The sequence below is a fragment of the Mytilus trossulus genome, chromosome 11 (genome assembly GCF_036588685.1).
Source record: "Mytilus trossulus isolate FHL-02 chromosome 11, PNRI_Mtr1.1.1.hap1, whole genome shotgun sequence".
In the NCBI taxonomy this organism is placed as follows: Eukaryota; Metazoa; Mollusca; class Bivalvia; order Mytilida; family Mytilidae; genus Mytilus; species Mytilus trossulus.
Window position 1 is genome coordinate 56,839,778 of NC_086383.1, and position 121,896 is coordinate 56,961,673.

General features: G+C 32.2%; 2 protein-coding genes across 2 annotated transcripts in view; one reads left to right on the forward strand and one right to left on the reverse strand.

Moving 5' to 3' along the window:
- Positions 1 to 6,817, reverse strand: part of LOC134690493 (uncharacterized) — a 9,788-nt gene extending 2,971 nt beyond the window's left edge. Inside the window, exons 1-3 of the mRNA XM_063550467.1 lie at positions 6,593 to 6,817; positions 3,074 to 3,215; positions 1,036 to 1,172 (exon numbers count right to left, since the gene is read on the reverse strand). Coding sequence (XP_063406537.1) covers positions 1,036 to 1,172; positions 3,074 to 3,215; positions 6,593 to 6,795 — 482 coding nt within the window. The 5' untranslated portion in view covers positions 6,796 to 6,817. The remainder of the gene's footprint in view (positions 1 to 1,035; positions 1,173 to 3,073; positions 3,216 to 6,592) is intronic.
- A 49,466-nt stretch (positions 6,818 to 56,283) lies between these two features.
- LOC134690494 (uncharacterized) lies at positions 56,284 to 114,932 on the forward strand. Its single transcript, XM_063550468.1, has 17 exons — positions 56,284 to 56,343; positions 60,510 to 60,557; positions 63,071 to 63,153; positions 64,537 to 64,608; positions 65,252 to 65,381; positions 68,554 to 68,636; positions 69,971 to 70,042; positions 71,588 to 71,717; positions 72,891 to 73,013; positions 73,868 to 73,987; positions 79,385 to 79,504; positions 84,743 to 84,868; positions 85,382 to 85,492; positions 88,629 to 88,744; positions 89,696 to 89,792; positions 97,144 to 97,308; positions 114,623 to 114,932. Exons 1-17 carry the CDS (start codon positions 56,334 to 56,336, stop codon positions 114,841 to 114,843), a joined length of 1,827 nt encoding a protein of 608 aa, XP_063406538.1. The 5' UTR covers positions 56,284 to 56,333; the 3' UTR covers positions 114,844 to 114,932.
- The last annotated feature ends 6,964 nt before the right edge of the window (positions 114,933 to 121,896 follow it).

A 121,896-nucleotide genomic window follows, 5' to 3' on the forward strand; every position in this document is an offset into this window, starting at 1 on the left:
ATCAGATGTAGCTGCAAAACTTTTTCGAGTTGAAAGACAACAGATAATTTGTTTATTGCTATGACATCAAGGACGTTCGCTTATAATGCTATCTATTCTTTCACTTTTTTTCTACTGAGAAACACATATTCTCAGTTTAGTAGCTTGATATGGAAATTATCACACAAAAAGATCAAAATAAAATTGAAGAAAATAGCAATAAATTCATTATAGTAATTGTTAAAGTAAACGAATATCATCAAATAGTTATAAAGCAATTCACCGTTTCAGAATATGAAGGGTAATAGGTAGTTTTATTGATCGTACACCACAAACGGTTATAACGTTACGACATTGACTGAGTATATAGAGAATCCATTGTTTATGACGTTGTTTATTTATCAACAACGTGTTTGTGTACGCTTTCGAAAGTACTACCCAGAATGTATTAGATTCTGAAACGATAAATAAAGATCTAGCTGACGCAACAGTGCTCCAATTAAAAAAGGCACATCTTCTTTCGTTTTCATACTTTTGTTGGCACATACATATTGAAAAGAAACAGATGGTTTGATATGCAGTGTATTATTGTTTGTTTTCATCTAGTTTTATATTTTCTATAGCTAGTAAGGTAAACTTCAGGGGAAAAAATAATGTTCTTCAAATCGTATATTTTAACCTATATGTATAAATCCAGTTTTTTGTTCGTAGTAAGGTGCTACTCTTTGATTTTAAGGTGCTTTGCAGCTTAAAGTGATTATTTGTATGTATAATGAAATTAAATACTTGATAAAATTCAAAACGTATATTGAGCTTTATTTTGATTTGTAAGAAGCAATAAATCTTCACTTGGAATAGAAGCTCATTAAAGTAATCATAAACGAAATGACCAAGTAACAGGCTATACTTGTTAATCGCTGTTCAAATCCCGTAAATCCATAAAGAATTAAGGTAAAAAATCGCGGTGTATATGGAAGCGATCAGCAGTTACCAAGCTATTTATTTCTATGAAAATATCAAATTATTCCATTAACGCTTTTATTAATAATTACTGACCCATTGCACACCACAACAGCATCGAATTCCTCTGTGTGAATGTCTTTTTTATATCTGATGTCACCGTACGTTATTGTCCATTTTGTATCTTTTGCTGACAAATCAATGGGTCTGACTTCTTTAACCTCCGTGTTAAACTATTTTGGGATATAAAAACAAAAAATTGTTTATATTATCATAGATGCAAAAATTTAATTTTATGCATTTTCTATAAGTTAATGTTTGTACAACAAAATATACAAGCTGTGAATTAACTTTAAAACAAAGTTCAAAATTGAGAAGCGAAAACCATCCATTGTGTGGTAAAGTTTTGTTATAACCCGATCCAATTTGTCAATTTCTAGATGTTAGTCAAAATATGAAGACAACTTAACCGTATCTGTGGTATTCTTTATTTCCAGCTCGATTGGATAGATATGTTCAAAGTAGCCAACAAATTTTGTATATTTAGTGAGACGATATCATCTACTAGTATATAACGGAAATTAAACTTAACGAACAAAGCAAGCTTCTTTTAATTCTTCATTAAATATGACGAAGTCTTTAGCATAATTGCCGGTTGGCGATGCAATTGTGGTGTTTTTAAAGACCCCTTTGTAGTTTCAATACTTTGTGCTCATTAGGTTTTCTAACTTTGAAACTTACCATGTTCATACAATGTTTTACATTGACGAAAAGCGCTTATGGCGTACCAACTTATAAGTCTGGGGCCGTGTCAACGAAGCTGTCCTAGGACTAAGACATGTCTTAGGATGGTCTTAGGACACGTCTTAGTCCTAAGTCGTGTTAACGAAAGTCTCCTAAAATAAGACACGTCCTAAATTTGGTCCTAAAGTTAGGATATACAATTAGGTGTCTTAGGATAGTCCTAAAGGTTACATCGTCCTCAAACGTAATAAAAACAACAAATATGGCATAAACTCAATACTAAAAATACTAATACAATATTAAACTATCATTATATAAAATTAATAAAAAAAAAATATAAAAATTTAATGTTTGTTAAAGAATTAATTGTATTATAATAAATTATTTCGTGCTGCCTTTTTTGAAGCCTAAACAATACTATCATCATAAGCAACACTGATATTTTTAATAATTCAAATATGGGAAAAAGTTTACTTTTAACCTAATTCTGATTCGATACATGTAATGAAATCGAGTGGACCTAAGAACAAAACCAGTTTATGTACTTAAATTGCAACACGAATATCACAAGGTTTTGTGACCATTTACTTTTATTTTCATATTAAATTCATTTATATCTTTTATCATATTAAATAACCTATTTATTTGTATTCCGTAAAAACTTTAACTTTTATTTTGCGTTAATTGTTTTCTATATTAGAGTCATCCTCTCTCTCTTTACATATAAGTTCTAAAATACAATCTAATCTATGTCATACAAATCTCTACATATATTTTCAATTAAATAAATGTGTTAGGATGGTCCTAGGACCATCGTAGTTAGGACTGTCCTAAGACAGCTTTGTTTTACACCATAAGACATGTCTCAGACACGTCCTAAGACCATCCTAAATAATGTCCTAAGACCTATCTTAGGACATATCCTAGGATACTTTCATTCACACGGCCCCTGGTATCTTTAAAGAGTTTTTAAAACTGTCAATCCATTGACTGCAACTATAATCAGCAAGAAAACATATTAATATGACATGCATATGAAACTTCAATTGGCCATTTCAGAATCTAAAGCATCATGGATAAATTCATTGTTCGTTTATATAATATAAAAATAAGAAGATTGTTCATTTTGCATTACAATAGAGATAATTGTATTGTATTTCTATCTTAGTCTTTGTAAAATTTTATTCTACTGTAGCAAAATACGTTTAACTTGCTTCGCTACGCGTTGTTAGGTAAAACTCATACATTTAACATAGGCCAGGCTTACAATGATCGAAATACAGTTATATCCTTATTTGGAATCCCTCTGTTTAACCCGGTTGTGATTAAACCTATCCCGTCCAGAAACCGTTTATACAATCTTAATCACATATTTACGTCTTTATTTCACCTTGATAAATTTCCTAATATCACTATCATCAGCAATTCCGTTAAGATACTGTAAAACCTGCTGATGAGTCATAAAGCAAGGTAACCCATATTTATCTAATGGATGATCGTCAATTTCCATCAGTGGTCCTGGGGAAACTGTCCTACAACAGATAAGAGTAATATATGTGTAAAAAGACTGTACTTAAAGAAATTCATGATCTACTTTTGCACCCCTCCCCTTTTGAAAAATAGAAAGGAAACAAGGTAATAATAACAGTACCAGTGGAAATAATAAGCGGAAGTGGTACGATTGCCAAGGAGAAAACTATCCACCATAGGCAAACATGGCGGAGATGTAAGCAACTATATTGTACACTACAATTTGCGCGGGTTGTTATTTTTGCGGTTTGATTGCATTGACCCTTCTGTACTGGGGTTTTATTCAGGAATCTGACCATAAGTTCGACCTTAATACCAATATGGTTACTTTCTACAAACTATTAGCGCGTGGAATACTTTTACTGATATATAATGTTGTCATTTTAATGTTATATTTAACATTGCCATAAAAGCGGGAGGTTTGGCATGCTACAAAAACAGGTTCAACCCATCATTTTTTTTTATTAAAATGTCCTGTACCAAGTCAGGAAAATGGCCATTGTTATATTATAGTTCGTTTCTCTGAGTGTTACATTTTAATGTTGTGTTTCTGTTGTATCATAGTTCTCTTCTTATATTTGACGTGTTTCCCTCAGTTTTAGTTTGTAACCCGGATTTGTTTTTTTCTCAATCGATTTATGAATTTCGAACAGCAGTATACTACTGTTGCCTTTATTTAACATGATAGTGAAATAGTCGAAAATAACACAAACACAAATATTTCCATGTTTGAATTAGGTCATCGGATGGCCGAACACACAGAGCAAAATACAAACAGTATAATAAGCTATAAATAGCCCCGACATGACAAAATGTAAAACCGGTCAAACGAGAAAACCAACGGCATGACTTATGTATAAAACATTAAACGAAAAACCATATTGTAAACCAACGACAACTACTGAGAACAGGCACCTGACTACGATCAGGCACATATAGAATGTAGCTGGGATCACTATGTTTTCGATTGCTCAACCCTTCCATAGAAGATGTGGTACGATTGCAATGTGAGACAACCCTTCACAACAGACCAAATGACTCAGAAATTAAAAACTATAGGACACCATACAGCCTTCAACAATGAGCAAAGCCAATTACGCATATAAAAAGGCCCCGAAATGACAAATGTAAAACAATTCAAACGAGAAAACTAACGGCCTAATTTATGTACAAAAAAATGAACAAAAAAAAATTGATGTAACACATCAACAAACGACAACCACTGAATTACAGGCTCCTGACTTGGGACAGACACATACATACAGAATGTGGCGGGCTTACACATGTTAGCGGGACCCAACCCTCCCCTAACCTGGGAAAGTAGTACAACAGTACAACATAAGAACGAACTACACAAATCAGTTGAAAAGGCTTTACTCATCAGATGGATACAAATAGAAATACATCTAACAAAAACACCGTAAAATGGAACCAAAGAAACATCATCGTCAATAAAAGGAAAATTAAAAGTTGATAAACGTTTTAGCAGACACATACATAGAAAAGTTACACTTGATCATTTCATCAAACTTTCAATAAGCATGTCTAGCATTTTCATCTTTTTACAGTACGGAAGGCTTTATATAGGTTGCATCATATACATTTGCCTTCAGGTTTTCCAAAAGACAATTGACTTGAAAATAAAATCTGTGTTTGATAAGATTGTAGGTGTAGTGTAAAGAGTAGAGAAACTTTACTGTCAACTCAAGTGAATTGAAAGTACCATAAAAAGCACGTATTTATATAAATCATCCAAAGAATATTTTACACTCCAAAACTATATAATTCGATTATTATCGTATGCTTTATTACAAAAGTTATGATTAGTTCTTTGAAAGTGAGGGAACTATTTAAAGTACTAAAAGACTAGTTGAAACTTACTTGAAGCCGACATAAAACAGTATTTGACTAATTTTTGTGTAGTTGTGATTGCCACTACATAATAAATTCATTAAAATCTTTAGAGGAGGCCTCAAGCTTAAACGTGGTAATTATAGGATTGTTTACTATTTGACTCACTGGAGCGCAAGGACCTGAATGTACAAGAATGTATAATGTCATTCTTAAAACTTCCTTGTAGTATTAACGTCATTCCAACACCATATTTTTGTCTTAATTGTCAACCGGTACGAACACAGACCACTGGCACTTGTCTCCGACAAACAATTACCCATATACTTCGTCTTCTCACAGCTTAATTGAAATGTTAATCTCGCAGCGAATGATTAGTTATACAAAGTATTTCCCAAAAAGCTGTTAGTTTTTCTCTGAATAGAACTTATCATCCAGCTAGTAAATTTGTAAATTTTTAAAAGATACCGTGAAAAAAATCTAATAAGTGTTATTTGAGGTATGTTTAATGAGTTACGAGTTTCTATTTTAAACTTAAATTTTCCTATTCCATCAGTGGTGACATTTCTCAAATATATGAGTTAGGTATCTTGTATTATATTAAAGTATATGGGTATTTTTACAGAGATTCAGAGACAAGTGCCTGTGACACATACTGCTTTCCCAGTACATGAAGATTGTTTCGAGTTCTAAATTGGCATAATAGTTACCCTAATAATAATTTCAATTAAAAAAAAAAAAATGTAATGTTCGAATATCCACAATATTCATCAATTGATTCAAATAAGAATCAATAGATTTTTTTCAGATGTTGAGGTCTCATCTAATAACATAACCATAGGAATCATATCTAAAATTCGATGTTTTACAGTCTCATATCGAAAAAAATAGCTCTATACTAACGTATGATGTTACTGACGTTTTTTTTCTTTTTTAAATATTTTTCATAACGCATGCTTCAAACTGTATCCCCTAACTTTAGACTATTAAAACCATTAAAGACATACAATATGGTTACAGGGGAGGTAATAACGTCGCTAACGTCGCTGACGTAAAATTTTATTTTTCGCGACGTCAGACTGTAACATATTGGATATAGATGCATTTTTTACTGATATTTATTATCAGTTTGCACGCTTCATACAAAATGTGCTTCGATCAACGATTAAACATCCCTATGAAATTACAAAAAATATTGGTCAAGTATATTGTAAAAAAATACATTGTATGGCTTTCTGCAGGAATGCGGGAATATTAGTACCGGTAGGATGCAGACACACTCGTGTTAATAAAAAGATAGGAGTTTAAGCTCAGTTATTTGCAAAACTATTGACAATAATATTAATTTTAGTACTCATTAAGACAATATTCAAAAATCTTGCTACAATGATATATTAATGTCTTTTATTTAAACGTTTATTGAAGAGACTATGTCGGGTTATCTAAAGTCTGCACACTTCTGGGGAGCTCCATCTATGTATTACAAACTACAACAGTGCATATTAGAATTGCCCTGATGGGAACTTACCTTAGATTATGGTAAATGGGACTGGTAATTGGTCGTCCATAGATGTCTTCTTTTGTTTGATCTGTATACAACCATATTCCTCCTAAATCAAAATTTCTCTCAAAACATTTCAGTTTGAAGTCTTTATTTTGGGAAAGCCGTCGAAGTGCTGAAATACCATGTAGTCCTGCTCCAATTATACCGATTCGCTTTATATCAGACATTTTGTTCACACACTTCGTACCTTATAAGTGTACAAATAACTTGTTGTATCAATGCTGGATACTATGATGGGTAGCCTTTTTTATACGATACCTGGATTATGGATTAAAAAATATTCTTGGTAATTGGATAAAGGAATTTGTTCATAGAGAAAACAAACACGCCCATACGTCCTGTTAAATAACACGATTTATTTTATTGACCGGATTTAACTAATTGTTTGTTAAATTGTATAATTTAAGTATATGAAGCAGCATTATGCTGAAGTAGAAAAAACAAATATTTTAAAGCTAAAATTTGTAATTTGATAATATTTATAATATATATTTGCCAATAGAAAAAATTTCCCGCTAACCTCTACTTAACTTTTCTTAATTTTATTACATATAGCTTAAAAGCCATTTTTTAAATTCTTATAAAATCCTTGTATTTTCTCATACCTGAAAATAGGTGTCAATGTCAAATATAAAAAATCTCTAGAGAGAATCATTTCCGCCAAATTTTCGATTGATTGTATCTTTAAAACAAATACACATACCTACCGTTTCTTCTGCTTTTTAAGAACCGTTATGTATATACTATTAATTTATAACAGTCTTTTACAAAGCTTGTTTTTTTAAAACAGAAGAGCGAACATCCTTAAATCCTATATTTTTGATAATTTTGGTTTAAAAATAAAAATCGGAAAACTATTATCGTCTCTTGCTTAAGGTGGCATTGGGTGTCTTTCGCCATCTTGGATTGTAAAAAAACAGAGAATCTAAGGTCTATATTTTCTATCAAGTTAGCAAAATTTGACGCAGGAATGCAGATATTTAATGTGAATTTTCATTTAAAAGAACCAATTTATAAGAATATACCCTAGAAATATTAATATTTTTACAAGTGTAGATTATTTTTGGGTGTTTTTGAATATTTTTAAATTGGCAATTTAAGGGGAGGTAACTCTAAAACAGTGCATTTTCTGAAGGACTCTACATGAAATTTTCCTATTTTGTCTTTTAGTCGGAAAATACCTACGGTGACCCCATCTTTTCTTTTGATATTCTCAAAGCATTGTCTGAAAGCAATCTTTTCCTAATTTATTTTACAATTCTATCATTTTGTTTAGTTTCTATTCACAAAATGTCGTTTGTTCCTGTATAATCCATACAAAATTTGTCATTTTGTCACAACCTGTAGCTTGAGAAAATGCACGGTGACCTATCATTTTTATAATATTTTTGAACATGTATCAAAAGATACTACATTTTGACAAAGTATGAATAAATTCTATCATTTTTATTTTAGACTCCCATACCACCTTAAAGGTACAGTTATTATGAATTTAAAGTTAAAGGAAAGGTCCACTGTACTTTACTAACGTTATACAAGACCCAGTGATTCACTTTAATAATGAGTGAAAGCGGTTATATACTCTTCCGTTCATATCATTCGACGTGAAATATAGATCGTGATTTTTGTAAATATGTTATGCATGTAAGTAATTAGATTCATATCATTCGACAATTACAGTCTAAATCATAGTTCTTGATCCGGGATGATTTCAATTTGTTTAGTAAATTTCAGTACGAAATCATAAATGTGAAAGTACAATGCTATAAAATGTTCAATTATAAACATTAAGCTGATATTTGAATTGAACTTCGGATGCTTGTGTTATTAAGGTCAATAGTGAGCACTTTTGTGTTGGCATGAATTGTTATTGATATGGTCATAATTCGAAATTAATTGATTACAAAACTTTGGATTTTTTGAAGTTCTAAGATTTTCTACCCCAGGAATAGATTACCTTAGCTGTATTTGTTAACACCTTTTCTAATATTTGGTCTTCAATTCTTTTCAACTTTGTACTTTATTTGACCTTTTTAAGATTTTGATGTGCAGTTGACCTAAAAATATGTAACACAGTTTTCATTAACTCGCCGAAGGTTTGGGTGTCATGTCGCACATCACACAAATAATATCGACATGTTTTAATCCATTTACCCTTAACACAATATATTTCCATGTTTTTTTTCTTCATCATTCCATTTATATGCGACAATGTCACAAACGGCCTGATTTCATATCAGCTAATTAAACGCTTACTTAAATAAGTTTCATAAAGTATAACATATTGTTGTTTTGCTGGTGGATGTGTTTTTATAATCTATAAAACCGGTTATATAGGGTTAAGTTTTTTTCCCTATGCAGATTTTAATTTTCGTTCTTTTTTGTTACTTTTTTGTTCGTTTACTCGAGATAACAAGGAAACCTAACTAGATCCCGTTTCATGCCCACGAGCCTGACCAAGATTGTAGACCTCATCAGTTGTTAAATTGTGTATATTAAACATGTCGTATCTAAATGGGTTGTCATTTTTAATATAAAATGATATGAAAATTCGAGGACCTCAATGCACTACCTATCTATTTTCATACTCTGAAAATTAAAATTTGTAATGCGTTTTTCTTGTCAATCCGTAATAGGTATCCCATGAGGACGCGGTGTGTCAGTGTAAGATCACCTCGATGGCCGGGGGCCGGAGGGTAATCTTACACTGACAAACCAAGTCCTAATGGGATAACTATTTTACATCCAAACTGTTCTAGACTATTTAAAAAAAAACATTTACGCTTCATAACATCTAGTTATGAACGCCACACAATCATTATAATATATTTTATATATTACTATATAGTATATACCCTTTATGAGCCCCGGATACAATGTTTAAATCTGTTAATTTATCTGAGAGGTTCTATCCAGTCGTCCTGGTGTAGGGGTATGAATTGTGGGGGAATAAAGTAATCGTGGGTCTATACGCTGAAGGTCTTGAGTTCGATTTCCAGAATAGACACTTGATTTTTTCTACATAATTTTAAACAATTATTCTTTTCCGTCTAAATATTTTTGTTGTGGATTTGACATTTCCGCCAAAATGTTATATAACAAAGGAAAGCATGCAGAACAAAGAAACTCAAGCTATGGTGATCTGGTAGGGGTGATCCGGCTCAGATCACCCCTGGTAGAAGAAAGGAGCTGGGATGTAAGTTGTGTTACTGACTCGATATAAAACACTTGTTTGAAAAATCTACCTAAATACATTTCACAATAACATACTTGAATATTCTACAACTGAAATGTGTACCGATGGATCTTAAAAACGTATTAAAGTTACAGAAACCAAATACAAACAGAATTTTACAGATTATACGGCACTGTGTTTGAAATACCATTATAAGTAATATAAAGCCTCACATGGATCTTTTTAAATTTTCGCTTTTGATGATTACGTCAATCATAAACGAGTTTTTATTCAGGGCAGTCGGAGTATGAAATATATGTAAATACATTTGAAAAAAGATTACCATAAAACACATAATTCTCTATTGCGTATTACGTAATTGGTATTTTGCCCAATTCTCTAATGTGTATAACATAATTGGGATTTTGGAATTTTATGCAACAAAAAAGTTGCATGTAGAACTCGTTAAACTATTTTAGAATATCGAAACAATGACACAAGTAGCATTAATACTACAAGAGATATGACCCATTAAAACAAATAGTTGCATTTATCTATTTACTAAAAGACAGGACGGTTAAAAGTATGATAAAAAGATACGGTTTGCTTCAAATTGCAATATATCGAATTTGGTCCGAGTACAAATTTTGAGCAATTGCAATTTTAAATTGCCGCTTTTTTTCATACATAAATATATGTTTATACATTTAAATATCTTTTTGATAATTTGATTTGATGGTTTAATTATGATGTCTACATATATCATTTGTCTGAACATTTTACCGGGCTGAACGTTGTTTACGACCCCCCTTTTATTTTCGAATAGTGTTTTTTTCGTTGACGATTTATCTTTAATATTGGAGTCAAATTTTGACTCTAATAAATGATTTAAAAAAAGTTATTTGTATGAAAGATAAAATTTGCATGTAAAAACACATTTCGTATTCAAGAAACTCATAAGTTGCGCTCCAATCAGAACAGTTGGAAGGCCAAGTCAAATATAAGTAGGAGAGCATTAAAAATCAAAACTAAATTCCGAAAAATTGTGCCAAATAAATACGGCTAGGACAATCTATACCTGGGGGTTAAAACACATTATTGTTTCGAATAATTTAGCATTTGTAAGGAGAATTTTTTTTTACAGAAAATGAACATATCCCAGTTCGATATTATAAAACGCTTAATGTGAACATTTGGGATGCACTATAAGATGTCACACCACCAATTAAATTTATATAACTACCCACTCCAATTTAGAACATTTCCAAAACTAGCTCTTCTCCGACAAAAATAGTGCCTTTGATCTCATTGTTTACTTAAACCAACAAACAAATGTGCACAAATGAAACTGTTGGTGAAGAGACATATATTTAGACCTTTTTGGACCAAAGTTTACTTATTCTTGATTGTTCATTAAAAAATAAGGATAAATGCGCTCCATAGTATACTTATTTTAAGATTTCCAGAAAAATAGAGGTTGTTTTTAATAGTAGTTGACTTCCGAACGGTCTTGTTTCACTACAAGATTTTAAACATTGGTTAAACATTTGTACAAAGAAGGGTGATACATGTACAATTCAGGAAAAATTTGGTTTATTATATAAGGGTTTTGAATTGGTAGTCTGATACCACCATGAAGTCCGATTCCTCAAAATATCCTAGAATATTTTTACAGAAAAGAACAATATTATATATTTATTCTAGAAGTCCGAATGAGTCGTAATAAATGTTTGCATTGTTGATTTAAAATATTACTTACTTTATAAATTGAAGCTGGTTTTTTTTAGACCTTTCCTTTAATTTCACATAGAAGCGATTGAATAATGTTTAATTGTCGATGCGACCATTTGCGAAGAAGGTATACACACTTATTACAGAAAACACTTTATTTTGGCTTCTTTTTATTGCTGGCAAGTACATCAAATTTAAGTTCTTAAGAAGTTCTGCTCTGTAAATTTTCATTCATATAATCATTAAAATTACATGACTAGAAGGAATGTACCGGATTAAACTCATATTTGAAATGTCATTTTGTAAACTGCGTAAAAAACTATTACGGAATGCATGCCATTTGTTGTAGAGACATGCATCATGAATCTAGGTTAAAAATACATACAGTAAAACCTGACTTAACCGAACCCTTTCGGGACTTGAGATTTTGTTCGGCAAATATTCGGTTTCATCAGGTTCACAATGCATAAGATGTGATATGATTGGTCTTCAGAACAAGTTTGGATTAGACAGGTTTCCGATTTATTCAGGGTTCGGTTTAATCAGGTTTCACTGTACATCAAAGTACTGACTACTCAGATGAACATCAGATTTGATGACTGGCGATTAAAGCATACAGATTTCCATCTCCAGTTGTCTTATAGAGAAAAAAAACCCTTGCAGTCCCTTTTCAACCTTTGTATCAAACATTTCAGCCACATGTAAGACGATAACATACTAGTATCAACCATTTAATCAAATGAATAGGTTTCATAGGCCGAAAAGGACAACTGAAAAAGCTGATGTTTATTACACCGTCTGCAGACTGGATAATAAATTCAATGAATGTTCGCATTTCGATAAGACGTGATTGTGTATAAAACATACACGTTCCCCATTCCTCAATACGAGACTTGAGAAGTTAAAGTGACTTTAATTTTTAACTCATGTGACCCTTGCTTGTGTAAAAATGCATGTGCATTTCGATCAGATGTGATTGTGTAAAATAATTTCCTTAACACTCCACAGCGTAGACCTTTCTTATTTTTAACATTGTGTTTTTTGTCTTAATTATTTTTCAATAGTTCTAATCTTAAAAGCAAAACCTCTTCTATATGTTTTATCATGCCATTAACCCACTAATGCATAATATGTTTCAGAAGGGATATAGTTACGATACCGTTGTCAGGTCATTAAAGATGGCATATTTTGGTATTAATATAGATTCACTCATAGGGTCTTTGCATCGGAAATAAACACATTCATTCTAAAACCAGTAGTTGGCATGATACGGGTAACGTTCTTCTCATATTTTTTATGATTGTATTATACTTAACCCCTAACGGGAGGGATTGTGCCTGACTTTCATATGATGAAGGCATAATCTTTAATCAGTTTAATTGAGGTCTGGAGCTGGCATGTTAGTAACTGCTAGTAGTCCTTTGTTAATTTATGTATCATTATACATGGACTCGGACTTCTTTTGAACTGAATTTTACTGTGCGTATTGCTGTGTGTTTGTTTATTCTACATTGGCTAGAAGTATAGGGGGATGGTTGAGATCTCACAAAAAAAGTTTAACCCCGCCGCAATTTTGCTCCTGTCCCAAGTCAGGAGTCTCTGGCCTTTGTTAGTCTTGTATGTTTTTTTTAATTTTAGTTAATTTATATGTTTTTGGGTTTAGTGTGACGTCAATTTTCACTGAATTAGTACACATTTTGTTTAGGGGGCAGCTGAAGCCCGCCTCCGGGTGCGGGATTTTCTCGCTGTGTTGAAGACCCATTGAAGGTCTTCGGCTGTTTTCTGCCCTTTGGTCGGGTTATTGTCTCTTTGACACATTCCCAATTTCCATTCTTAATTTTATTTATTCGTTTTGATTAATCGTTTAAACGGAAGAGTTAAATCACAGAAGCATAGTTTTGTTCATGTCACTTAATAAGTAACGGACCAATAAACTATTAATAATATGGAACGGTTACATAATAAAAAAGGGAAGGAGAAGGTCAAATCTTGAAATATTTGAATAAGATAATCAGTTAAAGACACGCAGCGGTTCGGCAACCGAACACAAAAGATTAACATGCAAAGGTATCTATTCACTTTGAGCTATATTAAAAATTCAAATTTTATCGGAAACAATGTTTGGTTTGCTTATAATCAGATATTGGAATAAAAGAGAGGCAAAAAATACCAGAGGCACATTAAAAAGTAAAATCACAAAAATACTGAACTCTGAGGAAAATTCAAAAGTCCCTAATCAAATGTCAAAATCAAAAGCTCAAACACTGCAAACGAAAGGATAACAACTGTCATATTCCTGACTTGGTACAGGCATTTTCTTATATAGAAAATGGTGGATTAAACCTTGTTTTCTAGCTAGCTAAACCTCTCACTTGTATGACAGTCGTATCAAATTCCATTATATAGACAACGACATAATAGGTAAATAGTCAAAAATAGGGGTATAGCAGTCAACTTTGTGTTATTATCTTAATCACTATAAAAACAAACAAATATTTAACAATGAAGCACACAAAATGCATATAGACAAAGCATATTAGCAAAAATGAAAGACAAGAATACAAAAATTTACAATCGCACAAAAACACAATGACGAGATGTATAAGTACAGAGCCACATCATACATTCATATGTATAAAAGAAACACAAAAAGGCATATAGACAAAGCACATTGGCAAAAATAAAAGACAACAATACAAAAATTATCATAAAATAATAACACAATGACGGGATGTAAAAGTACAGAGTCACGTCAAATGGATATCACCAAAAACAGACTAAATAGTAAAAGTAATATTCATAAAGACAAATAAAAGAATACCATAACACGTTATTAAGATGATAAACAACGTCAGTACCAAGAATCTATACTTCAAGACCATCGTGTATTATTTGTGAAGTTGATACGGAATATTTATCAACAAGGTCTTGGTACTTTCCGATGAACTTTTTTTTAGAAAAATTACGAGACGTTCTTTGACATACCCCTGGTTCATCAACTTTCTGCTCAGACACTGGTGACGTTTTACAAAGTCTGAGTAGGAGCTGCAAGCTCTTGAATACCGAATAAGTCGGGAAATGTATATCCCATATGCAGGTGAAGTTGGTATATTTTTACGCCTGTCCCAAGTCAGGAGCCTCTGGCCTTTGTTAGTCTTGTATGATTTTTAATTTTAGTTTCTTGTGTATATTTCGGAGTTTAGTATGACGTCCATTATCACTGAACCAGTATAGATATTTGTTTAGGGGCCAACTGAAGGACGCCTCCGGGTGCGGGAGTATCTCGCTGCATTGAAGACCTATTGGTGACCTTCTGCTGTTGTCTGTTCTATGGTAGGGCTGGTGTCTCTTTGACACATTTCCCATTTTCATTCTCAATTTTATATTGCTAATAGGGTGGGGGAAATTGATAATTTCAAAATCAAAATCGTCTCGTTTGTCATAGATTTTGGTACTGAGATGACTGTGTATGTCAAATTCGAGGTATAAGTCTTAACATGAGGCAAAGGAAGCCGTGTCTGTTGTTTCTTTAATTTCTATTTCTGGGGGCTATATTAATGGAACCAAATCAGAAAAGTTCGGATTGTTAATGGAAAGAACATCATCAATATATCTGAATGTGAAATTAAATAACCTGGCTTCTTTGATCTTCTTGTTTTTGACAAGTGTCTGAAGGAACTCCGATTCATATGAAAATAAGAAGAGGTCGGCAAGGAGAGGCGAACAGTTCGTTCCCATAGGAATGCCGACAATTTGTTGAAAAAGTCTACCTCCAAATTCAACAAATATGTTGTCAATAATAAACTCCAACATACTGATCACTTGTTCCTGTTTGTAGCATGTTTTCTCCTTTTGTTCACTGTTAACAAAATATGCTGTATGGTATCCCAAAGTAATAAATTTATAGTGTATGCTATCATTTTTATGTTGAAGCATTTTGGATTATTTCTTTTAGACGATTTTTCAATTTCATATGGGGAATGGTGGCATACAGGGTTGAAAAATCAAAAGTTTTGATAGAACTCATTTCAGAAAAAGATCGAGATTTAAAATTATCCAGAAGTTCTTTAGAGTTTTTTAGAATCCACATATGGTTAATACCACTATGCGAGTTAACACTTTCAAAGTATTTCTGAAGACCCTATTTCACTGCGGACAGAATTTTTGTCAAACTAATGGACAATTCTTTAGTCGAACATGCAGATGAGCCGGCAATGTACCGTTGTTTGTACGGAATTATGTGAAGAAGCTAAGCTATCCAATACAATCAAGGAAAGTCCTCCGATTTGTTGTTCAATGTAATGTTCATTGAAGCCATGAAGGACTTATGATTAGCCAAAATCTCATCCATGTCAAATGATATGTTTTTGTTGGATTACCTGAGTGCTCTTTTATTCCTAATTCTTTTACAAGACACTCGTAGTAGTACGAATTACATACAAAGACAATATTATTTAAAGCTTTGTCTGCAGGAACAACAACATACTTATCATGAAGAGATGATAGACATTTCACAGCCTCTTTGTCTCTGAAAACTGACTTTGGTCGATCATTCACACAGTTTTTCAACTTATGAATGCGACGTTTTATCAGAAACCTGTTTGTGTCCCATTCTGACAAAGTTTCCAGGTCAACTTCTTCTTGTTTAGCCCATGCTCTGGCGTAGTCCTGAATGGAATCCATAATTATTTTGAAGTTATGGTTCCAATTGATGTGTTGGGGTTCTCTAAACTTAGGACCATGAGAAATCACCTTTCGGATATTTTCATGTTGAATTATGTTTAGATCCCCATTAATAACATGGCCGGAGGGGCTATAATTATATGGCGAGTGGGAACAGTCACATGTCAGAGGTTTTTTTTTAAGGTATTGTTCTAAATCAAGGTCCTGCAATGCTTGTTTATAGTTAAATACTTTGGGTGCAATGGTTTTGGTGTAACTGTTGGATATAATAGGAACAGACTGATTTTGAAAATAAATTGGAATTTTAGATGTTACCTCCTTGTGATGTAGAACGTTGCTGATGTTGATTGCATCAATTCCTCTACTGGTAAAGTGAACAGGAAGGAATTTCCTCTTTTCCTCATGTTAGACTGACAAGTCTGTATATTGGAGAAAATGTATTTATACATCCTTTGTCAATTGCACAATCTCTCAAACATTTAACAGACAGAGAAAAAAATAATAGTTCTAATGTAATGTAACCCTAGCGAATGACGAAGATGTGAAAGAAGGTCATCAAAGCTCCCAGAAGGCGATCTAGATTTGGAAGACTTTTTTTTACATTAGGCCAATGGTAATGTTTTGCACAAGACTACGTTGGTGTCGTAAGGTAGTATTAAATAAGCTCATTACATTAACATCACTGCAGGCTGGACATGACAACTTTCCTACTCCTTTGACATTATCATTGCAACCATATGGCATTGCAGTACCTAGTTCCCTTATCCAGAAATTTTGTCTATCTTTTTGGAAAGGAGAACTTAGTACAGGGCTATTGGTGTGGTGATACATTTTCTCGATGATGAGTACTTTCATAGATAAAGAAGGATCATGGTTCGGTTGATTAAAATAGTTATAAAGAACCCTAAATTGCGGATCTCTATTCTCAGACCACTGTTGATTAATCCTTTTACGCAAAGTTTGTCACCAACAAAAAAGTAGTCCACACAAAGTACATTCAATTCCGTACACGACATTGTCCGTGGAACAGTCAAGAGGCTCGAAAGATTCAGTATAATACGTTTTTCCTGTTAAGTTACTGGTAAAATCAGGAGTCGTGATTAACATATTACATGTCTTACACGTGCTCCTTTTTCCTTTTTTATGTTTACTAGAAGAAATGATAGGTGTTGATTCACTTGTAGCAGGTGTCTTTAAACAGTCGAAAATATCAACGCAACATGGTTTTAATTTATGAAAAGTATCTGAATTGTTAAAGTAGTAATTACCTTCAGGCTGAACATACGTCAAATCAGGGGTATCCCGGAGGATATTCCGTGGAACACGCAAATCAAATGCTACACTGTTCCGTGCAGCAAAAGAGGACCTTGGTAACCCGGGCGACGTCCTAGTCGGTTTGTTCTTTGCATTATTTATTATCATCATGCATAAAGCTACCAAGTTAATGTTGCCCTCGGGGAATAATTCACCTGCAGTAAAGTTTCTTCTAAGTCGAAATAAACTGAAAACGCCATGGCTAAAAAAGAAAAAGATCAACTGACAAACAACTGCATACAAAACACAACACAGAAAACCAAAGACTAAGCAATACGAGCCTAACCAAAAACTGGAGGTGTTTTTGTCCCTTTTGGAATTCAAAGGAATAAGGAACAAACAACTAACTTCTAGAAATTATGATTATAATAGAAAAGGGTTTTTGTTCTTGCTTTTTAATTTCATAAGTTTGGCAAACACACAAACTGAAATACACAAACTTTTAAAGTATTATCTTACGTGATTGTAAGAGTTCACAAACACGCGTCTGCATGACAACATGAATGATTTATACCAATTTTTTAAATTAATTTTCATAATGCTATGTTAGAAATATCCATTGAATGGAGACAATTTGAATGTTCCTACTATTTTGTCTATTTATTATTAATTACATTTTATAGGACAAAAATATATAGTCTTATGACAAAATAGTTTCACCTATCGGAAATTCCCCTATCATTTGATCTAAAACACTTTTTTAATAAAATTTCCACTTAAAATATTGCTTGTCGGAAGCGAATGATTTACCTCTTCCATGAAATACAGAAATGTCTGCAGTTTCTTGTGATAATTATGAAGTATACTTATGATTTTTTTTTGCGGAAATCACTGTTTGAAGCAAAATGTGAATTTCATATCATTATCTAGGAAAAAATCACTCTTAATTTCCACATTTGTATACAAATAATTATCTCCGTAATGACATGTAATAAAACTATTAAGTAATATGTATTAAAACACCTGTATACATTTATGAGTTTAACACTGAAAATTTCATCAAAGTCGGACCTGAAATTATTTTTTTAAATGTGTTTTTTCTATATGAAATAATAGGGGAATTTGGGATAGTCTAAACAATTCTGACCTAAAACTTATTATATAACTATCAAGAGAGGCGGAAGATGCCATTAGGACATTCAAAATACATAGGACGAAGAAAAACTGTCAACACCATGGCAAAAAACAAAAGAAGCAGAAAAGAAAAGCAGGTCCGCAAAACACTAAAAAAAACCAACTTAACACTTAGCAAAACATGATCACGACCAAAAACTGATGTGATAGCATGTACTCCGGAAGGGTTAGCAATCCCTCCTCCACTATATTTATGCTTTGAAATCTTAACATTGTTAAAAAGTTAACTATTTGTATTCTAATACTCGATATAGATTTTGAAATATATACATAAAATATACGCTCTTTATTTGAAGACCGTATTTCTTTCGGGAGAGTGCACGTGTGTGCACTCGTAAATTCATACGACAGGTTGCCTTTATTTTAAAACCCAAGACGAAGTGCCCACATCGCCAGAATGTGTTTCACAATGGGACGATTTCAAAAGGTATGTCAGTTTTTAAATAATACAATAGTTTCAAAGCTTTCATTATTATTTCAAATTCTAAACAGTAGATCAAGTTTTGAATGCATGACGATAGCCCAAAACCGCAAGCTTGACTGAATTTGACAAACAATTATTATAAGTATTTATACAAAAATGTAAGACAAAGATATGCATAACCAAAGTAAATATTATGTTGGAACTAAGGTTGTTAAGGTGGTACCCAACACTTTCACTAAAATCAATTTGGCCCGTTTAATTTTCATAAAATTTCGTCAAAGTATTTACTTTGGCTCTTTAACAAAACTATAAAAATTTCAAATATTTTGAACCAACCGTTTTGTCAGAAAAATTACACTGGTTATATAGCAGTTTGACAAACACCAGTTTTGATCTTTGAGAAGCTTTATATTCCTTTTCCAACACAACGTAATTAAAACGTTTAGCTGACTTTACAGAGTTATCTCCCTTAATTGTCTGTTACATATCTTATTTTGATTAGTGACGTCCTTCGATGAATTTACAAAAACGTTTAAAATTTATATTTTTTTTTATCAAAATGACTTCAAAATAGCAAATTCTAGTGCCAAATTCCACGTAGAAATATACTGAAATTTGTTTGAAAAAGTATGTATGTTTCTTTGTTTTAGGCTTGTTTCTCAAAATTTTAATAGTACGTCATTAAGGCATTGTTAAATAATGTATGGTTTGCATTAATAAACTGTTGACACGGAAGTATGTCTCGCTTTTGCTATTTTGATTGTAAATGCAAATATTGAGGTATAAATTGCAATATGCAAACATATCAACTATGCAAAATATTAAAAGTCTATGAATCACGGCTGAAGGTGCAAGGCCAAATAACCTCCATGAACATGCAATGATTATTGAATTGCATAAAAATATACCATTGACTTTTAATAAGTGGTTCCCTTTTAATTAGTCTAAAATCAAACTTTAACTTGTAAAATCTGCAAAAGTTTTTAAAGTAAACCATGACGACAGGACTGAGCCATATAATTTCCATCGACATGAAACTAATCTTATCACAAACTTTAACATGTAAACTATAGAAAATTTTCAAAGTCAATAGATCATGACTAAGGATGAGGAGCCAACTAATTTCCATGGAAGCAAATTGTGCCAGTGCTTATGCATTTGCATGCCAAACAACATTTACCTATATTTAACTAATGGTTCCCCGTAAACTGACAAAATCACGAACAACAACATGTTAACTATGCAAAATAGTCTATAGACCATGACAGAGAGGGCGGGCCCAAATAATCTAAATGTAACTGAGATGTGCCAAACTTATACAACCGCATATTATAAACCATTGACATACCGCGAGTGGTTTTTCATAAACTTATATAATCACAAACAAACTAGATGTGATGTGGTGTGTTTTTCTTGTTCTTAAGTTATATAAACTTAACATTTTAAAAGTAATATAGCTGCAATCGAGCTAATATATTTTCCCTTTTTCTCGACCACCTCAAAATGAAATCATTCAGATAACGTGATTATTTTCTATACGCGAAGGCGTCAACTTTGGGGTGCTTTTTAGTTCAATTAGGGGGTGGATCTGTGTGGCTAATGTTGTCATGTTCAAAGAATTTTATTTGTTGGGAATCTTATTTGCCTCCTGACAAAATATGGCTTTGCTTTTCAACTTTATCAATCAAGATAAACAAAATCATTGTGATTCTTAGATCTGTCTTTTTCAAAAGACTTATAACACTTATGCTTCTAGGTTAAGCAAATATATTAATGATGGTATACTTTATGCTCTAAAGTTTGTTCATTTGAAGATGTTGTCAAGATACGATGATTTTGCTCATTTTTTTTTAACTAAACAGCAATAGAAAAAACTGTGCCGTAACATTTGATCCAATGTGGAATAACGAAAAGTTGCCAAGGTTTTTGTATTAATCCATACGAACAAAAGGTGTTCTAGATCAGGTGTTGCAGCCAGAGTAAATTAAGCTAAAAACTAATAGATAATTGAAAATAAGGACCAAAATTGATGTTTATACACAAATAATGCATAAAAAAGTTCAACCATTCGAATCGATAATGTGATGTGCAAAAAATACGTTATACTTATTAATGGAACTATCACCACTATTAGACGTTTTGAGTTCAATACTTCTTAAATGTTATGGAAGATCGTTCAAATTGGATTATTTCCCTTTTACCAGATAAAAAATATCAATCATCATTTACTTCAATGTCAAACAGAACAAATTAGTGTATAGATTACAAATACCGATCCACGCCAAAAGGATATTACCAAAAAAGGACTAAATAGTAAAGGTAAAAAATACACAAAGACAAATAGAAGGAACACTATAACACGTTATTAAGATGATAAACAACGTCAGTACTTAGAATCTATTATTCAAGACCATCCTGTATTATTTGTGAACTTGATATGGAATATTTATCAACAGGTCTTGGTTTCTTCCGATGCACTTTTCTTTTAGAAAAATTACGAGACGTTCTTTGCTATAACCCTGTTGGATCCACTTTCTGCTACAACACTGATGACGTTTTACAAAACTTGTGTAACAGCTGCAAGATCTTGAATACCGAAAGAGTTGAGAAATGTAAATCCCATATGCAGGGGTGAGGTTGGTATATTGGTACTAAGGTGGGGAAATTTATACTTTCAAAATTAAAATCGTCTCGGTTGTCATAGATTCTTGTACTGAGATGATCGCTTATGTCAAACTCGAGGTATAAGTCTAAAAATGAGACTAATGAAACGGTGTCTGTTGTGTCTTAAATTTCTAGTTCTTGAGGATATATCTATGTAACCAAATCAGAAAGTTAGGATTGGTAATGGAAAGAACATAATCAATATATCTGAATGTGAAATTAAATGATCTGGCTTCTTTGATCTGCTTGTTTTGACAAATGTTTTAAGGAACTCCGACTTATATGAAAATACGGCGAAGTTGACAAGGAGAGGCGCACAGATCGTTCTCATAGGAATGCCTCCTAATTCAACAAATATATTGTCAGTAAAGACTCCAGCATTTAACCCATGAGTTCACTATTAACAAACTATGTCGTATGGTGTCCCAAAGCAATACATTTATAGCGTATGATATCATTTTTATGTTGAAAAGCGTTGTGGATTATTTCTTTTTGACATGAGGAATGATTGTATAAAGGGTTGAAAAATCAAATTTTTCGATAGAATTAATTTCAGAGAACGATCGAGATTTAAAATCATACAGACGTTCTTAAGAGTTTTATAGAATCAACATATGGTTAATACCACTACGCGAGTAAACAGTTGTGTGTACGGAATTTTGTGATGCATGTTTACACAGTTTTGGATACTGGATCCAAATTATTGTCACATTAACCAAATATGTCCGTTTGGTTTGCTCATCCAATTTTTTAAACTACTGTCATACAAGTGGAAGGATAAACTAGGTAACAAAACCAAGTTGAAACCACCATTTTCTTCGGAAAATGCATGTACCAAATCAGGAAAATGACTGTTTCTTCCCATTTGATCCGTAATTGATATAGTATAATGTTTGATTTTCCTCTTTTTTTTAATATTTACCTTGGAGTTTGGTATTTTGGGCAATTCTTTTTACCCAGATTTGAATCATCTCGGCAAGGATGGTTAATGTAAATGTTGTTCTAGATTTGATTTATTGGGAGAGTCTTGGCCAAGTACGTTGTAAGTTTTATACGCAGTTTATTTGGATCATATACCGTTTAGAACAAAAGCAACCAGCTTTCTTGCAAATTTACCAGATTTGTAAATATCACAGTTTATCAATCTTACACATATTTCAGAACTTTGAAAGCCGTATTGTCACATTTCCATTGCATGTGCTACAGCAAGCATTAACTGATTAGGGTGCAAATCTTTACATAGCCTATGTACACGTTCCTAGAGGCTTGCGTGATTGTTGCAGGTAACAGTTCCTGTTCAAACCCACAGATTATCTGTAGTTTTAGGGACACAGAGGGGATTCAGTGTCCGAGTGGTGTAAGTAGTCTGTCGAAGTGGACGTCCTTAAAACAGCCAAGATTAATGGCGCAAGTATTTAATGAACTGGACGAATCTGTGCGGAGTTATCACTCTAAATGTCCGTCGGTGATTTTTTTTATATATAATAAGACCTCTATCTTTGACACAAAAACGTAACTATTAAAGAATATTTATTTCACTTATAATAAATAGAAGTTAAGTGAAACATTACTTGAGTGCTAATTTAAAATAATAATTATCATGAGAAGAATAATCAGTTCCGTGATAAACTTTCAGTTTTTTAATTTCAATTTCAATAACTGTAAAATGGTTATATCTGCTCTGTGTATTTTTTTTTATATCAGAAATAGCATAAGGGATGTCAAACTTGTTAATTACACAATTAGTAACAAATGTTTACTTATATGGACAAGCAAATAAAGTTGTTGCCTAAATTTTACCGAAAAAAGCGGAAAATTGAAATCACTTATAATTAATATGAGGCAGGCATTACCTGTGAATAAAAACATTTTTTTTTAAATGAATTAGTATTAGTTCCTTTCTTAGACTGATAAATATACATTTTATTCAAAGTGGAAGGATAAACTAGGTAACAAAACCAAGTTGAAACCACCATTTTCTTCGGAAAATGCATGTACCAAATCAGGAAAATTACTGTTTCTTCCCATTTGATCCGTAATTGATATAGTATAATGTTTGATTTTCCTCTTTTTTTTAATATTTACCTTGGAGTTTGGTATTTTGGGCAATTCTTTTTACCCAGATTTGAATCATCTCGGCAAGGATGGTTAATGTAAATGTTGTTCTAGATTTGATTTATTGGGAGAGTCTTGGCCAAGTACGTTGTAAGTTTTATACGCAGTTTATTTGGATCATATACCGTTTAGAACAAAAGCAACCAGCTTTCTTGCAAATTTACCAGATTTGTAAATATCACAGTTTATCAATCTTACACATATTTCAGAACTTTGAAAGCCGTATTGTCACATTTCCATTGCATGTGCTACAGCAAGCATTAACTGATTAGGGTGCAAATCTTTACATAGCCTATGTACACGTTCCTAGAGGCTTGCGTGATTGTTGCAGGTAACAGTTCCTGTTCAAACCCACAGATTATCTGTAGTTTTAGGGACACAGAGGGGATTCAGTGTCCGAGTGGTGTAAGTAGTTTAACTTTTCTTCCACCAGCCTGTCAATACTACGGTTGTAATTCACGTGACAGGTGCGCTCGACTCATATCTTAGTTGACTAAGATTGTCAGTTTTTCTATCGAATGTCCGGTGGTTCTCGCTGGGAACTCTGGCTTCCTCCACCAAAAAAAACTGACCGCCACGAAACAGCCAATTGTATCAATCAATCAATCAATTAGGAATAAAAAAAAAGTAGGATCAAAGAATGAAAATGTCCTTGTCAGTAGCTTTTAATATGAAGTTACGTATACTGAGATGTGATATGTATACCAGTGAGACAACTATCTACCAGAAATAGGGATAACATCCAAACTTTATATTTACCTAGTGTACATAATTATTTGCTTCCGTCCGTTTATGGGCACTGTAAAGGTCGATGCTGTCCATGACAACCCTAACACAAATGCATTTACAATTTGATTTAAGTAAAATCAAGTGAAAGTAACTTCTTTGATATATCTAAGTGCAATCGAGTTATTTTGGTTGTAATATATTATAAAATTATCAGGACACTATAGCAATGATTGCCTTTTTTCATTGACAGATAAAAAAAACCCCACACATTTAGAAAAAAATATTTATGACTTCGAAACTAGTAATACCTCGATTCCGTATAATGGTTAATCTTCTGTTCCATTCGGACACCTTGATAGATATCTGTCGAAGTGGACGTCCTTAAAACAGCCAAGATTAATGGCGCAAGTATTTAATGAACTGGACGAATCTGTGCGGAGTTATCACTCTAAATGTCCGTCGGTGATTTTTTTTTATATATAATAAGACCTCTATCTTTGACACAAAAACGTAACTATTAAAGAATATTTATTTCACTTATAATAAATAGAAGTTAAGTGAAACATTACTTGAGTGCTAATTTAAAATAATAATTATCATGAGAAGAATAATCAGTTCCGTGATAAACTTTCAGTTTTTTAATTTCAATTTCAATAACTGTAAAATGGTTATATCTGCTCTGTGTATTTTTTTTTATATCAGAAATAGCATAAGGGATGTCAAACTTGTTAATTACACAATTAGTAACAAATGTTTACTTATATGGACAAGCAAATAAAGTTGTTGCCTAAATTTTACCGAAAAAAGCGGAAAATTGAAATCACTTATAATTAATATGAGGCAGGCATTACCTGTGAATAAAAACATTTTTTTTTAAATGAATTAGTATTAGTTCCTTTCTTAGACTGATAAATATACATTTTATTCAAAGTCTCATGTAAACAAGACCGGATACGGAAGTAGATTTCTGCGCAGATCCGGAAATCCAAAAACGCGACAAAAAAAAATTGAACGATTTTGAGTTCATTAGTACAATGAAAAATTCGGGAAATTTTCCCGATTTATTTTTTTTTTTTTTTTTTTTTTTTAGAATTTTCTACTGTAATAGGGGACTCCGTCCCCATATAAAATTTAACAGAATTGAAACTATCCTTATTCCAACATTACAATTCTTATAAAGAAATGTTATCATATTAGTTTAAATAAACATATAAAAATAGTCTATTCAGGAACATTTTTTGGGTAATTGTGATCATACGAATTTAAAACTACAGCGTAGAAAATAAAGTAGACATATGTTTGATTAATTTAAACCCAGTTCTAGCAGTGTATTACATGGGGAGATTAACACTAAAAATGTAGACGACTTTTTTTACTATTAGTCGCCGCACTTTTAAAGTTGGTTGTCAAGGTATGCCGGATACATTGATTTATCATATCAAATTATCAGTGAATATAAGAATAAATAGTCACAATCTATTGTCTATATACAGAATAAGCGATTATGTGCAAGTAAGATAAAATATGTTTTTTGATAACTATTATATTGAAAAAGTAACAAAATAGATATTTATTAAAAAAAAAAATCTTTAAATTGACTGAAATGTTTTAAGGTTAACATGATTAAAAATGTATTGCATAGATACGTTCTGTAAGATTTAGATAAGCAAACGTGCTTACATAAACGCCGATATCAATATTTAGACGACTTTTTTTTACTATTTGTCACCGCACTTTTAAAGTTGGTTGTCAAGGTATGCCGGATACATTGATTTATCATATCAAATGATCAGTGAATATAAGAATAAATAGTCACAATCTATTGTCTATATACAGAATAAGCGATTATGTGCAAGTAAGATAAAATATGTTTTTTGATAACTATTATATTGTAAAAGTAACAAAATAGATATTTATTAAAAAAAAATCTTTAAATTGACTGAAATTTTTTAGGTTAACATGATTAAAAATGTATTGCATAGATACGTTCTGTAAGATTTAGATAAACAAACGTGCTTACATAAACGCCGATATCAATAATACAATCGAATTTCAATACCGTCAAAAAGTTCATGTATTTAATCTTCAAAAATGTACCTAAATACCTTTTTAAGCTTGAAAGTCGATTCAATTTAAAGCAGCAAATCATGTATTAATTTAATCCATCTTACCTGATATTTAGGGTAAAACAGATACATCTTAGTGTCCCTCATGTATTGAATTCAATTAAGAAACTTCAATTAGGGTCGGTTGAGAACAAATCCTAACGACAAAAAGAGGATTTCAGCTTCCAAGTTGTGACTTTTCCATATTTGTGAAGCAGCATTTCAGCAGCGCCAGCATATGAATTTATCAAAGAGCTTGGGCTAACTATTTTGTTTTACTTGATAGAGGGTTGCACACAAAGAAGTTGAAGTAATTCCTTCGAATATTTTAAGGACACCATCACAAGATGGTTGACCAATATGGAATATCTGCGTCATAGATGACCACGGATATGATCTAATTGTCGTAACCACAAATCCTGTCCTCTTTTTCCTGAAATTATGATATCACTGAATTTTTAAGTCTTGAAGCATTGCCCTGGTAAATCTGCCGTCACTAATGTTTACCGTTTGTACCAGGGGTTTGTACTAACATGCGCAATACGACGTGTGCCACATGTAAAGCAAGATCTGTTTACCCTTCCAGAGCACCTGAAATCCCACAGTTTATTGTGGGGTTCATGTTGTTCAGTCTTCAGTTTTCAATGTTGTGATTCGAATACTGTTGTTTGTTTTTTTGTTCCTTTTCTTTTCTTGTCACGGACTTATGAGTTTGAATGTCCCTTTTGTATCTTTCACCACTCTTTTAACGTGTTTTAAACGCAATCTGTTATGCTACAAAATAACACAAATGACAATCCAATGACGTTTGCTTTGAAGGCTATTGCTTGATAATCTTTTGCAAATTATTCACCAATATTTCAGACTCAGGAAATAGAAAAGAAACGTCAATGAAAACAATGCATGTGTGAATAAACTCATCGTAAATACAATGATTGAAATTTTGTACGCAAGACGTGCGTTTCGTTTACAAAAGACTCATTAGTGACGCTAGAATAAAAAATGCCAAAGTAAAGTATGAAGTTGTAGAGCATTTAGGACCCAAACGTCCGAGCTAGAATTGATTTATAATGGTATTTCAAATACAGTACGATGTTAAACTGTTTAAATCTATTTATATTTGTTTGTATCATTCTTTTTTCCTACTAAAGGAGATTGGCAAAAGACAACATGCATCTATAATAGACCAATATAAAGTGTTCAAATCCTAAAATGAGAAATGTCACTGTATATTTTGGAAAGAAACAATTTACACTCTGCAGTATTGGGAAAGCGTTTACTAAAGTCTGCAAACAAGACTATAGTAAATTATGTATTCCTTTGAACTTTCAAATTCTTGGTTAAAATTAAACCAAAAAGCAACGAAAATTGGAATCCAAAAAAAATAAATGAATCAACAGTTATCAGTTCAGTTAATCGATCATGTAATAAGAGCCCATGAGTTTTAAGTTCTGTGAACGGTCTTATTTGATGGTTCAGAGTATCTTGAACAAAGCATACACGCAATCTGCAGTTTTCGCTTGTTGGAGAAGTAGTCCAAATGATATTAAGCTTATCTACATGCTTCGATGTTAAAAGTCTGTCAAAATTTTTATCATATTTCCACAGAAAATCGTTATCATTGTCCACAGTCAATTTTAGAAATCTGTATAAAATATTTGTCCTTCGCATTCACCCTTACTTTTTAAGTCATTTACAATTGTAAAAGTGAGTATTTTAATAAAACATCTGGGAGGTGTCCATACTGTCGTCCTCATGTATCTCAGACAAACTGGTAAAGTCTGTAACAAAGTGATTCGGATTTTATTTCGTAAAGATTATGTAGAAATATCACTTTCCGTTTTTGAAATTGTATCAGAAGTCTTTTTTGTTAGTCATTGATTCACAAATATCTGACCGTGTCTGTTTAAGGATACCGTGGATATGTTTTACGATTAAATCCTAGAAGATATTAAGAGACCTGACGTCATTTAGTTTGAACCCATTCAAAATCTCACATCCGTACAGCACCGCAGGAATAACAATTTTTGTTCAAGTTACGCACAGTAATCGGCATTTACAAACAAGATCCAGTGCCGACAATAGCAAACTATGCATTACGACTCTTTCTAAATGAATGCTTGATATCAGTGCTCGGCGATACGTCAAAATATTCTAAATATCATTACATGCTTGGTCTCTGTTGATACATTAATATTTTATGGTCCGTTTCAGTTCTTTATCATGATATGACCGATTATAGCAAATCAAACTGAAATCTCCATGTAAGTAAGTGATAAATAGATACAAGCAAATGTAGTATGAGTGCCAATGAGACAACTCTCCATCAAAGTCACAATTTGTAAAAGTAAACCGTTAAAGGTCAAAGTACGGCCTTCAACTCGGAGCCTTGACTCACACCGAACAGCAAGCTATAAAGGGCACAAAAATAACTAGACAGTGTAAGACCATTCAAACAGGAAAACCAACGGTCTAATCATGAATGGATGTTCTCGAAATTTTTAGTCATTCTTTTTAAATCATCTTGATGATAATTAAGCATACTGTATCTTCTCAAAAAGTACAGAACGATAATGCAGTTCATTTTCTAATTTTTGGACACATTTGGACAGAACAAAAATTGTTAAAAGGTTGAAAATTCCTTTAACTATTAAATTTTAACAAACACTACGTTAAATATAGGCAACAGCAGTTTACCAATGTTCAAAATTTCATAAATCGATTGAGAAGATAAATCAGGGTAACAACACAAATTGAGTAGCAAAACTGGGTGCGTCTAAAATGTAAGTGTAACCTGATATGCATGCATCACCAACCATGCGATTTCGGACTTAAGCAAATGTCACAATCAAGAAAAGGATACAAGCAGTAAAATTACAGATTATGCGACTTTTTTTGATATTTCAAGATCTAAGACTGTGAAAACCTGTCGCTAGTGGGTTGAGACACAAATATATCATATATGTCAATCAATTTGTGATGGTCACCGTAAAACTTATTTAGTGTCGATTTGAGTCGTTCTTCCTCATAACTTTGTTGGAACAGTTCTTGTGTAAGGAGGATACTCATGTATGTAAGCGCCATACGATAGAGCAGAGGGTATATTTCTGCTGCAAAATGGGAAATTGACAATTTTAAAGCTCAAATCATCATATTTGTCATAAATCTAGTTTGAAGTCGTCCATCTGTGTCAATATCAAGATATGAAGCAGACCTTCAAATTTCGCTTAAGTTCACAGGGATATATGAAAAGGAAGCACGCAGGAAAAGTTTTTTTTGACTGACAGGACATCATCAATATATCTGAAAGTTTAATGAAAGAACTTTGTAGGATCTGTTTTTCTTTTTGTATTTGAGAACGTTTTGTAGGAATTCTGCTGCATATGAGTGCAAAAACAAGTCAGCCACTAGTAGGGTGCATCATTAGTATCCATTGGAATAAGGATTGTCTTTTGAAATATCAATGCATTAAACTACACACATATGTTGTCGATCAAAAGTCAAGAATTTGGATGATATTATTTTCGGTGTATTTGTTTTTGAAATCAGTGCAGTTCATCTCAAAGTAAGATTTTTTATGACCATAAACAAGAAATTTGTATTTACAACTCCCATTTTTTGTAGAAAAGGCTCTGTTTAATGATACTATGTATTAGATATTCCTATGGATGATTTTGCTGTAGATCTTAAGAATAACTGTGAATCAACACCTGAATGACACCGTTGGATGTGGTTCCATACACCTCAAAATTTTTAGAAAGATGTGCAGTCGAAAATCTAAGGTTAGGTTCAATCATAGATCTAATAAAAGACAGCAAAAACACATACCCTTGAATATTATTTTAAGCAATAAAAGCATTGATATTATTGTAATAGTTTTCTACATAACCATGATAACTAAGCATATACGGCTATCTTGTTATCCACATTAATGTTCCAGCATCCTGCCGATACTTACATGTCGGCATTCTACAAAGCCATGCTTAACCTTGTATAATTTAAATTTAAACTGTACATTTAATTGTTTTCTTATCTTTGTTTAAAACTATAATTATCAAATATACAGGATGTATTAATAAGAAACCAGACTCAACAGTAAAGCTCATATCAAAATAGTTGGAAGGCCGGGTCGATGTGGAAAAGCATTCAAAAACACAAAAATTCAAAAACTATATACCAAATCAAACTGATTCCATCTATGCCAGGGAGTAAACCTTATAGTTCCTTCTTTGAGTATAAATAGTTGAATCTTTTGCACATCTTGATAAAAATCGACGGATTTGCAAAGGTAAGCGTGACTTCGTGACTTCATTGCGCATCGCATCCTTAGCTTTCTTTATATTAGATATACACTTTAAGGGATTTATACAGCAAAACATAATTCTGTGGACGCCTACAAATTTTATGTCTTAGTCAAACGGATATTTCATATGCACTAACATATCATTTACGAGTAACAAATATTGGTAGTACAGGTTTGTGGCAAACGATCAATTTTCATTTTTTAAGGTGGTTCATAACACTACAGGGAGATAACTCTCTAAAATCAGCTGAACGTTTAAATCATGTTCTATTGTTAAGAAAATATGAAGCTTCTCAATGATCAAAATTAGTTTTTGCCAATCTGCTATATATCCAACCATTTTTTTCCGATAATGTGTCTGGTTCAAGTTTTTTGAAATTTTACTATTTTTGTCAAAGGGTCAAAGTAAATACTTTGTAAAAATTTTATGAAAATTAAACGAGTCGAATTTATTTTAGTCAAGGTGTTAGGTACCACCTTAAGGCACTGGGTGGATACTTCTTCTGGTGGACTATCTCTATCTCCGAGGGTATTATCAGCTCAGTAGTCAGTATTTCGGTACTGACATGATTTATAACACATCTTTTTTAATTAGTCCGTTTACCCATTTAGAAATTACAGCCAAAATTCATAAAAAATCAACTTTGCATGAGGGAGTTAAACCTTAGTTTCTTATAAGATTATTAAATTTTTAAACGGACAATTTAAAAAAAAGGTTTGTAATAAATGATTAATCATGTCAGTATCGAAATAAATAGAATATCTATGGTAAAATGGGGCCTTAAAATGACAGATCTTGTGCAAATTAAGCCTAATGTATTTCCTCTTAGATAAAAGAACTACCTAGTATCATAATGCATTTGTTTAATGATTTTTTTACACATATGGACAGTCCAAAAATGTTAGCAGGTTACCTCTTCGACGTCTCATTCAATTGAAAACTATAGCATTAACATATGTATTCTTTCTTTTTCTTATTTTGGTTGATTTGTATATTAGTACTTGAATTATTTAATTCTAACAAACATTTAGTTACAACCGGAAAAGGGCGTAATGTCCTTCTGGTGTCTTTCGCCTCTCTTTTATGAAAATTATTTAAAAAAAGAACAAAGGAAGATTCATTTTTAATTATGTCCATTACAACGGACATCATTATTGAGATAATGTTCCTTCATTATGATACTGTAAAACATTGAATTTTAGATATGATCCCTGTGGTCATGTTATTTAATGAGACCTAATCATCGTTTAATCGGTATGGTTGCCTTTGCCATCTTGGATTGTAAAAATCAGAGAACCTAATTATAAGGTCCAGATTTCCAATCCAGTTAGTAAAATTTAATGCAGGAATGCAGTTAACTAATGTGAATTTTCAATCAAAAGACCAAATTTATAAGATTCTAACATATAAATATTAATATTTTTACAAAGGTAGATTATTTTTGATTGATTTTTAATGTTTTTAAATTGGCATTTTAAGGTGAGGTAACTCTAAAACAGTGCATTTTCTGAAGGAATCTAGATGGAATTTTCCTATTTTGTATTTTAGCTGTAAAAAAACGCACGGTGACCCTATCTTTTCTTTTGATATTCTCAAAGCATTTTCTAAAAGCTACCTTTTCGTATTTTATTTTTAAATTCTATTATTTAGTTTAGCTTCTAATCACATAATACTGTTTTTTCCTGTATAATCCATACAAAATGTGTCATTTTGTCACAACCTGTAGCTTGAGAAAATGCACGGTGACCTATCATTTTTATTATATTTTTGAACATTTATCAATATATACTACGTTTTGGCAAAGTAGGAATAAATTCAATCTTTTTTTATTTTAGACTGCCAAACCACCTTAAGACCAAAACGTTTGAAACATTTTGAAAAAATTAAATAAAAATATCGTAATCCACCAACCAATACATTAGAAAGATTGTCATCAGGTCATAAAAGACGCTCTTGCGCCGTATTGTAAAAAAAGTTGTAAAAGGGATAAAACTGATAACAAATCTGATACTTATTTAAAAAAAATTATGATAATGTAGATATCCCAAATAACATTTTGAAAACAAATAGAAAATTCTTAAAAGGGTTACTACTACACCCATTTCTAGAATTCGAAACAAATTTCAAGTATTCGCAAAGCGGTCTGTTTTCGGACCGGCCGATAATGCAGACATCAATGTGGTGGTGGTAAATTCTACACGGAAGTTTGAGAGAATGAAATTATTAATTTCGATACATTCTGGGCTGTTCGCTCCACGGATAATTATTTAGAAAACAATCATATGCTAGATGCAGTTACTGGAAGTTTGTTGATGAGATTATCAAAGCTGTAAATGTCTTCACACTTTCTGCAAAAATGTTTATCAATATGTTGAAGGTAAAGTGCGAACTGTGCCCCTTTTATAGCAGACTTGTTCTTTTAAAAGTGTTACTATGTATCAGCATTCAGATACTGGTTTGATATTAACCTCCGTAACAAAGATGGGGTATGGATTAATACAAACATAACAAATACATACAAATAATTCATAACATAAATAATTGGGTTTTTCCTGGAAAGCTGTATTATGAAACTAAAATATTATACAGCATAACATTTCATTAGTTTAAATTTATTACTAAATAAGTTGTGAAAACTACTTATTTGAATTACTTTTTTAAACGCTATATTAATTCAGACCTTAAAATTGGTATTTGCTTTCAATATATACAGAATAATACGTATAAATCAGTTTGCTATGGTGGTAAATGTAACCCATTTCACGTGAGCCTGGATTTAAATCTTGTGTTTTTCTCTAATGCAATTTTTAAGATGACTTTATATAACACTAACCTCCGATACGTTCATACTTACCTTGTCTATAAAAAAATGCTAAAACTAAAAAACAACTAAAATGGTGAAAGTAAAAATTTAAAAAAATGACAGACTAGATATAGACACAGAAGAAAACAGTACTCTCTCTCTGCTCAGTTGAAATTTATTTTTTAACAGTGTCTACATTCGAATTGTACCCATTTTTTGGGAATGACTGATTTGTACAATATCAATATAAATGTACGCAGAATAAATTTAATGAACATCAAAACAACCGATCAAGTAATTTGGTTATTGTTTTTAACATTTTTTACGCATTTTATAATATATAAAGCCACTGCTGGTGGACGTTTCGTCCCCGAGGGTATCACCAGCCCAGTAGTCAACACTTCGGTGTTGACATGAATATCAATAATGTGGTCATTTTTATAAATTTCCTGTTTACTAAACTTTGAATTTTTCGAAAAACTAAGGATTTTCTTATTCCAGGCATAGATTACCTTAGCCGTATTTGGCACAATTTTTTGGAATTTTGGATCCTAAATGCTCTTCAACTTTTTACTTGTTTGGCTTTATAAATATTTTGATTTGAGCGTCACTGATGAGTCTTATATAGACGAAACGCGCGTCTGGCGTACTAAATTATAATCCTGGTACCTTTGATAACTATTTACACCACTGGGTCGATGCCACTGCTGGTGGACGTTTCGTCCCCGAGGGTATCACCAGCCCAGTAGTCAACACTTCGGTGTTGACATGAATATCAATAATGTGGTCATTTTTATAAATTTCCTGTTTACTAAACTTTGAATTTTTCGAAAAACTAAGGATTTTCTTATTCCAGGCATCGATTACCTTAGCCGTATTTGGCACAATTTTTTGGAATTTTGGATCCTAAATGCTCTTCAACTTTTTACTTGTTTGGCTTTATAAATATTTTGATTTGAGCGTCACTGATGAGTCTTATATAGACGAAACGCGCGTCTGGCGTACTAAATTATAATCCTGGTACCTTTGATAACTATTTACACCACTGGGTCGATGCCACTGCTGGTGGACGTTTCGTCCCCGAGGGTATCACCAGCCCAGTAGTCAACACTTCGGTGTTGACATGAATATCAATAATGTGGTCATTTTTATAAATTTCCTGTTTACTAAACTTTGAATTTTTCGAAAAACTAAGGATTTTCTTATTCCAGGCATAGATTACCTTAGCCGTATTTGGCACAATTTTTTGGAATTTTGGATCCTAAATGCTCTTCAACTTTTTACTTGTTTGGCTTTATAAATATTTTGATTTGAGCGTCACTGATGAGTCTTATATAGACGAAACGCGCGTCTGGCGTACTAAATTATAATCCTGGTACCTTTGATAACTATTTACACCACTGGGTCGATGCCACTGCTGGTGGACGTTTCGTCCCCGAGGGTATCACCAGCCCAGTAGTCAACACTTCGGTGTTGACATGAATATCAATAATGTGGTCATTTTTATAAATTTCCTGTTTACTAAACTTTGAATTTTTCGAAAAACTAAGGATTTTCTTATTCCAGGCATAGATTACCTTAGCCGTATTTGGCACAATTTTTTGGAATTTTGGATCCTAAATGCTCTTCAACTTTTTACTTGTTTGGCTTTATAAATATTTTGATTTGAGCGTCACTGATGAGTCTTATATAGACGAAACGCGCGTCTGGCGTACTAAATTATAATCCTGGTACCTTTGATAACTATTTACACCACTGGGTCGATGCCACTGCTGGTGGACGTTTCGTCCCCGAGGGTATCACCAGCCCAGTAGTCAACACTTCGGTGTTGACATGAATATCAATAATGTGGTCATTTTTATAAATTTCCTGTTTACTAAACTTTGAATTTTTCGAAAAACTAAGGATTTTCTTATTCCAGGCATAGATTACCTTAGCCGTATTTGGCACAATTTTTTGGAATTTTGGATCCTAAATGCTCTTCAACTTTTTACTTGTTTGGCTTTATAAATATTTTGATTTGAGCGTCACTGATGAGTCTTATATAGACGAAACGCGCGTCTGGCGTACTAAATTATAATCCTGGTACCTTTGATAACTATTTACTTCTCTTTAAATAGTCAAATGAAAATACTAATACACGTTTAACGTATTATCTAGATAAACTCATCATTATCTAAAAGTCATGCACGAATCATGATAAACTCTGTCAGGCGTACTTAATTATAATCCTGGTACTTTTGATAACTATACAAACGGAAACGAGTTTTGTTTATTATATAAAATATAATATTATGGCCTCTTTAAGTAGTCAAATGATACGTCAAGCATACCTAAATACAATATTAAACATTGTTAAAGGGTAATGACAAACACATCGTGATAAATTATTTGCAATTGCACAAGTGGTGAACATAATAGTACATATGGCTATACTTTTTTGACCTTTTGGATTATAGCTCTTCATCTTTTATATAAGCTTTGGATTTCAAATATTTTGGCAACGGGCATCACTAAAGAGACAAGTATTGTCGAAATGCGCATCTGGTGCAAGAAAATTGGTACCGTTAATTTTATTGTACTTAAATTTGCAAAACAGCAAACAACATATAATAGATTATACAGTATGTTATATTGTTTCACAGATCAAATTCATTCGTTCAGTTAATGTTTACTTCATTTAGTTAATACATGTTTTTGATTAAGTTAAGCCATTTTTTTCGCATCATTATAGTATGTATTTCGATAGTATAATGTTCACCACTTCTTCAGTTGAAATTGGTGCCTGTTAACCACCTGCGTTTGTTTATACATGCCCTACGTCAAGAACCTGTTGGTCAGTAGTTGTTGATGGGAGTCATGAGTGTTTCCCGTTTTTGGTTTTTTGTTTTTTATATAGATTAGACCGGTGGGTTCATGATTTATTAGTTTTACACGAGTCATTTTCCGGGCTTTTTATAGCTTGCTCATTTGTATGAGCCAATACTTCATATTGAGATTCTACTTTGAACTATAATGGTTTACTTTTTACTTATAATGACTAGGATGGAAAGGTGTCTCATTGGCACCCATACCACATCCAATTTAATATTGAAAGATCGATTTTGTTTCATTAAATATAACCTTTCTACAGGATAATAATGGATAAAGAATAATGCATGCTTGTGTTAGTACTTGTGAAATTTTACTTTTTGATGAACCACACCGATTCCATCAACCAATACAGCAACCATATTTTTAATCGATTGACAACATATTGTTTGACTTTTTGGTTAATTTATATTCAAAGCACAGTAGGTATTCTAGTATGTACTTATTTTGTATCGCAATTGGTTAACTCATTGTTGTTATGATTTGAAGATTGTTTTCGCTCAAAGCATAAAAAAGAAGGGTTTTTTTTAGTTTTTAAACATGTTAAATTTAATATTTTTTGAGATATTAACAATTTCCCCATAAAATCATATCCTAAAGAGTGTTTGTATCTCACATATCTTACTGATCTAACATTGAGGATACTAAATGAAATCAGACTGTCTTTTCCGTATTAGAATACCATTATTGCAATAGACAACATACATATTTTCAAAGTATATAGCATGTTGACTTAAGTAGGTTAAAAAATCAAAAAAAAAGATAAATTACATTCTAGCAAAAAATATTTGTGTCTTTTGGATTTATGTATGTATTTTAACATTTCAGATTGATGCATCTAAGCTTTTATTATTCACCAGTGGTTTACATGAACAGAGACATATATACAGAGACAACACATATGATACTCGAAGAAAGACAACTCTTGTGTTTTTATTAACTTCCAAATGACACCATTGGGTGAAAAAAGAGAACATCGTTTTTCGTCAGATCTTTTTTTATAATTATCAACTGAAATATTACTTTTATTAATATTTCATGATGATTCAGAAAGTCCTGGGCCTTAGAATTGATGACTAACATAAACTCATAGTTGACAGTATTCATAGTTTACCCAAATTGATGTATACAAAGACATTTCACAATAAATGCATAAACGTAAAAAGCAAATTAGGAAAAGTACTGAACTTTACGGAATATTCAAAACAGATAGTCCTTAATCAGCTGACAAATTCAGAAGATCAAACACATCAAATGATTAAAAACAAAATTGCATTTTCCTGACTTCGTACAAGCTTTTTTATGTAGAAAATAATGAATTAAACAAGTTTTTTAAGGTTTTAAAAACTTTCACTTATATGGGAGTCGTATAAAATTCAATTATATTTACAATAATTTGTGAACAAAACAGAAAGATAAAATTATTATAAATGTCAAAAATATGGGTGTAACAGTCAACATTGTATTTTAAACAGATATATCATGTTAAGGAGGGGTATTTGGGAAAAATACCAGTCGAGAGAATGTTAAATTTCACGAGCCGTAAGGCGAGGGAAATTCATTCTCAAGACTGGTATTTTTCGCAAATACCCCTCAAGAACATGATATATCTGTTAAATTACACCGAATTTTAATGTCCTAAAACGCATTGATGATCATGACGTTACAAGCGTCCAGTCGGATAGAGTATTTTTTGGCAAATACCACGGCAGCGAGGGAAAAAAAGGCAAATTCTTTTGGCAAATACCCCGGCGGCGTTAAAAAATGAACGATATTCGTTTGATAACAGTAAATTGGTGAAAAATACACTTGCTATCAACCAATCAAAACCCAGGATTCTTACATAAGGTGTAATTATAATCTAAATCACTATGAAAACAGACAAATGTCAATAAAAAAATAGAATTGTTTTAATTCAATATGTTCGTACGGGAAATAAGGAACATTATTCTCATACAAAAAATTTAAATAATTCTTAATACACATTAATAAAAGAAATGGAATTTATAACAAAGGATAATCATAAGATATACTTAAATTGTCCTTGACCTCACTTCTGTGATGGGTATATGTTAATGGAATTCTTCTCTGAATACGGTACAAACATATTAGTAGCGGTAGACCCCAATTTCCAATGATCTTCAATTTATACCGAACATTGACTGTCCAAAAAAAAAATGCTGACATTCCAATTTTCAATAACAGTTAACAGCAAATACATTATCATAATATAAGCCAGCAAAGAATAAGACAATAACAGCATACATTAAAGATATTTTTAAAATAACAGATAACAAAGAATTAAATTTCCCCATAACAACATAACAGTTAAACCCCTTGCCCCCCTCATCTAACACTGACACACCAAGTCCGAGTGGGATAACTTTTTGTGACATCCCAGCTGTTTTGGATTAGACGAAAAACCATTTACAATTCATAAAATCTAGTTTAGAACGCCACAGAACCATTATAATATAATTTATACATTACTATATGATTTATACCCTTTTTGACCCCCGAACACGATGAGTAGATATAAAACAATGTCAACTCGCCCCACTGGCCAATCGGCCCAACATATATCGTCACTTTATGAAAAGAACGACCCACTCTTGTTACCCCTCTTCCCTTTTTCATCTCAGTTGGGCATTTATATGAATGACACATCAATAATAAACTTTTCATTATTTGAGATAGCAAACAATCATAAGCTTTGTAAAAAAGTAAAGTTGACACATCTGTTCTTGATACTCGACTTTTATGTAGTATTATTGAATTCTAGTTTTGTCATCCATTGATATATATATATATACAAATGTATAAACTTATAACACTTCCGTCTAAAGGTCTCGTGATTTCAAGTGTTTTCTGTCACGTGGTTTTCATTCATATTTGAATAAAACAATTGTCAAAGTTCAAGTAGTTTCTACAATTGTTGTGAAATTTTTAAAGTTCATTGTATGAAAATAATGTAAACAATTATTTCCTGTTATCAGTTTCAGATTGTCTAAAAAGGTGCGATATAGATCTTAACATATTGCACAGACACCTGGCTATAGTCGAAGACATGTCCCACTGTAGATGTCTTAGTAATTTGTGTCGTTTGGTTGCTGATCCGTTGGTATAAAAAGTCAACATTCTTTAAACATTATAATTTGTTGGCTGATCATTCAAGGAATCAGCAATGAACACAACTGTCAACCAGGGACCAACTAATAAACATGCTAATGCAATTATTTTGTAACAATTGTTCTGATTGGATGACAGTTAGCGTAAAATTATCTATCTACTTGTCTGTAACTAAGGAAGCCGACATTTTGAATTGCTGAATGTATTGACATGTAATTTCTACAATAATAAGCCAAATAACTCACATATTGCACCTAAAAATCTTCTTTTTATCAAATCTTGTTACATTCTTAAGCGGCACAGAAGCCAGAAAACGCCCCGGTGTTTATGTTCATGAAGCATACTTAGTTACCTAGTGTAGGGACCAAAAAAGATAACATCTTTTCGCGGAATTTTCTTTAATGAAGATTTCACACTATGCTTCTCGTCGCCAGGTAAACTAAATTTGCGACAGTCAAACTACCGATGGACGTTCTTACAGCTTCAAATACAATACAGTTATCTCTTAATTGTATTGTTCTTTTGTTAAGTACAAAACATTACTATACTCGTTAGTGACTCTTTATACATATATTAAACATTAAAAATTTCGTTTTCATTTTATATTCTTATAATAATAAGGTACTAGCTATACAATTTCAGGACACATATACATGCATCTATCATAAAAGAAAAAAAAAGGTAAGGAACGTGTTGTACCTTTGTTAATACTGGAAGGCGGATAAAAAGGTAATCCAATGAATCGGAAAAATAAGTTTATATGATGGGATATAACCACCTTTTTTAATACTGAAAGGCGGATAAAAAGGTTATCTAACGAATCAGAAAAATTAGTTTATATGATCATGTGATGATGGGATATAACCACTTTTGTTAATACTGGGAGGCGGATAAAAAGGTTATCCAACGAATCGGAAAAATATGTTGATATGATGGGATATGACCACCTTTGTTAATACTGGGAGGCGGATAAATAGGTTATGCAACGAATCGGAAAAATATGTTGATATGATGGGATATAACCACCTTTGTTAATACTGGAAGGCGGATAAAAAGGTTATCCAACGAATCGGAAAAATAAGTTTATATGATGGGATACAACCACCTTTGTTAATACTGGAAGGCGGATAAAAAGGTTATCCAACGAATCGGAAAAATAAGTTTATATGATGGGATATAACCACTTTTGTTAATACTGGAAGGCGGATAAAAAGGTTATCCAACGAATCGGAAAAATAAGTTTATATGTATAGATTATAACATGCCTTTTTCCATACTGGCCCTGGTATCATCCCGAGACTCCCATATCGGCATCGAGGCTTTAGCCGAGGGCCGATATTGGTCGAGGGATGATACCCGGGCCAATATGGAAAAGACATGTTATAATCTTTTTATCACATATTTAAGTTCTGCAGAAAAGAGAAAAAACGTAAATTATAACAATTTTATGATACATAAAAGGTAAAATCTTAAGCAAATAATCACAAACGTGTTTTTGAGGATGCAATGACGTCACGTCATTTGGAACAGGGCACAATATGGATATGTCTTTTTTGCCCCGGGCAATTTGGAGGTTATTGCATATGCAAAACCTACGGTATTCATAACAAATATGTGATAAGATGGGATATAACCACCTTTGTTAATACTGGAAGGCGGATAAAAAGGTTATCCAACGAATCGGAAAAGTATGTTTATTTGATGGGATATAACCACCTTTGTTAATACTGGAGGGCGGATAAAAAGGTCATCCAACGAATCGGAAAAATAAGTTTATATGATGGGATATAATCACCTTTTTTAATACTAAAAGGCGGATAAAAAGGGTTATCCAACGAATCGTAAAAATAAGTTTATATGATGGGATATAACCACCTTTGTTAATACTGGAAGGCGGATATAAAGGTTATCCAACGAATCGGAAAAATATGTTTATATGATGGGACATGACCACCTTTGTTCACGTTGCTTCGTTCTCCAAGTTTTACACAGACCAAGCAACCAACCAAAATCTTTGGGGTATTCCGAAATAACAGTGCGTCAGTACTTGTATTATTGTCTCGTTTTCACTACACATTTTCTCTTCCTGTATCTATTACTAACCGAACTGAGATCTTTTACGGCAACACGGCGTTTTCTAAATACTGCTAAGAAGGATGAATATGATTAGTAATAACAAAGCATGATAATTTATCCTCACTATGTCAAAGATATTTTTTTCAATTTTTTAAGAAAAATAATTAAAAGGTTTTCAAACCGTGGGAAAATAGAAAGTTTTTAAAATGTAAAATTTTCAAAGGTTATTATAGAAAGACTAAAGACAGGAAGGACCATAAAATGGATTTCTAAAGCGAATATCAATGAAATGAATATAATTATTATAACCATTTGTAAAATATACAATCACAATGAAAGGTCGACCGGGAGATTTGATTGACAACAATGTATCATCATATGAATTTTTTCAATAAATTTCCCCATTGAATGTGTAATTTATAAAATCAACTGTTTATTACTTATAAGTACATATATCCAAATAATTATTGTACGTACAGGAAAAGAGGGAATTCTTTTTCAACAGCCTCATCTATCGCGGAAGGCGGAAATCAAAATTTCAACTTTTACGCCTTATAGATTTTACAAAAATTCTAAACCCTGTCAAACTTTTGTAAAGATAGTTTTTAAAAATATCTAAATGTGTCTACTTCAGTTAACAAGAAACAGATAATTCCTAGAAACACGATCCATCTTCTCATTAGGACATGTACAAAGGCGGAAATCGAAATTGAAACTTATCTTTGACCTGTAATATTATTTTATATCTAAAACAAGTGTGGACACAGATCAGTGTGGATAATAAGTTTGAATGTTTGACGGTGTTTTCTGATAATTTGTTTTTCTGTTTTCCACTCCATTGTGTTCCAGGGACAGCCATCCTCAATATCAGACCAGTATCAAACAATAAAAATGTGTAGTGTTGGTTTTTTTTCAATATTTGGGTTTTATGTTCAAGATTATCTTGGAGGAGACACTTTTTGTACACAATATATGGATTACCAAATGATTCTGTTAAAATGAGTACAACTACTTTGCTTTTGGATAAAAAAAAATACTAATAAAAAGGGGGAGGACAAGGGGTATCCTTCTCCCTTCTCATATCCCTCTTCTCCTTTCTCCTACCGCTCTTCTCCTTATTTTATTTTTTTAATTTACCGTAAAAAAGAGAGATATTTTATTTTTTCATATTTTATTTTTTTCTCCAACTTTTTCTCCTTTCTCCCAGCCTTCCTCTCCTTTCTCCTACCCCCTTTCTCCTTTCTCCCACCCACTTTCTCCTTTCTCCAACCCCCTTTCCCTCTGTCTCCCTTACCCCTGTCCTCCCCCTCATAAAAAATTAGTAGATGAACACATAAGCTGCATTTATACATTGATGTAATACCTGGCATGCACATGGGGCTAGATGAGCAAGAAAGTACACTTCTGTTGTATCCTACATATATTTTTAATTCTTTCTTTGAAATTGTTTTTATCTAAGTTTCTCCATGGCCTGGTTGAAGTTATATACACATGATAAAAGACAAATTAACCAGAACGAAATGATTTTAATTACATGGAATATATATCTAATTTATTTGTTTATGATTCTTAATTTCTCTAAATAGATTATGACAAATAGTGTAAACTATAAAAAAATATGAATAAGGTTTTGCAGAATTATTCTTGTTTCAAGGTTTTTGTTATGTGGATAGAAATATGAATGAAACTTGTGTGATGCAGTTTTGTTGTGGCCATGATATAAAAATAAACGTTCCTGTAATCCGTCAATTAACATCAACACAAAGGAGTAGGGGCAATAAGGCCCTTATTTGGCCCAAAAATTACTGCAAATTTTAAAGTTATCATACATACTCTTAAATTACTGAAAACTTGTCTAAGGTATAAGGTACTTAGAAAAACAAAACAAATTTGACATAGAACAAGTTACCATGGCAACAAATCTTAACCTAATTTGCATATTTTGTTAAATTTTGTGATTTTCCTTGTTTTTTCATCAAATTTGAAGTATATTTTAGACTGAAAAAGTATGTGCGCACCCAAGAAACAACTTTATTTTTGGTGAGATAATGCCAATAGTTATAATAAAGCTTTTGTTAAATTATTTTGTTGTTTCTCGGCTGCGCAGGATGTTTCCTAAACGGAAATAAAGTCAGAAAAATGCATAAATTTTGTATTTTTCATCGTTTTTGTGAAAATAGTACATATTATGACGTAATTGTGACGTCATCGGATAAAAATCTTCAGGTTTTTCATTTATATTTCTTGACCCTATGCATTTCTGAACGTTATGTGCCAATTTGAAATAGTTATCAAACATTTCATTTTCTTGGGCCAAAACTAGGGCTTAATGCCCCTACTCCTTTACAAAAAACGAATGAATGATAAAAGTTGAACAATGATTGATAATTTAGGAACTGACTTCTATAATTTTATAATTCTAAAGGAAGAGACCGATTTCATTGAGCCGCAGCTCTTCTAAACCATACAAAGTCGGAAATATTTGTGATTTGACGAATAAATGTAATGTTTTGTACTTCCTAAATTTGATTTTAAAACAATCTTTTTTCCACAGAAAATGCCAATTTTTGAGAAAATATCAAAATTCGGAGACCGTTATCGAAATGTGTACTATACGCTTTCGCGTATGCTCAGTCGACATACTGCCCGCAGATTTTAACTTTATAAATAAATCATATAGTACAATGGTGGTGATTAAAATTACACCATTCCAGGCCCTTTTGTTTTCCACAAACTTAATATTACCAATATAATTTTAATTGATTTAAAATCACTGGTAATGCCGTACATGTACTTAAATAAATATGGTTTACCTTGCTTTATGACTCATCAGCTGGTTTTACAGTATCTAAATGAGATTCCTGATGATAGTGATATTAGGCAATTTATCAAGGTGAAATAAATCAAAAGACGTCAATGTGTGATAAAGCTTTTATAACCATTCAAGAATACTTACTTCTCGCAGATATGTTTGCTCCACAGCACGGTTAAACCGAAGGATTTCAAATAATATGATAACTGTATCTTATTTTAAGCCTGTCCTAAGTAAAATGACACGTAGGTTGAACTGTGACAAATCTTATTTTCTTAGAGACGCGTAGCTGAGCTATGTTAACGGATATGGGTTCAATTTAACTAAGTTTTACGAAGATCAAGCTTAAAATACAATACTTATATGTTCTTATTTGAATTCCTTCGGTTCACCCTGCTGTAAATGAATCATATTTCTCCGAGAAGTAGGTACAGTTATCTTCACTGTAATGCAAAATTAACAAATATCTCATGCTATTATTTTTCCAGCAAAATCTCTTAAATAAACGTTACCTCAGACGTTGCACTTCTCTTTGACAACTTAAGCACCGAATGTGACTTTAGAAATACTACATTTGTCTAATCAAACGGTAATAAATCTACAGACTTCGTCATTTCTTAAACAGAATTAAAAGAATCTGGCATTGTTCTTTAAATTCACTTTCCGTTATATAGATGATGCCCACTGACTAAAAATTCTGGCATTGTCTTATAACTTCACGTTCCGTTATATAGATGATGCCCACTCACTAAAAATTCAAAACGTTGAACACATTTATCAAATCGACCATAAAAAAAGCCACCACAGATACAGTTAAGTAAGCTTACATCTAGAAATTGACAATGAGGGTCGATTGAGAACAAAACTTTACCACAAAAGGGTTGACTTCATCTCCCCAATTTTGAACTTTTTATGTCTGTGTAGATACATTCCAGCACCGACTGCAAATGCAGTATATATGTTTAAGTTGATACTTTACTCAAGAGCTTGCGATACATATCATGATTTCATTGAGATGGTTGCATCATACAAGAAAGCTTTTGAACCTAGGGTTTCAAGTGGTTACAGTTGAGATCGTCCCTTCGAATGTTAAGTGTAAAGTCAAGCACCTTAAATCCCCTCCCCGGTTTTGGTCGGGTTCGTGTTACTCGTTCTTTAATATTACTCAATTAATGTAACATCTGTTCATGTTGTTGTTTATTATGTCATAATATAGAGAGTATGAAAATGTCATTCAATACAAACCGTATCAATATACCATCGTCTGATTATCAAGCTAGCATAGATCAACATTATAGTTAATTGAATTTTAATTCTATACAAACCGTTTCAATATACCATAACTTACTATTATAAGAGCTTAAAGTAGCCTTTACAGTAATCGCTTTGCGGCAAAAGGGGAATAACTTTATTTTAGAATGTTTTGTTACTATCGCTGGACAATCAATGTTTGTCATTCTTTTTCAGCACTAGTTTGTTTATCATTTTTTAATACGGGCAACCGGTTGTGACAAGGACTAATAATTTTTTTTATACACACGGTAACCTGCTTCAACAAAGCTTAAATGTTTAAGGAGAATATTATGAAACCTTGATAATTTTTTTAAATTTTTTCATTTTATGCGTCCACATCCGACAGTTTCATCCTTTAAAAACGATGATTTTCCTATGTCTATAATCAGATGAATATCAAGAGTTGCCTCCCGTACACCACGTATTTGACTATTTCAATACGCAAGACTAATTGGGAGTAAATTTCAGTAGTCTTTCATTAAGAACAGTTAGTGTGGAAGTCCAATTTCATTTTACTAGCTACATTTGCATCAAATAACAGTAATACCCAATTACGGAATGACTAAACACCTTACGCCAAAACATTGACTTTGTTTTCAATAGAAACAAAATTTAAAAAAGTGACCAGGGCTGATATGCATTAACCCACTTAAGTTAAGATATCCATTCGTAGTACTAATTTATCGTAGGACATGAAGAAAAATCCGTCCGTCTAAAACAAATCTTAACTGAAGTAGTTTTATGCCTAAGGAAATGACTGTACCAAGTCAGGAATATGACAGTTGTTTTCCATTCGTTTGATCTGTTTTAGGTTTTGTTTTTGCCATTTGATAAAGGACTTTCTGATTTGAATTTTCCTGGGAGTTCGGTATTTTTGTTGTTTTACTTTTTGATATTTTTATAGTAGAAATATATAGATTACTACTGTACGCTGCCATGTACATCGCGATTTGTTACCTTGATTTATGTCTTCTTAATGGATATATTAGATTTGAACACACAATTGTTAACTCTGTAATATCCAAATATATATGAAATACTTTTGCCTTAATGTACATGTCAAAGTAGATTGGAAGTTGTGTGTGAGTCCTCTGATCTACCTCAGATAGCCACTTTAAACCATAAGGCCCTTTTATGTCAAAGAGGAACACCTTGTTACGATCACAATGTAAGACCTTCACAAGTAGGTTAAAATTTCTAAATTTCTTGAGGTTTACTTTACTTATTATGGTAAATGAAAAACTTGATAAAACGAAACAAAAATACACTGAATATCAAAACATCTGTTTTGTTTGAAAATTTATGTGTCAACACTATATCATGTTAAGAATGAAAACGTAATATAATGTGCTTTTTTACTGTAGCACTCTTGCGTGTTATCTCTTTACTAAACGTTTCGGAATCTAATTCATTTTTTTCGAAAGCGTACGCCAACACGTGTTGATTGTATAAAATGTCATAAACGAAGGATATTCTGTCTATGTTTTGATGTTCGATCAATGAAATTACCTATTACGCTTTATATAACTATTTGATGATAATGTGTTTACTTTAATCAATTATAATAATTATGATAAAGTTTATATAGATCCTGGTAAACTTATCAATCCTCTAAATAAACTTATTCTAAAAGGTTACCTATTAAACACTGTAATTAAATCTTTGAATATTGTTTTTATTGGTGTTAATATTGATTTTGTTATCAATAAATTAAAACCATACTAAATATTACACATATGTACTTTAATGGTTCTACAATATGTCGATACTTATAGTTTGGCATTGCACAAGGTCATGTTTTTCTCTGACTGTCAATAACGTCTTTACATTAAATCCATTGGACATTGGATGTGTAATGATTGATATTTTAGTCATAGATACATGGTTTTCTTCATAAGTTGTTATTGGCTTTCAACTAGCTGTCAGTAACTGCGAGTACTCTTAGATCTTAGTGTCGTTTTGTTTCTGGGATGTATAAGTACCTGTTCGCGTCTTCTTTGTGTTTTTGTTAGATGTATTTCTATTTGTATCTGTCTAATGAGTTAAGCCTTTTTAACTGATTTTTATAGTTCGTTCTTATGTTGTACTGTTACACCACTGTCCCAGGTTAAGGGGTGGTTGAGCGCTCAAAAACATGTTTAACCCCGCCACATTTTTTATGTGTTTGTCACAAGTCAGAGGCTTGTTGTTCAGTAGTTGTCGTTGGTTCATGTCTGTCATATTTGTTTTTTTTTAAAACTGTTTTGTTATGAATTATGCCGTTAGTTTTCTTAATTTAAGTGTTTCATATTTTTCATTTCGGGGACTTTTATAGCCAACCATACGGTATGGGGTTTTCTCATTGTTGAAGGCCGTACGATTGCATATAATTGCTTACATCCACTTCATTTGAATTTTGGTGGATAGTTGTCTCATTATCAATCATACCACATCTCCTTATTTTTATATTTATCACTATTTTTATAATATTTCTTCAGCTGTATTTTTTATAATTTGTATATCAAGCTGCTCGTTTGAGACTGCTTTTTTTAAACGTTGAATACTGTGGAAAAACGATGCAATATAAGCCTACATGGGAGGTATGGCTTACCATAAAACCAGGTTCAGCCCACCATTTTTTCTTAAAATGTCCTGTAACAAGTCAGGAATATGGCAGTTGTTATCTACAGTCCGTTTCTATGTATGTTGGCGTTTGCTTTTTTTGTAGTTCAGTGTTTCTGTTGTTCCGTTGCTTTCCTCTTATAGTTGATGTGTTTTCATCGGTTTAAGTTACTCGAATATGTTTTTGCTAAATAGAATTATGACAACTGAACCGCGATATACCATTGTTGCCTTTTTTTTTATCTACGTCCTTGTAGTTGTCTTAGAAAATAGCATAGAGATAAACACATTATTTATTGTTTTTCCACCTGCATTAGTTTCTCGGCTGCATCTGATAGCTAGGCTATTGCCTTTCGATGAAATATTAGACGAGAAACTCATCTCGTTTTCAAAACCACATCATCAACCCAATAAGTGTTCATGTAAAAGGATTATTTTCGTGCAACGTGATGGTCGTTTTCTATTTTATATAACGTTAAGTTGTGCAAGACAGGTGCCTCGTTGAAACCTTTTCTGCTGATTTAATTTTAGGTGCATCGTGATTTTTAAATGCTTGTTTTGCGTGCTCGTTATTTTTTTAAATAAAATTCAAAACTTGGCAGGGATTGCCAAGAAAAAATGGATTCATTTTTGTTTTTTTGATAAAGCGGAAATTTAACTTAAAATCTGACACGTTTTTAACTTGTGACCACTTTTTCTGATCTCCTAGATACATGCTTCCGCAGTGCCGATTCTTTGAATGTTTTGGTAAAATGAAAAGATTGGCTTTTAATAGGATCGAAATCTAAACAGTGATGAGCTTTAATGTGTTTGCACTTTTACCATCTGTCAGTTCAAACTTCCTATTTCTGATACTTTGAACCACGTGTCGTGGTAGCTGGTGACATTGCTAACATGTCAACGCGAGTATTATTGTTAATTAAGACAATAGAATATATCTGGAAGACACTTTTGTGTCTGCGGGATATTTGCATTTCAAAAATTAAGAAGATCGTTATATACTTATTCAAAAAGCCGCAAACTATTTATATCATAAATGTGTATACTGAATCGGGAATATGAAGTAATACATAGGAAGACAGTGAATCAGTCACAAAAAGTTCACAACAAAGTCTTTATTTTTGTTGCAACGTTAATGCTAGAAATTATTTCACGTTCAATATGAAATTGTGTCTTATTTTACGTTTTCTCCGTGCAAATTGAAGTTATGTATATTTGTTCGCAGAAATTATTCAGTGCCAAGATATCCTGACATTGAAGATCAGCAGGAATTTGAAGGAATTTTACTACACAGAATGTGGTACCGCAGACCAGAAAATTTAGTAGACTTGAAGGTTGCCTTACTTGGCTGTCGGTATACAAGGATATATCTTTCCTTTGAGCTGACAAAGTTTGCGAAGAAAGTATGTTTTTTTTTATCTTATTGCTATAAAAAAGAGGGAAAACACCAAATGTGATATCAAAAACCATCAGTTCAATAAAAAATACAAAACAATGGCATAAAGAAAAACACGGAATGACAGCAACAAAATATTACACAAGAAACTAAAGATTAAGGAACGCTAACCCCACCAAAAAGAGTAGGTGAACTTTAAAACACCGAACATATCAAACAATTGTATTTTTAATAGATATCTACATGGCTGCTTTGATTTTAAGTATTGTACAAGTTCTGAAATTGTTTTAACTAATTAATCTTTAGGAGCAAAATTGTTTCGTATGTTGAGTTTCGAGAAAAATCTTGCAGATGTTGATATAAATTTAGCATAAATTAATCTTTCGATCTCTTTAACACTAAACACAATTTTCCGTTTACATTCTTCTTGTATTTCATAAACAGTGTTGTTATGTTCTCACTTATTCAAGTTATTGTTAATTAAATGTCATTTCGAAATTTTACCTATATTTTGATTTGGCATTCGGTTACGTTTGAAAGGGATGCGTATTTTGTAATACATGATGTCATTCATGGTAGACACTTGTTGATTTGATTATACTTCTGTGAAAATGTTGTGTTGAAGAACTTTCTAGGAAACAGGTTTTTTATACCTGCTTATTACTAGTGTATGGATATGAGGATTATACCCAAGTATTATGATACCGAAAAGAACCCTTTTTCTAAATTCAAAAAACAAATAATATATCTTTTAAACGTCAGATTAAACTCTCTACTTACCACGAAAATCAATTGCGTATTAATTACCTTCCATTATAACCCTTTACATGTTCATGATGTATTAAACTTTTGTTTTGCAGGTTTATCTTTGTCATAATTGGACAAAAGCACCAACAATCCTACCAGATAACATAATAGAGAAACGTTCGTCGTTTAAGCGGTTCACCAAATCATCCGTCATACTAGAAAATGGCGAAGAACTGGACGTCGATGCTGTTATCTATTGCACTGGATATGTACAAGAGTGCAAATTCTTACGGAATAGTTAAAATCGGGAAAAACGGCGATGTCAGCAATTTCTTTAAATACATATTTCACGCTGAGTGGCGTACTATGTTTTTCATGGGAATACCACGACAGGTGTCGTTTTTCAAGATGAGTGATCACGAAGCACTGTTTATTTGTTCGGTGTTAGATAACAAAGCAAAATTACCGAATGACGAAGAAATGCAAAAGATAATTGAATACGATGGCGCCAATCGAATAATCACGTGTCACAATCAGTTTGACTGAGACAGAACTTTCTCAGTATGCTGGAACGTTTCAACCTTATCCACCAGTAATGAAGAAAGTTTGGGATCACTATTTCAATTCTTGGTCAAATGATTTTAAAAATTGTAAGAAAAAAACATACAAGTTACAAGGAAACGAGTCATTCAGTGTAGAGTGACAATTCGTTTGTTCAATAATGCGCAAAAGGATGAATCTAGAATATATTTCAATGTAATGTAATTTCTAGTAAAGAAAGCTAAAACACAATGTCTCAGATGACATATTTGTCTCATCAGAATTACTAGTTTATTATTTAAATGTGTACAATGTTTCTATCACCATTATACCTACAAATAACTTTTGTGTATGATTTTTATCAAATAATAAACTTATTTATGCCTATTTACTGTAACGACAGACAAAATGCCAATTTTTAGTTAGAATTTGAAAAAAAATCACCTGATGAAATGAATCAATAAAACAAATATGGTGCAAGTCTCAGTTTGATAGACAGCAACAATAAAATAATATTGCTAACTTTAGAAAGCATGAATGTAAAACGAAGGGCACAATAAAGAACTCAGCCTAAAATATTTAGGTAAATATAAAAAAAAATATGAACTGTTGGTTAATCAGATTTTAGAATAAGTGGATATTTTTTATGAACGCTTGACTGCTGTATCTCAATTTTGACATGCTTACAGAATAATCGTTGTCAATATAGTGGAATTTTATGGGACTGTCATACAATTGAGAGGTTTAGCTAACTATAATTACAGGTTTAATCCATTTTACCATTTTTTAACATACGAAAATGTCTGAATCATGTCTTTACCAACTTTACAATTTTCAATTATTGTGCATTCCGTACTCTAACTTTAGTTTGCCATGGCCGATTATTTGAAACTTATAAACAATGCTTATAACCACAATTTACAGATTAAGTTTGGATTGGGTATTGTAACTGTCACTGTTCAAGGGTGATATCCCTTTAGAAACTGTGTGGAAGCGGTGCATCGGTGTTCCATGAACACGTTCTTCGTTTTTTAAAATATGTATTTGAGAAATAATGTAAATTTCCTCAAGATTGGTAAAAATTAAAAATAAATAGAATTTTCCCATCCATCCCACTTGATTCAATTAGATGGATGATCATCTAAAAATTAACTTGATTTTGCCATACTGGAACCTACTGCAAACACAAAAGAAAAAAAATATTTAAAAATCTGAAATATAAAAATTACGCCGCTTTTTATAGAATTGTCTTCTAATAGGATAGTACAACGACGTGGTATTTTAGTGTAATCAAAAAGTCTACTGGTATATACATGGCACCTCGTAGTTAAAGAATTTGGTAGTTTATTTTTTAAATTTGTCTTCATAAGATAGTAACATGATGGAATAGTATGAAAAGGTAGCTCCATGTTATGCCAAGATGTCTTCACAGTATAAAATAATGTCTGCACAACAAAGTCAAATGACAGAATAGAATGAAAAGGCTGAAAAAAATGATATATCGACATGGTTTATAGTACATAAATTTATCTAAGTGAATAAGCAAATTTTAACGTTCATAAATTTATCTTAGTGAATTAGAAAATTGACAGAGTAGTATGGTCAAATTTGGTTAAAGTATAGAAAATTTGCTACATGTTATACTTCAAACTTAATGATATGAATGTCGTAAAAGCTTAAAGTAACTGTGGCGATCCAATTATTTCCTCACGTCTTCACAAAAACACAACAACAACAAAAACAATGATTTTGAATTATTGATCCTTTACCACGACAGTCACTCTATATGTTGAAGTAAAAGTCTGGGGATTTCAGTTTTTTGCTGACTTATATATGTCCGTATCCTACGCGAGGAGTTGTCGAATGACATATATGAATATCTGTTTGTTATAAAGATAAGGGGATGAGGTATGAGACAAATGAGACAACTATCCTCAAAGTTCAAACAAAGTGGATGTAAGCAAATATAGGCAACCGTATGACCTTTAACAATGAGAAAAATCCATAGTCGGCCTAGATGTGAAAAAAATATGAAACAACTCAATTCAGAAAACAAGCGGCCTAATTCATAACAAAAGGATTAACGAAAAATAAATATGACAGATATAAACCAACGATTTGGGGATGGCTCAAACCTTTCCCTAGCCTGGGACAGTAGTGTTACAGCACAACATAAGAACAAACTACAGTAAGATAGTTTTTAGGATAACTTAGCCACACTTTTTCGGTTCCCTTTGTAGATGTGTTGTTGTCGCATTAATGTATACCAACAAATCCTTTTATCCAGTTCAATTCAATGCATCATTTTATTTAAATCTCTGAATGAAATCGGCATTCCTATGGGAACGAACTGTGCGCCTCTCCTTGTCGACCTCTTCTTATTTTCATATGAATCGGAGTTCCTTCAGACACTTGTCAAAAACAAGAAGATCAAAGTAGCCAGGTTATTTAATTTCACTTTCAGATATATTGATGATGTTCTTTCCATTATCAATCCGAACTTTTCTGATTGGGTTCCATACATATACCCACCAGAACTAGAAATTAAAGAGACCACAGACACGGCTTCCTCCGCCTCATTTTTAGACTTATACCTCGAATTTGACATACACAGTCATCTCAGTACCAGAATCTATGACAAACGAGACATTTTTAATTTTGAAATTATCAATTTCCCCCACCTTAGTAGTAATATACCAACTTCACCTGCATATGGAATATACATTTCCCAACTTTTTAGGTATTCAAGAGCTTGCAGCTCCTATTCAGACTTTGTAAAACGTCACCAGTGTCTGAGCAGAAAGTTGATGAACCAGGGGAATGTCAAAGAACGTCTCGTCCTTTTTCTAAAAAAGTTCATCGGAAGATACCCAGAACTTGTTGATAAATATTCCGTATCAACTTCACAAATAATACAAGATGGTCTTGAAGTATAGATTTTGCGTACTGACGTTGGTTATCATCTTAATAACGTGTTATAATATTCTTTTATGTGTCTTTATTAATATTACTTGTACTGTTAAGTCAGTTTTTTTTAGATATTCTTTTTAAGTGACTCTGTGGTTATGTAAAACATCATACTTTGAACGACAAAATTATTTCATTTATTAATATTACTTTTAACTATGGATCTTTACATACTATGAATGACAAAACTATTTTATTCAATAATACTACTTTTTCTGTTAAGTCTGTTTTTTATGATATACATTTGACGTAAAACTGTACTTATGTATCCCGTCATACTTTGAACTACACAATTATTTTATTTATTATTATTACTTTTACTGTTAAATCTGTTTTCTGTTATATCTACTTTACGTGACTCTGCATTCATGTATGCCGTCATACTTTGAACGACCAAATGATTTTTATGTCTACCTGTGCGAATTTCAAACGCACAATTTTACACCAGTACTGAAACCTTCTATCCTTTACGGGTAGAATTTACATAGATAAATTAAGTCGTATAAGAAAAACAAAATGAGTATGTTAAATTTGATGTATGCCTTTTTGTGCTTCTTCGTTGCATTTGTTGTTTTTATAGTGATATTAAGTTGATAACACAATATTGACTGCTGTACCCCTATTGTTGACATTTTTACTCCTTGAGTGTGTTTTTGTTTTGTTTTGTTTTGTTCATGCATCGTTGACAATGTAATGGAATTTGATGCGACTGTCATACAAGTGAGAGGTTTAGCTAGCTATAAAACCAGGTCCAATCCACCATTTTCTACATTAGAGAATGCCTGTACCAAGTCAGGAATATGGCAGTTGTTATCCATTCGTTTGATGTGTTTGGACTTTTGATTTTGCCTTTTGATTTTTGATTTTCCTTTTTGAATTTTCCTCGGAGTTCAGTATTTTTGTGTTTTTACTTTTTTTTTTTTTATATAATAGAACATTATATTTATTGTGAAAATATAGAGATATTAAAAGAGCCTTTCTGTACAGAATTATGACACTATAACATTATAACATTATAGAAAATTCGTCTATCGTGAAACATATTTATTAGAACATTATTTTCAATTATATAAAGCATTTCTACGATGTCTATTTAAAACTAGATAAAATGCTTTGGCACAGCTGCAAATCATTCTTACATCTGTAAATAAAAACACAAATTTAATTTTATCATCAAAAGACTTAAAAGCACTATTAAATTTGTTTCTTAATCAAATGCTTTTTCTAAATTCGTTATATAATGGACACTGTAAAATAACATGGGCTTCATCTTATAAAATAGCTTAACAAATATTTATCAAAGACTTTCTCCTATGAAACTAACTTTTCACATCCTCCCGTTTAAATTCTTAATCCAAATCGAAATTTAGTGAAAGATCTGCATTGTGTAAATGACATTGGAATTGTATAACATGTTTCAGTAACACAACTGTTCTTGAATAAATTATATGTTCTTATTTTGTAACCACCTTTATCAGATAAAGCTTTCTCTTGCTTTAAATTGCATATAAATATGAAATGCATGCACTTTATTTCATTACATTTAAATTGATTATTTGGTTCAATTTCAATTTGTAAGTTCTTTTCATAAGCCAACTAAATCATTATGACTTGTAATGTATAGAAAAAATATTTAAAAAAACAACTGAAAAGTTGTCTATTTTGACAGCATTCTACCAAATTAAACAATAAATACAGTGGAAATAAAAAAAGATCAAATATGAGATATTGATTTGATCATTTTGGATATCAATAGTTTTTAGGGTTTTCTATTTTTACTACACATGATATTTTTAATTCCGTATTTTTAACAATTTATTGTTACCTAACGAACGCCTGATCATCTTAATTACAATTCAAAAACAAAGGATATGGAATATCCTTCCATGACATGAAATCAGTACATGTAGAGCATGAACAAAACAAAAGCAAAACAGAAATAAAAATTAATTATAAAAATTAATGCAAATGCGCTTACGACGATTTGATACTCAAGAGGAAGCTAGATATACGATGATATGATTATAGCCTTATCGGTTAGACGGGAATGGTCTTATCTGCTGAACTCACAATGATCAACATTTAGGTTGTAATGTCTATTGGTAAGTTTTTATTATTCAGTTTCAGTTTTGAATTGAAATGTGAGACTGAGCTATTCTAATAATCATGATAATGGCAAATTGTAGTTAAATTGGTAATAGGCTACTGAGCCATTTGAAAACAAATTCATTTTGTATCAAAAATTCTTCCAACAGATACACTTTTCGTTGATAAATAATTAGTTGCAAACTGTATTATTAGTATCATTTTGTATTGCAAAAAAATACCTTTTACATTAAATCTTTTTTCAATAATGAACATTCGAATCCTCTCCAAATCATTCATTAAAAACCATGATAACTATCATGATTAATTGCTGGAACTCAGAAGCGAGGTTCCAGTTCTGTTTACTTTTATAGATTTTTGACTACTGAAAATAACATAAAATCCTTTCATTTTGATTATGCACTTTGAATCTGTCTTTTGTGCTTTAAACATATGGAAATATATTTAAACGAGTGATTTGAAATTGACTTGATGTGAATGATGTACTTTTAATCATAATTGTCAGTTTTCGAATATCTTTAATCTTAACCATCATCCATAGACGGTTTTCTTTATTTCACGTTTGTCCTGTATTGTGTTAATGACTTTATAATATATTATCCATTAGTCGTCTCATTTTGTTTTGTCTAGGGATGAATGTTATTTCTAGCAGATGTGTTTTTCTCACTCACATCGGTATAATAGGTTATCTATAAGGTCATATCAAGTAAAAGTCCTACTATGTTGGCATTATTATAGTTTGTAACGTTTCTAATCAGTCATTGATAACACTTAAGTGATAGTGTAACGCAAATTTTTAATTTATTTTTGAACTTTCATTTTTGTAGCGTAACTATCAGTACCTTTCAAATAATGATTAAACTTGAATATTTGTTCAAGTTAAAAACAAAGTGAAATATATTCAAAAAGGACATTCAGAACATTTATCTCTATTTAAGTATACAATAAATTAGACGTTTACAGCTATATTTGTAAACAAATGTTAAAATTATCTACGTAAACGCTGATGTCAGATTTTGTATTTTTGACACTGAATACTTACGAACGTATTTTTAGATTCGGAAATTTGATGCCCTAGAATTATTTCACGTACTGTTGTTGATAAAAGAGAACGTAGTCATTGGCAAAATAAACATCGTTTTAATTTTACACTAGAGTGTGATACAATATAGTTTTTCAGTCCTAACTATGAGTGTGCATGTATTAGAAAAGTTTATAACCACCATATAGTGTTCCTTCGGATTGACAATGCTGAAGATAAAAAAAAATCTTCAAAAAATACAATACATAAACCGAGTTATTGAGTTTATTTCTTTAGTATGCTTAGTATCTTTTAATGAATAACGTTCAATACTTCAAACCTCCATGTCTTGATAACATAGAGCCACTATAATTTCTTAACCGTATGTTAAAAACAGTAGATTATACTTCAGTTACGCCAGACGTCAGTAAAGAATACAATGCTCCATCAACATTCAATATATCGAAGTTTAGATAAAGATCCTATGGCAATGCTATTACAGGGAACCCCAACATTGTTCAGAATCAATATTAAAATTGGTTTAGACGGCAGAAATCTGAAAAAGTCACCTGATTTCTATTCAAATAAAAGGCAGAATTTTGTTGATATTCGCATAACACGTTTCGAAAATAGTTTAGAAACTAAGAAGATGATTAGTACTATGCACATTTCTTGGCTTTAAAGCAAAAGACAAGTACTCGCAAAGCTATTCGTTTTCAAACTGACCGACAGAGCAGACAACAATTTCTACATGGAATTCATTCAGAAACTAAATTATGCAGTCATTTACATTTAAGGCATTGCGCTCCACAAACAGTCTATTCATAAATGATCATGTCACTATCCAAGCTGGGCTTAGTGTTCTAGGACTTATATTTCAGTCTCGTTAATAAATTTCCTTACTTCTATTAATGAAATTTTATTTATTGAAAAAAAGAGTATTGAAACAATGATTTTTAAACAAATTTGGAGTGTTTATCCGATTAAAAGGTGCGTTTGAAAGGTCCGTCCAGTTGACAGCTTTTAATTAAGTACACGCCATTACCAAATCTTATAACCAGGAATTTCTCTTATTTAATTACTTGAGCCTTTCAAAATCTTGTTGATGCTTTATCTGCTGCAACTCACAAACAGCTTTCTTCTGCAATGAAAAAGGGAAATATGCTAGATATACTTACTGAAACTAAATTCCAATAGTATTACAAGTTTCACGTCCTACATCACTGTCGACATCCTGTTCTATTTAAAATTTATGTCTTCTCGACATGAACATGTATGAAATATATTCCACTGGAAGTAAAAAAAAAAAGCAATCAATCAACCCCATGAATTGTTTCCATGTATATAGAAAACACGAAGACAAGATCTTGTAAAATGCTTTAATGTGTAATTTCCATTCTAAAACATTCAATAATAATGCTTTTCACGGTTTTGCAATTTACCTCATAACTGAATACCTATAAAAAAAAATGTTTGTACTATGGTTCTTATCTAAGATTTATGATATATGATTTTGTCAGCGATTATAAAACTAAGAAAGGCTATGGGCTTTTTTCAATGTGTTTGTCTAGGCGTGAAAAAAGGGAATGACGGATGACTAAAGTAAAAGTGTTTGTTTTCATATAATGCATTGTATTTCTATCTAAGAATGATGATCAACCATGCGAAAATATCTCATCTACACACGTTTGACCGAGTAACGCAAAATCTACACAACTTGATGCTAAAGGTGTTACAATAAGCATATTTAATACGATATAATTCAATAGAGTTTACATGAATAGTTTTTATTATAAAAAAAAAAACATGAATTATTAATTAATTGGATAGAACAGACAACATTAATTTTTTTAATTATAAAAAAGAAGATGTGGTATGGCTGCCAATGAGACAAGAGACCGAATGACACAAAAAATAGCAACTATAAGTCATCATACGGCCTTCAACAATGAGAAAAGCTCATACCGCACAGTCAGCTATAAAAGACCCCGAAATGACAAATGCAAACCAATTCAAACGAGAAACAAATGGCCTAATTTATGTAAAACAAATGAACGAAAAACAAATATGTAACACATCAACAAACGACAACGACTGAATTACAAGCTCCGGACTTGGTAAAGGCAAATACATACAGAATATGGCGGGGTTGAACATGTTAGAGGGATCCCACACTCCCTCTAACCTTGGACAGTGGTGTAACAGTACAACATAAGAACAACCTAAAAAAAATCAGTTGAAAAAGGCTTAACTCAGATGGATACAAATAGAAATAAGTTTTCATATATCTTAGTGTATGTACATTACAGAATCGAAACCAAAATGAACATTTACCTGAATATTGTGAAGGACCTTATACATGTTATACATCTAGGTCTGTTCGATTAGAAGTTGTGAAACAAGCTGTTCAAATAGTTAATTGTTGGAAAGAGTTTACTCACTGTTTTCAAAGATCTGGTGTTTACGAATCTATTCCATGATTACGAACAGATTAAAAAAAATCAAATATATATAACAAGAAGTTCTTGTGCAGAACATACATTGGTCAATTTTAAGTCTAGTCTATATAGAGTTCAGATTTCCTCATTTATAAGATAGAACAATTGGAATTCAAAACAGTTTACTATAAATGTACCCCTTAATGTTATAAAACTATCCTTCGGTGTTATTCAAATACCAAAAACATTATAATAGATAACTAATTAAATGCTTTAGTCCGTTTTCAATGTAGTTATGTAACTGTTAGTTGTCAATATCATTCTAAGTACTGCTTAACTATCATTTCAGTTGAATATATTCCTCGTCAAATTCAGGGGATTTAGGCTTCTGCAAGTGCTTTTTCATTTACTTTTCTAATGTGTTTGACGGTAGTTAGTCAGTAAAATTTCATAGAGTAAGTTTATATTGAAATTAAAAAAACCTCCTTACAAAAGGGTTGTTCCAATCGCATTTCGGGCTCTTGAATCTCAACATCCGTATTTGTTTGAAGGTCTTTTAATATAAATATTAAGTTATCATTGAGCTTTATTAATGCATAATGCCTAATTTAAAAGAAATGAAATTGAGCTATTTTTAACAAAACATATGTATTAGGGTACCAGTATGTAAAACAGTTGCTTTAATTGGGATTTGTAATTTCAGTATGGCTATTATCAGTTCTTTTTATCTGTGGTCTGTTTTCTGCAAACGGTAAGTCAACTTACACAAATCAATAAAAATTAATTAAATACAATATGTTATAAATGAAAAAAATGTACAAGTTTTATATTTATATAACTACTTTACTAGACCAGCAGCGCATTTCGACACTTTATTTCTCTTTCGTGACGCTCTTAAATGTTGTTAATTGTTAAATACCTCGCTGTATTGAAGACCTTCGGTTGTTTTTTTGCGCTTTGAAGGGTTGTTGTCTCTTTGACACATTTCATATTTCTGTTCTAAATTTCATGATTATCTAACAGAGAACTTTTGGTATACATATACATTATTTATCCAGAGCATATTGTATTTGATTTTTTGTTAACTGTCGTCCACTGCGAATTAAAGTCGTCGATTGTAGAGTTTTTCAAATATAAGCTAAGTAGTATGCCAGCATTTTAGCAAATGAGTGAACACTGATAAGATGCATAAACTCATTTCCAATGTCGCAGTGCTGATACCTAATTGTGTCTGATATGATAGATCATATCGTGGAGCAACCGTGACACCGTAAAACATCGCGCCATTCAATTATATAAATAAAAGAAAGCTATTAGTATGGTTGCAAATGAATCAACTCCTCTTTATGGACAAAATTACATAGAACAACGATATGTCACCGTACAACATCTATATACACAGACATGTTACATACACTTCGACACACGTTAACGTGGGATTTCGTTTGCGCTTGTTTTGCAAGAACGTGAAATGCGCAAAAGAAATCCCCGCGTTAAATCGATGTTTAAAGCAAAACATAGTATTTAAAGATATTGCACGGTGGACGACCACAATCCAACGTAAATTTATATGACTTGAAATCCAAAAAAAATGCCAGCCTCCGAAAACTCCCTTGGTTGAAGTTTGATATCACTGGAGATGATATTGTTTTATAGTTTAACATCGACAAAAATCATGCCCAATATTAACCGTCACAAGAACAACCTGTGAGACCAAACTTCTTTTTTTGAAAGTTCAGGATCTAAATATCTAATTTAATCAAAGAGAAGAAAAGCGACAATTGAATGCAACGTATAAGTTTATTTTCGATATGAGACTGACTGCCCCTCTGGGATCTTTCGCCTCTCTTTTATAAATACTACGGCGTGTGGTGAAAAAGTAAAGGACAAACAAATAAATCGACGAATGTTGTTCTTGTTTGCATTTATTACGTATTTAGCTTCACCCTTTTTTTAAATTAGCCAAATAAAGAGTATTTTTTATTCCATCTTATAAATTTGATGATACTAAAATCCAATCCACGAATATGCATACACAAATCAATCAGATCCTTCTTTAAAAGAAAACCGTGTTTATGGTGTTTAAATTCTGCAAATAAATGTTTTTAAAACAAACTCAACAGTGCTCTTGAATTTGTTTATAAATATATTATGTCAAGTAACTGGTTGTCAAAAGTCATTATCTTAAATGAACTTAGTCTAATTTATACCTCAATGCAACTATCTGATCACAAGACTTAACATTTAGAGCAAATCTGAAAAAAACACACCTTGAAAAAAATGTATCAGTATATAGATATGAGTATTTAGATAGCAAATTAAAAGTTAATAATGAAGAACTCGAATAAGGTCAGAAGTATTGTAACTAAGTGAAATTATAAGGAAAAGAAATGTTATCAACAAATAGCAATATTTGACACCTAATAATTCATCTCTTGATAAGAGAAACAAATTTAGAAAAAACTAATAACAACGAAAGCACTGCTTAGCTATTGTTTACACCAGACAGCCTGTATGCGAAATTTGAATTACAGAAGATGAATCACATTATATTTTGATAAATGAATGGAACATTGTATTTATTTTTGCAATGATTTCTATCACAGGTTTAAAAATTGATTGAAGGAATTATTTTTAAAACTGATTTGAAAGCCAGCTGAACCTTTAAGTTGTATGAATGTATTTGAATTTTATCTTTCGTCCCTCTTTTATATTATTTGATCTATAGTAACTTTGGTATTATCATAGTAACAACGAAATTTAAAGTTCAATACGTGTACTTAGTTCGATAAGTCTAATTCGGTAGTAAGTATGCAGGGGGACTAGATTTGTGTCATTACAATAGGAACATATCTATTGTGAAACGGATATTCTAAAACGGTCAACAAACTTGTGATGGCGTCCTATTAATGAACGATGGGATGATTTCGATTTCACCACTCGGAATTCTAGGTTTAAAAGCTTCATTGTGAGCAGATTCGTCTATCAAGCAAAAAATGATATGAAATACAGGAGCCCTGTAATATCGTATCAACGGGAAGATATATACTCAAATTAGAAGCAATGCCGGAATGTTGCTACAAATTCAGAATTTGAAATCAAATTTTTTTGTCCTAAAGTTTTGTTTTAAACTGATCTTTATTAAGTACGTATATTTTTGCTTTAGGTTTTTAAACTAATTGATATGCTTGATTGAGTTTTTTCTGAAGATAAGGCTAGTACAATAAAGATTTAAATTACATTTTTATTTATCTTTTTTAATAGATTGTTCCAGAATATGCTTCTCTTGCATTGACAAGTCGGAAAACGAGACATGTGATAAAGTTGTCAAATGTGAAGAAAATGAGGTACTAGTAATCAATATATGTTTTACTTATAATCCGATTCATTGATGCATTTTATCCTGTGTGTGTGTGAAAACGTGATATGCCGTTTTGTTGTGATGAGTCTTAAAATTCTAAAGGGCGTTAATTAGCAACCCATCTTCATAACATAAAAGGCATGTACATTATGGCAGTATGGCTTTAATTGTTGAATGTTTTAATTTATCATCTAATGTTTGACATAATTTCACAAAATCATAATTGAATTGTATTAACATTATAAAGAGATTGACGATGACAATGTAAAAAGGAAGATGTGGAATGATTGCCAATGAGACAACTTTCCACAAGAGACCAAATGATAAATCTACAATTCTACATTTTACTTTTCTAACACAAGGAATATGTTCGATGGATACAATAATTCCCTCTCTCGTTGCAATGGTAATCACAACCTCACGGAATACTTTTACTTGAAGGAACTTTAATTATGTAAAACATTAAATATCAGAAAGAAACAATCATATTTGTTTATTTGAAAAAGAATAATCGTGGAAAAGACCGTTAGGTCCACAACATTAATAATAAATTCTTCTAAATAGGTTACGAGAGTATGACCGTCATTAAATAATTTAATATAAGAAGATGTGGTATGCCAATGAGAAAACTCTCCATCCAATTCATAATTTGTAAAAGAAAAACCATTAAAGATTAAAGTACAGTATATTAGGTTCACATGTAATACGACAATATCCTTCTTGAATATCAACTCTTCTGAATATTTTAATGAAATGTTGTACAATCGAATATTTTTTAAATAAAAAACTTCACTTTTTAAAATTTGGTGTTTCAGAATCGCTGATATAAATTAAACCTTATTACGAAAGATCAAACCAAGCAGTTGGAAGCCAATGCTGTATTAATATTTAAAAAAAAAGTAACAGCTAAATTTTAAAGTTTAATCATATCTTAACTGCCAAATCAAAGCAAATCATATGAATAAAGTCTTCTCTTTAATATATATTTTACTGAAACGGAAATAAAAAATAAAAATCCTAATCCAACTGAAACCAAAATTGCACGAATGAGTTTGAACTTTCATTTAAAATATTTTCAATTGAAAATACCATGATTAATCCACCATTATCCACAGAAGGAAATGATTGTAGCATTTCAGGAATATGACAATTTTACATTTGTTTGATGAGTTACTGCTTTTGATTTTCAATTGTAAAGGGACTTTGCGATTTGAATTTCTTGTAGTTCGGTTTTTTGTTTAGTTTTATTTTTATATAACCAGTAAAATGTTATAATCTACGTAAAAAATTGCTTCATTTATAACCTATTTCAGAAAAGATCATTAAATCAAATTGAAAGTAAAAAAAAATACACATTGTTAATTTTCAGGTTTGTTATGTTCAAAAATACAAAGGAGCAGATAACAGAACACGATATGATGTCGGATGTTCGTACCCAGAGGTATAACTTACCCTTGAAATAAATAAGAACCCAAAATATTAAGACAAGTCAACACACAAAGAATATTTTAAGAGTAAACTTGTATAAAACAATATTGCAAATATAACAACTCCTCTCGTCAAAAGCAAACAAATAAAGAAATAACTGACACACAAAAAAGCCACAATAAAACAAAATGCAAATTACAAAACTTTCTTTTATATGACCAAAGCACACAAAATGAAACCCAACAAACCCCCATAATTGTACAATGATATGCGGTACTAAAAACCTCTTAAAAATGTTGCACAAGAGGTTGACAAGTAGGACCACTTTTACATCATATGATTAACAGATTAAGGAAATTCGATTAGATATAAATATTTTGCGAGGACATTGTTTTTAACATTGAAGATACAAAATGAGCAACGCACAGAACAAAAAATGATTGGAAAATTCCATGACATGTAAAGTGGAAAACAAGTTTTAAAAACTTATAGATGTTTTATATTTCAAACTTTCCTGTTTGCACCTTATAAGACTGCCTAAATTAATTTTATATGTTATATAGATAATGAACTAATTTTACAAGTTATGCTTTTATATATGGCAGCTCTTGTACATAAAATTCAGGTTATTGAAAAAAAAAAGTACTATTTTTAAGCTATGCCGTAAAAATAGTTTAGGTGTCATATTTGGAAGACGATCTGCAGACCATTACCACGTTTTATGTCATCGATGTTGTACCGACAACGTGTGCAATGATGCATTTTCATGTAACAACGATTTTAAAGGTATGAACAAATACTATATTCTATATTACACTTTTGGACTAGTTTAAACATTTTAAATCTCGGTCTATTTCATCATTTTATTCTTATATACTTTTGATTTTATAACCCTGTATGCTAAAATTGCCTATGTAAATTTTTTAATTGTTTGTATGCACATTGAACGACAAATTTATATGACGTATAAACAAAATTCTGATGTAAGACAATCAAATCAATCAAAGAGGGACGAAAGAAACCAAAGGGACAGTCAAACTCATAAATCTAAAACAAACTGACCACGCCTAAAAATAAAAAGGACAAACAGAAAAACAATAGTACACATGACACAACATAGAAAACAAAAGAATAAACAACACGAACCCCACCAAAAACTAGGGATGATCTCAGGTGCTCCGGAAGGGTAAGCAGATCCTGCTTCACATGCGGCACCCGTCGTGTTGCTTATGTGATTACAAATCCGGTAAATAGTCTAATTCCGTAGGTCAAATTCATGAAAGGGAAGGGGATTGTAGTTACGACGTAAGGAACATATCCGATGTCATTTGTGAAACGGTCATTGGCAGTTTCACAATAACTTTGAAGCCCGTCTTTGATTGCTGATAAAATAGTTGTTAATAATTTAGAAAGGGGTTTCGTGGAGCACTTGGAAGACCCAGCAATATACTGTTGTTTGTAAGGACACTTATGTAGTTTAGGTATCCAATACAGTGATGGAAGATCTAGTTCTTCATCTTTGGTTGAAATACCAAAGGAACAAAGAACAGACCTATGATTATCCAGGATTTCCTCTTTGATAAGTGTCGTGAGGGTATATGTTGAGTTTCCAAGTGAATTGTCTATACCTAATTCGTTTATCAAGCAATTAATGTAATGACTTTTACAGACAAAAACGATGTTATTTGGGGCTTTGTCTGCGGGGACAACAACATATTTATCATAGAGGTCGGATAGGTGTTTAGTCCACCAGGTTTAATCCACCATTTTCTACATTTGAAAATGCCTGTACCAAGTCAGGAATATGACAGTTCTTGTCCATTCGTTTTTGATGCGTTTTGTTTTTTGATTTTGCCATGTGATTATGGACTTTCCAAATTGATTTTCCTCTGAGTTCAGTATTTTTGTGATTTTACTTTTTAGCAACATTTGGGTCTTTGAAGATTTACGTAGCATGGGCATTGATGGACCCATTCAGTTTCTTAATTCTGATTTGTATTAACAACCTCACTGCCTTAATCCATTCGGATATAGTTTCTACGTCTTCCTTCCCGCGCTTAGCCCATTGCCTGGCATAATCCTCGACTGAATCCATCAAAATTTTAAAGTTGTATTTACAATTGATGGATTTAGGCTCACGATATTTCGGACCTTTCGATAACACATTTCGTAGAGAAGTGTTATTAACAATGTTAAGGTCACCGGTAATAACGTGGCCAGCAGGATTATATGTGAATTGGGAACTAGCACAAGTGCAATCAGGAGGTTTATACTTGAAGTCGTCAATATCGAGATCCTGCAAAACGCGTTTGTAACGAAAATTTTAGTTGCAATAGGTTTGGTATAGGTATAAGAAATTATTGGTACAGACTGGTCTTTGAAATAATAAGGTATTTTCAATTGAACTAATTTATGATGAAGGATATTGCCTAGGTTGACGTCATCGCTACCTTTGTTGCCAAAGGAAAGATTAAGAAAAGTTCTTTTCTCTTTTTCATCTTTTCCAATGCGAACTGGCTTGAAAAGTCTGTGACTTGCAATATCCGAAATTATAGCTTGAAGTTTGTATTGGTTTGAATGAGGGTTTGTAACAGTGGATTCCAAACATAAATTGAACAGAGAATGAAGTTTTGAAAGGGGTAATGAATAAAGTTTCGTGCGAATGTGATGAATACCTAACGGTTTTTGTAATCAATGTGCTCGTAGATAGTAGATGTTTTTTTGATCTGTTAAATTGTTCCTTTTAAAATTGTTATACGATGATGACTGATGTACCCACATTTGACTATTTTATTTATTGTGTCTGTATATTTAACGCATCAATGTAAATATAACGGAATTTGATTTGACTTTCAATAAAGTGAGAGGGTAAGAGCTATAGAAACAGGTTTAATCCACCATTTTCTACATTTGAAAATGCCTGTACCAAGTCAGGAATATGACAGTTCTTGTCCATTTGTTTTTGATGCGTTTTGTTATTTGATTTTGCCATGTGATTATGGACTTTCAGAATAGATTTGCCTCTAAGTTCAGTATTTTTGTGATTTTTCTTTTTACCAGTGGACAAACAAGTACAATTCTTCATATTCTATCAAATGATACCTTGACACACAACACATCTCAAAACAGATGCATTTAAGTTATGTTTGACTTCAATATTAGATCGATGCATGCACATAACACATAAACAAACAATATCCACTAAAAAATAAGGCTCTTGACTTGGGATAGGCACATAATGTGGCGGGGTTAAAGATGTTTGCGGGATTCCAACCCTCCCCTAACCTGGGACAGTGGTATAACAGTACAACATAAGAATTATAAATTGAAGAATGAATTTGCTCTTAGTCGAATGTTTATATTTTAAGAACATCCCGGACGATTCTTTTTTTAAGAAGAAACAATGAAAATCAGAGTACCTGAAACAGATCAACTCATCACACCACCAAACATATTCGAAATTATAATATTAAAAAATTGTCCTGCCAGTCTTGTGATAGGAATATCAACTGAAAAGACACTGCATACTTTTATAAGGCCACCACCAAGACTTGATTGACTAGTACGATATGTCTGTATCTAAAGTCTCTAATGAAATATTGAATTCTTAGCTACCAGAGCAGTTGTTTGATTTGTTTACCGATTGTGTTCTTGTTTTTAACACTTGTGTCCATAACTATTCCCGATTGAGATATTTTGACTTAATGTTGACTCGATGGACGGGAGATGCAGGTAAACATGTGACGGTAGTCGCTCACGCTGTTGTTGACATGTTTTTTTCTGCTTTTGGAGTTCAGACGATATTTTAAGCTTATGTTTGTCAATTTCATTTATATATATTTCTTTACTTGGGTTGGGAGATTGGAAAATAAATAAACTATTGTTGTCCTAATTTGCTACGAAATAGTACATTGACATTACTTGTTTCAAATTATGTTATTTCATTTGATAAATGTAGCTCCTTTGCTGCAGTGTCTTTCTTGTGGTGGTGTCAGCAGTGTTGATAACTGTAACAGAACTGCCGTATGCGGCCATGAAGAGGTATTTGTAAAATTCTTGATCTTTATGGATGCATAACAAAATGTATTCCAGATAGCTATATTATTCTATCAGCAATTAATATAGGAATGCATCAAAGAAAATTCAGCGATCTATGTTTTAATCCCACTCTTATACATACCATCTATTTATGTCCGCAATACAATCAGAAATGCTAAACATGATTTTATATTTTCGAAATCATCCCCACATAAAATTGTCAAGTTTGTGAATGATTTGCAATTAGACGAACTATCCACCAATACCAAGTGACGTGGAAGTAGAGCACCGTTTGGCCTTAAAGATTGAAAAAACCGATACCATATGATTGGTCAATATCATATATTATCAGAGTGCCATAATTCACAGTTTATCTGTCTGTCTGCTAGTAAGGAGTGCAACAAATTTGACGTCAAAATTTTATTCATGTAATTTCAATATTTAAGAAGTAGGTGCTTTCTCAAGTAAAACTATCATTTCTGTTAAACCAATGAATGTCTATTGTTAACGCAGTTAACGCATGAACCGAATGAATGACGTCATACTGGTTTGTTTTTAAAACAAGGATAGTGATGATCGTAATTCTCTATATAACGTCTTAAGGTAGATCGGGGGTCTCAACTCAACTCTTCCGAATTATAAAAAAAAGAAGATGTGGTATGATTGCCAATGACCGACTGTGCAAGGGCTGTATAGCCAGTCAAGGTCGTTAAAAACTTCCATTTGTTGTATTGACAATGAGACAACTCTCCACAACAGACCAAATAAAACAGAATTTAACAAATATAGGTCACTGTACAGCCTTCAACAGCCCATACCATTTAGTCAGATATAAAAGTCCACGAAATGACAATGTAAAACAATTCAAACGAGAAAACTAACGGCCTTTTTTAAAGTTCATTTGTCAAAATAAAGTGTAAATCTTATTTTTTCAAAAAAATATAATATTAAATACGGATGACAGCAATGTTTTTAGAGATATAATCTCTTCGAAATTATCAGTAGGTTGTGACTTTTTAGAATTTAATTATTATGTTTTTCATCTCTTATACTTCTCATATGCCCTTTATTAGTTGCATGATGCAATACATATATTAAAAATATGACTGGTCATTGTCCGTATTAATTTTATTCGAATAAGGATAAATTTATATTTGATCTGCAGGTATCAACAGGATAGAATATATATATATAATTTAATACAAAATAACATTTCAATTTATTCTGTGATTTTAATTGTTTTTTTTTTAATCATAAATAAACACAAAAAAATTATATAAAAATTGGCCTGATGTATCATTTTTATTTTTTTCAAATTCTCAATGATATTTTGACAGGTTTGTTTTATTCAAAAGTACAGGACAATGAAGAATGAAACACATGTTGATTTGGGGTGTAAGGCTTCTACAGTAAGTGCATATTATAACCCTATGTCTTTATGTCATTATTTTGTATGTTAAAACATTTTGATATTTACATCGGGAAAAAGTCGAAAAGAATACAGAAGCAACACAATAATACCATGATATAGGGAAAAAAGACAAAACACGATATGTCGTAATAGATATCTACCAAAACAGAAGTTAAATTGAAGTGCTCTGAAATGTTCCTTTTGACACATTGACATAAGCTGAAAATTCCATTTGAAATACAAGTAGGTTGATGCAATTTTGTTAAACCCATGGGAATTAAAGATAAGGAAATATGGTATGATATCTAACAAGACAACTAAAAACCTGGACATAATTATTTTACTTTATTCATACACAATATACACACGATGAGTACATTTACCTTTCCAAAGATTGCATATATTAAGAGGCAAATTCAATGATAACATTGAGTGCTTTGTGGCATTTTCAAGGTATTATATAAACTAATCCTAAGATCATGTGTAGGACAGGTGCTCCAAAACTGCTAACGATTCAATAAAGAAAACCTAAAAAACGTTCGAAGGCATGACTTCAACATTACAATTAACAAATCTTTGTTAAGCGCCTTCATTTAAAGCCCAACTCTTTTTCAGGGATATCATGATAAGTGCTTTAGAATCTTAACCCCTATGTGAAATTTGCTATTTTAAATTAAGTCCTTACTTGAATGAGATTACACACACATACAAAAGTTCAAAGCGACATTGATAAATAGAATCTGTTTTGTTGCTTAATCGCAACCGTCCATGATATGAAGGTCAAATTCTAGATATATTTCAGGAGGCTCATTTCATATCCTGTGTTGCCTCCTTTCAATTTATGTTCAACGAATGTCTGCGATCAATATATTCATCAATATTTTATTATTCATTGACATGACGTCATCGTAGAGCTTGAAAGCGGAAATGAAATAACAATAATATGTTTGTTTCTTCGAGGACGTCTTGCATGTTATTTGGAATATAATAAAACAATGAATGTATTTCCATGAAAAAAGAATAGTAGATCGAGAAAGATTGTCATCTATCTGCGAATTCTGCCACTGATGATGAAATTTGTGTATTTGACCCAAACAAACTATTACTTTCCGAGGAAAATTCTCTAATAAAATAGCTAACGAAAATCTCAAACACATCAAATGAATAAATAACAACTGACATATTCCTGACCTGGTACCGGCATTTTCTTATACAGATAATGGTGGATTAAATCTAAGTTTATAGCTAGCAAAACCTCCCACTTTTATGACTGGTATTTCATTTTATTGATAACGATGTGTGAACAAATCAATCAGACATAATAGGTTAACACCTCAAAAATAGGGGTACAAATATCAACATTGTGTTATAATCTTAATCACTTAAAAAACAAATAAGAAACAAAGAAGCACAAAAAGGCGTCCAGAAAAAGCACATCAGCAAAATTTATGAAAAGAATACAAAAAACTATCATATAAGCACAATAACGCATTGACGGGAAATCTAAGACAATGAAACTAATAACTGATTATTTTTTTATTAGATGTGCATGAACGGGTTAACCTCCGATAACAATGGACGACGTTCAGAAGAGGAACGTCACTTACTATGTGAGACATGTTGCGGGGGAACATCTTTGTGCAATCGTAACCTAGATTGTAGTCATCACCTTCGTATGTATCTTATTTTTTGCAAACAATAATTTTGTATCTTTAAAACTGGAAGTGTGCGTCCCGTAAAAGCGAATGTGCCTATAAGTTTTTTTTCCGTTTGACCCTGTTTTATACGTACTGGGCCTGTCCGAACTTGTTTTATTTATACAGGGCAACATCATCGTTATTGCAGATGCTTATTTATCCGTATTAGGGCTAATTTGATAATATCGTTTCATTAACTACAATATGTATAGATTATAACATGAACTTTTTTCCATATTGGCCCTGGTATCATCCCAACTCCCATATCGGCCTCGAGGCTCGATATGGGTCGAGGGCTGATACCAGGGCCAATATGGAAAAGACATGTTATAATCTATTTATCACATATTTAAGTTCTGCAGAATAGAGACACAAAGTTCAATTATTACAATTTAATGAAACATTACAGGTAAAATATTAAATTTTGTATCACAAAAGTGTGGTTAAGGACGCAATGACGTGACGTCATTTGGAATCAGGGCACAATATCTATATCTTCTTTTTTGCCCCGGGCAAATTTGAGGTAATTGCATATGCAAAATCTAAAGTATTCGTAACAAATATGTGATAAGAATATTTAACACAGGTAAACTCATAATTAATACTTAATTACTGTAAACCAACTTATTTTCGCGACTTTAGCGAGTAAAAACAAATCGCGAATATAAATCGTCGCGAATATGTAAAACTTGGAATATTTCTTAATTAACTTCCTCAGGTAAATTTAAGAATCGCAAAATTTAATCGCCGCGAAATGGGCTAAATAGGGCTAAACGCGAAATAAAGTATCCGCGAAAATAAGTTGGTTTACAGTAGGTAGTACTAATAGAAATTTAGTTTGATGTCGGAAATAGTTATTTAGTTTGAATACAATGAACGATTTCGAAATTAAACTTTTAATTGTAAAAATTATTATTTAATAAATTGGCAACAGATCACAATGTCTTATGCAAGTTGATTTTTGATAGTAATGTAATTAAATGTAGTTTATGTTCAAAATAAAGGTATGACAGTTTCATTTCCCCAACCAAATTATTGTATTCAAGACATTCGATCATATACTATTCATATACTATTGATGTTTCTTTTTGACAGTTGTCTTCTTATTCTATAAACCTTGTGCTTTTACCTGTCTTGTCTTTTTTACAGAAACATCCATAAATACCTCATGCAATTCTACAAGTAGTTGTCAGAGCAATTTAATTTGTCATTTTGGAAAATGTCAATGTCCAAATACAGACTATTTTTGGTCTATAAACACGTGTCACTTACGTAAGTTGATAGACGTATAATATTCAGTTATTGAATTCTTTTTTCAGTGATAAAATGATTATTTAATGTTGATTTTTACTTAAGGATACAAAATGTATATCAACAGTAACGATGAGAATTTTAAAACAATACTGATGTTATTTCACTAGATGCACATTCCGTGAATTATTGTCTCTTCCGTGACGCGTGAAGCTGATTTATTTGAAAATTCAAAACAATAATCATCATTTGAGAAGCAAATCAGATCCAACTGGATCTAAAGTATAGCCGGATTCGAACAAGGAATCAAAGCTTTGCAAGTGAGAATTTAATTCCTAAATGTTTAATGACAACACATTAAAATAACATTTTACAACAACATATTTTAATTTAACAATACTCGTATTTTCTTGCCAGTAACGAAGTACTTGTTAATATGCTGGTGATATTATCAAGGACTCAAGGTCCGTCAGCAAAAGTATTGACCAAGTGATATAATCAAACTGACATGTACAATGTATTATAGCACCAAATATGCATTTTGACTATTTATAAAGTGTATGTAGATGTTGAAAAAAAATCAAATAACTTGTTAACTATACCCCCAAGCGAAGTTTGCTTAAGCTATATTTTGCACAACTTTTGGTGAATTTTCTGTTTAATGATCTCTTCTCCGTATTTGATTTGGCAATAATTCTTGATTCAATGATACTGAAAGGGCCTAATGTAGACGAAACTCGCGAATGTCGTACAAACGCGCGTCTGGCGTATAAAATTATAATCCTGGTACTTTTGATAACTAGTACAATGTTATAAGCTTGGTATTGTTGATGAGTTTTGCATGTATTAAATTAACTAAATGTGGAATTTTCTAGTCAAACAAGGAAATCATAATTGTTCGTCAAGTTATGAATGCAGACAACCACTTCGATGTTTTGAGAACATGTGTACATGCCAAAAAGAAAGATTTTGGAATGGTTCCACTTGTCTACAAAGTAAGTAACTTATTTTGAGACAGATGGAATTGCCATAGGGGAGATTTTATTTCAATATATTATTTATACCAGCCCAACTGTTTTCTGTATGAAACAGTTTTTATGAATGATTCTATCCAAAAGTCAACTATTCTAATATGAGTTTTGCAACGTTAATTTATATACAATGTTACAAGAAGTTTGAGTTCAACAAAAACTGAAAAATTACAGTACTCTTTGAATGCTCTATAAATCACGTTTGTAGACATTTTCGTCATCACTTGTAAAGTATATATATTAGTATGTATATAAAGTATATATATTAGGTATAATAAAAAGTATGGAATATTTCAGCAGGAGAGTATTATATTATATTAGTATGTATATATGTATATACATTTTTACCTATTATGTCTGTTTATTTGTTCACGCATCGTTGTCAATATAAAGAAATTGGATGCGACTGTTACACCAGTGAGAGGTTTAGCTTGCCATAACACTCGGTTCAATCCACCGTTTTCTACTAAAGAAAATGTCTGTACCAAGTCAGGAATATGGCAGTTGTTATCCATTCGTTTGATGTGTTTGTGCTTTCGATTTTGTCATTTGATTAGGAGCTTTCTGTTTTGAATTTGTTTCGGAGTTCAGTATTTTTTTAAATTTTTTTTTAACAATAATCATTCGTTTAATAAAATTATAAGCTCAACTTAATATTTCCTGAATAAAACAAAAATGAGATCGAGCTAATCTACCTTCAATTATTATCTTCACCAGATCAGTCTTTTTACGGTTTTTAACCTGTACTTTATATATAAAAAAGAAAATTTGTTGGTCGGTTGAAAACAAAACTTTACGACAAAAGAGTGATTTCAGCATTCCAATTGTGAACTTTCCATTCCTAAGAAGCAACATTCCAGAAGCACCTGCATACAGTATAAAGAGAGTAATTCATGGCAAAATCCGTATCATATGTCGTATCATCCCGAGACACCAATATCAGCCTTTAGACCCGAGGAATGATATTGGTCGATGGTGATACGGCATGTGATACGGATTTTGCCATGTTTTATACGCTTTATCATATATTTCAGCAGGAGAGTATTATATTATATGAACTGTTTTCTGATCCATAGGCTAGCACTGGGTTACCTTCAGTTCTACTTTTGTCTTGTTTTAAAAGCCTTAAAAGAACTGCTCAAGTACTTATCCGAAGCACCTGGGTTACCTTACAATTTGCGTGCTGATGTTTTAAAAATATTTTGTTTTTTTTATTTTATTTTTTTGTGTGATTTGCATTTTTTATAGTTGCATTACGAGCGTTACTGATAAGTCTTTTGTAGACGAAACGCGCGTCTGGTGTATATACTAAATTTAGTCCTGATATCTATGATGAGTTTTTTTACAACCACTGGGTCGATGCCACTGCTGGTGGAGATTTATTTCCCCGAGGGTAATTTTGTGTCGACATTAATTGTCATTGATATTGTTATACGCATAAATTTACTGTTTACAAAATTTTGGAATTTTTCGAAATGCTAAGGCTTTTCTACCTCAGTCATAGATTACCTTAGCTGTATTTGGCAAAAATTTTAGGGATTTTGGTTCTCAATGCTCTTTAACTATTTTGGATTCGAGCGTCACTGATGAGTCTTTTGTAGACGAAACACGCGTCTGGCGTATATACTTAATCTAGTCCTGGTATATATGATGAGTTTATTTAGTGTGCCAAAAAATATGAAAACTTGACGTTCGTGACGTCACATACCAAACAATGACGTCATTCAATAAATTGCTTCACGCCCGAATGACCGTTCTATTGGACCTATTTTGAGGGAAAATATTTCTTAAGCTTACATAAATAAAAAAAAATAAAAGTAGGGATGTGATAAAGGGTATGCGATAAAGGGTAGAGGTTCGATAAAGGGTAGGTGTGTGATAAAGGGTTCGCATCAAAGTTGCGCTATATGGATTAAACAGCAGGCTATTTATCAAATATTCAAAACTACTGTATTTACTACTAAACATATGATAAATACTGTATATATCTTCCAATTGATACGATATTTCCGTGCTTGCATTTCCTATAATGATTCTCTTGATATAAGATGGCTGTTCACAAGGAAGCTATTAAACCAAGACATCCAAATGTTGAAGTTGAAATCATCCCTTTGTAAATTTTACGGACGCCATCACGAGTTAGTTGACCGTTATATAATAACCGTTTCACAATTGATGTCGGATATGCTCTTTACGTCGTAACCACATTCCCCTTCCCTTTCATGAATGAGAACCACCGAATAAGACTATTTACCGGATTTGTTATAACATAAACAATACGAGGGGTGCTACATGTGGAGCAGGATCTTTTTTACCATTTCGGAGAACCCGAGATCACCCCCTGTTTTTGGTAAGGTTCATGTTGCTTATTCCTTAGTTTTCTATGTTGTGTCATGTGTTCTATTGTTTGTTTTTTTTTGTCTTTTTTCATTTTTCGGCCAGTATATGGCCTTTAACAATAAGCAAAAGCCATACCGCTTAGTTAGCGTTAATTTGCCCCGAAATTGCAATTGTCAAATATTTCAGACCAAACATCCAACGGCCTGATTGATAAACAAAATAATGAACGAAAAAAATATATTATACAGAAACAACCACTAAATAACGAATGCAGGCTTCTCCCTTTAGGAGAGGTACATTCCCAATTAGGCAGGGTTTAACATGTTTTCAAGCGTTCTACCCTTACCCTAACCTTGAATAGTGATTTAACAGTTTAGCATATGAACCATAAAAAAAACAGTTGAAAAGGGCTGAACTCATCGGATTTGTACATAGCAGACACACCAGTAACAATAATACATACCAGGCGAGGCAGATAAGTTTAAATTCCTACAACAACAAATAAGACAGCGCCAATACCTAAAGTATGTTGTGTGATTGCTAAATAGACAACTATGAATTGGATGTACATGTCATTAAGTATAAGCTACTGTACGACATTCAGCAATGAGAAAAAACTAATACAATTTTGTCGGCTATTAGCAGCGAAGCAATTTAGGTTAGGAAACTAATGGCCAAATTAATAACAAGACAAATACGACAGACATTAACAAACGACAACCATTTAACCACAGGGATATAAAGAATGTGGCGGGTTTAAAACTGTTTGAAGGCACAAACCATCCCATTAATCTAAGACAGTGATGTAACAGTACATCAAATGAACAAACCATAAATATCAGATTGAAAGAGCAAAAGGAATACACTCTTCGGGCGTGGTAGAATATTTATATATCCCTTAGATTAAAAAAAACGAGACACAGAGTACAGATTTGAGAGTCCTTGGTCTTACTGACAAATAATAAATAGCTTTTTATCAGTGTATATCCAACATCCAATGTATTTAGTGCAAAGACGTCCATAATAATGGTAACAATACCACTAGCTTATATATATAGGAAGATATGCTGTGAGTGCCAATCAGACAACTCTCCATCCAAATATCAATTATAAAGGTAAACCATTATAGGTCAATGAACGGTTTTCATCACGGAGTCTTGGCTCACACCGAACAATGAGCTATAAAGGGCCCCAAAATTACTAGTGTTAAACTATTCAAACGGAAAACCAACGGTCTAATCTATATAAAAAACGAGAAACGAGAAACACGTATATATGACATAAGCAAGCGATAACTACTGTACATCAGATTAGATCATATTTTGACTTTTAGAATTTGCTGTAGTTCTTGACATTTATAAGTTAGATACTTTTAAGGTTTTTGAAAACTACAATTTTGTTTGATTTTGCTAAATGATAAAAAAAAAAAATTGAAGGATATTTTCAACCAAAACCCAAGTTATATTTAATTTCAATTGGTAATACCGTTTATATTGTCTTTAAACTACAAATTTATTCATTCATTTTAATGATGTTCTTAGGTATGAAAGTTTCAATACTGTTTTCAACAGCAATACGTAGAATGTGATTATCAAATAATATGCTTTTATATCCTGTATGCTATATACTCTTAAATTTCCTCAGGTTTAACAACTTCAAATGTAAATGTCTTTAGTAAAACGAGTACAGGGGGAATTTGTTGAATATTTATTATGGTTAAAGTTGACAGGAAAATATATATCTCTTGATTAAATTTTTGAATATCAAAGAATTTAAAAATACTGAATTTATCATGGACTAGACAACTGACACATGTGTGTATGTGTCTTTCAAGAAACAATCATGTTTTGAGATAGAATTTCTCTATGGCCATCTGTTCAACAAGCATCGTGTATTAATTGCAACCTATTAAGTATAAAACATATCTGATCAATTGATACAAAACAAATCAATGACCCAGGCTTTTAACAAACTCATATTTGATACTTATATACACTTAGTAATCATTTGAATGTCTCATAGCCGAACTTTGATATAAGAATTATAATTCTCACACAAATTTATTGTTATGTATGTATCCAAATAAATACTTATTGTTTGTATTGTTACATGAAACAAGAAAGTTCCTAACAGAGTATTACATATCTGTTTATGTATACATAAGAAATGATTTGTGATAGAATTATAATTCTAAAATTTCGGCTATGAGAAGTCACTTGTTTTTTTACAATGTGTTAATCACGTTTTAAAGCTCATCCCAATGTTATAAAAACTGTCACAAAGGAATTAAAAAATAAACCATTGAAAGATAACTTCAAGAACATTTATGTATTTTACCAAATGGTGTATGGATAAAATATTTGTACTTCCATTTTTTAAAGTTTATTTTGATTACCTATCTATGAAGAGCATTAGTAAAAAAAACTTAAACGCATATCGGAGGATCTACTTACCCTTTCAGAGCACCTGAGATCACCCTCAGTTTTTGTGGGGTTCATGTGGCTTATTCTTTAGTTTTCTATTTTGTGTCGTCTGTACTATTATTTTTCTGTCAGTTTGTTTTCAATCTATGAGTTTAACTGTCATTCTGGTATCTTTTGTCCCTCTTTCAAATTCAATACGAAATCGTAGTTATTAACTTAAGTATAGAAATGATATTGAGATTTTGTTCACTGATAAACCTTTTTTTCTTTGAAAACATTCACCCGCAGTATAATATAGGAATATGCAATATAGATTTCTTTATGATTCAAGTAATATCTTTCGGTCAACAAGGAATACGATTCAGAATACGGATATGATGCTCAATAACAGGATATATTACGATTTGTTGTATTTGTATGACACTTGAAATACTAATTTCTTGGTTAGCATAATGTTTCTGCTCCTAGATAATTAGATTTTAGTTAGAAACAACTTATTACAAATTTGCTACTACATGTTTCTCTCCCTGTAATGACAAATTCAGATTACAATATGTTTACTAGTGAATGCAATAATTAACGGGTGCTTTTTTTCCAGAGAAAACATTCCATAACACGTGTAAATTGTCGACAGAATGCTTGGAAACTCTTTTTTGTATTCATGGCGTTTGTAAATGTGACCGACTTGATTATTGGACTGGGCACAACTGTTCTGCAAGTAAGGCTATTTTCCTTTTTTTTGCTAAAAAAATTTATTTTGCAATCTTTATTTTGTGTAAAGACATTACATATATTGTTTCAAATTCGTCACTAATAAAATATGTAAAAGATATAATGAAGATAAGTGTAATCTGGTGATAAATGATCAGTACAAAGATTTAATTGTCTGAGTAATTGCTACTGACTAATGTGTTTTATTTCTATTGAAGCGAAAACGTTACAGATCACGAAATGAATCTATAAAATCAATTCAAACGATACAGGGAATGTATAAACTGTTGCTCTCATTTTTTGACGACGCTTATGGCAAATTATCGGTCTCTGATGGTATTATCCGCTTCATGCCTCAGTACTGACATGATTTGTTTAAACCTTTTTTTCAAATTGTCCGTTTATAGATATAGGGAATTTTGGTAAAGTTGGCATTACCTTCATTTTGCTATAAATTACGCCCTTCTCGGCGATTACGTTCTACTAATGGTTCATTTCTTATACATCTTTAGCTAGCATATATTCAGCTTCTATCGTTCCTGATTAAGGTTAATCCGTTTAAACGCGTGGAATTTATAAGGTGTTTTTTTCATTGTTTGCTCATTTCATCTGGTTTGTACTTCTTCAAGAGTAGTAATGCTACTTATAAAAAAGAAGATTTTGGTATGGTTGCTGATTATACAACTCTCCAGAAGATACCAAATTGATACAGAAATTTAAAACAACTTTAGGTCACCGTACGGCTTTCAACATTGTGCAAAGCCCATACCGCATAGTAAGCTATAAAATGCCCCGAAATGACATGTAAAAAGAGAAAACTAACGGCTTTATTTATATATAAAAAGGGAACATGCATGCAAAAAGTAAAATCACAAAAAAACTGAACTTAGAGGAAATCAATTCGAAAAATCCATAATCACATGGAAAAATCAAATAACAAAACGCATCAAAAACGAATGGACAAGAACTGTCATATTCCTGACTTGGTACAGACATTTTCAAATGTAAAAAATGGTGGATTAAACCTGGTTTTATAGCGCTAACCCTCTCACTTTGATGACAGTCTCATCACATTCCGTTATATTTACATTGATGCATTAACTAAATAGTCATAATATGGGTACATCAGTCATCATCGTATAACAATTTTAAAAGGAACAATTTAACAGAACACAAAAACATCTATCTACAAACGTATTCCTTAATTTGTGTGTCTGACGTCAGAAAATTTTATACGTCACATAGATTAGTCGTTCAATGTGCATACACACAATTTTAAAATTTACCTAGGCAATGTTAGCATACAGGGTAAAAAAATAGGTAATGTTAGCATACAGGGTTAAAAAATCAAAAGTATGTAAGAATAAATTTCAGAAATAGACCGAGATTTAAACTAGTCCAACAGTTTTATATAGAATTTATAAGAATCCACAAATATAAAATTCCACTACGCTATTGAATGATTTTGACGTTTGTTGTTCAATGCATATTTTACTTCATAACAGAAATATATCATAATTAAAAACCAATTGTTCAGAGAACAATTGAAGGTCTTTCCACTGAAAACAATGTATTTTAATATGAAAGTTGTAAAATTAAGTTTAAAATGTCATTTCAATCGTCAACTGATAGATTATTGTACGCTGATTCCATAAATATATTGTTTCTATACATTTTTTTTAAATAAGGGAGATAATTTGTTACTTCCGGTTTGAAAAATGTTACTTCCGATTATATTTGAATATTTAATTGACAGTGATTCCAAAAAGATCTGGTTCTATATACTTTTTTATTAATAAAGTACAAAAAATAGCTACTTCCGGTTTACACAAGGTCACTTCCGGTTATTTTTTTCAACTTTAAATGGTTTGATACCTTTCGCCAAAAGTCTCATGGCTATATCATGTATACATATGAGCTGAAAGCAAAGGTCAAAAACTAGAACGTCAAATTAATCTATGACCTTGAGATCAATTTCAAGGTCATAAAACAAGGACCTAAAATCAAAAGACCATAGGTCTTAATTATATTTGGTTAATCAGTTATATCACCATACGCGTATTTTTAAATACAAGAGGGGAGAAAAATCACTTTTAAGTTCAACGTACCTTTGCAATCAAAATTTACGTGTTACGACATGTCGCAACTAACAATTTAGAAAAAATAATTTGTCGATATCTTATACGGTTTCTGGAAATTAGTGTAAATAAGCCAAATTCAAAAATTAGAATATGACCTTGACCTTTGACCTTGACCTATTTTTTATTTTTTTGGACCAAGGACCTCAAATCAAAAGATCCTAGGTCTCTATCACTTATGATTTATAAGATAGAAATTCATATCACTTATATCAGATACATAAGGGGAAATAACTCTCATATGGAACGGTCATATCGCTTCGGTCAAAATAGGACAAATCATGCGAAGGATATAACGAGCAATTTTGTAAAATAAATTTGTCTTAATCTTTTACGGTTGCGAAGGAGATGCGCTAACAAGGAAAACAGTGTTTGGGGAGATAACTCCTACAAAGAAAAGTATTCGTTTACGCAGGGTAAATTTCAAAAGCGCATAAACTGTTCGATATCATATACCAAATATCTAAGCGACATATTGCGAAACAAATGTTTATCGCAAGAACAAAATTAGGCGGAAGAAAAAGAAAAAAAAAAATAATCAGAAGAAAAACAATAGGTCTTTCCACAGAAAAGTGGAAAGACCTAATTACATAAAACATAAAACATACTGACGGGATCGTTTAAAGTACAGAGTCACGTTATAAGAACCAAAGACATACAAGAAATCGCATATACAAAACACACCACCAAAAAATGAAAGACAATACAAACACATTGACGAGATGTATAAGTACCGAGCCACGTCAAACGGATATCACATAAACCCATTCAACAGTAAAAGTGATATTAATCATAGAACAAAGTCAAATGAAAGAACTATAAAACACGTTGTTTAAATGATTAACAACATCAGTACGCAGAATCTATACAACAAGACCATCGTGTATTATTTGTGAAGTTGATACGGAATAAATAAGTTGGGAAACATATATCCCATATGCAGGTGAAGGTGGTATATTGCTACTAAGGTGGCGAAAATTTATAATTTCAAAATTAAAATCGTCTCGTTTTTCATAGATTCTGGTACTGAGATGACTGTAAGTCAAATTCGAGATATAAGTCTTAAAATGAGGCGGAGGAAGCCGTGTCTGTTGTTTCTTTTAATAATCTCTAGTTCTGGGGGATATGGAGTATGGAACCCAATCAGAAAAGTTCGGATTGTTTATGGAAAGAACATCATCAATATATCTGAAAGTGAAATTAAATAATCTAATTTAATAATGATTAATAATTTAATAATTAAATAACAATCAAGTGTCTTGAGGAACTCCGATTCATACGAAAATAAGAAAACCATTAATATCAGTTTTATAAAGTCTAAATATAATATATAACAACTATTTTTCTCAATAAAATAACTTATGGTTAAAGAGAGTAAACACCATTATCTATTTACCCATCGTTTTAGAATTAATAAATATCAAAACATTCACGATACTAATTTGTCTCACCGATGAGCATTTCGAATATAAACGCCCGGCCCTTCATTTTTGCTTGAAGCTAAAATATTTGAAAATGCAAACGTATTAAAACTAGATTGGCTTATTTGCTTCAACAGGTTTAATTGTCAAATGATAGTTCTTGATTAAGATTCGTGGAAACACCTTTTTCAATGTGTCCACAGAGTGATGCCACTAAACAAATTTTACTTAGTATATAAAATAAAGCTTTCGTAGAGTTTGTTTTTCCTCAACGTGCGGTCAAATATATCAGTTATATATACTTGTCAACAAAAGAAACAATACACGACTTTGAAATGTATTTATCAAAAAGTATTAAATATAAAAACAAAATAAGATACACTATTTTACAAAGCTTCCAATTTTAATGTATGCACATATGGTAATGGAAATTAAAACCTGTCGGAAAGTTACTACATCCTGTGTAAACGATCGTAGGGTGCAAATTATTTTTGCGGAAAGTTTGACAAAAAATCAGCACACAATTTTTTAAGTACTAAATGAATTTTCAAATCTGTTTAAAAATATTCAATATGCTAATCAAGTTATGTTCATGCTGTAATTAATGGCTTAAAATATCTTTTTCTTTTTTTTGGTAAAAAGTGTTTTTTTAAATCTAAGAAAAAAAAATTAAAAATAAAAGAAAAACTGGTTTCGTCTTAAATCATTGATTTAGATTTGAAAACAATACACTGTAAATTTTGAACCATTCGGATTAGTTTTAAGATTGTTACCGTTTTTCGCCAAATGACGTCATGAAAGCAAAAAAACATTTGTTTAAACGGATTTATATTTCCATGGTCATTAAGCATTAGGTCCAAGTACACAGTTATTTCGTAGTGCATTTCTTTTAGACTTTAGACAATAAATTAAAATTAAAAAAATCCCACCTGCGCTTTCTCAATAATATTTTAATAGTGTGATGATGAGTTTATTTGTACTACTTTTGGGACAAATTATATCAAAATTATAGAAAACTTCATCAGCTCTAACTCAAAATATGGACAATTTTATGTTAAGGGGGTCTTGAAATCTTTTGACAGCTTCCGAAGTGCTAATTTGTGACCTTTTTCAGCTGGGCCTAATCACTACTTTACATTAATATTTATGACCCATTTTTTTTTACATCGTCATTTCACCCCCCAACTTGCTATATGAGGCTTAAAACATGGAGAAATAAATTTGGAAGGGGTATAACAAAAATTGGCAAGTAACACACTGTCCACACTAAGGACTATATTCGTGGACAACGAAAATCAAAGGACGATAACTGTGTACTCGGACCATTACTTCCTTCAATATTGGTCCTTTAAACGGAAAACTTCATCTTTAATTTGAAAAAAAAATCGTGTATAGTTTCTTTTGTTGGCTAGTATATATGAAAAAAGCAGTATTCAGAGTGCAATCGACTTAAACATCCCATTCAACATCTGCATTTATTAACAGCACATCAGTAAGACATTGACCCAGGTCTGGTGAATACAATCGAATCTTTTGGAGCTCTATGACCCTTATCGATTAATTAAACTGACATTAGATTGTTTTTTTATTATTATTTAAAAGTTTAAATAAAAGTCTGATATAGGTATTTCAGACGGTTTTTGTTCTATATTTTCCATATTATATGTAATCAACGTATACTTTTAGGGAAAACTATAAAATCGACATGTGCGAAAACTGAAGAATGTAAAGACTCTCTGCATTGTTTTAATGGAATGTGTTCCTGTTTAGGAAGTAACACTGGTTTATGGGACGGACAGATTTGTAGACCAAGTACATTTATATATTTAGCAGATTCAAACTTGAAACAAATTATCTAAAAAAAAGCCTTTGAATATGCACGAACCTTGTTTATTATGCAATCAGCCATTTTAATTTTTTAATACATAAGAGTAATAAAGATTTCCGCTGGTATTTTTGCTAAATAGTTGCAACTGGTAATTTGAGCAATATGTGTACCGTGACTTTATGTTCATATCCAAATATATTTACAGACATGTCATGTTCACAGAGGTTTTTTTTTCCATGAAAATAAAATACACAAATCAATTCCCGAAGCAATAAAATCAAATAGCTGTTGTTAAAATGTATTGCTCGATGTTAATAGATTATTTTTGAATATCTCAAAATAATTTCGTTTGCAACCCTTGTACAAGTATCCAATAAAACTTTAAAAACAGCCGCTTTGAGATAATATATTAATACTGCATATGGAATTGTCATAATTACCAATTTGGATCACTTCTTTGTAAAAGTATGACATTTTCAACCAAACATCTTTTTCAGAAAGGACAATTGGTGAACCTTGTTCGCGTAACGATGACTGTAAATCTAACCTTTATTGCAATAGCAGTAAATGCTTTTGCGATGTGTTCTGGGACGGTGATATTTGCTCAGGTATTTATAATCCTGGTACTTTTGATAACTATTTACCATTAGAGAGATGCTTGTGTTCCTCATGTTCATAGCCATGTTAATACAATTTTTTCAAAGCGCTAGAAACTATTGATACAGGTGGATCAGCTTTGACTTGTAAGACTGTTTTGCATTTGTTAATGTTGGAAGTGAATAATGAACAGTGTAACCTTCTTTATGCTCAAAAGTGGCTTCATTTGATAAACATGATAATACTTAATTAGTATCTTATGACATAAAAAAAATAATACACAGCTGAAAATAGTTATTCTTCATTTTACTTAATACTTGTCTTTTAATTTTTCTTTCAGTGTTAAGTGTTCAGTTCATTTTAAATTTCATGCTATGCTTGCACCGATCGTTTACCTGTTCAGATTCTTTGCGAACATTGTATTGTATCAGCTTGACGCGTCTTGAACGTACAAAAATGTATCATATGGTTACGTTCAATAGGATTCAGTCCTAAATTTACTTCTCTTTTTCATTTCAACAGTAAAACGATAATTTGTAAAATAGCGCATCTTTGTTTTGGATGCTGTGATTGTGAATCTCCATTGTATTAGAAAGCTTGCAATTGATAGAATTTTAGCATCATCACTAAAACTCAGTTATTCGGGCTCTTAAATTAGCCAGGTATTTGATTAATTCCAGACAGAGAACGTTCGAAAGAGATAGAGAGAAGATGTCAACGGTGCATTAGAAAATCAATTAAAAAAAGTCAGCACAATTCCAAAAGAAAATTGACCGAAGAATATACAACAATAACAACATCATAACATAGAGAACCAAAGACTGAATAACACAATACCTACCAGAACTGTTTTTAAGCAGTGTTAGCAGTTCCTTGTCCTTACAGTCGTGGTCAGTCAAGAAACATCCGGTAACACTTCGCGTTTGGTAATGCACCATTCGCGCGCGTGTGAAAGAGTGTGGAATGTGTACTCGAAATGCTCAGATATTCCATAACCGTCAATTAAACCTCAGGTTATAAACAAGGACACCCGTTGTGTGATGCTTACCTTTTGATTTATATCTAGGTTTTGAGAATCAAAGTCAAGTTTGTTTTTAAGATATATATTAATTCTTTTCTCTTAAAAACATGTTGAAATAGCTAAATTTGTTCCAATTTTACTGAGAACTTAATACAACCACTGTTTCATGTTAAGAACTATTATATATAATTCTATTGACCTTAACAAATACAGAACTGACACGACTTTACCTCGATATTTTTTCTCCGATGAAAGTCACATCATGCATCCTCCAAAATAACAGGGTGAAAAAATATACTGAACAACAGCCCCGTTTTTGGTAGTGCAATGCCGTGTAGCATAAGAGAATGGAGACTTTTTGAATTTCTTAACCTCATACAAACATGTATATTTTAGTTGATTCGTGCATATTTTTAAGAAGAACTGTGGAATTGTTTTTTTTTTATTAACTTTACAGCAACATTGTTTTACAACAGTTTCAAAATGACAAAAAAACATGACATCATGACATCATTGTCTCCCTGCATTTCCGTGTCATCGTGTCAACCACATTTATCGTCAAACTTTATTTGTATCAAATGCACACGCACACAATTATTTCATTAACTTCTTAGGTTTCATTAACAACTTAGTTTTGCACATTCTTAATTTTATTTCGAGTATATATGCTGATCTATTTTTAAATGAAAAGCTAGTCTTTGCTGTGCAAAATAATAGCAGGAAGAAAGTTATCAAGAAGTTTACAATTTTATTGAGGGGCCAGCTGAGGACCAACTCCGGGTACTAATTTATCTCGATGCGTTGAATACCCATTCGTGGCCTTCGGCTGTTGTCCGCCCTTTGGTCGGGTTGTTGTCTCTTTGACATATTCTCCATTTTCATTCTCAATATTATTTTGAAGAGCGATGACAAGTTACTTTATTTATTCCTGTACTGTGACCAACTGAGGATCAGTTAATATATATAGTAATAAAAAAAGGCTTTAAGAATTTAATGTTTCCGCTTGTGATTTATTGCGGAAAGCATTGATCAAAACATATTTTGTATAAGCACAAATTCTATAAAAAAAAAAAACGAAACTCTTATAATGTAATATGCATGCTAAAATTTATGAAGTAGCGAAAATGATTCGAGCCCTAATTTTGATTTCTATGCGTAGAGCACCTGCAGTCATATTTGTTGCAGTGTACATGGATATATAATATAATTGCATGGAGAACCACCAATTATTCATAATGTCTTCAAATTTAATGACATTCACTGCACGTCACATTATGACGTTTTGTACTGAAGTACATACACATACCTTAACTAATAAAAACAGGAGTACTTATTCTGGAACTCATCACATACCAGTATTTTTTCCCAAAAATCACCGTTAATTACACTGCCCTCAATTTGGACATGTTTATTTCTCACATTCCATAATGGCACATCAGATGCAGTCATTTGAACGGTTCAACGATCATGGTAGACACTTCCTTGTTATTATTCTTAAATTTGTCCTTTTTCAAATAACAACGGTACAATATTTCTCATGAGGTGGAGTTTCTTCTGAAAGTTGACAAAAAAAAGAAGATCAAAGAACTCAGATCAGTTAATTTCATATTCAGATATTTTGATAATATTTTTTCCACAAACAATCCAAACTTAACTGATTGGGTTCCTTTAAGATATCCTATAAAACAGAAACAAAAGACACGACTTTCTCTGCCTCAGTTTTTCGATACATACCTAGAATTTGACATAACCAGTCATCTCCTTATTCAAATCTAATATGATTTGAATTTTGATATTCTAAATTTCATTCACCTTGGCATCAATATACCAACCTCACCGGTATATAGGATATACATTTCCAACTAAGTATGTAGTTAAGAGCAGCTGTACACATTTTTGTTCACATTACTGAATTTTATGCGACTGTCATACACATACGAGGTTAAGCTAGCTATGAAACAAGGTTTAATCCACCAACTTCTACTTAAAAAAATACCTTTACAAATGGTGTACCAAGTCATGAAGACTTTTCCACCGAGTTCGGTGTTTTTGTTATTTTTCTTTTCTTTCTATTTCAATAATATTTCAAACAGTGATTGGTTTTATAATGATTTTTATTTTCACAGGACCTACTGAATGTGCAGACTTACAATTTTTTACTGATGATGTCTATGTTATATATACAAACCAAACGACTCCAAAGGCTGTATATTGTATTATTGAAAGTGGATTAAAATGGACGGTATGTTTTATTTTCATTAGCTTACTGAATCATGAATCATCCAGCCAATCTATTTGATTATATCAGGGAAATATCCTTGATAGTATTGGTCAAAAGGCCTATCCATTCACCCGTCAATTTCTCTGGTATATATATATATATATATATTCTACCAATGCAGGTGTGATAAGACATGTATCCATTCGAAACAATTAAATTTTCAAATTCAAAACGCAAGCGTTTTAAACATGTAATTGTCGAGAGTGGATAAATATCGTATCAAACGAGATTTGATGGTGATATCTGTCTCTCTGATGATTTTAGATAATATGCAGAAAATCTTAATCTTTCTTTTCGAACGACTTGCAAAAAGATGCGTTCTTTCTACGTGACATCTGAAGCATGGTATCCTTTTACTCATGTCACAATAGGAATTTCAGAGGAAAGCAAGACAATTTGAAGTCAAAATGAAATTTTGACAAATGAAGAACTGAGATAAAACGAACCACATGTTGATTAAAAAAAAAATCAATAGGTCAAGAAAGGATAAACAGAAAAAATTCAGAGAAATATTCTTATTGAGACATACATTCAGTCATCAGGACATCTGTCATGTCGTTCACAGTATAAAATGCGGTATTGCTGATAAGTCTTAGTGCACTCTTATTTCATCCTCAGATAACTATTTCCTTGTGTCGTGTTTGGTTTCGTTAATTCACAATAACTTTGATTTAATAGATATAGGAAGATGTAGCATGAGTGCCAATGAAACAACTTTCAATCTACTGAACTATTTATAAAAGTAAACCATTATAGGTCAAGATACGGCCCACAACACACAATTTTCGGATTGGATGATGTTGTGTGTAACGGTTGAAATTACACGCATTTATTAATAAATAACTCCGAGGTTTGAAGGATGGGGAATCTTGGTTTTATTTTTATATGTTTTCGAATATAAATATATTACAGGTTATTCAGAGACGATTAAATTTCTCAGAGAATTTCAAGAGAAACTGGCAAGAGTACAAAAATGGATTTGGTGACGTACATGGAGAGTACTGGCTTGGTATGTCAGAAAAAGGACTGCGAAAAGTATACAAATTGAATTCACATCAACCCAAATGTCTGATATCTAATTTGAACTGTAAACTATACATGTATATACATTTATTCCGGCAGATTGGGTAAAAATTACTCAAAAAATGAGGTTAGCATCCAATTTTGCATGATGGTATTATTTGTATACTGAGCAAAATTAGCTATGGGCCCACCCTCAACATTTTTAAATATCGCGGCTTATTTCAAGATGGCCGCCATGCATTCCAAAATTGTTTCCAATATTGCACAAACCACAGTGCTGGAAGCACAAAATTCAACATATGTGACTTGGTGTAATTAACAAGATTTTGTTTTGATCTATCTTTGAAATTCAAAAGGTGACTATTTTCAAAATGACCGCCTTGAAAAATAAACAAACACTTATCATTGATAAGTGACCTGAATTTAAGCATTTTATTAAAGATACTTTTCAGTGCCTATCTTATTTCTTGGGCAATGTTTTGCAATTTGAGATATGATACTGTGATTTGAGAAATGTATATACACATATCAGTAAAATGGCTGGAATTGAGGGCAACACAGATAAGAACATTGAAATGGCAGAAACTGAATCACTTTGGGATATGGACAAAACTATAGCTAAAGACACTTGAAGAGAGGACAACTCAGAAATTACTATTCAACAATTGTAAAAAGAACAATTAGCAGATAGGAAATATAATGCTTAAAGAACAGCTATAATTGACCCCAATATAAAACAGAGCGAAGCGTAAATTGATAAAAATATGTGTTGGTCTCATAACGATGCAAGCTGAACAGAACGAGGCAATGTATATTAATAAAAAGATTGGAGCGATATCTCAGCAACTTCAGCAGTTTTGAGACAGGATAGACCACAAGGCTAGTGATAAGCGCTTGGCAGAATTGATGGTCAGACTAATTAGAACTTCAATGTTATGGTGGGACGAATGGACAAGCTGACAACAGCTGACTGAGGAAGGAGGCACAGTTCAGTTTAAAAGTGCATTTACAAAGCAGGTTGTTTTCCAAATAATGGCATCTGTTGTAGTGGACAGGCGAAAAAAGAAGTTAAAATTCCAGCAATGGACACATCATCTATTCCACAGTCCCACTAGTCCCCGATCAAACTACGATCTGTGAAAAAAATGCAAGTCTTGACGATCGTAGTGCGATTGTGTAGATCCCAGTAAGGTCGTATCACGGTCGTGGTGAGGTTTTCAAGATCGTGATGAGCGTGACCAACTTTGAACTGTTCAAAACAATCGTGGTGAGATTGTGGCGAATTCAGGTCGTAGTAGAACCGTAGTGAGAGCGCAGTATGGTCGTGCTTAGATCGCATTGGTCGTTTATCATCGTATCGAGAACTTAGTGAAAGCATGATTCGATTCGGAGAAAATACGATGCGATCTCACAACGATGGTATTACGACCTCACTTCGATCATCACGTTCTAAATGCGACCCAACTACGCTTCGCAACACGCTGTTGAAGATCATAGTACGATTCTAGCACGCCCATGCCGTCCTCATCACGCCCTGCTAACGACCTGACTACTTTCATACTACAACCATCAAGCTCTTTCTCATTGTCACATAAAATATACAAAACCTTTCCATGTTTTGTTTGTCTGTTTGTAATTTGGACCTCTTTCCCTTTTTCTCTAACGGCTCGACCATGCTTTACACATCTGTGTCATCCCTGCTATTGTTCATTAACAAATCGTCATTTGAGCTTGATGGACCAGCAATATGTTGTGATTCAGGTTGGATTAGTAGATCCGACATCTCTGTTCGATCAGGATTTGTTACTATCAAGGCTCTCTGTGCATCTATCACCCTACCACCACTCTTACTTGGTCTCGTATATTTTGGTGGCATTGCATATGTTGTTTCCGAAAAATCTACGCATCAATGAAAAATAGAATGAATGATACAATATAAGCGTGGTAAGATCGTGTTGCAATCGGATAACTCCTGGTAATGTAGTAGTGAGAACGTGATGAGCGCAGAAAGATATTGATGAGCGTAGTGAAGTGGTATAATTAACGCGGTGTGAACGAGGTATAATCGTAGCGGGGTCGTTGTAGAAGCGTAATGAGGACGTAGTAGCATCGGGGAGGCAACGAAAACATACATTTTCAATCCGCTCATAGCGCGACACGATCTGAATTTATTTTATATCACGGTGAGCATGGTGCGATCGGTGCCTCTAGGGACTGGGTTTAAGCCAAAATTTGACCTTAGCCAGTACAACGCAAGTACACCAAAAGAACATAACAGACTCCCTGCATTTGATCTTTCCCAAATTAGCTCGAATGAACCATAAACCACACTAACTCTGTTGAAGACAAATTCACCTAAATTCGGAAGTTCTTTGCCAGGCCGTTGGCCTTGCATGAGACAGTTCAAATTATGCAACAACAACCTCCATTTAAGAACCTACTGGAAACCTCTAGTTCTAATCAAAGATACCAGCAAATGGATACTACCTTCTTTGAGTCAATTATATTTGATGCAGAGCAGCACACCATTACAGAAACAATTGGCTGCAAGTAGATCCTATTAAGTTTCTCCAATTCTGACTGTAATGCCTTCTACAGTTCCATCCATGTCGAGTCAATGGCAAATCCTCTTCCTCCAACGTTCATGGCGCCAATTATGACAACTGCGTCAGCTCCTGGAGCTCTAACAGGCTTTGCACAAAGCAAACTGTCTCCACTTACTGATCCAGTAAAGGGCAGAGAAAACCAAAAGAGCGTGGCAGCAGCTCTTCTTCAGACGCCTCTCTGGAAAGCATCGAATCAGCGCTTCAGCAAGAAAGACGATCAGATCAGACCAGATTGGAACCGAAGCATTCCGCAAAGGATGTAAAGACAAAGATTCTGCAAGGCATGTAATAGAGAGGAACCCAGAAACGATCAACAAGGCTTCAAAACATTTGAAAACCTCAATGACCAACCAGATGGCGATATATGGATCAAAAAGTGCCAATTATGCCAATCGGCAAGTCTTCTTTGCTGATGGCGCTGTATCATCAACCAATGAATAGAATATGAGCAGTCTTTTGAAAATGAGGTGCATTACTTCATTCAAAATTTAATTGTCAAAAAAAGCTGATGCTATGCTTTAAACTAATCAGCGTAACCGTGGATTGACCGATCAATATACTAGTAACCTTAGGCCTTCTGATCAATATAACCGCGGTAGATCAACAGATAAAAATACATCCAAGTTAAATGCTTATCGACCAGCAACACCCCGACCAAGCCAGAGATCATATAGTCCTTAAGGACAACGGTAAGCATCTCCACGGACAAACTTCAGAGATTCAACAACGTAGTTTATAAACAGCAACGTGTCGGGTCAGTAGGCCAACGCTCGACTCCCAAGTATATTGGCCAAGAAACATCACCTCATGACAATACTAGTCGACGTGGCCGGGTACTTATACATCCCGACACAAAAAGACAAAATGAACAGATCTGAGAATACTCGCAGTTATCTGACAGCTAGTTCAAAGCCACTAACAACTAATAAAAAAATCAAGACCATTTTTAAGAAATCATTACTTTAATTTCAGAAATTATATAGAATACCTTGCGGACAATCTTGAGATTGATAAAGTTTTTCTGCGATCTTGAAAACGGCAGCCATATGGGATTTTTCTTAATGGGTCCATAGCTGAATTCAAAGGGTATATAACCAAGAACTTCTGTGCAAAGTTTATGCTTTCCTCATCAAGTGAGCAAATATGCTCTATATCTGCACCAATCAACATGACTAATTCGGAATTTTAAAAAGAACGTCTAAATGTGTGACAGTTTTACGACAGATGTCCTCATCGAATAATCTGCTAACATCTTAATACATATATTCTTCAACTTAAATTTTGTTAAAAAATGTTAGATCTCAACTTTTGCTGTAGAAATATTCTTGTATCCCTAAGTGGGATCAGAAACCCTGCTTCTTTGACATGATGGTAAGATCACCTTTACTATGCCGTAGATCAAAATACCCTCTAGGGTATATATGTTATTATTAATTTGAAAGGTAATTATTTGTACAAATAAAATTGCGCAAGCAATTTCTTATTAAAGTGATATGTTTGTCCATATCATTACTTATTAAAGTATATACACACATAGCGTTTATCTAATCAGGTTGCATTTATACAAGTGACCTATACAAGTGAACAAGCCTTCTTATAACTAGAATTGGTAAAATGACTACAAATAACTTGTATATATAAAAAGGAAGATGTGGTATGATTGCCAATGAGACAACTGTCCACTGTGCATGTTTTAAATGTAAACCATAACGACAGAAGGACAAAAAATACCAAACACGCCAAAATGTTTTTTTTTATATAAAGAAGGCCGTTAGTCTTCTCGTTTGAATTGTTTTACATTGTCTTATCGGGGCCTTTTATAGCTGACTATGCGGTATATGCTTTGCTCATTGTTGAAGGCCGTACGGTGACCTATTGTTGTTAACGTGTCTGTGTCATTTTGGTCTCTTGTAGACAGTTGTATCATTGGCAACCATACCACAGCTCCATTGTTTTATATATTAAACGCATAATTCAAAATATAAATTATAAGCGACATGGGAACAGGCAAAAAAAAAGACAAACAACATTATGCAAATACAACTACAAAAACTAAAAAATGTGCATAACGATCCGCATCAAGAAGAAGGAGGATTATGTCTACAAAGAGTCTGTTTGTGTCTATCGATTAGGTTGGCTACAAAAAAAACAAACAAATGAAAGAACAATTATCAACAACTTGCCATCAATACTAACTTCATTGTCACAAGAAAGACACTTAAGGAGTTGAACAAAAATGTTCACTCGATCAACTAATGGGATGATTTTCCGTACTTTTATTATATACCTAAAATGTCTAAAGTACTGGCAACTTAAAGGCAACATTTTATCCATGCTCAATTCTCCTCGATTAAACACGAACAATCTGAACTCCAAAAGAATACAAGGGTACGTGGAATGATTACGCGTGTCTCAGTATGCGCGCATCATCTGTCATGCCATTTCACTACTTAATAAAATTGTTACAATCAGGAATTAGAAAAGTTTGAAGGAAAAAAGAAAAATCAGATACTTCCTAAGAGTTTTTAGAATAAAATGATAGCATTTATTTCCAATGCGGTTAGTTTTCAGGTTTAGATTGGAATTAAGAGATAGTTTTGTTTTCAACAAAATAACTTATAAATGTCATTTTATATAATTACATGATATTTTTTTTTTTTTTTTTTTTTTTGAAGTAATCATACTTTATTGATATTGATATTTTTACATTTGTAAGTGGATACATCAAATACCGGTACCTTATCCCGGCCTCGTTAACCGTTAGTGGCATATAATTAATTTGATTAGTATTTGTTAGTTTCTTTAACTGTAATATATACATTCATAAATCATTGTAAATTATAATATATCCAACTAAAAACATTATCAATATGGAATGATCAATAAATCTGAATAGATAAAAAAAAAAAAAAAAATTATAAAGAATAAAGAAAAAAACACAGAAGTTTTGAATTTTGGAAATTGGCCTTATGAAAAGGTTTTCTTTTAAAATATAAATTCTTTTCTAGTACCAGAGATTCTTTGAGGTAGTTTTTAAGTCCTGTAAAATTTACAATATTTTCACAGAGTTTAGTTCTGTAAATATAGAATTTTGTCAGGAGTATTATTAAGTTTTTTATCCTATAATTTCCATTTTTACCTTAATTTCCAAATAAAATAATATCTATATTAACTGGAATCAATATGTGTGTTTGGTTATAAATCCAATCACCAAGTTCAATCCATAAATCTGAAATTTTATGGCATGTCCAAAATATGTGCTCAATATCTTCAATAGCTTCATTACAGAAAGTACATTTATCTGATTGTTTTACCTTAATTTTAAATAAAAATTCATTTGTGCCTATGATTCTGTGCACTATTCTGTACTGGAACCAATGAAGTTTAGAGCTTTTTGTGGTGTCGAAAGACATATTATGCACTTTTTTCCAATCATTTTTTTTTTAATCTTAAAGACCATTTATCTTCACACGTAGGCCTAGTATTACTTTTTTCTAAGAAAATATTATACATATCTTTTGATCCTTTAACTGACAAAAAAAAATGTTCTAATATTATTTGGTAGAACTGGTCCATGAACTTTATAAAGATTTTCTATAGAGATATAATGTTTAAGTGAATTTTGATATGATTTTAGTGCTGATATAACTCCATTATAAACTAGAAAGTTAGATTTAGTTTCATCAATATTTTTCCATTCTTCAAACGACATTAATTTACCCTCATTATCTACCAGATCATTAATTAACAAAATACCGTTATCAGCCCAGTCTTTATAGAACACAGATCTGCTACCTATTTTAATATTTTCATTATTCCAAAGTGAAACTGTTAAAAATTCTTCTTCATTTTTTGGTTTAAGTTTATTTTGCATTTCTGTCCATGCTTTTAAAACTTATTTCCAAAAGGGGTTTTTACATTTGTTTGGTGGGCCTAGAAATACTAGATCTTCAATATTAATATTTTCTGTGCTTTCTATAAGTTTTTTGAGTTTTGTATTGTTTTTTAGCAACCGTTGGACCCACGTTAATTTTAACCCTTTACTATATTCTTCAATATCTAACATTTTCAGCCCCCCAAATTTATGTTCCAGACATAATATTTTTCTTTTAATCTTGTCAGGCTTGTTTTCCCAAATAAATGAATATAGTGTACGAATAAGTTGTTTAAGAGTAGTATTGCATGGTGTTGGTAATGTTAGAAATAGATGATTTAATTTTGAAATAATTAGTGTCTTGATAATTGTTATCTTTCCAACTGGAGTAAGTGTTTGTCTAGACCAAATATTGATTATATTTCCAATTTCTTTTATTTTAGGATAATAGTTCAAAGATTCCATTTCTTGCAATTGACAGAAAAGTTTATTCCTAATAGTGTAAACCTACTGGAACCCCATTCCAATCCCCACTTTACACACATGGTATCTTGACTATATTTTTTCTTTCCTATCCATACCACCTTAGTTTTGTCTAAGTTCATACGGAGACCAGACATTTCAGCATATTTATGTAATAAGCGGAGAGATGCGTCAAGGGACTCTGGTGTACCGTCAAGAATAATTGACGTGTCATCAGCATATTGAGAGATCAAATATTCAGTGTCATCTATTTTAATTCCCTTTATTTCTTTATTTTTTCTAATTAATATTCCAAGTATTCATATACATGATATTACTTTATTTCTTTGAACCATTCAATGCATATAATAGTCATTTATTCTTATTGCTTAAAGGGAATGATATCATTCATATGATTTCACAAAACGGTAGACATAAAATTAGAATCAAGCTGGAGAAGCACACTGGAGAAAAATTCCTAGCAGATTATTCAACCTTCCGAGTAAGGGACGAAACCAGTAAATATCTGCTCAACATAACTGGCTACACAGGAACTGCAGGTAAACTGTGTTACGATAATATATAGAATAGTATGTTAACTGATTGGTTAACCCAATCAGAATTTTATGTATATGCCTTCTTTGTTTACTTTTACGATTTTTTTATGTTGTTTTTGTGGTTATGAATCGGTTGTTTCGTAGTTATTTGCGAGTTTCAAATTATAAACAATCATTTGTTTTCCCAATTGTAAATGAAAGCATGCGAATTTCAAATATGTGTAACACCAACAATTCTGTCCTGTTTTCAACTATGATACAACCTAATATAACTTTTCCGAATACCTTTCGTTCGATGAGTTATATGACGGAAACCATTAGTGCGCTAGTTATATACAACTTCACCAACTGATGTTTGTTCTGTAACTGTTGCTACATCTTTGCTTTTGAAGATGTGTTGTATCGACTGTTTGTCGTTTTTTGAGAATTTTTTTTTAACTTTAGCCATGAAATTTTCTTATTTGATTTGACTTACGGTTTTCAATACACTGCTTTTATTTTAAAACCCTTGAATGGATTTATAGCTTTACAAGAATGAAATACTGAAAAAGCAGTCAGATTTGAATTTCGGTGATTATCTTAATTTATTTTTACGAATATGGTTATGACTATGATGATGAATAAAGGCAACAGTAGTTTATCTCTGTTCAAAACTCATAGATCCATGGACAAAAAACAAAATCGGGGTAACAAACTAAAACCGAGGGAACGCATTAAATATTATGAATGGCTGTTCAACAACCAGCGGCAGATTAATATTCATATTAGAGAATTTTACGTTTCAAACGAAACTTACGTACGTTAGCGCAAGAAACTTAGGCTATCAATTATACGGACTTATAAGACATAATATAAATTGTGATTGTCTCCCTTCGCCGGTTCTGTATTTCAGGGTAGGTATAATTTTGTTTTAATTGTAAAATAACATTGATGCAACAGGCACGGACCCTTCGATTTTTTTTGGGTTGGGGCCGTTGGGGGCAGGGGTCGGGGTTGTTGGGAATTAAAAATCAAAATATTTCTGCCCATTAGATAATATTCAAAACAAAATTTCTACGTCAGACAGAGTCTCCCTCTCCTCCATAATTTTTTTATCTAAATGATCGAAAGTATTTACAAAATCAAAGGGCAGAACCAAAAAATGGCCGCAAAACAAGATGATTGGAATATAGAAAAAAATCATAGGTTGGCAAGCTTGGACAAAATAGGCTCAATAAAAATTTCGTCTTAAAAGTTTATCTATGCACCCCTCTCCTAAAAATAAAGGTGTTGCATCCTTATCAAAAACTATGGACTAAAGTAAAAGGTGTACAAAAAAAAAACAAAAAATAACACTTTTTCAGAAAAATAATTTACCACAAACGTTTTTGGTATTTGAATGTCAATATTTTCTTTTTGTCCGTCTTCCTTCTTCTCAAGATTGAGCAAATTATCGACCTCAGTATAACAGAATACAAATAAGTCTGCATGGTAGACATTCTATCGAACTGACGGAAAGGAGTTCAACTATTTGACTATACCTCATCATTGAAGGTCGAGTCAATTAAGATAAACGGAACGGTAGTTCCATCGGTTTAATTAAAGAAGTAAATAGGTGTAGTCATGTTTGTACATAAGTTGACAGAGTAAAAGGTCGACATGTTTACACTAGAAAGGTCTAAAAGGTTGGCAAGTGTTAAGGTCGACAGGTCGACCTGTTGTAAAAACGATAAATGCATGATAGGTTGACCAGTTGACAAGTGTAAAGGTTAAAAGGTTGACAGGTCGACATAATGAAAAGTCGAAAAAGGCATGATAGGTTGACCAGTTGACAAGTGTTAAGGTTAAAAGGTTGACAGGTCGACAGATTGTCAATGTGAAGGCTCAATGTTAACAGATTGACAGGTCGACATGTTGAAAATCGGTAAGTGCATAGGTCGACAGGTTGACAAGTGTAAAGGTTAACTCTCGTGTATTGTTAATGATGTGTTGGACTTGCAAAGAGAAGGGCAGAATTTATAAATAATCTTAGTGAAGAACAAGCTGCTCCTAATGTTGCAGAATAAGGCCATGAAAGATTTGTTTTTATTTCATTCTTACAAAATAAAATTGTCAATATTCAAAAACCTTTTCAGTCAATTATTCAAATTACAGTTCTTGCGGTAAAATAAGAGAGTACGATTCCTATTAATTTTTAACTAACCTGGCCCGAAAGGCTTAGTTAGCTTTTCCCATCATTTTGCGTCCGTCGTCGTTAACTTTTACAAAATCTTCTCCTCTGAAACTACTGGGTCAAATTAAACCAAACTTGGCCACAATCATCATTGGGGTATCTAGTTTACTAAAATAAACGGTACCAATTTTCTTACACCAGATGCGCATTTCGACAATACATGTCTCTTCAGTGATGATCGTGGCTAAAATATTTGAAATCCAAAGCTTATATAAAAGATGAATAATGTGTGGCGCGACCTTGCCAACCAACCAAGATGGCCGTCATGGCTAAAAATAGAACATAGTGGTAAAATGCAGTTTTGGCTTAAAACTCAAAAACAAAAGCATTTAGAGCAAATCTGACATGGAGTAAAAAGTTTATCAGGCCAAGATATATCTGCCCTTTAATTTTCAAATGAACTGGACAACTCGTTGTTGGGTTGCTGCCCCTGAATTGGTAATTTTAAGGAAATTTTGCTGTTTTTGGTTATTATATTGAATATCATTATAGATAGAGATAGAGATAAACTGTAAACAGCAATAATGTCCAGTAAAAGTAAGATTTACAAATAAGTCAACATGACCGAAATGGTCAGTTGACCCCTTTAGGAGTTATTGTCCTTCATAGTTAATTTTTAACCATTTTTTGTAAATCTTAGTAATCTTTTACAAAAATCAATCCAATCTTGGCCATTATCATCTTTAGGGTATTTAGTTAAACAAATGTGTCCGGTGACCCGGCCATACAACCAAGATGGCCGCAATGGCTATAAATAGAACATAGGGGTCAAATGCAGTTTTTGGCTTATAACTCAAAATCCAAAGTATTAAGAGCAAATCTGACGTTGTAAAATTGTGTATCAGGTCAAGATCTACCGGCCCAGAAATTTTTAGATGAATCGGTTAACCAGTTGTTGGGTTGCTGTCCCTGAATTGATAATTTTAAGGAAATTTTGCTGTTTTTGGTTACTATCTTGAATATTATTATAGATAGCGATAAACTGTAAACAGCAATAATAATCAGCAAAGTAAGATTTACAAATAAGTCAACATGACTGAAATGGTCAATTGACCCCCTAAGAAATTATTGTCCTTTATAGTAAATTTTTAACAATTTTACACTGAAACTACTGGGCAAAGTTCATTATAGTAAGGAATAAATGTAAGCAGCAAGAATATTCAGTAAAGTAAGATGTACAAACACATCACAATCACCAAAACACAATTTGTAATGAATCCATCGTTCTTTGTTTAATATTCACATAGACCACGGTGAGCGACACAGGCTCTTTAGAGCCTGTAGTTTTTATACCAACTCGCGTAGGTGAGTGAGATTTGAACAGACTCAACTGATATACATTAAAGCACGGGCTGTGATCTGAAAATTGGATTCTAAAAACTGAAAATTCTAAACACTTTTTTGTTTCTCAGTCATTTAACATGTTAAAGACTTTTCAGTCTGATTATTGGTATCTAGTGGCAAGTTTTACGTCGACACTTCGAAAACATTTGTGTGCATCAAGTTTAATTTAAAATAAACATGTTATTCTAAACAAAAATGATATATTAGTAACAAAAAATATGAGATAATGACTCAGAAAAGAAAATCAACCTGAAAACTAATAAAGGCAAAGGTCATCGTTTCACGAATATGAATTACCGAATTAAACTATTTACCGGATTTTTTATAACATAAGCAACACGATGGGTGCCACATGTGGAACAGATCTCTTACTCTTCTTGAGCACCTGAGATCACCCCAGTTTTTGGTGGGGTTCGTGTTGTTTATTCTTTAGTTTTCTATGTTTACTTATGTATTCTGTACTATTATTTGTCCTTTTGTTTTAAGCCATAGCATTGTCAGTTTATTTTCAATTTATGAAGTTGACTCTCCCTCTGGTATCTTTCGTCCCTCTTTTATCATTAAGCAGATATGGTTTGATAGCTACCCAAATTGAAACGAAAGAAATTTTAAAGGAATCAAATATGCTGCTCCATTCAGCTTATGTTGTCGCTTAGGCAATGCAACAGGAAAAAAATATAAAGATCACTATTTCTGAAAACCCTACTCGGCATGGTTCACCTATTATGGTAATGTTTTGTTTTGATTGACAGCTAAGACAGTACAACATTGCCTGTGACAGTCAATTTCTTAAGTTTGTACGCTGATTGTCGTTAAAAGGTCCAACAATCTTATCATCAAGTCACGCTTCGTTGATATCATAACCCATTCTGCACCATTTGATACCGTATCTCGCGTTTGGATTTTTTATTTGAAACGCCGACCTTTTCTTATCCCGCGACAGCTTTCTTTTTTCTAGAGTAATTACCTTTCACCAGGAATGCTTCGAAGGGTAATAGTAACACAATGCTACCTTCAATCGCGCTGTCGGTCCGTAGGTCTGTCCGTTCGTAACAAACCTGTTGACACTCTCGAATCTGCATCCTTCAATGGATTCTAAACATGGCAAATTTATAACACCGCGATATGTTATTTTCTTCACTTACCATAAAGAATTTTCTAGGTAAAAAATTTCTTGATAAATTGTGGCACACACGACACAGATTATAAATAAAAAAAAATAGATAAAAACTGAATCAAATGACAAAAAAAAATATTTGGTATTCTTACAAATATTAACAAAAGCCTTTTCTCATGTTAATGGCAATCAAATAAACACTAGTAACCCGAATTTAACTTGATCGGACAAAAAACGTGTTACCGCTATTTAAATGAGATTGATCGTTATTTGATAAAGATTGACAAAAATTAAAAATTATATTTAATTCATTTCAATTCATATCAATTCATTTTAACGCCAGTCAAATAGATTTCTCTGCAGTCGATCAATTGAAATCAAGTTGGTGGTAAGTTGCGTCAAACTAATAGGCCACGCCCCTGTTAAGCTATTTCAAACATGCATTAATTCGTTTTAAACATGGATGAGACCCGGGCTTTTTACAGGTAAATCACTCAAGCAAAACGACCTTGATGTATCTATCGTCTGGGCAGAATCAATTTGCGCCAATTGCAGCTTTTTGTTTCAAACTTTAAATACGTACAGTCTTAGTAAAGTCACATGTTTCACAATTTAAACAAGCGAATGAATAATAGGGCGCCCGAATAATACATGTGACATGTTCATTTATAAGGAATTAAAATAAAAACATTAAAATATATATGCACACGCGGTTTAAAAATGCAAAACTTGTGGATCTGTTGAAAATAAAAAAGTTAGATATATAACATGATTTAAATATGCTCAAATGCACTAGATCTTTATCGCATATTTACATGCGTTTCAAAAATTGCCAAGTTCTATGAAAACCCGTGGCATGTAAGTTACATGTACGTGTGGTCCTTTGCAACTATTTACCAAACTTGTATTCCTGTATATTTACCGTTTCTATTTTTTCTGTTTTACTGTAATAATTCTTTATTTCGCTTGAAAATATACAGCTCATAGGATCAAATACATACACAAATTATACAGTTTACTATATTGTACTCGTATGTAAATGTGGACACGGAAAACTACACAGAAATTATTTATTGTGTACATAATTTAAATCGATGTATTTCATATTTTCGGTATTGACTGTAAAAAGTGCTTAAGTGCAGTATGAGTAAAATACAGAATTAACTCTGCCTTTTTTTTATATTTCTTTATTTTAGAGGTAAGCTGCTGACCAAGTTTCACTTATTCTGTCGCAAATCATTTACTTCAATAACCAATCAATTGTATTCTGAAAGAAGTTGATTTGTTCTCTGTACGAATACATGAAATTCTTCTCACTGAACGTTATGTTTGCAATCGCTGATCAAATACAAATCTACAGCATTTATATGAAAGAGACTTCATATATTTTTTTATTATTATTCTACATATATTTGAAGGATCGAAAGAATCAGTTCTACAAATGGATGTTATTTAAAGACTTGAAAGTTTACAATTATCAAGTGCATCCATGAAATTTTTATCGACGCACCAAACTTTTCCCTTTCATCGTGCACAGCTCATTTTCCGATTCACTTAAGGTTTCTAACGATCTTCTTACTTTTTCATTGCATTCTAAAATTAAAATCCCACACAAATTGCAAAAACTTTTATTCTCCGGCTCGACTGCGTAAAAGATAAATATTGCTTTGTTTGTGTATACACAATGTTTTGAAGGCCGATATCCAGTTTGGCTAAAAAAGAATTAATTTGCTCCACAAGTTAATTACGCTTAACTTGAGAGTTGTCAATCTCTTGTATTATATGTCACTGACTGAACGAAGTATAAGCTTCGGGCAGGACAAGGATTATAACATATTTTTCGTAATTCTGAAAAATTCAATGGTCGAATTGAAGCTTTATACCTACAAAAAAATTTCAATGAGCGAAAAGACTTTCATTTTAGTAATCTCTGGTGTATTTATGATGGCTTGGTTTGAAGCGAGAACAGACGAACTATGCTTACTAGTACTGCATAAAAAAACACGAGGATATGGTTTGTCCTTTATTACAAATTTACTCCAATAAGGATAATTTTTGTCTCATAGAAAAATCGGTATTTTTTACCGATAATTTATTTTTCGATTTTTATCGGATATAATAGTTATTTTGAATAATACAAACAGAAAATTATTTTTTAAAGTTTCGTATGCATCAAAAATCAAGTTCTGGCAACTTTTGACTTGTTCTAATCAAGGAGGTTATAACCTCCTAAACCTCCTTGTTCTAATATAAAAAGTAATGATTTTCATCGGAGAAAAAGATAGATATTTTTGTCGTGATTGGAAGAATCATAAAATTGTTATTTTTCTAAATTCCGTTTGTTTAATCGGACATCGTAGAGTTTTTATTTGATTTTTTTTTGCCGAACTGGACTTCATATTGTGTATTGATTTGAAACATGAACGCGGACCTCGATGAGAACACATGGATTGAAAGTTTGCAAACGTTCCGACCAATGAAAATCATTTTAATATGCAACGAGAGAACTTCACCGAGGAGAGTACCTAGATGAAATATTTTATCTATACTACAATCAGTTTTAACGTAGAAATTCCCGCTCAAATATATAGGAAATAAAATTATATGAAAGCAACAAATGCAGAATGTTTCTTTTCCATTTTTTGTTGTTTTTAACAATGTTTATGTTAATTTCTATTTGGTTAGTAGACTTATATTAAATGCCCAAAACGTAAATGTATGTTTTCTTTTAAAACATTAAAAAACGTAAGAGTATGCCGACAAATAGCCTGTCAAGGTCGTTAAACTTTAATCAACTTACCCATCTTTATCGCAGACTAAAATTTATCTAATATATACAGAATACATGTTTATTTATTACAAGTACGTCAGGGCGCATGACAGCACAATAATCTTTTTACAGAATCGTAAGAACAATATTTTTGTTTGATATTTGTTTCTCTTCCACAATTAACGCCCGATTTGGCCAGTGACCGGTATTACCATTTAACACAGTTTTAAAAGTTCAGTGGGCTGCTCCTTCATTTAGAATTTTGAGCATGCCTTTCTGTTTATCATATTCAACGTCAACATTATCTTCGTCAATTTTATTATTCAACAATATCTTGTTTTTCATTACAAGCTTTTCCAAATATCAATATACAGCAAGAGAATGAATATATATTGCTTCCCGGAAATATAAGACACATCGATTTAAATTATGTACACAATAAATAATTTCTGTGTAGTTTTCCGTGTCTACATTTGATTTACAAGTACAATATAGTAGACAGAAAAAAAGAGAAACGGTAAATATACAGGAATACATAAGGTTTCGTAAATAGTACCACACGTTACTAACGATAGATACATCGAGGTCGTTTTGCTTGAGTGATTTACCTGTAAAAAGCCCCGGTCTCATCCATGTTTAAAACGAATTAATGCATGTTTGAAATAGCTTAACAGGGGCGTGGCTTATTAGTTTGACGCAACTAACCACTAACTTAATTTCAATTGATCGACTGCAGAGAAATCTATTTGATTGGCGTTAAAATGAATTGATATGAATTGAAATGAATTAAATACAATTTTTAATTTTTGTCAATCTTTATCAAATAACGATTAATCTCATTTAAATATTGTTAACACGTTTTTGTCCGATCAAGTTAAATTCGGGTTACTAGTGAAAATAACACCCAAAACGATCTAATGATAAAATAATCCGGGTATTTCAATATGCCTACATTTTAGAAAAAAAACCTACAACCTTCATTTATTGACCTAAATTACTGAACTTGCACAATGTCCTTCATCTTTGATCAACTTTATCCTTTTTTCCGTAGACTCTCTCAACGCGGCACGCGATATTCACAAATTAGTTGAAAAGAAACTCTTTTAGTATGAAAATAGGAAACATTGTTAACTGCATATCATTCAAAATATACCTGTGTCCCTTGCAAACATAGTTGGCTTTTTCTTACGTTCGGATATATTACTAGTGTAAACGTTCGGTCGTATAATACGCTATTTTAAATAGATTTGAACTAAATGGAAAAAGGGAGACAAACACAATTTTACAACGACCAAGTTAAGGTGTATTACGTACGTCAAAGTATATGATTTTTGTTTAATTTACAAGTTAAATGGCCAACGGGAGATAACAATGAGCATTTTTTTAAATGTTAAGGTATGTTACGTATTACGTACGTCAAAAACCTTAAATTCTCTATTAAGGACGAGTACATTGTAATTTGATATTATGTATTAACCTTGCTTTGTATAAGACTGACTCGGATTTTCAAGATAAATAAAGGCAACAGTAGTATACATCTGTTCGAAATTCATGAATCGATTTAGAAAAAAAACCTAGTCCGGATTACTAACAAAAACTTAGGAAAACACATCAATATAAGAGGGAAAATACGACACAAAAGAAAAACAACCCTAATTGTAACACACACAGAAACGAACTATTATTTAACAATGGTCTTTTCCTGACTTAGTACAATACATTTTAAGAAAACAAAATCTTTTAGAACCTGGTCTTGCGGCTTTTCAAACCTCCCACTTTTATGGCAATATCAAATATAATATAAACATGACGACATTACATGACAGGAGGACTACAGTACAACTAAATGCAAGAACATAGACATGATAGAGGACAAAGACATACACAAATAAACTTTACAACAGGACATTTCGTCATGCTAAAGGTGTTAGGCTTATAATTTAATACTAATACATCGCACGTGCACAGGAAGACATGTTCCCAGACGCATTATTCAAACCCTCAGTCCACCATTCTTGCTCTTACTCCTTAATGGTTCCTTATTATCAGTAAAGCAGCAAATAATTCAACTGTATTTTGTACTTGTTATAGGAATAGTAATCACCTTTAATGGGGGGGGGCAAGGGGGGTCCCAATAACAGCAAAACAGCAAATTGATTTGGCTTATAACAGATAACAAGGAATTTAAATGGACAAAAACAGATAACAGTAAATGAAATATTTAAATAAGTCGGGTCCTTGACAAATCGAGTATTTCTTATTACGGGTATAATCCTTTGACAGTCAAAGCCTGTGTAATGAATTCCATTTTCTAGGAACATGGTTTTCAGAATTATGTATCTAGATATGTATTTGGTATATTCTTGTCCGTCAACATGTCGGACATTAACTCAAACATTCTTTAACCAATTTACATAAAACTTTGGGAAATTGTTGATATCTATTGACGTGAGCTCCCTATCGTTTTTTTTTTTAAATTTTAGATTTTAAGTTTCTGAGTAATGGGGTTTGATTCAATAAAAATGGTGTTTTTTTCCAGTTTTCTGATAATATCTCAAAAATCCTTTCACAAATTTGCAAGGAATTTTGGTGAATTGTTTATATCTATTGACATGAGCTCCCTTTCAATTTTTATAAATTTTCGATTTTACGTTTCCGAGTTAAGGGGTTTTATTAATTAAAAAGGGGGTATTTTCTAGTTTTCGGACATTAACACGCCGGACAAAAACATTTTCAGCAGTTCTCATGAAACTTTGCTGAATTGTTTATATCTATTGTTGAAAGCGCCCTTTCGATTTTTTTTATTTCCGATTTTATGTTATTCAGTCAAGGGATTTATTCATTAAAAAAGATGGTATTTTCCAGTTTTCGGACAATAACCCAAAAATGTTCTCAGCAGTTCTCATGAAACTTTGATGTATTGTTTATATACATGATATATATTTACTGATTTTTATTAATATCTGATATGACATTAAGAATTTATCGAATATTTCAACTAGAGCCTGTGTCGCTCACCTTGGTCTATGTGAATATTAAACAAAGGAAGCAGATGGATTCATGACAAAATTGTGTTTTGGTGATGGTGATGTGTTTGTAAATCTTACTTTACTAAACAGTCTTGCTGCTTACAATTATCTCTATCTATAATGAAATTGGCCCAGTAGTTTCAGTGGAAAATGTTAATAAAAATTTACAAATTTTATGAAAATTGTTAAAAATTTACTATAAAGGACAATAACTCCTTAGTGGGTCAATTGACCATTTCGGTCATGTTGACTTATTTGTAAATCTTACTTTGCTTGGCCCAGTAGTTTCAGAGGAGAAGATTTTTGTAAAAGATAACTAAGATTTACGAAAAATGGTTAAAAATTGACTATAAAGGGCAATAACTCCTAAAGGGGTCAACTGACCATTTCAGTCTTGTTGACTTATTTGTAAATCTTACTTTGCTGAACATAATTGCTGTTTACAGTTTATCTCTATCTATAATAATATTCGAGATAATAAGCCAAAACAGCAAAATTTCCTCAAAATTACAAATTCAGGGGCAGCAACCCAGCAATGGGTTGTCCGTTTCGTCTGAAAATTTCAGGGCAGATAGATCTTGACCTAATAAATAATTATACCCCTGTCAGATTTGCTCTAATTGCTTTGGTTTTTGAGTTATAAGCCAAAAACTGCATTTTACCCTCATGTTCTATTTTTAGCTGTAGCGGCCATCTTGGTTGGTTGACCGGGTCACGCCACACATTTTTCAAACTAGATACCCCAAAGATGATTGTGGCCAAGTTTGGATTAATTTGGCCCAGTAGTTTCAGAGGAGAAGATTTTTGTAAAAGATAATTAAGATTTACGAAAAATGGTTAAAAATTGACTATAAATGGCAATAACACCTGAAGGGGTCAACTGACCATTTCGGTCATGTTGACTTATTTGTAAATCTTACTTTGCTGAACATAATTGCTGTTTACAGTTTATCTCTATCTATAATAATATTCAAGAAAATAACCAAAAACAGCAAAATTTCCTCAAAATTACAAATTCAGGGGCAGCAACCCAACAACAGGTTGTCTGATTCGTCTGAAAATTTCAGGGCAGATAGATCTTGACCTGATAAACATTTTTATCCCGTGTCAGATTTCCTCTAAATGCTTTGGTTTTTAAGTTATAAGCCAAAAACTGCATTTTACCCCTATGTTCTATTTTTAGCCATGGCGGCCATCTTGGTTGGTTGACCGGGTCACGCCACACATTTTTCAAACTAGATACCCCAAAGATGATTGTGGCCAAGATTGGATGAATTTGGCCCAGTAGTTTCAGAGGAGAAGATTTTTGTAAACGATAACTAAGATTTACGAAAAATGGTTAAAAATTGACTATAAAGGGCAATAACTCCTAAAGGGGTCAACTGACCATTTCGGTCATGTTGACTTATTTGTAAATCTTACTTTGCTGAACATATTTGCTGTTTACAGTTTATCTCTATCTATAATAATATTCAAGATAATAACCAAAAACAGCAAAATTTCCTCAAAATTACAAATTACGGGGCAGCAACCCAACAACGGGTTGTCTGATTCGTCTAAAAATTTCAGGGCAGATAGATCTTGACCTGATTAACAGTTTTACCCCATGTCAGATTTCCTCTAAATGCTTTGGTTTTTGAGTTATAGGCCAAAAACTGCATTTGACCCCTATGTTCTATTTTGAGCCGTGGCGGCCATCTTGGTTGGTTGACCGGGTCACGCCACACATTTTTCAAACTAGATACCCCAAAGATGATTGTGGCCAAGATTGGATGAATTTGGCCCAGTAGTTTCAGAGGAGAAGATTTTTGTAAACGATAACTAAGATTTACGAAAAATGGTTAAAAATTGACTATAAAGGGCAATAACTCCTAAAGGGGTCAACTGACCATTTCGGTCATTTGACTTATTTGTAAATCTTACTTTGCTGAACATATTTGCTGTTTACAGTTTATCTCTATCTATAATAATATTCAAGAAAATAACCAAAAACAGCAAAATTTCCTCAAAATTACAAATTACGGGGCAGCAACCCAATAACGGGTTGTCTGATTCGTCTAAAAATTTCAGGGCAGATAGATCTTGACCTGATTAACAGTTTTACCCCATGTCAGATTTCCTCTAAATGCTTTGGTTTTTGAGTTATAGGCCAAAAACTGCATTTGACCCCTATGTTCTATTTTGAGCCGTGGCGGCCATCTTGGTTGGTTGACCGGGTCACGCCACACATTTTTTAAACTAGATACCCCAATGATGATTGTGGCCAAGTTTGGTTCAATTTGGCCCTGTAGTTTCAGAGGAGAAGATTTTTGTAAAAGTTAACGACGACGGTCGACGGACGACGGACGACGGACGACGACGGACGCCGGACGACGACAGACGCCGGACGCAAAGTGATGGCCAGGTGAGCTAAAAAGGTGACGGGCGTATCATGCACTCCTGGCGTAACTGTTTATATTTGTTATAGAATACTTTTTTCAGCATTTATTTTTGTACAAATATCGAAACTCACACATGCTTGTAATTTAAATAATGTGTAATAAAATTGAGAATGGAAATGAGGAATATGTCAAAAGGACAAAAATTATATCTAGTAAAAATTCAAGGGTAGTTATGGTATCAAAGAAGGTCCAATTGACATAGTTCTTGTGTTTGTTGCTACAAAAAAATGACCTAAAAGAGTTTTAATATCAAAGTAGGTCCAATTGACATAGTTCTTGTGTTTGTTGCTACTAAAAAATGACCTAAAAGAGTTTTAATATATATATTCGCATTCTGACTTTTTAAAATGCCCATTTAATAAGGTGTGTGAACAGTTAACAGCAAATACATTATTACAATAACAGATAACAAAAAAACTAAAAACCCAATAATAGCTAACAAAGAATAAGACAATAACAGCTAACAGCAAATATATTTTTAGAATAACAGATAACAAAGAATTAAAATGCCCCATAACAGCATAACAGCTAAACCCCTTGTCCCCCCTCTTTAATATACTAAAGTGACTGATGATTGAAATACTTTATTTGATACACAGTATTTAGGCTTCACACGCAAATATTAAACTTGATTGCGACTGTTTGTGGACTTTCAATCTCCTAGTGTATTACCAGTTCAAAAGAAAGCACTTAAACCATTCGAAATACTCAATTTGTTTAATCAGAAATGTCGTAAGTCGTAGTTGTCATATGTTTGTGTAATACTTGATTATTAATGTATTTCAATTTGTGTATGTCTTATGTAGACAAAATAATTGATTGCAATATAAGTTTGGTATCGTTGGTGAACGTTGTTGATGTAGAAGAAAACACAAAAATGCAAACGTATTGTTAAACAAAAAAGCGCGGACATGCAAGAAATTACCTGACATATTCCAGATAAATCCTGTTAAGGCAAAGTTGAAACGGGGAGTGTTTTCGATATTTCTTTGCAGTGACATTACCTGAAAAGCCCAAAACTTTATTTATCTGGTACTTCAAAACCAGCCTATAAATGTAGTATTCCATATATTCCGGAATATTAAAAAAAAATCAAAGGCACCTTCAACGTTTTAAAGGCATATTAAAAAATTTGATGTACCAACATTTAAATAAGCATAGTCAGTGTATGTACAGTGAGAATCCTAAAATATCCTTTTCACCGTATATGTCATAAATTTCTAATGTAGATTGATAAATAAACAGACGAATTTTTTTTTGAATTTTGAAGAAAATGAAGAAAATTAGTAATAATGTATATGTTTAGAAATAAATAATACTAGTAAGACAATGTAAGAGATGCAAACTGGGTTTTATCCGCCTAAAGCCATCCAGCTGTGAAAAATATACCGAAATAGGTGAATATTTAGGACATTTCACCAACCGATCGTGCAGGTGATTTAAAACTAGCAGGTAAGATGTTGTTGCAGAACAATATTCATTTCAACACAAATATTAAAGTTATAATACGTAGAACAGGTTTTGTCATTCAGTTTCTTCATATTGAACTAAATTCCACTATGACGATTCCTTTATGCGAGTCATGTTTACTGTCGAATAATGATAATATACTTTTTTTTCACTGTAGAATGATTAATTAGTATTGTATATGCGGTGCATTTTCACTATATGAATTTTGATTTTTGTTTATCTATTAAAGCCTTAATTTAGCCGACTTGGTCAAATAATAGATAAAGTAAGAGAAGGATTTGATAAAGTTTAACTTGCGGAGGAAAATTTGAGTTAACACTTTAATAAATTCAATAGAAAAATAACATTTATTAACATTAACAATGTATTCCAGTAGTTTAAGACCCCGGTTACACTGACAAAAAAATAGATCTTAACTAAGATTAATAAAATTTATCTTTGGTCCAGTGTAAACGGGTCAGATCGATCTTCAATCGGACTTAAAAAAGTCTACCTCTAGAGGTGGTTTTCAAAAGATCGAGCTAATTTGAATCGATTTGTTTTTTGGTGTAAACGCTTTAAACGATCGCGATCGATCTTTTTTCAGGTGTTTGTTATATTTAGATAGGAAAAAAAAGGTCAGATCGGTTCTTTTTATGTTGTAGTGTAAACGCACTGGATTAAATAAGATCGATCTTGTTTTTGGTATTTTCGAAACTTAAACAAATACAGTTTTCTCATGATCCTTTGTTCTACAATAGACATACTCGCATATGACAGTGAAAATGAACTAGCTGTATTCGCACTTTATATACACTGATAGTCATAAGGTATAACTGAATAGATTTCAACCACTCAAAACAGTAAAGAAACAACCAGGAAAATCACCAAAACAAAAATGAAAATAGTGTGTAGTTTGCCAATTATTCTTGATGAAAAAACTTCAAACAGCTTATTCTTTCGGTCTCAATGTCAAAATACTTGGACAGGGGGACATATATATTTTTCATTTTGAAAACAGTTCTGCAATTGATAATTTATACCAATTTCAGAATAAACTATTAACTCAAAGTACTCGCAAAGCGTTCTGTATTCGTACTGGTGAACTAAGCAGCCAATAATGTAGTGTAGTGTTCATATACTACACAAAAGTTCTCTGAAACGAAATGATCAATTCCTTTTCATTCAAGGCACCACGCTACATAGGATGTAGGCCCGAATCTGTACTGGTGACCTAAATTACACAAACAAACCTTTTTTTTTTCATCTTCCCATTTAGTAAGTGTTCTACTACTAATATGTCGGTCCTTGTCCTTTTCTGCTAACTTAATATTAACTTTCGTAATAAAGTTTATGAAAATAATGGTATAAATTACTTTTGGAATGTGAAAAAAAAATCTTGTCAAGTTTAAGATAAATGACGTGCTTTTGAGGGTACTTTTAATTCTTTTCACAGTTATGCTTTGTCGACTCTCTACACTACACTTTCACACTATCTCATTATTTTGATAGTTGATAAATTTTATCGTAAATTTATTTGTTGTAACTTGTTTAGCAGAAAATGTTTTTATATATATTTTATCTGCAAATTGTAAAGTATCAATATTTAAGAATTCAATGCTTTTTTTTTTAAGTTATTGGGATGAAGAAGCGTTGACCGAAGTACATTTTATCAAAAGCGCGGAAGGGCTTCATTCGAAAAATTTAACGCATCTTTTTTTACAACCCTATGAAATGTAAAACACAAAAATAACTAAACTACTAGGAAAATTCAAAACGGAAAGTTCTTACTAAAAAAGCATAATCAAAAACTCAATCACATCAAACGAATTAATAACAACCGTCATAAACATGACTTGGTACAGGCATTTATTATGTAGAAAATGGTGAATTAAACCTGGTTTTATAGCTAGCTAAACCTCTCACTCTCAGATTCGCACCAAATTCTAATATATTGACAACGATCTATAAACAAAACAAACATACATACTTGGTAAAAATATCACAAATAGGGGTTCAGTAGTCAACATTGTGTTATAATCTTTTCACTTTAAAACTAGAGGCTATACAGAGCCTGTGTCGCTCACCTTGGTCTATGTGAATATTAAACAAAGGAAGCAGATGGATTCATGACAAAATTGTGTTTTGGTGATGGTGATATGTTAGTACATCTTACTTAACTGAATATTTTTGCTGCTTACAATTATCACTATCTATAATGAACTTGGCCCAGTAGTTTCTGTGGAAAATGTTACCGGTAGTAAAAATTAACAAATTTTATGAAAATTGTTTAAAATTGACTATAAAGGACAATAACTCCTTAGGGGGTCAATTGACCATTTTGGTCATCATACATGTTGACTTATTTGTAAATCTTACTTTACTGAACATTATTGCTGTTATCAGTTTATCTCTATCTATAATAATATTCAAGATAATAACCAAAAACAGCAAAATTTCCCTAAAATTACAAATTTAGGGGCAGCAACCCATCAACGGGTTCTTTGATTCATCTGAAAATTTCAGGGCAGATAGATCTTGACCTGATAAACAAATTTAGCCAGTCAGATTTGCTCTAAATGCTTTGGTTTTTGAGTTATAAGTCTAGATATAAGATAGAGATACATTTTGATTTTTAAGATTTTCAATTTTACTTGTGCCGAGCAGAAAATATGACCCATAGTGCAATACAATGACACCTATGAATTTAATGAATCAATTGTTGTAATTCAAAAAGACTAACATAGTTTTAGTCAGTATTGTACGAGTCTTTAGGCATATTGACCAAAAGGAAAAATATTAATAATCAATTTTTGATACAGCCCAATTAGACAAATATGTTTATAACCTTTTTTAATTGTTCATTATTATATTTTAAAGGTAAGCATTTTACATATATTAGTATTCATCAAATGCTTTCATTTTGTCATTTTCTTTTGAATGTTTATGTTTTAGGTGACAGCATGGATAACATTAAAGGAGGGAAATCAAACGGATATCCTTTTTCAACATATGACGGAGGGTCAAGCTGTGCCACGGGTCAAGGTGGAGGATGGTGGCACTCGGATTGTGGTTGGTCAGATCTGAATTCTGATGTTAACAATAGATTTAAATGGTATTTTGATTTAGGTGAAACTAGCATGATTAAGAGCGTGATGATGATAACTAAATATTGAAACTATATTAATATAGTAGAACACTAGTTGTACAGCTTCAAAGAAGAATGTTTAAAGAATTATTACTTATATATACCTTTAAATAAAATAATTACATTGGGCAAGACAGCTTTTTGTTCCCCTTTTCGGACTTTTAAAACCAATCTATCTTAATTGAATTTCATGAAAATGAAACGTGGTTTTCTATTTGTAGATTTGTAGGTGTTAGAAAGTTTTCACTAACTTCTTACCCTCATTTTAAAAAGGTAAAGTCAGAAAAGCGATTCTGATAGATATAATAAGATATAGTATGAGTTCCAGTGAGACAATTCTAAATTCAAGTCACAATTTTTAAAAGTAAACCATGCATGATAGGTCAAAGTATGGTCTTCAACACAGAGCCTTGGCTCACAACGAAAACAACAAGCTAGTAAAGCCCTACAAAATGACTAGTGTAAAACCATTCAAACTGGATAGCCAACGATTTATAAACGGTCCATAAAACCTCCTTGCTAGATTACACGATAACAGTGCATTCAAGTTTAGTAAAGTTTTTCCAAATAATACTCCATGAGTCATATAAAAAAATGCTTTTTGTAACAAATTGAACTAAAAGCGCCATCCTCCATTAAAAGAAATATTTCCTATGACTCATGATATAGCAATTACTGGTCGTTAGGTGGTTACAGAATAATTAGTAAGCGATCAGTAAGGAACAAATATGCTCGCTGATTGCTAAACTATATTGATATGCAAGAGTTTATAGCTATCATTTCATGCTAAGTCGAAAATTACAAACTGTTTTGACTAATTGTTTATAAAGAGGAGTACCAGCGATTTCTTCTCTATACAAATCTTTGTTACACAAAAAAATCTATCAATACAAGAATAGCTGGCAGTGACATAGATCTTTTCGTTATCTGCCGAAAAAAAAGGTAGAAAGATACCAGAAACTAAATGGGTCTATCAAAACACACGCTGCGTTGCGTTGATTTTTAAAAACCCATATGTTGCAAAACACTTGTCCTACCTCCAGGACAGATATGTTGTTGTGTCCGCAGATCGTTTTTATGTGTAAATAAAATTATATTTATTGTTCATTGACAATTCACTTGGAAACTCAGCATATACCATCATGACACTAACTAAAGAGGAAATCTAGGACAATCATAGGTCTGTTCTATGTTCCTTTGGAATTCCTACCGAAGATGAAGAACTGGGTGTCCTTACAAATAACGGTATCTTGACTAACATCTAGAAATTGACTATGAGGGTCGGTTAAAAATAAACTTTACGACACAAGAGATGTTTTCAGCTTCCCAATTGTGAATTTTCCATTTCTTTTTAGAAACATTCCAGCAGGGCCTGCATAAGGAGTTCATATCTCCAAATTGATACATTATTCCCGGCTTGATAGAGGTTTGCTGCTCACAAGGAAGCTATTAAACCAAGTCCTCTAAATGGTGAAGTTGAAATCATCCCTTCGTAAATTTTAAGGAAGCTATCACGAGTTGGTTGACTGTTTTGGAATAACCTTTTTACAGAAGATATAAAAAGGTTTTACATGACAACACACGAATCTATCAATACAAGAATTGCTAGTGACATAGATCTTTTCGTTATCTGCCGAAAAAGAAGGTAGAAAGATACCAGAAATTAATGGGTCTATCAATACACACGCTGCGTTGCGTTACTTTGTAAAAACCAAAATGTTGCAAAACACTTGTCCTACCTCCATGACAGATATGTTGTTGTGTCCGCAGATCGTTTTTGTGTGTTAATATTATTACATAAATTGTTCATTGACAAGTCACTTGGAAACTCAGCATATAACCTCATGACACTTACTAAAGAGGAAATCTTTGATAATCATAGGTCTGTTCTATGTTCCTTTGGAATTTCATCGAAGATGAAGAACTGGGTGTCCTTACAAGCAACGGTATATTGCGGGGTCTTCCAAGTAGTCCTTGAAACCTTTTTATTAATTATTAACATCTATTTTATCAGCAATCAAAGCCGGGCCCCAAATTTATTGTGAAACTGCCTCTTCTAGAGTTTGCGTGAATCAAAATTCTAATATCTTTAAGAGTATAAAATCTAATACTCTCTAATTTTGCAATAGTATTAAAACATTTGACTTTCCTAGACTTTACACAACACAAGTATTCCCCATTCCAAACTAAAAGACAACTTGAAAGAGTTTGTATTACTTTGTTTCATTAAAAAGAATAATGAACAGGTATCTCTGAATTCTCTAAAACTGACATTATCAAGATGCTTGATTTCTTGATTAACTACAGATTCGTTACGTTATGAGGACGTGTTTTTCAACAGACTGTTAGATTTTCAATGGAAACCAATTGTGTCCCTCTTCTTGCCGATTTGTTTCTTTATTATTATGAGGCTGACTTTATACAGAAACTTCTTAGGAAGAAAGATAAGCAGTTAGCATCATCAATAAATTTACGTTCCGCTATATAGATGATGTTCTCTCACTAAATAATAAATATTTGGTGACTATATGAAACGAACCTATCACATCGAACTAGATATTCAGGATACTACAGATACAGTTAACGGTGACTCATATCTTAACTAACATCTGGAAATTGACAATGAGGGTCGGTTTAAAATAAAACTTTACGACAAAAGAGATGTTTTCAGCTTCCCAATTTTGAACTTTCCGTTTCTTTTTAGCAACATTCCAGCAAGGCCTGCATACGGAGTTCATATCTCCCAATTGATACAATATTTCCGGCTAGATAGAGGTTTGCTGCTCACAAGGAGACTATTAAACCAATAGCTATAAATGGTGAAGTTGAAATCATCCATCGTAAATTTTAAGGACGCTATCACGAGTTGGTTGGCCGTTTTGCAATAACCTTTTTACAGAAGATATTAAGGTTTAACATAACAATACACGATAACCCATGAATTACAGACTGCAAACTTTGGACAGACATATACGTGGCAGGGTATCATATGTTTGGGGACGGTGAAGTCTTTCCCGTACCTGGGTTAAAAACCTTTTTAATATCCCAACTTATCCCAAAAATAATGTTAACCAACAAACTTGTATAATCAATTTGTCACGATAACAAACATAAAGATAAACTCATCGTTCCGATATAAGTGGCCGAATATTTGATATTCATAGTGGGGGGCATGAGGATTTGTTTTGGATCGGTTATATATTTTTGTAGACTAAGAGGACAGAATGCTTATTTTCTGCACTGTTGAGCAATTATTTTTTACTTCCGAGGAAGAACAGAAGTTGCTTCTTACAAGACAATCGCCGTGAAAACATTTTGATATGGAGACAAGCATTCGGTTTTGAAATTTCCTACATGAGGCATTTGTCTAAATATAGTTAGGGCCCTGTTAAATTAAAGTGAGATATTTCAAGTGTATTTAAAATATATCTATTCTTTTATTATAAAGAGGTTAGAGAAGTATTTCCCGAAAAAATTTATTAATAACAGCTTATGAATAAATCATGCTCTTCGACATTGAAGTATCACTAGTACAAATCGAACATGTTCAGTATAAAGTCTACGAGAAATGCAGCAAAGTAAGGTTGAAAGTAAGTTCTAACAATACAAACAAAAACACTAAGTAGTTGTAACAAACGAAAAGCAGATAAACAATATCAAAATTGTGTTAACATTTATATCATTCATTCCACTCGTAACTGTACTAAGATAAGCGGTTCTCCAATTTACTGGCATACCACCCAGCCTTTCATTTTATCACTATTATAACTTTTAACCTGATTATTCTTTTAATAACAATAAAGGAAAATCTTATATCTATCCATATAAAAGATGTAAACATGAAATGAAACTTCCTTGATTTTAGATAGACTAAGTAATTAGTCAATGGTTTTAGCGTCTTATCCTATGGTAAAACCCAAAACTATAGTCAGCCTGTCATTATTGGCTATTGATTGATAATTCAAATTGCTTTATCTATCTGCTAAGTGTTGTTTGCTCAAAGTGTGCTGGATCTGCCCTCATCACGACTTTCTTGCATTTTAGCATAACGTTGAATTTCTCAATGTTTAAGTGCAATATACTACGCGTAATTTTAAGCTTGGGAAGGAAATAAATCACAATAAAATTATTCGAGATTCCTACCAATAAAACTGATCGTGTATTATTTGATAAGGTAATCTATGCCTGGAATAAGAACATCCTTAGTTTTTCGAAAAATTCAAAATACGTTATAGTAAATAGTTTCAAAAGACTAACAAAGGCCAAAGGCTCCTGACTTGGGACAGGCGCAAAATTGTGGCGGGGTTTAACATGTTTATGACATCTCAACCCTCCCCCAATACTTCTAGCCAATGTCGAAAAGTAAAAGCATAACAATATGCACATTAAAATTCAGTTCAAGAGAAGTCCGAGTCCGATGTCAGAAGATGTTTAAAAAAAAAATAAACAAAATGACAATAATACATAAATAACAACAGATTACTAGCAGTTAACGGACATGCCAGCTCCAGACCTCAATTAAACTGATTGAAAGATTATGTCTTCATCATATGAATAACAGGCATAATCCCTACCGTTAGAGGTTTTATATCATACTATCATCAAATATATGAGAAGAACATAACCCGTGTCATGCGACCAACTGTTTTTTTTTTTTAAAGAAATGAGTTCTGTTCCGATGCAAAGACCCTATAAGTTGGTCAATATTAAAGCCAAAATATGCAATCTTAAATGATCAGACAACAGAATCGTAACTATATCCCTTCTTAATAAGTCTGTTTAAAGGTGTTTGCTTATTACCGTTAATCATCTTTATGTGTAGAAATGGATTTCACACCTTAAAAAAAATTTTTGAAGGCTTGTTATCTTTAATGTAGATATAAAATAAAATCTATATAGCTGTATTTCAATTTGTACAATCAACCGTTTAAGGTGAAAATTTTACTACCTTCTTTGTGTTATCAAGGTGATTCATTTCGATTTTAGATAAGACAGTAAGGGTTACAACTTTTAAAAAAGAATATTCAAGAAGGTTGTTGATTTGAATTAAGCCACTAATGGCTATGAATGAAATCGGAACGCAAGTAACAACGACGATAATAATCACTCAAAAATGTTAGTGAATTTATTGTGTAAAAAAAGAAGATATAATACGGAACAATACTGTCAACTTCTGGATATTTAAAAACCTTGATTTTTTTCTAAACTAGTTCTATTAGAACTTTTGCTTTTTCAACCCCGTATAAACACCATTCTCAACGTAAATTGACAAATCGTCTAAAATTACCAAAACATCCACAATGCTTTTCAGCATAAAATTGGTAACTGGTGTTGTTCATGTATTACTGTAAACCAACTTATTTTCGCGGATACTTTATTTCGCGTTTTACCCTTTCTTCACCACTTCGCGACTATAAGATCAAAGATTGACATATTCGCGACGATTTATAGTCGCGCTATTTTTCTACTCGCCAAAGTCGCGAAAATAAATCGCTCGCGAAAATAAGTTGGTTTACAGTATGGCATATTTTGTTTATAGTGAATAAAAAGGAAAACTATGCTACACAGAGAAATAAGTATTCAGAATGCTGGAGTTTGTGAATATGATGGAAGACATTTTCAACAAATTATCGGATTTCCCATGGGAACGAAATGTATACATCTCCTTGACGACCTTTCGTATGTTCATATGAGCCGGAATTCCTTCTGACACTTGTCAAAAGATCATACACGCCAGTTCATTTAATATAACAATAGGCTCTTAAGAGCCTGAATAGCTCACCTTTTTTTCAGAGGAGAAGATTTTTAAATGTTAGCAAATTTGATGAACAAATTGTGAAAAATAATCTTTAAAGGGCAATAACTCCTTAAGGGGTCAATTGAAAAAAATGGTCCCTTATCTTTTTGTGGATCTTAGTTTGATGAACATTATTGCTGTTTTAAGTTTTTAATCTATAATAATATTCAAAATAATAACAAAAAACTGCAAAATTCGTTTAAACTACCAATTTATTGGCAGCAACCTAACAATGGGTATTTCAGTTTGTCTAAAAAATTTGAGGCTGAAAGATGTTGACCAACTGAACAAATATACCTCTGTCCGATTTGCTGTATAAGCTTTATTTTTTTTTAGATATATGCAAAAAAAGCATTTGACCCCTATGTTCTTTTTTTTAGCCATGGTGGCCATTTTTGTCGATGGATCAAAACTTTGGATACATTTTATAAACAAGATATCCCTATAACAAACATTACGTTAAAGTATGAAGGTATTTGGTCCAGAAGTTTCAAAGGATTATAATTTTTAATTAGTTTACGACGACGACAACAGACGACGATGACGACAGACGACTGACGATGCTGGACGCCAAGTGATGGCATAAACTCAAATGGGGTCATTTGGGTCCCGTTGAGCTAAAAAGTAGATTTTATATGATTGCAAATGAGTTCATATTTAGACAGATTGATGATGTTCTTTCGTTTTATAAAAGATAAATTAGACCTTATCATTGTAGTAGTATAAATCTGCAAAACAGAATTCTGGAAATTTCTGCAGGTTTTTAAAGTAACTATTGTACCGCTATAAACATCAGCACAGCATGAATTGCATTTGTTATTGCAGGCTAATTAGGTCTTTCAACGTTTCTGTGGAAAGACCTTGTGCATTTGTTCTGATTATCATAAAGTCTTTCCAATTTTTGGTGGAAAGACATATTGTTTTTCTTTTGATTATTACTAAAATAATGTCCTCCAAATTTTGTTCTTTGAAAATATTTTGCTTCGCAATATGTCGCTTTGATATTTATTATATTGTATCATATAGTTTATGCGCTCTTAAATTTCACCCTGCTAAGACGAACAACTGCCTTGTAAGGGTTACTGTTTATCCAATGTGTTCATCTTTTTCGTAACAAAAACAGATATTGACAAAATTCTTTTTACAAATTGTTCGATACATCATTAGAATATTTTTTTTACTTATTCGGATCGAAGCGATTTTTTCTGACACTTAAAAAGCTATCAACAAAAGAACAAGTGCAAATGTGTTGCTTATTGTAATGAAGATATGAAACATTTGGTT

What these genes read in the sequence shown, in the direction of transcription:
- LOC134690494 (XM_063550468.1), top strand. An exon ending in TGGGCACAACTGTTCTGCAA is followed by an intron (nt 79,505 to 84,742) that starts GTAAGGCTATTT and finishes GTATACTTTTAG; the next exon opens with GGAAAACTATAAAATCGACA. An exon ending in ACATGGAGAGTACTGGCTTG is followed by an intron (nt 89,793 to 97,143) that starts GTATGTCAGAAA and finishes TATTGCTTAAAG; the next exon opens with GGAATGATATCATTCATATG.